The 122,744-nt window shown below is 41.8% G+C and overlaps 2 protein-coding genes and 2 pseudogenes across 7 annotated transcripts; 1 reads left to right on the top strand and 3 right to left on the bottom strand.

The window, feature by feature from the left end:
* Positions 1-2,135: 2,135 nt before the first annotated feature.
* Positions 2,136-12,854, bottom strand: LOC120062960 (annotated as a pseudogene).
* A 12,542-nt stretch (positions 12,855-25,396) lies between these two features.
* LOC120062824 lies at positions 25,397-35,566 on the top strand (annotated as a pseudogene).
* Positions 35,567-40,862: 5,296 nt separating this feature from the next.
* On the bottom strand, positions 40,863-103,475 carry rasgef1ba (RasGEF domain family, member 1Ba). Of its 6 annotated transcripts, none has more exons than XR_005478500.1 (14): positions 103,157-103,475; positions 86,229-86,429; positions 85,748-85,870; positions 83,129-83,266; positions 72,069-72,281; positions 71,783-71,857; positions 68,916-69,011; positions 68,669-68,771; positions 67,391-67,470; positions 64,673-64,768; positions 45,838-45,933; positions 45,060-45,249; positions 44,200-44,909; positions 40,863-41,459 (listed from the first exon to the last, which is right to left on the bottom strand). XR_005478500.1 is itself a non-coding variant. In XM_039013836.1 (14 exons), exons 2-14 carry the CDS (start codon positions 86,421-86,423, stop codon positions 41,435-41,437), a joined length of 1,503 nt encoding a protein of 500 aa, XP_038869764.1. In that variant the 5' UTR covers positions 86,424-86,429; positions 103,157-103,475; the 3' UTR covers positions 40,863-41,434. The 6 variants fall into 6 exon arrangements, 2 of the variants coding, with proteins under 2 accessions (XP_038869764.1, XP_038869765.1); XR_005478501.1 differs by having other exon boundaries at positions 44,200-44,868; XR_005478502.1 differs by having other exon boundaries at positions 45,126-45,249.
* An 8,649-nt stretch (positions 103,476-112,124) lies between these two features.
* On the bottom strand, positions 112,125-118,279 carry LOC120062823. Its single transcript, XM_039012897.1, has 4 exons — positions 118,201-118,279; positions 116,681-117,379; positions 116,055-116,290; positions 112,125-112,860 (listed from the first exon to the last, which is right to left on the bottom strand). Exons 1-4 carry the CDS (start codon positions 118,271-118,273, stop codon positions 112,573-112,575), a joined length of 1,296 nt encoding a protein of 431 aa, XP_038868825.1. The 5' UTR covers positions 118,274-118,279; the 3' UTR covers positions 112,125-112,572.
* Positions 118,280-122,744: the final 4,465 nt, after the last annotated feature.

The following is a 122,744-nucleotide window of genomic DNA, read 5'->3' as shown; positions in this document are numbered from 1 at the left end:
TCTGGGACACTGAGGGGTGGCAGGTAGCCTAGTGGTTAAAGCGTTAGACTTGTAACTGAAAGGTTGCACGATCGAATCCCGAGCTGACGAGGTAAAGAATCTGTTGGTCTGCTCCTGAACAAGGCAGTTAACCCACTGTTCCCCAGTAGGCTGTCATTGAAAATAAGAATTTGTTCTTAGTTAACTTGCCTAGTTAAATAAAGGTCAAATGTAAAAACCATGCAGACGAGATTTCAGTGTGACTGTCACACCCTGGCCTCTGTTATATTGATTTTCTTTATTAGTTTAGTTAGGTCAGGGTGTGACATGGGGGATGTTTGTGTGTTTTGTCTAGTTTAGGGTGTGTGTATTGTTTAGGGGGTTTTGTAGAATATATGGGGTTGTGTTCAGTGTAGGTGTTTAGGAAAGTCTATGGTTGCCTGGTTTGGTTCTCAATCAGAGACAGCTGTTTATTGTTGTCTCTGATTGGGAGCCATATTTAAGGCAGCCATAGGCTTTAGGTGTTTGTGGGTAATTGTCTATGTCTATGTTGCATGTATGCACTTAGTTCATTTTAGCTTTACGATCGTTTGTTATTTTGTTCGTTTAGTAAGTGTTTGTTTTTCTTCATTAAAAGAAGATGTATTTTTTCCACGCTGCGCCTTGGTCCACTCATTATCCTCAAGACGATCATGACAGTGACATCGGTGTGACATCAAAAAGTTGATACAATTCAAACTAAATCTGTTTTCTCTTTGCACTGCACCGCCCAAAAAATACCCACCATTTTAGAACTATTAACTGTACTTAGAATCCTGCCATATTTAGAATTTGGAACTCAGTTGCTATATGCATCAAAACTGTTCCTACTTTACTTATTTGGTAGGACATTGGCATTGTGTATCTTAGTCACACATATACCATATGGCCTATTTATGTGTTTAATTCAATTGATAGAAACAATACATTTGGAAGCAACATCTAATTTGTGTATATACACATTCACATAATATAATAAATGAACAAGAAATCATACTATCAACCCAGCCTCTCTCTGTTATTACCCCTTATAGTTAGTTCCCTGTTTACAAGTCAATCATTTTGAAATGATTAAGAGCCAATCAGAGCATCGTTTGTTGACTGAGTCGGCAACCAGTACATTCAAAGTTTCCTGAAACGTCTGAAGAATGCAATCCATAGAAGCAATAATAATTTTGACCCCAAAGTTACTGATATAAATAGATAAAAAATACATTCTCACCACCATTATGCTGTATATGTTGATGTATTCCAGACCATTTCAAGAGCGTGAGAATATTACAACGAAAGCCAATTTACAAAATAATCGATTGCTATTTCATTGCAGTTCACCCAACATTATTAGGCTCTGCTAGAGTCTACTCTGTTCCTTAAAATCACCCTGGAATAGGTCTGTTTTATAATCAACTAAATACAATTAATATACAAATATCTCAAAACAGCAGATGTAACTAATGTATACATCTAAACCATTCCAGTTGCAAAGAGGAACCAGACAAGGGTGTCCATTTTCACCGTTGTTATTTGCTAACGGGCATCAAGTATAAATCATGCTGTTATAACATTATTCTCAATGCTGATGCCCCTTTTGAACAATTAGAAAAAGATGGGATACAACATTTATTTCCATTTGTTGCTGTCGAAAGAGAACCCTCCAACTCCATTTTTCCCCAACATTTTTACATTAATTGAAAATAGTCCCTTTACAGTATGTACTCAAATAGCTTCTGAAGTTTTGTTGATTGTGTGATCATCAATGGTACGGCTGTTTTTTTTCTATTTCCTGAAAAGTTTACGTTTTGGAGATACCAGGTTTACTTACTGTACATCAGCGACGATTTGTCCATTTGAATAATATCAAAAAACAGTCTTAACATCTTTCATTTGTCAATTTTGAGATTTAATATTTTGCGGATATGTGATGATAGTATAACAGGCCAGAGCTCTTGAGAGTATAGCTGTGGTCTGTGACAATGGGCATATCATTTTCAGTGTTCTGAATCCCAAATTTGACAGCACTAAAATGTCCATCTTTTAAAATAGTCTGTATGTTGATTAATTGCATGTAAAAATGATTGTGGGACAGTTATTCAGCCCTTGTTGGTTACATCACAATGTCAATCACTCTGATCCCAGAGGCTACTGATCTTGTTATTGGCCAGTCCAAGACGCTTCACTTTTTCCCGCAAGGCTTCACGTTTCCGGCCAATCTCTGATTCCTCCTTCAGCATCTCGTCCAAGTCTTCTCTGTTCAGCAGGCCCAGCATCTCACTGGACAGGATCCTGGCTGACTCCTTCAGGATGAAGTAACGAATCAGCATGGGCACCTGGTCTGCCAGTCGCTGCACCACGATCTGAGAAAGAAAGAGAGGCGGGGAGAGGAGAGGCGGGAGAGACGAGGCGGGAGGGAGGGAGGGAGAGGAGAGGAAGGGCGGGAGGGAGAGGCGAGGCGGGAGGGAGAGGAAGGGCGGGAGGGAGAGGTAAGGCGGGAGAGGACTAACGATTAGATGTAAACATTGGTTTCGTCAAAGCTAGCGTGTGAACATCAGAACTAGTAAGCGATCAAGTTGTTATGGGTTAGTTAGCGACTTGGAGTCAGCTATGTTAGCCACTACGGTTAATAGAGTTAAAGGGATTGGCTTAGATTAACAACACGCTGGGATTCGTACTGCTGCCGCCCCAACCATCTCCACATCATCTTTTCATTCAAAATACAATTTCTCCTCACTGGCGCTAGAGAGTGCTGCATGATTTTCCTCCTGGCACAACTCCTCCTGCGCTCTTTAATCGAGACATAGCTACTGTACTTTGGATCTCCATGTTGGAACTAGTGTTGCGTTGTACCTCAAAGTATGAATTGAGGAGTTCAGGGTACTTGCTCCTGGTGTCATAACCTGAGCAGTCAGTTTCCCCTGTTGTTGCCTTCTGTTACAAAATTCCTTTTATGTTCATGAACCCCAAGACATGAATAGTTGTTCTACGAACAATTATGCTGTCCTTAATTGGTCTTAATACCTAGACGTGAGTAGCTGATCTACGAGCAGTGGCATTGTCCTCTCAGATCACGGACACCATAGGCATGAATAGTTGCCATATGAACAACAGTTACAATGTCTCATGTTGGTACCTCAAAGTATGAATTGAGGAGTTCAGGGTACTTGCTCCTGGTGTCATAACCTGAGCAGTCAGTTTCCCCTGGGGTTGCCGTCTGTGTTGGCGTCAGTGTTCGGGCAAAGATTTCATCCTGTGTGTACATATGCATCTCCATCTCAAACTGCTCCTCGATCCTGTCCATCACAGTGGTTAACTGCTGTTTATGGATGTCATCAATGTTGGTCTAGGAGATTAAAACAAAGTGTAAGGATGTAGTATATTAAAAATAAATAAAAAACGATGTAAAAACAACTCATTTCACGTAATAGGTGTAGAAACGCTATTCACAAAATAAAAATGGCGTAAAAAAAAAACAGCGTTTAGACGGATGTGCAGTGTGTATTGTGACAGATCATACCACAGCTGTTAATGTACTGTTACGTTACCATTGAAAAACGCTGAAGGCAAGGATAATTCTCAAAGCAGTTTTTGGACACAATAAAAAAGTGCTTCTGTACCAGATCTGAAAAACACATACAGATGCATACGTTAACGACTTAAAATGTTTTCCCTTACCTCGATCACTAAGGTACTATTCAATTCCCTTACCTCGATCACTAAGGTACTATTCAATTCCCTTACCTCGATCACTAAGGTACTATTCAATTCCCTTACCTCGATCACTAAGGTACTGTTCAATTCCCTTACCTCGATCACTAAGGTACTATTCAATTCCCTTACCTCGATCACTAAGGTACTATTCAATTCCCTTACCTCGATCACTAAGGTACTATTCAATTCCCTTACCTCGATCACTAAGGTACTATTCAATTCCCTTACCTCGATCACTAAGGTACTATTCAATTCCCTTACCTCGATCACTAAGGTACTATTCAATTCCCTTACCTCGATCACTAAGGTACTATTCAATTCCCTTACCTCGATCACTAAGGTACTATTCAATTCCCTTACCTCGATCACTAAGGTACTATTCAATTCAAAGTTGCTTTATTGGCATGACATTCAGGCAGTATGTATTTCCAAAGCATCCAAAACATTTACAATTACAAGACATACAAATGGAAAGAAAAAGAAAAGCATGAATGGGAGTGTTTATTGTCTTCGACTAGCAGAGGGTCTCTGGACGGCTGTGTCATTCACCTCCTACACCCGAACCCACCACCACGGAGTGAGAATCAGTATCATGTGGAGGTAATTAAGTGTTTTGTGTGTTAAAAAAATAAATATATCAAGAGTAAATAATGTAATGATGTACATCCAAAGAATAGCATGTGTGTGTGTTCTATCTAATGGTCACTCACTGTCCCTCACTGTCTCTCACTGTTCCTCACTGTTCCTCGCTGTCCCTCACTGTCCCTCACTGTCCCTCACTGTTCCTCACTGTTCCTCACTGTCCCTCACTGTCTCTCACTGTCCCTCACTGTCCCTCACTGTTCCTCACTGTCCCTCACTGTCTCTCACTGTCCCTCACTGTCCCTCACTGTCTCTCACTGTCCCTCAAGCTATGACACGATGAAACATTTTTGCCAAATATTAGTGTATTAAAAACAAAATCAGTATAGGTAAAAATGAAGTGAAAGTACCTTTGATTTTCTGTAGTGTGTTCATAGCTGGATTCTTCAGTTCCCCCACCAGTTGCTGAACAACACTTTCGAATAAAGTGTAGTTACTGAAACCAGGAAGTTCTCTTCCCCTGTGCTTCTGGTCAAATTCATTGACCACATCTTGGGTCATTTTGTGGTCTAAATTGAGGTAAATGGAAGTTAAATCATTTTAGTGTAAAATAAATTAAATCATGAGACATAAATACTATTGTGTTACATTATTTATGTGAATAAGTATTTTGATTACCATATTTGAATTTATTTATGAGGTGGTGCATGCTTACACAGTTACCAGCATTACATCTGTTTATAGTATAAGTACAAACCATGAATATTTGTGAAATAAAGTGAAAACAGTTATTCCTGTGCCAAATATCCCGACAATAACCTGTTTATCGATTTAAAATTGTATACTTACAGCCTGCCTTGGACTGTCCAAGCTTTTCAAACCATTTTGCAAATATTTTTTGCATGTTAATGAATAGATTTTCATCGTTTTTCAGCTCCCCTCTGCACAACTGATCAATCTTGTAATTGAACTGTTTTATCACCTGAGGGGGGAAACAGAACACAGGAAATAGCCGGTGATGTGTTTTTTTTAAAACCAGCTTTACAGACTCAAGCTTTTCATTTTATATGAAAAGGAATCAGTTCCTGATTCATACTGAAACAACTTTATATTAAAGATGACAGCTGATAGGTTTAAGTGGTTACTCACCTCAATAAGGTACTTCCTCTTCTCTGCAGGATCCACGGGAGGACCACCCTCATACTTAGTCAATTCCGTCTGATAAACCCACAGCTGCTATTTTATCTGATCAGACATCTGTGGCATTGATTTCTGGGGAAAAAAAAAAAACACGGTTTCATCTGATATATAACATTATTGTCATTCAAGAAGCCATAAGCACCTATTCTGGTTGCTACTGCCCCCTAGGGATAGGATGTGGAAGTGTTCTATCTCACTGTGCTCCTAAGCCAATAACGACCTCCATTCCTAACTAGAATGCATAAGGGACAAATGATTAGAAGTTGGCCTAACTTGGATGTGGTTGACCAGGGTTTGGGTCAGTCTAGCGGCTAGGCACTTGGTGGTTACCCTTTCTTCATCCAGGAGGGAGCTATACATTGAAAAAGAGAGAGAGAGACAAGATATAGTAGAAGAACATACATTGTAACTGCGTGTCAAGAGGTCGAGAAACAAGTAAACAGTTCACCTGAATTCGTCGTGATTTTCGAAGAAGTCCCTCTCCTCCTCAATTGCATCGTTTATGGTGACGCCGTCATTAATTTGTTTCTGACCACGACATTTCACAATAACGTAGCCCATATTGAGAGGGATGATTTTATTGCGAACAATGTCCAACACATCCTTCTCTGTTCCCCTGTCAATCAGGTCTGGCTTCGTCAGAATGGCTGTAAGACAAAGACACAAATAAAAAAACGTTACTCTTAGAGCACACCAACAACACATTGAAGACATTTCAGTGCAAATAAACCTTTCCTGTAGTATGTTATTATAATTATTTAGTAGTCTACTTTATATGATTTCTTTACCTAAAGTTCTTGTGCCTTCAGGATCCACTTCTTTGGCCATTTTCAGAGCTTCTGTTGTTGCTATGTCAACATTGCAAGGCACCACCACCAAGTTAATGGTTTTTTGTTTTGATAAGATTTTCAGAATGAGACGTTTGATCTAGAGAAAAGCCAGAAGAGCATGACTGGCGTGGTTTTGTTTTAATCAATCTTGGTAATGTCACTTTTTTTGGATGTTTAATGTGACAGATGTTTTGTATGAATATGCCAAGATCACACAACTTGAATCGAAAAGATTGGCTAGAATCCAAAAGTGATCAAAATCAACACTTACTTGGGCTCCAATGTCTTCTGGTTGTCCTTGTACAGGTACCCTGGCGATCCCAGGTAAATCTATCAGAGTGAGGTCACACACTGAAGAGGACATGATCTTCAAACTGATCCGTTCATCACATATCCCCACTCCCTCTCCAGCTAACTCGTTCTGGGCTGTTAAATCAAATTGAAGAAATATAGATGTACACTAGAACCTCAATGGATTGACCAGTCAAAACGAACAGGCACTATCGAACTGGGACTATTTTTTTAAACCCACAAAAAAAGCATAATTACTGCCGTCTACAGACCAATGTAAATGTTGTTTTCATGTACTAAACACATTGCATATGTTCAAGATCTGGCTAAATGATCAGAAAATGCATGTAAATATGCAATACATCGTTTCTACAAGATTTTATGCTATTTTTTAAATAGATTACACAAATAGTAACATTTAATCGAACCTTTTTAATGCAATAAATCGTTTCTACAAGAGTTTATGCTATTTTTTAAATAGATTACACAAATAGTAACATTTAATCTAACCTTTTTTTATGCAATACATCGTTTCTACAGGAGTTTATGCTGTTTTTAAGTAGATTATACAAATATGAACATTTAATCTAACCTTCTTTAACGTGTCCCGCGACTTCTGAGGGGTCACCAATATTAATACGTTTGTCTCTGTATGAGATGACAGCCTTCCAGGCCACTCCGCTGACATAACAGAGTCTGAGTTCCAGTGGACACCTGGTGACAATACCTGGAAATTAACATGAAATTACAATACAACCAACGCTATGCAAAAAGGTTTTCTGGTGAGCATTGATCTGTGCAGCGGCAGACTGAAACAATAATAATAACAATAATAATAATAATAATTCAGGCCGGGAATTTGACTCCATCCCAGGCCATCCTGTTCACGCAAACCACCAGACCGCTAATTTTGTAGGCTAACCCTATTTGTTGATGTAACGGGTACCAAACTAGTTATACATTTGGCCACTATGTTCATTTGGGAAGAAAGTTATCCACATTACAAAATACAAACATTTGGGACTGACCAACAAGTAGCCTATCTGAACACTGAGTTTTCAAGGTATGCTATTGGCTATGGGTGCACCCTCAAAAACTCACTATGAATACACCAATCATCGCACATACACATGTACAAGGCTAGACACACAAAACAATTAGCCTACACTTTTTAAAAAGAGAATGAGATATACAGAGTTAGCTCAAATGTTCAAATGATTATCTTTATATTCAAGCATCAAGCATATCAAAAGTATTTAAAAAAAACTTCACACACATTCACTGAACTTGAACATAAGCTACAACAATGTAAGTAAGTATAATAGAAAAGTCGAAAAAGCACTCCTCTACAAAAAAAATGTAGATTACAATGTTCCCTCACTGGTATTCATAAAGCCAACAGCACACAATAAACACATCTAAACACTGAGTCAGTTAAATTGAACATTGGCTACATAACTGCAAGTATAATATGAAAGTCCAAAAAAACATGTCTCTGTACAAAAGCTTTAACTCACAGCAAATGTTCTTTCACCCTTGTCAGCCTGTTAAAGGAAGAGTCATAGCATAGCTACTTTAGAGTAACCAGGAAGCAATTACCACTAGTAACAATATAAGCTCAAGAAACATGCCATGATTGTCGGCCATGTTTTCCAAGTTATATGCAGCTTCGTGTCTGTATCCTCTGTAGCTAAGCCCACATTTACCAATAACTTTAACTACATCAATCACACGTTCCGTGACCTGCCTCCTCTTTCTGACCTGGTCCCGTTGAACTGACATTATCACTCAGAAGGGTACGGATGTCTGCTTTGCTGGCTCTGAGGAAAAAAGTATTCTGCACTTTCTCTATGGGTCTTGTTTCTCTCATGTTCCTGTACTTTCTGATGGGCATGTTTCCAGGCCTGCATGCCTCCTTTGACAAATGTACTATCACTGGCTGAATGTTTTGTGAATGCAAGACATACTGAGCAGAACAAGGAGTGAGTTACTTCATAGTATGTCAGGCATTTTCTGTTTGTTCCATCTTTGGAGTGGAATACATTGGGAATGACTCTTTGAGCGGTTTGTTTAAGGTGGTACTGAAAAATAATTCTAAATCCTTGGACTGAGGACGGACAAAATAATAAAATGGATTTTCAGTGCTTTCGCTGTCCCTTTCTATTGTCTCTGTCTCTGTGTCTCTGTGTCTCTGTGTCTCTGTGTCTCTGTGTGTCTCTCTCGCTCTCTCTCTCTCTCTCTCTCTCTCTCTCTGCACATCTAGTTGCTCTGCAGAATGAGATTAACATTGTAAATAACCTCAACTTAAACTTGTATTACTTGTGCAGTCATCGATTGTATGCCTTCATCCGATTACATTCCTACTGATAATCTCATAAATGAAGCACATATTAATCTAAAAATCATAGCCTACATGTTTAGGTTTGTGCTCTGAAGTTGTACCTGGAGGTTCCTGCTCTGAGTCTGACTCTGAACTGACCACTATCTACAGTTCTGCCACCTGAAGCTCTGCTGCTGCTGCTTCCTTCTCCACCTTTGCAAAGAAAATACTCTATTATCATACTCACTATCATTAGTGTATCAGTAGGCTACATTAATACAGCGCTGGAAAAAAATTAAGAGTGGTCTCTTAATTTGGAGTGGCCTCTTAATTTTTCCCAGAGCTGTATATTATTGTAACTTGTAATGCTGGTACTAATGGCGCTAATGATCTTTGTCACTGCCTGTGCTGTGTCACACAGGCTACTGTGTTACTTCATGGATGTATTATGGTTACGTTACTGTGGCCTGTTTCGCTGTACAGTGTATATGTGCACTTTCCCTAGCTTATGTGGCATGAGTCATGACCGAATGCTGGCAAGTCCATAGTCTATGTTTACTTTTTTTTACTAGTTGAAACATATTGCCTTCAATGTCATATTATGATCGCTATGTTGCACTCATTGCTATGATATAATTCCTCCACGAAGACGTGCAAACTGTTTAGTCTACCGGCCGTTGTGTCACTATTATTACCCGGCACAGCCAGAAGAGGACTGGCCACCCCTCATAGCCTGGTTCCTCTCTAGGTTTCTTCCTAGGTTTTGGCCTTTCTAGGGAGTTTTTCCTAGCCACCGTGCTTCTACACCTGCATTGCTTGCTGTTTGGGGTTTTAGGCTGGGTTTCTGTACAGCACTTCGAGATATTAGCTGATGTACGAAGGGCTATATAAAATAAACTTGATTGATTGATTGATTATTATTAGCTAGGCTACTTAGCTAGCCATGCTGGGTGTCAGTGTGTGTGGTTTAACTAATGTTTTTGACTGACTTGGTCCCTTACTGGCGAACATGTCGCTTATTTTGCAGCGTCTGTGGCAAGGCCCTTTCTCTTTTTTATATTCTCTCCCTCTCTGCACCCCCTTTCCTCTTCTGACTTTCCATTTCGCCGTGCGACTTGTCTAAAATGTTATCCGTAGAGAGGCAGGTAGACCGTAGACTGTTGCTATGTGCGTCGCGGAGAGACCTGATGTCATTTTTGGTGCGGGGACACTGCAGCGAGAGTCGCGCCCTGATGCGTGGATTCTCCGTCAACTCATTCCTGCTTGTTATATTATTGCTGGTCAAGTTGACTATTCACCGCAGGCCAAAACGACCCTCAGGCCACCGGGAAATGTCCCGGTGCTCCCGACGGCCAGTCCGCCATTGGATCCGTCTCAGGTCTTGTGGAAACTCTGTTAGATGCATGAGTGTAATTGCTATTTGACGTGGGGACAACAGCAAACCACTGTCAGGGCAGCCAGGAGGGCTGAATGCACGGCACCAGTAGGTCAACGCACCATTATAAAAACTACTTTCAAAAGTTTGTTGTTTTATTAAATTAAGTATTTCAAATGTCATAGTATATCCTTATAGGTAACAATGTCACAAGGATAATCTAGTTTAATTTATAACAAAGCTTTTTTTGTCAAAATAGACCAACAACAACAAAGAAATATCGCCAAAAAAATGTACATTCACTCAAGTAATGGAAGAGTTCCGATAACTGCATTGCTATATAGCCTATATAACATATATATATATATAGCCTATATAACATATATATATAGCCTATATAACATATATATATAGCCTATATAACATATATGTATATAGCCTATATAACATATATATATAGAGTATATAACATATATATATAGAGTATATAACATATATATATATAGAGTATATAACATATATATATAGCCTATATAACATATATATATAGAGTATATAACATATATATATATAGCCTATATAACATATATATATAGAGTATATAACATATATATAGCCTATATAACATATATATATATAGAGTATATAACATATATATATATAGAGTATATAACATATATATATAGCCTATATAACATATATATATAGAGTATATAACATATATATATATAGAGTATATAACATATATATATATATAGAGTATATAACATATATATATATAGCCTATATAACATATATAGCCTATATAACATATATATATAGCCTATATAACATATATGTATATAGCCTATATAACATATATATATATAGAGTATATAACATATATATATAGAGTATATAACATATATATATAGAGTATATAACATATATATAGAGTATATGACATATATGTATATAGCCTATATAACATATATATATATAGAGTATATAACATATATGTATATAGCCTATATAACATATATATATAGAGAGTATATAACATATATATAGAGTATATAACATATATATATATAGAGTATATAACATATATATATAGAGTATATAACATATATATATATAGCCTATATAACATATATATATAGAGTATATAACATATATATATAGAGTATATAACATATATATATAGAGTATATAACATATATATAGAGTATATAACATATATATATAGAGTATATAACATATATATATATAGAGTATATAACATATATATATATATAGCCTATATAACATATATATATATAGAGTATATAACATATATATATAGCCTATATAACATATATATATATAGCCTATATAACATATATATATAGAGTATATAACATATATATATAGAGTATATAACATATATATATATAGAGTATATAACATATATATATATAGAGTATATAACATATATATATATAGAGTATATAACATATATATATATAGAGTATATAACATATATATATAGAGAGTATATAACATATATATATATAGAGTATATAACATTGGGCGCCATGGAACAGAATATCTTACCATTTCCTCTGGGCAGCGCCACTCCAGATAGGGCCTCAAGCACAGAGCTCTTTCCTGAACTCTGGTCTCCCACCACAGCAATGGCTGGCAGTGGAAGGTCCTGATCTATTCCAATGGCTCTCAGGTAGTCTATTAAGTCAATGTAGGGCCTGACCCGCTCGGCCATCTGGTCCTGGAATAGCCCACTTGTTGGTTCACTGGAAAAGCATTAAAGCAATGAAATGTGCTTCTACATCTGCATCGCTTGCTTGTTTGGGGGTTTTAGGCTGGGTTTCTGTATAAGCACTTTGTGACATCGGTTGATGTCAAAAGGGCTTTGTAAAGACATTTGATTGATTGATTGAAATTATGAATGATTCGTTTAAATGACCAATGTATGGCTAAATAGATTTTCCACGAATTGGAACATACAAAGGAACTGTAACATGTTCTATCAGTTACACTTTCACACTGTTTACTTTAATACATGCATAAATAATTATCATGGCCTACAGGTTGAAAAAGGTTGAATTCAGCTGACGTATTATTGCGTGAAAAAATGTAGTTACACATGCAGATTTTTTTTTTTATATAAACGAGAGTTTTCAGAATATCTTCAAATGTTGTGAGCAATACAGTGTTTCTGTGCATTGTTACGGTGCCTAAAGAAGTTAGAGCTAGTATGTCAAAATCACAACCTGCAATAACGTTACACCACCCTGATCCCATCCTCTTGATTTGCTTATTTATCATTTACTTGTTTATTAACCTTTCCCTCTCAACACAATATATCATCAAAGCACATTTTAAATTTTAGATTATGACTGTTTACTGTTGTAATTAATGTATATGCCCAGTTCCTAAACTTAGAATTTGTATCAACAGAATCATATAAAATATATAATATTGTACACAAGAAGTATTCAACAAGTGCAGCATACAAGTGGTTTGGATTAGTTTTAAAATAATCTCACCTCATTTTTTAAATTGAATTGCCAAGGAAACAAAAAGAGTTCATACGAGTATGTTCTCTTGGATGAAATCTCTTCTATGAAGACAATATGCTCAGTCACATGTATTTTGTCCTGAATACCCATAAACCTCAGAGTAGTTGGATATTGTTCCAAAGTGCTTGCACACCACCCATTCTTTTTCCTGATTGCTGATGGTGATATCCTCTGAGTTGTAAAATAATCTTGGTGGCATTCTATGACATTCTACTTACACCAGCGGTCAAACTTGCAAATTGAAGCAGTTTGGGTGTCAGGTCAATATTTAGACGTTTGTCCCCCCTAAAAAAATGTGTGCTGTCTGTTTTCTACTTCCAAAGTGATCTCTAATAAGTTTACAAGAACAAAATACTATTTTAAAACTGAATTTAACGGGGCATTAAGCAAAAAACAAAAATATGGGAGAAAACGGCCAGTGTCAGAAGACATAAACATCCGTTTGAGTCCCAGAATTGACTAAAAAGTGTAAATTGGATAACTTTGGTCATGAAGTCAGCATTTTTTTTAAACGAGAATGTATGATATTTATAGATTGGTTTATAGATTTGGATTGGATTATACTCAAAATAAGAAAAAAAACAGAAGTGTTTTAAAATGGCCAAAAATTCTCTTCTCAGTCAAATTTCTTAATTAGGAGGAAGAAAATCAAGGCAAAAATGAGTCAATTCAACCTTTCAGATCCCTGGCGGAGAAAGCAAACAGTGAATGGACATAACTTTATCTCTATAGGAAGAGCCAATCAGACCATCAGTCTCTCTGATCAACTCAGCAACAATAAAGGCTTACATAAGAGTTTCAGTTGGCAACATTTGAAGAATGGAATCGATATAAACAGTGATCATTTTATAACCATCCAACGTTTATTGATATCCATAAACTGTATGGCTACTTCACTGACATTCTCACCAACATTATCACCAGCAATGACCTTCATCAGTTAACATTTGTCTCATAAAAATGTGTTTCTTAATGTATTTTTTTGTGTTTTGCCATCTTTAGCAAAAAAAAACATTCTAAAAATCTCAGGTTCCCGGGTTCAAGTCTTGGTCAGGGCCACCCCTGATTTCGCCAAGGCCTACACTGGTGTCAGAAATGGGATTGCACTGAGTGAGGCCAATTAAACTGTTTCCTGTAGACGTGCTTTTCCCCCCCAGAAGAAAGGGTGTAGTGTTGTGACTGTACAATACCTAGCGACCTCGCAAAGAGGCACATTTGTTTAAAGGGTCATTCCACGAAATTAGTGCCTTTTGCGTCACTTCGATATTTTAAGTATAAATTGTGCACAAATATTGAATTGTAAAAGCCTGTGATATTGAATGAAGTGCCCTTTAATATAGAACACATGAACAATTCAATAAATCAGATTGTTTTATATGAATAAAGACTTGCTAATTCATAATTTTGACATATCTTCTAGGATGATTTTAACCCACCTAGCCCCATAGTTTCTCCAAGTCTCACAATCATTGTAACTCAACCATGTGCCTCATTTTAAGGTCTACCCTGTTACGTGAACTGAACTCTTGTTTTAATATGGTGAATACTTGAATATCTAATAATCAAATCATGGTGTAAAAGCAGGTGAGCTGCTTCTACTCCTTCTGGTGTTTTGTGGTGGAAAACTGAGCAAGTTGAGCATAACACATCGACCCTGTTAACCATAGATAGACAGGATAGAAACGTTTTTAACTATTGTAATTTTTTTGTGAAGCTTGTATTAAATTGCCCTTCTCTGTTGCACACAGCAAGCTTCCATTCCTCCTGTCACAAAGGGGATTTATGGCTGATTTAAGATAATTTCAATCCCTATTATATTAATAGGCACTTACTATATTTTTTAAATTATTTAACATCTTAAGACGTGTTTTTTATTAAATTGAACATGTGCTCTTTATGACAGAACTTTAAAATTAGGTGAAATAACATGTTTTTTGTGTGTTTTTTTTACCAAGTTACACTCCAAAAAGGCACCTAATTGGTGGAACGACCCTAAAGATGTTAGACTGACAGTTGCAGGGACCTGTGTTCAAGACCTGGTCGGGGCTACCTCTCAATAAATTGTATTACATTTTACGAACATTTAATTTAAAAGTGCATTGTAATGTACTGAACAGCACACACAAGTACAGTTTAATCGAGTACAGGCTTAACCGAATGAACACCAGAGACAGAATGCAATATGGACTTTTATTTGTTATTGTTTATTTTATTTTATTTATTATTTTATTAAATAGTTTGGGCTATGGTCTCATCTCAGAGGAATGCTCCTTGGAGCCAAATGCCGATGACAGGTAGCCCGAAACCCCCCAACATAAATAACTTACTCAGTAGGGAGAAGGGACACGGCGGAGCAACAGTTGGGTCTGAAGATTAAAAACAATGATAATTAGATGTAAAACAGATGCATGCGAATAATAGAACATACGTGTTTTATGCTGTAATGAAAAGTATTGTTTAATGTGATTGGTTGACCACGTAATGTGATATTTATGATTAACATGAAACACTAGCTGAGCGTTGAACCCAATAGTGCCGAAATGCGGGAAAAGTCCCAGACTCAAAAGTCCCCGTCCAATTTAGACCAGCTGAGTGCTTCGCGAATTACAAATTAGAATAATGAAGGGCCCCTGCCACTATATGCATGAGTGTAATTGGATACTTGCTAACTAATGTAGCCATTGATAGCTATGGTAAAAGGACCATTGAGCTTAGAGGATAGCCAATAGATTGGGCCAGACATATGAGGTATCATACGTGGTGTTGTTCTATGTATAAGCATACGTAGCGTTTCATCCAAACACATCAGAAAATGTTTGGTTCAGGTACTCAGCGCGCCATGCTTTATTGAAAATAAATTAATATAATACTTTTCATTACAGCACAATCTCACTTTTGTTATTTTCCTTGCATGCATCTCTTTTTACCTCTAATTAATAATTGTTTTCAATCTTTAGATCCAGTTGTTGTTTAGTTGCGTCCCTCGTAAGTAACTTACATAATTCCACCCTCACTCTCCAGACACTAGGTTACCGGTCATGCTCTACTACACCGTAATGCGATTTGAATCCTATCATGCATGCAGTAATAGGGACACATGACAAAGTGTCTGACTCAATGCTTCAACCTGTAAAAAATGTATTATATATATTTTTTAACCTTTATTTAACTTGGCAAGTCAGCTAAGAACAAATTCTTATTTACAACGACAGCCTACCGGGGAACAGTGGGTAAAATGACTTGTTCAGGGGCAGAATGACCTCGTCAACTCGGGGATTCGATCTCACAACCTTTCGGTTACTAGTCCAATGCTCTAACCACTAGGCTACCCTGCCACCACACATTGACCTGAGAAGATGGCCAATAGATTGGGTCTAACATATGAGATGTAAAGCACCTAGTGAGGCTGCTGTGGTTGTTGATACAGTTCTGAACGAGTGACCAGCTGAGATGGTTGAGACGAAACACCTTTAGAGATGTAAAAGCAGATTGGGGGGTTGAAGAGGAGGGATGAATAGAGAACGATGATGATGAGGAGCAGAGCAGGGTCTTGCGTGAAGATATATTAGCATTAAAGCAAGAGAATGGATTGAGTGTCAATGCGAGCTATTATGATAGTCCCCCCTGGGAACCTGATTTAGAATGCTTAAGAGTGAAGCTATAGTGATTAAGGTGAAAAGACCGGATCGATAAAACCTAAATCCCCTGAAGGAATAAAAGTGATAGGAAACCCAGTAAGAAGTTGTCAACGCGGAGGGAAACCGCTTTGTCTGAGGGCTGCGAGTATACGCTGTAGAATAAGAAGTAGCTTAGTATCAGTCATGCTGATTGAATATGAATGGGCAAAAGTGGCACGAGACAAAGCAACAAGACCTAATAGTTGCCTGAAATACTGTGATTCACCTAGTGTGCTTTCGCTAGGCCTATGAGTTGAGGCCCACTATAGACTTACCATTTACCCGTAACGTAAGGCCAATGAACTGCAGACTACTGAGCCTGAAAATCCCCTAAAAGTACACGGATGGGAATCACCGTAGTAAACCTGTACTCAGAGGATCAGGCATGATCTGCAGCACATCCATAGAAACTGTAGGACCAACCGTGAAAAGGCACTTGAGTAAAAGTGTTATGAAGTACTGACGTTCCAAATGAACCTTGCACACCAGCAGTAAGGGAACCACCAGAGGTGGAATCCATTGCTGGGTAGCTTTAATTTGAAAACAGAGTTTGGTGACTGTGGGGACCAAACGTTGTTAGACGGGTAGGATGTTTGATGCTTGCATAGAGAAGCATTTCCTCTAATCAGTTCGGGCAAGATGTAACCCGGTTCTTAGAAACTTCACCTGGAACAATGAAAGAAATGATTAGAATGATAATTAACATGAATAGGCTACAGGCAACATAACTGAAGCTGAAAGCCACGGTTCTTAATTGATTATTGGGACAGTGACAATAGTTTTGTTGTTTTGGCTCTGTACTCTGAAACGATACAATGCCTATGAGGTTAAAGGTGAACTTTTTGTACATAATCACCCCATTTTAGGGAACCAAAAGTATTGAGACCAATTCACTTATATGTGTATTAAAGTAGTCAAAAGTTTAGTATTTGGTTCCATATTCCTACTACGCAATGATTACCTCAAGCTTGTGACTCTACAAACTTGTTGGATGCATTTTCTGTTTGTTTTGGTTGTGTTTCAGGTGTTATATGGCGTTCCCTACATTCAAATAGAATGAATAGAGAGGAGAGAGGAAACAGCACAACCCGTTAAGTGGAAAGAGTAGGCCAGTGGGTTACACACCCGAAAGAAACACTGACATGATTAAAATAGACTTAGCCACACGATGAGAGAATGAGATTGCTGCCAGTAAGCATTTAATTGAACTGTGAAGCCTACACCACGTCTATCCTGCATATACAGTGCATTCAGAAAGTATTCAGACCCATTGATTTTTACACACATTTTTGTTACATTACAGCCTTATTCTAAAATTGATTAAATTGTTTTTTTCCCTCATCAATCTACACACAATACCCCATAATGACAAAGCAAAAACTTATTTTTTGGGGCAAATTTTTTAAGCATAAAAACTGAAATATCACATTTACATAAGTATTTAGACCCTTTCGGCGTCTGAAATGACCTAAACAACACGGAAAGCAGAGACCGTTGTTTGAAAACTGTTGCTGAACAACTGCAAGTAAGAGACCATGGGTAAGATGACATATAAATACATCTCAACAGCCCATTGGTTGAGAGAGAGGAAGTTGATCATTACAAAAGTGAGCCCATTGGTTGAGAGAGAGGAAGCTGATCATTACAAAAGTGAGCCCATTGGTTGAGAGAGAGGAAGGTGATAATTCCAAAAGTGAGCCCATTGGTTGAGAGAGAGGAAGTTGATCATTCCAAAAGTGAGCCCATTGGTTGAGAGAGAGGAAGGTGATAATTCCAAAAGTGAGCCCATTGGTTGAGAGAGAGGAAGCTGATCATTCCAAAAGTGAGCCTATTGGTTGAGAGAGAGGAAGCTGATAATTCCAAAAGTGAGCTCATTGGTTGAGAGAGGAAGGTGATAATTACAAAAGTGAGCCCATTGGTTGAGAGAGAGGAAGCTGATAATTACAAAAGTGAGCCCATTGGTTGAGAGAGAGGAAGCTGATAATTACAAAAGTGAGCCCATTGGTTGAGAGAGAGGAAGGTGATAATTCCAAAAGTGAGCCCATTGGTTGAACAGCCAGCATGAGGAATGTTTATTATTGTGTCGTGCTTATAGGCTATGAGGTAAATAGGTAAAATGACATTCCGCACATTGGAAAGAGGAGAAGAAACAAGACACTACGCTGGTGATGATGATGATATGTTTGTATTCATTCTCACTATGATGATGATATGTTTGTATTCATTCCCACTATGATGATGATATGTTTGTATTCATTCTCACTATGACGATGATATGTTTGTATTCATTCTCACTATGATATGTTTGTATTCATTCTCACTATGACGATGACATGTTTGTATTCATTCTCACTATGACGATGATATGTTTGTATTCATTCTCACTATGACGATGATATGTTTGTATTTATTCCCACTATGATATGTTTGTATTCATTCTCACTATGATGATGATATGTTTGTATTCATTCTCACTATGATGATGATATGTTTGTATTTATTCTCACTATGATATGTTTGTATTCATTCCCACTATGATATGTTTGTATTCATTCCCACTATGACGATGATATGTTTGTATTCATTCTCACTATGATGATGATATGTTTGTATTCATTCTCACTATGATGATGATATGTTTGTATTTATTCCCACTATGATATGTTTGTATTCATTCTCACTATGATATGTTTGTATTCATTCTCACTATGATGATGATATGTTTGTATTCATTCTCACTATGATGATGATATGTTTGTATTTATTCCCACTATGATATGTTTGTATTCATTCTCACTATGATATGTTTGTATTCATTCTCACTATGACGATGATATGTTTGTATTCATTCTCACTATGATGATGATATGTTTGTATTCATTCTCACTATGATGATGATATGTTTGTATTCATTCCCACTATGATATGTTTGTATTCATTCCCACTATGATATGTTTGTATTCATTCTCACTATGACGATGATATGTTTGTATTCATTTCCACTACGCCTGTAGAAAAGGAAACAAAGGGAATCATGTTATGGACGAAGATGAGCATTCAGACCAGCCTTCCGGCTCGAACTTTCGTAAAACTACATTAAAAATAATTCTGACATGTGATACGTGATCATATGAGCATAATGACACAATGAAATAATTAAGTAATAATAACTTTTGAAAGACGCAAGTCAGCATTCCAGCAACGGCAGATAGCAGCATAGTAAATCCATAAAAACTTTATACCTTAACTGTAAGTTTATAAAAACGTACAGTATGACTGACTCGAGTAATAAACCACAAATGATACACCGCTCAGTTTTTCTTTTTGTCTCCTCCCTTTCTTCACATTCTTTGTCTTTATGTTTGTCGATTTCATTCTAAAAATCTAATCAAATCAAATATTATTTGTCACATGCGCCGAATACAACAGGTGTAGTAGACCTTACCGTGAAATGCTTAGTCCTTCACCAACAATGCGGGTTTAAGAAAAATTAGAGTTATGAAGAAAAAAAAAAATCACTGAATAAACTAAAGTAAAAAATAAAAGAGCAAAATTCAGGAGTCTTATGGCTTGGGGGTAGAAGCTGTTTAGAAGCCTCTTGGACCTAGACTTGGCGCTCCGGTACCCTTGCCGTGCGGTAGCAGAGAGAACAGTCTATTACTAGGGTGGCTGGAGTCTTTGGCAATTTTTAGGGCCTTCCTCTGACACCGCCTGGTAAAGATGTCCTGGATGGCAGGAAGCTTGGCACCAGTAATGTACTGGGCCGTATGCACTACCCTCTGTAGCGCCTTGAGGTCAGAAGCCGAGCAGTTGCCGTACCAGGCGGTGACGCAGCCAGTCAGGATGCTCTCGATGGTGTAGCTGTAGAACTTTTTTGAAGATTTGGGGCCCATGCTAAATCTTTTCAGTCTCTTGAGGGGGGAAAGGTGTTGTCGTACTCTCTTCACAAAATGTCGTGGTGTGTTTGGACCATGATAGTTTGTTGGTGATGTGGACACCAAGGAACTTGAAGTTCTTAACCTGCTTCACTACAACCAATGAGAATGGGGGGGGGGGGGGGGGGGTTGCTCGGTCCTCCTTTTCCTGTAGTCCACAATCATCTCCTTTGTCTTAATCACAATGAGGGAGAGGTTGTTGTCCTGGTACCACACTTCCAGGTCTATGACCTCCTCCCTATAGGCTGTCTCATTGTTGTCGGTGATCAGGCCTACCACCGTTGTGTTGTTGGCAAACTTAATGATGGTTTTGGAGTCGTGCTTCACCACGCTGTCATGGGTGAACAGGGAGTACAGGAGGGGACTAAGCACGCACCCCTGAGGGGCCCCCGTGTTGAGGATCAGCGTGGCAGATGTGTTGTTGCCTACCCTTACCACCTGGTGGCGGCCCGTCAGGAAGTCCAGGATCCAGTTGCAGAGGGAGGTGTTTAGTCCCGTCCTCCTATCCTCATCTCTTGTTCACCAGCTATCTTCGCTCTTTTCCTTCTGTCTCTGTTGTTTTCTTTTACTTCTGTAACTACCTTTTTCTTCTTCTGGTTTTCACAAATGACTATAAAACCATCAAAGAGAAAGGAAATCATAAATGTCCACCTATTTATATACAGTGCATTCGGAAAGTATTCAGACCCCTTGACTTTTTCCAGATTTTATTACGTTACAGCCTTACTCTAAAATGAATTAAATTGTTTTTCTTTCTCATCAATCTACAAACAATACCACATAATGCCAAAGGAAAAACAGAATTTTTTCAATTTTATTTAAAAAATGTCAGTATTTAGACCCTTTACTCAGTACTTTGTTAGAGCACCTTTGGCAGCGATTGCAGCCTCGAGTCTTTTTCGGTATGACGCTACAAGCTTGGCACACCCATTCTTCTCTGCAGATCCTCTCAAGTTCTCTCAGGTTGGATGGGGAGAATCGCTGCACAGCTATTTTCAGGTCTCTCCAGAGATGTTCGATAGATTTCAAGTCTGGGCTCTGGCTGGGCCACTGAAGAACATTCAGAGATGTGTCCCGAAGCCACTCCTGAGTTGTCTTGGCTGTGTGTTTAGGGTAATTGTCCTGTTTGAAAGTGGAACTTCTCCCCAATCTGAGGTCCTGAACGCTCTGGAGCAGGTTTTCATCAAGGATCTCTCTGTACTTTTCTCCGTTCATCTTTCCCTTGATCCTGACTAGTCTCCCAGTCCCTGCCCACAGCATGATGCTGCCACCACCATGCTTCACCGTAGGGATGGTGCCAGGTTTCCTCCAGACGTGACACTTGGCATTCAATCTTGGTTTCATCAGACCAGAGAATCTTGTTTCTCATGGTCTGAGAGTCCTTTAGGTGCCTTTTGGCAAATTCCAAGCGGGCTGTCATGTGCTTTTTACTGAGGAGTGGCTTCCATCTGGCCACTCTACCATAAAGGCCTGATTGGTGGAGTGCTGCAAAGATGGTTGTGCTTCTGGAAGGTTCTCCCATCTCCACAGAGGAACTCTAGAGCTCTGTCAGAGTCACCATCGGATTCTTGGTCACCTCCCTGACAAAGGCCCTTCTCCCCCGATTGCTGTTTGGCCGCGCGGCCAGATCTAGGAAGAGTCTTGGTGGTTCCAAACTTCTTCCATGTAAGAATGATGGAGACCACTGTGTTATTGGGAACCTTCAATGCTGCAGAAATGTTTTGGTACCCTTCTTTTTTAAATATACTTCCCTTTATTACCCTCCAACCCTACCACCCCTCCCCCAATTGGAGCAAACTAGTGAACAACAATGCTTAGGCCTGTATTTCCAGCTTTTACATACTATATACATTTTATGGACAAAGTCTATTTTACAATAGTTATATTTTGTTTGTTTTTACTCCTGTCATTCCTCTACCCTCAACCTCTCCCATCTATTTCTGATGTCCTTCCTCTACCCTCAACCTCCCATCTATTTCTGATGTCCATCCGGCTTGATTTCTATTTCTCATATCTTTCAAACTGTGCTCTTTCACAACAGTTCTTAACCTTTTTACGTTTTACGGTTTACCGACTCGCGGCTTTCAACCTTCGCCTCTCCTGAGTCCGTACGGGAGTTGCAGCGATGGGACAAGACTGTAACTTCCAATTGGGGAGAAAGAAATAATGACTTGGGGTTTAAAGAATGGGCAAGAAAATATATTGTTAAAGTAATGGATTTATACAATAAAAAAGGGCTCATGTCGTTTTGAAGAACTAAAGGATATTTTTCGCTTACCACAAAAGCATTTTTTTTACAAATACTTACAATTGAGAAGCTTTATTTTTCCAGTCTAAAACAATCTGCCCTACAACCTCCTTTGACCACTTTAGAAACGTTCTCTGTCAATATGTGTCATGGGAGAGGTCAAATTACGCCATTATATGAGAAAATGCTATTATCGTGATTGCAGGTAATCTGTAAAGATATTTTTTCCTGTTGTCTTTCCTGCCTTGTTAGAGCAGCCAAATACTGCACAGAAATTTGCCATGGTGATGAGTCAACTAGTTTTAGGTAATAATCATACAGCTTGGGGTAGCCACTCAGCTGTTGTTGAGAGAAGAATTGATGTGGTGGTCTTCCAACATGGCCGCCAGTAAAGTGGCTTTTGAAAGACGCAAGTCAGCATTCTTCCAACGACAGATAGCAGCATAGTAAATCCATAAAAACGTTATACCTTACTGTAAGTTTATAAAAATGTACAATATGAATGACTCAAGTAGTAAACCACAACTGGTATATGGCATTACTGCTTACCGGCCCAACCCGACATTGTTTTTCTTTTTGTCTCCTCCCTTTCTTCAAATGATTTGTCTTTATGTTGTCACCTTTATTCCCATCATCTTCTCTTGTTCACCAACTGTCTTCTTTCTTACCATCTGTCTGCGTCTTTGTTTTTAACTTCTGTAACTACCTATTTACTTATGTGAGAATGCTAGTCATTGACTCCACACTGCCCTTTCCCACCTGGACAAAAGGAACACCTATGTGAGAATGCTATTCATTGACTACAGCTCAGCGTTCAACACCATAGTGCCCTCAAAGCTCATCACTAAGCTAAGGACCCTGGGACTAAACACCTCCCTCTGCAACTGGTTCCTGGACTTCCTGATGGGCCGCCCCCGCATGTGACTAATAAAATTTGATTTGATTCTTCTGTTTTCACAAATGACAATAACAACCCTCAAAGGAAATCATAAAAGTCGGCCAATATACTGCATATAAAGATTTTATAGGATTATAGCTTTACTACAGTACCTAACATCCATAATATGGAGCTTCTTCTATCAACTCAAAGGTTAGTACAAGGTCAAGCTGCGATGAAATATGTGTCAATTACTCTAGTCCCCAAAACGTTATACTCCATGATCAAAACAAATAAGGTAATAGGGGAAACCCCTGCCTTGTACCTAGATAATTCTACGACCAATAGTCCTACTCTGTAAATCAATCAATTTTTTATTTTATTTTACATTTATGTTACCAGGTAAGTTGCCTGAGAACACATTTTCACTTACTGCAAAGACCTGGGAAATAGTTAGAGGGGAGAAGAGGGGGGGTGAATGAGCCAATTGTAAACTGAGGATGTTTAAGCTGAACACACCTATATTTCATCACTGCAGGACAAGCATTAAATCAAATTAATATGTATTCTCCATGATGTAGTTTAATTGACATTTAATGTTGATTTTACTGTATTTTAATTGAGTTGGACCTTAGAAATCAATGGAAAGTCACGTTGACCTGAGGAATTTGAACCTAGTTTTAATATGCTTCATATCATTACCCTTTGAACTGTCTGGATTATAAAATGCAATTGAACAAGTCATTTTCATAGTATCCCCAAGAGAAACCACAAGATAACGTCTTGACTGAGGTCAGTTTAGTGTCTTAATATAAGTGATTCGATTTAAAACGAGGTAAGAGTATTTTTAAATCAAATCCAGGTCAGTTTTATTCATGGAAATGTTATGTTGTTTGGTTACATTTTATATTTCAGAACTGGGCATAAGTAGTTTCATAAGTAGTTTCTTTCAATCTATCTACCCAAGCGGGGGGAAAAAAGTATATTTTAATATATTACAAGTATACTGAAGTATACTTAAAAATACTACAAATTCATGTAATATACTTTAAATAGGATATGCACTTTTCTAGTATATCTTAAGTATACTATACATATACTATCATTACACTTCAACACACTTATTAAAGATGTATTTGCATTGTTTTTCCGTCTTTAAGTATACTGTATGTTCACTAGCATTACACTTAAAGGTGCACTATGCAGAAATCGCTGCGCCATTTTCTGGTTGCTAAAATTAGAATAGTTTGCACAATTTTAGTTTATGTGACAAAACAAGCAAGTATAGTGTAGAGAATCAGTGTACACTCTAAACCGCTGTGAAATATATTTTCCAAAACCAAAAATATTGTACTTTCAGCTGTTTGAAGCTGGTGTACAAAATCGAAAGTAAAAGATGCTAAAATGTAGATAATTTATGTATTTATAATATTTAAATGTTAATAACAAAACACTTATTAAGTTAGCATTAAATGCATTAAATCTATTTAAAATTGTTCCAGTTTAGATCATTTTAAATATACTCAAGTATATTTATCACAGACATACTTCTGTATACTTAAATACATTGATGAACTATGACATCTGCTTGGGTATCTATCTATCTATCTATCTATCTATCTATCTATCTATCTATCTATCTATCTATCTATCTATCTATCTATCTAGCTATATATCTATCTATCTAGAGAAAACATTTAGGGAAATTGCAGTTGTTTCATTTAATCTAAATGGTATTCATTAGGCCCTATCTCTTGGATTTCAGACGGGAAAAGAAATGTCAGATGATGAAGATGGACCTAGGTGGGACAACATGATTTAAATTTTTGGTTTTTAATGACAAAGGCATACTATTTTCTATCTGTTATTGCACTCTCGCAGCACAATAATAAAAAATAATCTGTACCACAACAGTTTCACATCGGCTGCATTTTCAATCAATTTAGCCATACATTAGTCTATCAACAAATTAACCATTTAACATGTCATTGTTCTGTACCCCTGACATACCCCCAGCATGTTTCAAGACCAGTTGGCGAAGAAGGTCCGGCCCTTCATTGAATTAATAGACTACCTGAGATCCATTGGGATAGAGAAGGAGCTGCCCCTGCCATCCGTTGCTGTGGTGGGAGACCAGAGTTCGGGAAAGAGCTCTGTGCTTGAAGCCCTTTCGGGAGTGGCACTGCCCAGAGGAAATGGTAAGTATTATGTGAACACAAAGTTATTATCAAACTGTGAAGAATTTTTTAATGTAGGCTATAGCATAACCTGTTGATTGTTCTCTTAGAATTGTCATGATTTATCACTGAGAGACTATTTAACAAACCCTATCTGACATTTAACATTATTGGTAGTGTATGTCTTGTCAGGGCATTAAGTTAGACATGACAGAGTTATATTATCATATCATGATCTGTCATTAGTTCGGCCTTGTTTCCCATCCAGGTATTGTCACCAGGTGTCCACTGGAACTCAGACTCTGTTATGTCAGTGGAGTGGTATGGAAGGCTGTCATCTCATACAAAAACAAAACCTTTGAATTTGATGACCGAGAAGAAGTCGCGAGACACGTTGAGCAAGGTATGATGGGTAAAAACGAGAATGGATTTAGACCAGCAACTACCTCTTTGAGGAGCACACCCAGTCGCTCTCCGGGAGAATGGTTGACCAACCCCTGGTTTACACAGTGTACGATTGTGATATCATGGATTTTCCTTTGTCCTTTGTGTTTTTTAACAGTTTTTTCTGTGCATGAGGCAGATATATTCCATCACCATTTTCACATTGATTTCACAGCCCAGAATGAGTTAGCTGGAAGGGGAGTGGGGATATGTGAAGATCTGATCACTCTCAAAATCAAGTCTTCCACGGTGTGTGATCTCACTCTGATTGACTTACCTGGGATCGCCAGGGTACCAGTACCAGGACAACCAGAGGACATTGAAGCCCAAGTGAGTCTCGAGTTGATCACTTTTTTGGAGTTTGTCCAGATAGACTTGCTTGGTTATCTCGTACTGTAGTTCTTCATAACAGTCCACCATTTTGATTACGGAGGTTTAACTTCATACAGATGTGGATTAACCTTAAAATGAGTCATGTTTCTGTTGTTTCCTGGTAATGATTAGTAGAAGGTGAAGGAAAGGAAAGTATACTGTAGGAAAGGAAACCAGTGTTATTTCTGATTAGGTACCACGTAATGATAATGTTCCACGTAATGATAAGGTACCACGTAATGGTAATGTACCACGTAATGATAATGTTCCACGTAATGATAAGGTACCACGTAATGGTAATGTACCGCGTAATGGTAATGTACCACGTAATGGTAATGTACCACGTAATGATAATGTACCACATAATGATTATGTACCACGTAATGATAATGTACCACGTAATGATAAGGTACCACGTAATGGTAATGTACCGCGTAATGGTAATGTACCACGTAATGGTAATGTACCACGTAATGATAAGGTACCACGTAATGATTATGTACCACGTAATGGTAATGTACCACGTAATGGTAATGTACCACATAATGGTAATGTACCGCATAATGATAATGTACCACATAATGGTAATGTACCACGTAATGATAATGTTCCACGTAATGATAATGTGCCGCGTAATGGCAATGTACCGCGTAATGGTAATGCACCACGTAATGGTAATGACCCACGTAATGTACCGCGTAATGGTAATATACCACATAATGATAATGTACCACACAATGTACCACGTAATGGTAATGTACCACGTAATGTACTGCGTAATGGTAATGTACTGCGTAATGGTAATGTACCACGGAATGATAATGTACCACGTAATGATAATGTACCACGTAATGGTAATGTACCACATAATGGTAATGTACAACGTAATGGTAATGTACCACGGAATGGTAATGTACCACGTAATGGTAATGTACCACGTAATGGTAATGTACCACGTAATGGTAATGTACCACGTGGCTCCCTGGACAGTTATGCTCTTCTACTTTTTCCGCAGATCAAAAGTCTAATCATGAAATACATTTCGAAAAAGAAAACCATTAACTTAGTGGTGATACCATGTTATAATGACATAGCAACAACAGAAGCCCTGAAAATGGTGCAAAAAGTGGATCCTGAAGGAACAAGAACTCTGGGTAAAGAAATTATAAAGATGAGCCTTTTAAAACATTTTTTTTTTTATTTTTTTTTTTACAGTTGATGAAAATGGTTATAGTCACAATTAAGCACTTAGATATCTATGTATTGTAACGCTTTTAATTTCTCTCATTTGGTCTTCCAGCCATTCTGACAAAGCCAGACCTGATAGACAAGGGGACGGAGAAGGATGTGTTGGAAATTGTCCGCAATAAAACCCTTCCACTCAATATGGGTTACGTCATTGTGAAATGTCGTGGTCAGAAGCAGATTGATGATAAAATGTCCATAGCTCAGGCACTTGAAGAGGAGTCGGACTTCTTTCAAGATCACGAGCACTTCAGGTCAAATTTCTAATCAAATCAACAACAACAACAACAAAAAACAAATGGCACATGCGACGAATATACAACTGGTGTAGACTTTACTCTGAAATGCTTGCTTACGAGCCCTTCCCAAAGATGCAGAGTTTAAAAATAATAATAATACAAAATAAAATAGTAAGACGAGGAATATGATAAAATACACAAGAATGGAGTTATATACAGGAAGTACCAGATCAATGTGGAGTTATATACAGGAAGTACCAGATCAATTTGGAGCTATATACAGGAAGTACCAGTACCAGATCAATGTGGAGCTATATACAGGAAGTACCAGTACCAGATCAATGTGGAGCTATATACAGAAAGTACCAGTACCAGATCAATGTGGAGCTATATACAGGAAGTACCAGTACCAGATCAATGTGGAGCTATATACAGGAAGTACCAGTACCAGATCAATGTGGAGCTATATACAGGAAGTACCAGTACCAGATCAATGTGGAGCTATATACAGGGAGTACCAGTAGCAGATCAATGTGGAGCTATATACAGGAAGTACCAGTACCAGATCAATGTGGAGCTATATACAGAAAGTACCAGTACCAGATCAATGTGGAGCTATATACAGGGAGTACCAGTACCAGATCAATGTGGAGCTATATACAGGGAGTACCAGTACCAGATCAATGTGGAGCTATATACAGGAAGTACCAGTACCAGATCAATGTGGAGCTATATACAGGGAGTACCAGTGCCAGATCACTGTTCAGATGTACAAGGCATTTGATCGTACCTATGGTAGCCTGTAGCGTTTTGTAAAGTACGTTTGAATTGTTGTTTTTCAAATGCATTATGCTATGATTAACCATTAAAACCTTTTTAATAGCAAGCAATGACTTTCAACTTATTGTCTTGCTGGAAGATCCACTTGCGGCAAGTCTCAATGGTACTTCACCCACGTTAAGTTCAACGGCGTCATGAACTGTAACAAGTACCAGGACATTTTGGCCAGACACCTTTTTGCGTCTGCCAGGAGGCTGAATCGTGTCCGCAAGTGGACCTTCCAGCAAGACAATAACCCCAAGCACACATCAAAATCCACAAAGAAATGGTTAATTGACCCCAAAATCAAAATGTTGCAATGTCCACCTCAGTCTCCTGACTTGAACCCCATTGAAAACCTGTGGTTTGAATTGAAGAGGGCAGTCTATAAGCGCAGATGAAGGATATCAAGGATCTGGAATGCTGTGATAAAGGCCCCTCCCAATCTGTTCTCCATTCTCAAAAAAACATTTTATAAAAAGGCTCAGTGCCATTATCCTGGCAAGGTGAGGTATTGAAAACAGGTGTGCCAGTAATTTTGAAAAACATGGTTTTACTTATTAAACAAAATATCTTTCTCTGAGCAATTGGGTTAGTATAAAATAATATAATTTTCATTCTTTTTAGAATACAATATAGCTCAGTATTTTTTATTATATATTTTATACGGCATATTTTGCTCATATTTATCAAGGGTGCCAATAAATTGTGGACCTAACTGTACATGTTTACATATTACTGTGATTACATCTTTGTAACACTTTAAAATGTGTTAATTAAATTCCTCTCCTTTTCAATGTATAGATCCCTCCTACTTGAGGAAAGGGCAACCACCAAGCACCTAGCCACAAAGCTCACCTATACGCTGGTCAACCACATCAAAGTTAGTCCAACCACGTGCTATTATCATTCGATCATCTGTCCTTTACCTTATGCCTCATGTACACCCAGGTCTGGTGCCTGACAGCCTGTTTAAGTTGTGTATTTGTTTTTGGTCAGAAATCCCTACCAGAGATGTCAAATCAGATTAAAAAGCAGCTGTGGAACGTGAGGAAGGCATTGGTAGACTGTGAGGGTGGGCCTCCCTCCGACCCTGCAGAGAGGAAGGAGTTCCTCATTGAGGTAAGTAACCATTCACCTTTCTCTGTCTTTCACCTGTCATGATTGATCAGCTTTGGAAGATTCTTCTCTGTACAATAGTCTTCACCTATACTATGACATCTTAAATATACATATTTTTCTTCGTCTGTCCCAAATGTTAAGTCTATGTTGACTAATATAAAGCACTTCTGCTATATTTCCTACTGTTCAATGGTCAGTCCAATTTAAACCAATCCAATGGTGCCCATTGATTCGTCAAGAGTATACAGTAAGTTATGAAAGCCTTATGTAGGGGTCCACTAAAAATGACTTGTTACATTCAATAAAATAAACACCTTATATTACAATATTATATTCTATGGAAAGTTATGCATCTTACTTGTTATGTTAATTTTGCGTTACTTTCCTAAAAGAATAAAACTCTCACAAGGACGCTTCGCAAAGGAAACACGTTGGTTTACACATCAATAGCTGATGCGTTAGGATGCTAATCGGAAACTCTGAGATACGAGTTAGAAATAGCTACTAGAACGATCCTCCGAGTTCGGAATGGAAAACCTCGGACCAGAATGATCCTCCGAGTTCGGAATGGAAAACCTCGGACCAGAACGATCCTCCGAGTTCGGAATGGAAAACCTCGGACCAGAATGATTATACCGAGTTTGCGCGTTGTTTATGTTTCATCACGGACCTTTCACCTTTCCGACCAAAAGATGGTAAAACATATTGACAACCCCAATAACATGGACAATGTATCTAGTTTGACACAATGTCAACATAAGCAAGCTAATATTATTAGCAATGTTAGCCAGCTTAGTCACATCTAGCTAAAATCTAGTTAAAATCTCTTTGGTTTCATTGTTTTTCCGACTTCAAAAGCACTCGAATGCATTCACCAACTACGAGTTCCCCAGAAAAGGATCCAAACACACCATTAGTAGGAATAAAGTCTTTTTTTCTCCATACAAATAACACAACGTTGTTAATATTATTGCTCAAATTTAAAACATTACATTGTACCCTGTGTTGTGTTGCTACCATGTTGTTGTCATGTTGTGTTGCTACCATGTTGTTGTCATGTTGTGTTGCTACCATGTTGTTGTCATGTTGTGTTGCTACCATGCTGTGTTGTCATGTTGTTTTGCTACCATGCTGTGTTGTAATGTTGTGTTGCTACCATGTTGTTGTCATGTTGTTTTGCTACCATGCTGTGTTGTCATGTTGTGTTGCTACCATGTTGTTGTCATGTTGTGTTGCTACCATGTTGTTGTCATGTTGTGTTGCTACCATGTTGTTGTAATGTTGTGTTGCTACCATGCTGTGTTGTAATGTTGTGATGCTACCATGTTGTTGTCATGTTGTGTTGCTACCATGTTGTTGTCATGTTGTGTTGCTACCATGTTGTTGTCATGTTGTGTTGCTACCATGCTGTGTTGTAATGTTGTGTTGCTACCATGTTGTTGTCATGTTGTGTTGCTACCATGTTGTTGTCATGTTGTGTTGCTACCATGCTGTGTTGTCATGTTGTGATGCTACCATGTTGTTGTCATGTTGTGTTGCTACCATGCTGTGTTGTAATGTTGTGTTGCTACCATGTTGTTGTCATGTTGTGTTGCTACCATGCTGTGTTGTCATGTTGTGATGCTACCATGTTGTTGTCATGTTGTGTTGCTACCATGCTGTGTTGTAATGTTGTGTTGCTACCATGTTGTTGTCATGTTGTGTTGCTACCATGCTGTGTTGTAATGTTGTGTTGCTACCATGTTGTTGTCATGTTGTGTTGCTACCATGCTGTGTTGTAATGTTGTGTTGCTACCATGTTGTTGTCATGTTGTGTTGCTACCATGCTGTGTTGTCATGTTGTGATGCTACCATGTTGTTGTCATGTTGTGTTGCTACCATGTTGTTGTTGTGTTGCTACCATGCTGTGTTGTCATGTTGTGTTGCTACCATGCTGTGTTGTCATGTTGTGATGCTACCATGTTGTTGTCATGTTGTGTTGCTACCATGTTGTTGTTGTGTTGCTACCATGCTGTGTTGTCATGTGTTGCTGCCTTGCTATTTTGTTGTCTTAGGTCTCTCTTTATGTAATGTTGTGTTGTCTCTCTTGTCGTGATGTGTGTTTTGTCTTATATTTATATATATTTTTTAATTAAAAAAATATATTTTTAATCCCAGCCCCTGTCCCCGCAGGAGGCCTTTTGCCTTTTGGTAGGATGTCATTGTAAATAAGAATGTGTTCTTAACGGACTTGCCTAGTTAAATAAAGGTTAAATAAACATTGTTACTCAAAGTAATACGATAACTAATTTTAGGTCTTTAAAAGAGGATTAAATGTGAACTACAGAAGAGTCAGAAGGTGTTTATTGTGTTATGTGTTTGTGTTATTTTTCTCCCTTCAGATCATAACAGATTTCAATGAGAAGATTACTCATCTGTCCACAGGGGATAATATTGACGAGGAAAATCTATTTGTCCTCATGCGAAGTGACTTTGCAGATTGGATGGAATGTCTTAAAAACCTCAAGTCAAATTGTAGGTACACTTTTGAATAGACAGGCTATTGCTCAACATGTCCATATCCATAACTTGTACTGATACTACAGTACACAGATATGTACAGTAGTATTGTTAACTGTGTAAGACACACAACCAGTAAGATGCACAACAATAAATTGGTGAGTAAACATTGATCGTTGTTCGTGGTGAAGAAAGAAAATGTCCCTTTTATTTTCAAAGCATTTTTCTCCGATAGGTCAGTAAACGCCATCTACAGGCATTTACCCTCTACTACACCACTTTGTACAACAAAATTAATCAATCATAATATTATTGTTATTATACTAATAGTAACGTCATACAAAAAGTAATTATAATCAATTATATTTTCCAAAATTATTAACATTTACAATTTCTCTAAATCTGTTTTTTCTCGATTTAGATCATGAAGTAGTGCAACAAGTGGTGGATGAATATGATCAGAAGCACAGGAGAAGTGAGCTGCCAGGTTTCACTAACTACATGGTATTTAAACGCGTTGTTCAAAAACTAGTGGCTGAATTTAGGAATCCAGCTACGACGACACTCCAGAAAATCAGAGGTAACTGACCAGAAGCCCGAGATTTCATGTGATGTCCCATAGTGCATTGCATTTTCTGGAAGTCCCTTCATTGCACCTGTGAAATGTATTGTTGTGATGCATCATGTATGGGGGCTCTATGGAACTTCTGACAAGACAAACATGCTTATTAAGCGCCCAGGAAAGGAAGTTTTGGTGAATCAGCTATAACTAAAAGGTAAATAGAAAATAATGTTAAGTTACATTTTGTGTATCCCTTTAACAAATGCATTCCTTTGTGTTTTTCAGAATTGGTGCATACACAATTTGTTAATTTGTCCAAAGTCAGCTTCGAGAATTTCTTATCTTCAGCACGTCTCAATGGTAATGGCAATAATAATTTGTTAATAAGACCGTTAAAAACATATGTTTTATTTACACAAATTATGCCGTCTAATAGTACCCAGTTGTTTTAAATGTTTGTCTGTTTTACATTAAATACATGTACACTGTATTCTGTATTTTGATGTGAGGTCGATGTTCTAGCAGGCAGGAATACATGAGATAAAGCAAAAAAAAAAAAAAAAAAAAAGACTTAATGTAGAATTACAGTTTACATGTGGGTTATTTTGTAGCCTGAATCTGTCTCTGAAACAATAACAGTATTACAATGCCTTCCTGCATCCAAAGTTAGTAGTTTTTGTCCTCGTGGTAATTTAGGGCTTGATTTTAACTCGTATCACCGAAGTTCAGCGCTATAGGTCAATTGAAGGCATTGTTCAGGCGTATTCACGGTAAACGCTGAATACGTCAGCTCAATCGGAAAATTGCATTTAAATGGCAATACGGGTTGAATAGAGCTGAACATCCACAATACAGTCTGAATAGAGAGAGAGCACTTACTCTTTGTTTGAACTCATAGAAAAACATTGAAAACATCCAGGAACGGCAGTCAAACATAGTGATGAAGAGGATCGAGGAGCAGTTTAAAATGGAGATGCAGGTCTACACACAGGATGAAATCTTCTTTGAAACGTTGAATCCAGAGGAGGAAACCCCAGACTGCTCCGGTTACGACACCAGGAGCAAATACCCTGAGCTGCTCAAGGCATACTATGAGGTAGAATGCACTACCAACTTGGCACAGACGTCAATTCAACGTCTATTCCACATTGGTTCTAACGTAATTTCCTTTGAAATGACGTTGATTCAACAAGTGTGTGAGTTTCAATTTGGAGATATAAAGTACACTACCTAAATACAGGAGGATATATGCCCGGAAGAAAAGCATGCAGCATCTAACAGTTATTGCACTCAAGTAACTCAAATTAATCTGACTCTGGATAAATGGAAAAAACGGCTTAATTTCACAGTATCCCTTTAACCTTAGTGGTTAAAATACCCATAGTCACTAATTAACCCCTAACATCTCCCCACTAACTAACCTATAACCACTAACTAACTAACTAACCGATTGCTAGCTCTGAATTTAACATGCTAGTTCTGACAATCTCGGTTAACCAAGGAACTTAAAGTCTCACGTAATTGGTCAGCTGCTCAATGAAGTTCTGAGTCCATACGTGTTAAGAGAAGCGATGCAGTGATCGAGGCGCTCCATCATCTGTCTCTTTACAAGTTACGGGACGTTTATGGGCCGGATGTACCCCTCCCCCTTCCTGAAATACAAAAACAAATACTAACATCTGTGAAATCGTGATTTGTCTAAATAACCAGTGATGAAAAAAAAACAAGCACTGGAGCTATTGCTGCTCGTTGACCAATAGTATAAAGACATACCTAACATGCATGTTTACGTAGTCTGGCCACGAGAGATTAGCCCTGACAAAACAGAATTGTCAGTTTTCACTCTAGGTCTCACTTAAACTTTCTTTTCCTCTCCTTACCGCCTCACCTCTCCCTACCGCCTCACCTCTCCTGCCTCGCCTCTCTCTCTCTCAGATCGTGGTGCAGAGAATGGCAGACCAGGTGCCCATGCTGATCAGTTACTTCATCCTGAAGGAGTCAGCCAAGATCCTTTGCAGTAAGATGTTGGGCCTGCTGAACAGCGACGACTTGGACGAGATGCTGAAGGAGGAATCAGAGATTGGCCGAAGAAGATCAGCCTTGCAGGCCCGTGTGGAGCGTCTTGGACTGGCCAATGACAAGATCAGTAGCCTATGAGAACAGAGTAGGTTTTTGACAATGCCAAAAATCTGAGATTTTGTCACCGAATATTAGTTTTAAGTATAATCTGATTCAATTTTTACACAAACATGTTTTGATGTCATTCCTACTTTACAAATGGTCTACAGACAAGCAAAATACACTGTTTTATTTGAAGAGGCAGTAATGGCCAAATGCAACGTCTTTAAATAATAATGATGATGATGATGATGACGACGCTATATCTTGTATATTCCTATTCAACAGAAATGTGAGTAATATGATTCCCCGGTCTCAAAATGTTTCCAGATCAAATGCTCATGAACTGTGAAAAATAACCTCATTAAAAAAAAGTAGGGGCAGCTTCAGTATATTCTCTACCAGTAGTCCACTGTCAGTGATTTTATAGGGTTAATACAGCACCTAACCACCATACAGATAGAGATTCCTCTGTCAACTCAGGTTGATACAAGGTCAAGCCATGAAATATGTCAATTCACATGGAAATTGAATTTGTCTGATAGGTAATAATCATGAACAACAGACTCCATTAACTTAAGCATTTTTTTATTTATTAACTTTTGTCACTTTCTCTTCTAATAACTAACTCAGTAATAAAACAGGTGATCTATTCCAGCTTAACAGTCCAAATACAAAAAAACAGGGAAAACAGAAGAAGTATTTACACAGTCAAACCACATTATCATGTAGAGAGGAGAAACTGAAAAAGACAAGGCAAAGCTATTCGTCAGTCAATGGCTGCGTTCCAGAACGACTACATTGCAGACGCCTGGACAGTTATCAGCTTTGCCACGCCTGCAATGTAATGGGCCTGGAACGTGACCAATATATTTCACTTCAAAGTGTATACTAGAATCCGAAAAATTAAGTGTTCTCATACAAACCTGAACCAAAAATAATCCGTTTAGGGAAAAATCTGATAATTATGAAATGTACCTGGTACAAAATGATATAACAAATACAATTAAATATTTGTAAATATCCATAATATGAAATAACGACGACTACAGAGAGGATCATAAATAAAACGAATATGATGAAAATAATAATATGAAGAAAATACAACCTATTAGTAAGAAAGTTTGATCCAGCATTAACTGAGGGGGCAAAAATGTCCAAATCCTCAGCTCACCCACAATCTCCGCTATTACATAAATCAACTCATTCACTCGCTCCACCACAGCACTTACTTAACTCGACCACAAGGGGGCGATACAACCTCAATTTCTATACTACCATTCTCATGGGAGGGGGCATAGTGGTTAGGTACACCACTATCAAAGGATGGATAATCTTGAAGCGTTCAGCACAGGACAGTCCTCCAAAGCTATATTTATTCCATCAAAGTGGCTGGTTAGTGGCAGAACACCATAACAGTGATTATCAGGAACATACTGGTTAGTGGCAGAACATCAAACACTGATTATCAGGAATATATGGCTCGCGTCCCAAATATCACACTATTCTCTATATCAGTGTTTCCCAAACTCGGTCCCGGGGACCTCATTGGGTACACGTTTTCTTTTTTTGCCTTAGCTCTACACAGCTGATTCGAATAATCAAAAGCTTGATGATTAGTTCATTATTTGAATCAGTTGTGTAGTGCTAGGGCAAAAAAGAAAATGTGTACCCAATGAGGTCCCCGGGACCGAGTTTGGGGAAACCCTGCACCTATATAGTGCATTATTTTGACCAGGGCTCAGGTCAAAACTAGTCTACTAATATAGTGAAGACGTTGCCATTTGGGATGCACAAGGTATCTATCGTCACACCATCTTAACATCCCCACCCCCACCCACCCCTCGGTTTCTGCCCATGGCTGAGTGTCCCATTTGATAAAGGATGAGAGGAGAAGGAAGGTGTTGCTTCCTGTTGTAGAGTATCACACAAAGCTTTTATACAAACAAAAATGGACATCATGTTTCCAATCCAACGCACTCAATATTTTAAACATATTGAGCAGTAAAGTTCTCGAGGCCGACCACACCGACTGGAGCAAGAGAGTCAGGTATAACGGTACATGTGACACACACACACAAATAAACATTAGCTTCATATTTTCTATACCAACCCTGCTGTAGGTTAGCTTTGACACCATTATACAGTATACTGATCCCCAGTAAACACAATGCTGGCTTTTAAAGAGATATATATATATATATATATATAGAGAGAGAGATAAATAGAGAGAGAGATGGAGAGAGAGATAGAGATAAATAAAGAGATAGAGGGATATATAGAGAGAGATAGAGATAAATAGAGAGAGAGAGAGATAGAGAGAGAGAGATAAATAGAGAGATAGAGAGAGTCTATCTATATAGGCATATATATATGCCTGCAGGTGACAGCATTCCCTCCCCCATATGCCCCCCTAGGCACAACTATGACAACATAACCAACAAAAACGGGTCACAACTCCTGCAGCTCTGTCGCACGCTGGGTATGTACATAGTCAATGGTAGGCTTCGAGGGGACTCCTATGGTAGGTTCACCTATAGCTCATCTCTTGGCAGTAGCACTGTAGACTACTTTATCACTGACCTCAACCCAGAGTCTCTCAGAGCGTTCACAGTCAGCCCACTGACACCCCTATCAGACCACAGCAAAATCACAGTCTACTTGAACAGAGCAATACTCAATCATGAGGCATCAAAGCCAAAGGAACTGAGTAACATTAAGAAATGCTATAGATGGAAGGAATGCAGTTTGGAAACCTACCAAAAAACAATTAGGCAACAGCAAATTCAATCCCTTTTAGACAACTTCCTGGGTAAAATGTTCCACTGCAATAGTGAAGGTGTAAACTTGGCAGTAGAAAATCTTAACAGTATATTTGACCTCTCAGCTTCCCTATCAAATCTAAAAATCTCAAATAGAAAACCGAAGAAAATGAACAACAATGACAAATGGTTTGATAAAGAATGCAAAAATCTAAGAAATAAATTGAGAAACCTGTCCAACCAAAAACATAGAGACCCGGAAAACCTGAGTCTACGCCTTCACTATGGTGAATCACTAAAACAATACAGAAATACACTACGGAAAAAGAAGGAACAGCACATCAGAAATCAGCTCAATGTAATTGAAGACTCCATAGACTCTAACCAATTCTGGGAAAATTGGAAAACACTAAACAAACAACAACACGAAGAATTATCTATCCAAAATGGAGATGTATGGGTAAACCACTTCTCCAATCTTTTTGGCTCTATAACAAAGAATAAAGAGCAAAAACATATACATGATCAAATACAAATCCTAGAATCAACTATTAAAGACTACCAGAACCCACTGGATTCTCCAATTACCTTGAATGAGTTACAGGACAAAATAAAAACCCTCCAACCCAAAAAGGCCTGTGGTGTTGATGGTATCCTTAATGAAATGATCAAATATACAGACAACAAATTCCAATTGGCTATACTAAAACTCTTTAACATCGTCCTTAGCTCTGGCATCTTCGCCAATATTTGGAACCAAGGACTGATCACCCCAATCCACAAAAGTGGAGACAAATTTGACCCCAATAACTACCGTGGAATATGCGTCAACAGTAACCTTGGGAAAATCCTCTGCATTATCATTAACAGCAGACTCGTACATTTCCTCAATGAAAACAATGTACTGAGCAAATGTCAAATTGGCTTTTTACCAAATTACCGTACAACAGACCATGTATTCACCCTACACACCCTAATTGACAACCAAACAAACCAAAACAAAGGCAAAGTCTTCTCATGCTTTGTTGATTTCAAAAAAGCCTTCGACTCAATTTGGCATGAGGGTCTGCTATACAAATTGATGGAAAGTGGTGTTGGGGGTAAAACATACGACATTATAAAATCCATGTACACAAACAACAAGTGTGCGGTTAAAATTGGCAAAAAACACACACATTTCTTCACACAGGGTCGTGGGGTGAGACAGGGATGCAGCTTAAGCCCCACCCTCTTCAACATATATATCAACGAATTGGCGCGGGCACTAGAACAGTCTGCAGCACCCGGTCTCACCCTACTAGAATCCGAAGTCAAATGTCTACTGTTTGCTGATGATCTGGTGCTTCTGTCACCAACCAAGGAGGGCCTACAGCAGCACCTAGATCTTCTGCACAGATTCTGTCAGACCTGGGCCCTGACAGTAAATCTCAGTAAGACCAAAATAATGGTGTTCCAAAAAAGGTCCAGTCACCAGGACCACAAATTCCATCTAGACACCGTTGCCCTAGAGCACACAAAAAACTATACATACCTCGGCCTAAACATCAGCACCACAGGTAACTTCCACAAAGCTGTGAACGATCTGAGAGACAAGGCAAGAAGGGCCTTCTATGCCATCAAAAGGAACATAAATTTCAACATACCAATTAGGATCTGGCTAAAAATACTTGAATCAGTCATAGAGCCCATTGCCCTTTATGGTTGTGAGGTCTGGGGTCCGCTCACCAACCAAGATTTCACAAAATGGGACAAACACCAAATTGAGACTCTGCATGCAGAATTCTGCAAAAATATCCTCCGTGTACAACGTAGAACACCAAATAATGCATGCAGAGCAGAATTAGGCCGATACCCACTAATTATCAAAATCCAGAAAAGAGCCGTTAAATTCTACAACCACCTAAAAGGAAGCGATTCCCAAACCTTCCATAACAAAGCCATCACCTACAGAGAGATGAACCTGGAGAAGAGTCCCCTAAGCAAGCTGGTCCTAGGGCTCTGTTCACAAACACAAACACACCCCACAGAGCCCCAGGACAACAGCACAATTAGACCCAACCAAATCATGAGAAAACAAAAAGATAATTACTTGACACATTGGAAAGAATTAACAAAAAAACAGAGCAAACTAGAATGCTATTTGGCCCTAAACAGAGAGTACACAGTGGCAGAATACCTGACCACTGTGACTGACCCAAACTTAAGGAAAGCTTTGACTATGTACAGACTCAGTGAGCATAGCCTTGCTATTGAGAAAGGCCGCCGTAGGCAGACATGGCTCTCAAGAGAAGACAGGCTATGTGCACACTGCCCACAAAATGAGGTGGAAACTGAGCTGCACTTCCTAACCTCCTGCCCAATGTATGACCATATTAGAGAGACATATTTCCCTCAGATTACACAGATCCACAAAGAATTTGAAAACAAATCCAATTTTGATAAACTCCCATATCTACTGGGAGAAATTCCACAGTGTGCCATCACAGCAGCAAGATTTGTGACCTGTTGCCACAAGAAAAGGGCAACCAGTGAAGAACAAACACCATTGTAAATACAACCCATATTTATGCTTATTTATTTTAACTTGTGTGCTTTAACCATTTGTACATTGTTACAACACTGTATATATATAATATAACATTTGTAATGTCTTTATTGTTTTGAAACTTCTGTATGTGTAATGTTTACTGTTAATTTGTATTGTTTATTTCACTTTTGTATAATATCTACCTCACTTGCTTTGGCAATGTTAACACATGTTTCCCATGCCAATAAAGCCCCTTGAATTGAATTGAATTGAGAGAGAGATAGATAGAGATAAATAGAGAGAGAGAGAGATAAATAGAGAGAGAGAGATAGATAGAGATAAATAGAGAGAGAGAGAGATAGATAGAGATAAATAGAGAGAGAGAGAGAGATAAATAGAGAGAGAGAGATAGATAGAGATAAATAGAGAGAGAGAGAGAGAGAGAGAGAGCAGCCTGTTCGTTGTACACGTTAGGACTGAATCAGTTGGCCATCCAGCAGCCAACTCTTAACTCCTGTAGAAAGTCAAATACATCTTCAAAATATCCAGAGATTTTCATCAACAGTGTCACCCGGTGTAAATACACGGTGTGTGTTTTGTTACGTTTTCGGCAGACGTGGCCAAAGGACAACAAACAAAAAAAGCATTTCCCTGGACATTCCTCTCCTCCTCACGATGGTCGTAACTTATTATTTATTTGTTTTAAATACAAAAAGTATAGAAATTCATTCAAAGAGATGAAAAAAGCTTTCCTGGAAACATACAACATGAAGAAGACCGAACTCTCCATGACCGGAGAACAGAAAAGTTCCTGTTCTGCTGAACAGAACAGGTCAGATTGTCGTTTTCCCATCCAAACAGGGATTCTGTTATTTGGACACGGCTTGGTTGTCAGACGGGGTTAGGACTTGGTTCCTCCTTCAGAAACTCTAGACTCTACTTAGCAGAGTAGATCTGTGGAACGAGAGAGAAGAGAACATCTATTAGCAAGACATGTAACAGACATCTGATTCAGTGATAATGCCTGAGAAGCTGCTGTTTGGAGGATAGATATATTGGCGTGGGTGTTAGGCCCGAGACAAAGTCGAGGTCTGGCAAACCCTGCCATTATATCCTCCCAATACCAGCTTCGAGGGCATTATCAATTTTTTACAACGGGGTTACCAACATATTCAAACAATGATTGATATACAGTACCAGTCAAAAGATTTGATACAGCTACTCATTCAAGGGGTTTTCTTTATTTTTACTATTTTCTACATTGTAGAATAATAGTGAAGACATTAAAACTATGAAATAACACGTATGGAATCATGTAGTAACCAAACAAGATACAAGTATTTGAGATTCCTCAAAGTAGCCACCCTTTGCCTTGATGACAGCTTTGCACACTCTTGGCATTCTCTCAACCAGCTTCATGAGGTAGTCACCTGGAATGCATTTCAATTAACAGGTGTGCCTTGTTAAAAGTTAATTTGTGGAATTTCTTTCCTTCTTAATGCGTTTGAGCCAATCAGTTGTGTTGTGACAAGGTAGGGGTGGTATACAGATAGCCCTATTTGGTAAAAGACCAAGTCCATATTATGGCAAGAACACCTCAAATAAGCAAAGAAAAATGACAGTCCATCCTTACTTTAAGACATGAAGGTCAGTCAATACGGAACATTTCAAGAACTTTGAAAGTTTCTTCAAGTGCAGTCGCAAAAACCATCAAGCGCTATGATGAGTCGCAAAAACCTCATGTCTCTCATGAGGACTGCCACAGGAAAGGAAGACCCAGAGTTACCTCTGCTGCAGAGGATAAGTTCAATAGAGTTACCAGCCTCAGAAATTGCAGCCCAAATAAATGCTTCACAGAGTTCAAGAAACAGACACATCTCAACATCAACTGTTCAGAGGAGACTGTGTGAATCAGGCCTTCATGGTCAATTTGCTGCAAAGAAACCACTACTGAAGGACACCAATAAGAAGAAGAGACTTGCTTGGGCCAAGAAACACGAGCAATGGACATTAGAGTAGATGAACGGATAATCTCCGCATGTGTGGTTCTCACTGTGAAGCATGGAGGAGGTGTGATGCTGTGGGGGTGCTTGCTAGTGACACTGTCTGTGATTTATTTAGAATTCAAGGCACACTTAACCAGCATGGCTACCACAGCATTCTGCAGTGATATGCCATCCCATCTGGCTTGCGCTTAGTGGGACTATTTTTTTCTTCTTCAACAGAACAATGACCCAACACACCTCCAGGCTGTGTAAGGGCAATTTGACCAAGAAGGAGAGTGATAGAGTGCTGCATCAGATGACCTGACCTCCACAATCACTCGACCTCAACTCAATTGAGATGGTTTGGGATGAGTTGGACCGCAGAGTGAAGGAAAAGCAGCCAACAAGCGCTCAGCATATGCGGGAACTCCTTAAAGACTGTTGGAAAAGCATTCCTCATGAAGCTGGTTGAGAGAATGCCAAGAGTGTGCAAAGCTGTCATCAAGGCAAAGGGTGGCTACTTTGAGGAATCTCAAATACTTGTATCTTGTTTGGTTACTACATGATTCCATACGTATTATTTCATAGTTTTCTACAATGTAGAAAATAGTAAAAATAAAGAAAACTCCTTGAATGAGTAGCTGTGTCCAAACTTATGACTGGTACTGTATATTAATTAAAAAAGTTATTTGGATGAATTTATTCATCCTGTTTCATCCTTCCACGAGATATAGTCCCGACACAAATCTAGGGTTGCTACCCAAGCCGGCTGGTCGTTCGTTCAATTGGTTCGGTTGCCAGAGGAGCAACCCAGTCGTTCATTATAAATGTACCGTTGCCCTTGCTTACTAGCTAGCCAACTTTGGCTAACACAGTCACGTCAAACAGTGCAGCCAGAATAACAGCAATGTAGCTGCATTTCAGTTTGTTTAACTTGTTTTCTAGTTATTTTTTGGGGGGGATACATCCATAACAATGAGCTAATGATGTGCGATTTCACCTGTCATAGAACATTTGCTCTCTCGCCAGATCACTGTTCAGCAGAGATAGCCAACTACACAGCCAACACAATCACTTCAAACTGAAAGTTGGAATGACAGCAAACTAGCTGCATTTAATGTTTTTCTCTTGACATTTCTTTGTATATATCCATAACAATTCATATATTGACTGGCAGAGAAAAGCTGCCAGTCTGTCTCGTCTCAACCCCAACATGTTCATTACTATGGGACAGCTGGAGATCGAATTTGAATATTGAAACAATGTTGCCAATGTCGGAGAGACGGACAGCAAGGTTTATACAAATCTCTGCTGTTGAAAACCAATTGCTCGTCTAAAAGAAATGGGAGATAATGTCTAGATGCTTTTTATAGTGGAGATCAAGTTTATAAATTGCCTGGCTGGGCTGATGAGACAGTGGATTGAGCAGTCAGATGGAACAGAGTAAATAGGCATTTTAACATCATAGATTTATCAGGGTGGTAACTTGTGGAATAGACACCAGCTGGAATGCGGTATTAACCAATCAGCATCCAGGATTAGACCCAGTCTGGTGTCTCAGTGGGAGAGAGAGAAACTACACCAGTCTGGAGTCTCAGTGGGGAGAGAGAGAAACTACACCAGTCTGGAGTAATGGGACAGATTCTGTCGCATTGGGGCTGACCCTCGGGGTACACACGTACAAACATCATCCCGGGGAGGATACATACCTCAAAGACTTCCATCTGTCCTTCTCCATATTATTCTCAGGGCCTTCACTGTCATAGGAGGCCAGACACAGAGCTGAGAAGAGAGCGAACAGAGAGAACCATCAGCATCACTGTCATAGGAGGCCAGACACAGAGCTGAGAAGAGAGCGAACAGAGAGAACCATCAGCATCACTGTCATAGGAGGCCAGACACAGAGCTGAGAAGAGAGAGAACTGTCATAGGAGGCCAGACACAGAGCTGAGAGGAGAGAGAACTGTCATAGGAGGCCAGACACAGAGCTGAGAAGAGAGAGAACTGTCATAGGAGGCCAGACACAGAGCTGAACAGAGAGAGAACTGTCATAGGAGGCCAGACACAGAGCTGAACAGAGAGAGAACTGTCATAGGAGGCCAGACACAGAGCTGAACAGAGAGAGAACTGTCATAGGAGGCCAGACACAGAGCTGAACAGAGAGAGAACTGTCATAGGAGGCCAGACACAGAGCTGAGAAGAGAGAGAACTATCATAGGAGGCCAGACACAGAGCTGAGAAGAGAGAGAACTGTCATAGGAGGCCAGACACAGAGCTGAGAGGAGAGAGAACTGTCATAGGAGGCCAGACACAGAGCTGAGAAGAGAGAGAACAGAGAGAACCATCAGCATCACTGTCATAGGAGGCCAGACACAGAGCTGAGAAGAGAGAGAACTGTCATAGGAGGCCAGACACAGAGCTGAGAGGAGAGAGAACTGTCATATCCACATTATCATACAGCATACTTCTGGAGGAGAACACTGAACGTTAAAGTATAGCGGACATATCTAGTATACTCTTTCCTGAGTCGATTTAGTTTAAAATGATATAATCACTTCGGTACATTGACCTTTTACAACATGTGAGCAGCATTGTGGCGTTAAGGGGGGGACGTTTTTTGAGGGGTGTAACATACTGTCCTCGCTGAAAACCGGTGCGGTGAACAGATACTGGAGAATCTTACGGTCCTTCTCAAACGGACACTCCACCTTCTTCCAAACCATGAACTCGCTAACTTGCTTCGCCATCTCCCAGAATTTCTGAAAAACAACAATATAACATGAATGCAATGTTAACACAACATAGCTGAATGCACTGGCTGGTCACTATAGAAATTATGTAACACTACCACAACTGATGGAAACATTCACTTATATCATGACTGGCTGCCCTGACGACTTGGCTGCCCTGACGACTGCTTTCTAGACTATGAATAGGGTCTCCAATGATAAAAGTCTTAATTCCACTGTAGTGCAGAAGTCTTACATCCTCCTTCTCTGTCAGTTATTGGGGAAGATGTAAAAAAAAATAAAGGCCTTTTCCGTTACTATGTTCTGTAAATATGTTGGTGTGCAAACGGTCTCCTTTAGCAATGGGACATTTCTGAAACTGCTGGACCTGGGTTATGTAAAAACCTTACTTCATCTTATTACAGAGGTGGACAAACCACCTCAGTAGTGAGCCAAACCCTCCCCCGAACAAATATTGTTCATAAAAACATAAGGTCATTCTGGAAGTTTCTGGTGGGCCAAACCAATTGGGCCAAGTTTGGTCTACAGGCCCCATATTGGGGACCCTGGGGGGGGGGGGATTTCCTTACAAACAACAAACTGTTTCCCCAAACGCACCTCAAAGTTTACATGTCCGTTCTGCATCCTGTTAGAGCATCCCTCGTTCAGGAAATAGATGTCTTTGATCAGCAGGCTGAAGAACGGGATGACAATCTGAGAGAGAGAAAGAGGAGAGAGAAGAGAGAAAGAAGAAAAAGAGGAGACAGATGGGAGAGAGAGAGAGAGAGAGAGAGAGGGGATAATTTAAAACAGCAGTCAGGTTACAACAGTCAGGTAACAGAGAGGTTAGGGTTGGCCCTAACCCAGGCATTAGGTTACAGAGAGGTTAGGGTTGGCCCTAACCCAGGCATTAGGTTACAGAGAGGTTAGGGTTGGCCCTAACCCAGGCATTAGGTTACAGAGAGGTTAGGGTTGGCCCTAACCCAGGCATTAGGTTACAGAGAGGTTAGGGTTGGCCCTAACCCAGGCATTAGGTTACAGAGAGGTTAGGGTTGGCCCTAACCCAGGCATTAGGTTACAGAGAGGTTAGGGTTGGCCCTAACCCAGGCATTAGGTTACAGAGAGGTTAGGGTTGGCCCTAACCCAGGCATTAGGTTAGAGTGAGGTTAGGGTTGGCCCTAACCCAGGCATTAGGTTAGAGTGAGGTTAGGGTTGGCCCTAACCCAGGCATTAGGTTACAGAGAGGTTAGGGTTGGCCCTAACCCAGGCATTAGGTTACAGTGAAGTTAGGGTTGGCCCTAACCCAGGCATTAGGTTAGAGAGAGGTTAGGGTTGGCCCTAACCCAGGCATTAGGTTACAGAGAGGTTAGGGTTGGCCCTAACCCAGGCATTAGGTTACAGAGAGGTTAGGGTTGGCCCTAACCCAGGCATTAGGTTACAGAGAGGTTAGGGTTGGCCCTAACCCAGGCATTAGGTTACAGAGAGGTTAGGGTTGGCCCTAACCCAGGCATTAGGTTGAGTTGTACAGAGTTGTACAGTACAGATCTCTACTAAACATTACCCTGGTGCTCTCTACCCACTGGGTTGTACAGTACAGATCTCTACTAAACATTACCCTGGTGCTCTCTACCCACTGGGTTGTACAGTACAGATCTCTACTAAACATTACCCTGGTGCTCTCTACCCACTGGGTTGTACAGTACAGATCCCTACTAAACATTACCCTGGTGCTCTCTACCCACTGGGTTGTACAGTACAGATCCCTACTAAACATTACCCTGGTGCTCTCTACCCACTGGGTTGTACAGTACAGATCCCTACTAAACATTACCCTGGTGCTCTCTACCCCCTGGGTTGTACAGTACAGATCCCTACTAAACATTACCCTGGTGCTCTCTACCCCCTGGGTTGTACAGTACAGATCTCTACTAAACATTACCCTGACGCTCTCTACCCACTGGGTTGTACAGTACAGATCCCTACTAAACATTACCCTGGTGCTCTCTACCCACTGGGTTGTACAGTACAGATCCCTACTAAACATTACCCTGGTGCTCTCTACCCACTGGGTTGTACAGTACAGATCCCTACTAAACATTACCCTGGTGCTCTCTACCCCCTGGGTTGTACAGTACAGATCCCTACTAAACATTACCCTGGTGCTCTCTACCCACTGGGTTGTACAGTACAGATCTCTACTAAACATTACCCTGGTGCTCTCTACCCACTGGGTTGTACAGTACAGATCTCTACTAAACATTACCCTGGTGCTCTCTACCCCCTGGGTTGTACAGTACAGATCTCTACTAAACATTACCCTGGTGCTCTCTACCCCCTGGGTTGTACAGTACAGATCTCTACTAAACATTACCCTGGTGCTCTCTACCCCCTGGGTTGTACAGTACAGATCTCTACTAAACATTACCCTGGTGCTCTCTACCCCCTGGGTTGTACAGTACAGATCTCTACTAAACATTACCCTGGTGCTCTCTACCCACTGGGTTGTACAGTACAGATCTCAAAACATTACCCTGGTGCTCTCTACCCCCTGGGTTGTACAGTACAGATCCCTACTAAACATTACCCTGGCGCTCTCTACCCACTGGGTTGTACAGTACAGATCCCTACTAAACATTACCCTGGCGCTCTCTACCCACTGGGTTGTACAGTACAGATCTCAAAACATTACCCTGGTGCTCTCTACCCCCTGGGTTGTACAGTACAGATCCCTACTAAACATTACCCTGGCGCTCTCTACCCACTGGGTTGTACAGTACAGATCCCTACTAAACATTACCCTGGCGCTCTCTACCCACTGGGTTGTACAGTACAGATCTCAAAACATTACCCTGGTGCTCTCTACCCCCTGGGTTGTACAGTACAGATCCCTACTAAACATTACCCTGGCGCTCTCTACCCACTGGGTTGTACAGTACAGATCCCTACTAAACATTACCCTGGTGCTCTCTACCCCCTGGGTACAGGATGTCTGTATACCACCTTATTATCCGTCCTCTCATCCTCCCATCTCCCCTCCACACCCCACCAAGCACATGAATCAACATCAGTTGGAGCATTGAGAGGGTCAGCAGGGTTACAGGGTGGGGAGAAAATGATAAGCTTAGCAGAGAGAGGCTCCAAAGAGGCAGACTGACACACACCTCCACGGCTTCCCCACTCTCAGAGAGGGGAACTGATGTGGCTGCAGCCGTGCAGACTGCCTGGCTGGCTTGAACAAGTCAGAAAGGAAGGGAGGGAGTGAGGACAGGGGAGAGAAAGAGGGAGGGAGTTAATGCAATGTACTAAACTGGATCAATTATTAAGGGAGAGATTCAGGGATGGAGGGAGACGAGAGAGAACAGGAGGGAGTGAATCAGGTGTCTGAAATAAGGAGCGATGAGAGACACTGACAACAGACAGGTGCTCTGAAAGCGCTCAACTCTCTCTCACACACACACGCACACAGCTAGTTATTAGCAACACTCACACACTGCCTCGTTAGTCGTTATTATGACATGAAGGATGGTCCACACCATGGTTCACACACAAAGACAACAGTGTCTGTTCCTAACCACTCTGGTGGTTCGAGAGATGGACAGGATAGTTCCTAACCACTCTGGTGGTTGGAGAGATGGACAGGATAGTTCCTAACCACTCTGGTGGTTGGAGAGATGGACAGGATAGTTCCTAACCACTCTGGTGGTTGGAGAGATGGACAGGATAGTTCCTAACCACTCTGGTGGTTGGAGAGATGGACAGGATAGTTCCTAACCACTCTGGTGGTTGGAGAGATGGACAGGATAGTTCCTATCCACTCTGGTGGTTGGAGAGATGGACAGGATAGTTCCAGCAGGACATGTTGCCTGACTGAATAAAATAAACCAATCTTCAATTTGCAACTGAATCAAATCGAGTGCTGGTCTGTTTTTCATTGTTATGCGATTGACTGTTGGCTTCAAGCACCTTTCACTGTTATTACACAAGAGGAGAGAGTTTAGTGCATTTGCATCCCATCGGGAGTTTGACAGCAGAACAGAGGAAGTGGTTTACTGGTTTACTCAGTGGGAGACGGAGGGTTTGTTAGGTAACGTAGCATAGAAATAACATGACTAGAACAAACATTACCATCCAAGTCAATGGTATGTGATGGGTGTTGATTCTACTTCAATATGTAACATTCTAGAAGATGCCTCTCGCCCAAATATCCACTGTCCTTTTCATTGTCTACTTTCTACTTTCCTATCAACGGTATTCTCTTATATAAACTCTCTTTCCATGCCATTGTGTTAAAAAATATTATATACACAGTACCAGTCAAAAGTTTGGACACAGCTACTCATTCAAGGGTTTTCTTGTAGTTTTACTGTTTTCTACATTGTAGAATAATAGTGAAGACATCAAAACTATGAAATAACACAGATGGGATCATGTAGTAACCAAACAAGTGTTAAACAAATCAAAATATATTTTATTATTTGAGATTCTTCAAAGTAGCCACCCTTTGCCTTGATGACAGCTTTGCACACTCTTGGCATTCTCTCAACCAGCTTCACCTGGAATGCTTTTCCAACAGACTTGAAGGAGTTCCACATATGCTGAGCACTTGTTGGTTGCTTTTCCTTCACTCTGCGGTCCAACTCATCCCACACCATCTCAATTGGGTTGTGATCGGGTGATTGTGGAGGCCAGGTCATCTGACGCAGCACTCCATCACTCGCCTTCTTGGTCAAATAGCCCAAATACTAATTGAGTGTATGTAAACTTCTGACCCACTGGGGATTGTGATGAAAGAAATAAAAGCTGAAATAAATAATTCTCTCTACTATTATTCTGACATTTCACATTCTTAAAATAAAGTGGTGATCCTAAACTGACCTAAGACAGGGAATTTTTACTAGGATTAAATGTCAGGAATTAGATCATAATGAAAAAGACAGGGGGACCTGATCCTAGATTAGTGCTCCTACTCAGACAATTTGTGAATACAGGCCAGCTCTGTGGAGGGAATACAGGCCAGCTCTGTGGAGGGAATACAGGCCAGCTCTGTGGAGGGAATACAGGCCAGCTCTGTGGAGGGAATACAGGCCAGCTCTGTGGAGGGAATACAGGCCAGCTCTGTGGAGGGAATACAGGCCAGCTCTGTGGAGGGAATACAGGCCAGCTCTGTGGAGGGAATACAGGCCAGCTATGTGGAGGGAATACAGGCCAGCTCTGTGGAGGGAATACAGGCCAGCTCTGTGGAGGGAATACAGGCCAGCTCTGTGGAGGGAAGACAGGCCAGCTCTGTGGAGGGAAGACAGGCCAGCTCTGTGGAGGGAAGACAGGCCAGCTCTGTGGAGGGAAGACAGGCCAGCTCTGTGGAGGGAATACAGGCCAGCTCTGTGGAGGGAATACAGGACAGCTCTGTGGAGGGAATACAGGCCAGCTCTGTTGAGGGAATACAGGCCAGCTCTGTTGAGGGAATACAGGCCAGCTCTGTTGAGGGAATACAGGCCAGCTCTGTTGAGGGAATACAGGCCAGCTCTGTTGAGGGAATACAGGCCAGCTCTGTTGAGGGAATACAGGCCAGCTCTGTTGAGGGAATACAGGCCAGCTCTGTGAGTGAGTACAGGCCAGCTCTGTGAGTGAGTACAGGCCAGCTCTGTGAGTGAGTACAGGCCAGCTCTGTGAGTGAATACAGGCCAGCTCTGTGAGGGAGTACAGGCCAGCTCTGTGAGGGAGTACAGGCCAGCTCTGTGAGGGAGTACAGGCCAGCTCTGTGAGGGAGTACAGGCCAGCTCTGTGAGGGAGTACAGGCCAGCTCTGTGAGGGACTACAGGCCAGCTCTGTGAGGGACTACAGGCCAGCTCTGTGAGGGAATACAGGCCAGCTCTGTGAGGGAATACAGGCCAGCTCTGTGAGGGAACAGTGTAATACAGTGTGCGACGAAACACTGATCAACAACCATGTGATGTCACGCTTGAGTTTTATATCAACGGCTCCTCAACTGTCCAACGTGTTATTCTAATCAAATTGAATAAAGTAAACAGCACAGAATGTACCAAATGATATCAGTCTCTCTGCTCTCTCTCTGCTCTCCGTGACACTGGGGCCCCTCTATAAACCCAGGACAGCTCTGAACTGAGTACAGAGGACAGAAAACATGTTGTATAAACAACATTAACATTGGACCAGTGCCCCCAAAAAAGTCCACATCTACTATGGCGCGTGCAGGGATCTAAATTATAATATTTTCATTGGTAGCACTAGTGGTCCATACTTTAAAAAGTTAGCAGCACAATTTATTTATTTTTTTATAACGTTGATTGAGATATAGCCTATATCAACGGTATTCAACTGTTACCTTAAGAGGTACGGAGCCTGTTGGCTTCCTGTTCTACCCGATCATTAATTGTACACACCTGGTATCGTGTCCCAGGTCTAAAATCAGTCCCTGTTTAGAGGGGAACAATGAAAATCTGTGGAACTGGCTTCAAGGTCCAGAGTTGAGTATCAGGAGCCTATATGAATTCTAGATGTTGTACCTCTAGGAACTAATATGTAACTCAAATAAATGTGTTTATTATTTTTTTTTTTAAAGCTAAAAAAATGTTGATACAAATATCAGTAATTGAAATTAAAAAGTCATTTGTGGAATGTTAGGTTTCTCCATTATATAAAATCACTATTTCCTCTATTGAGACAGGTTACATAGGGGAAAAAAGGGTACACTGTCCCTTTAAGAGCATCATGTTATTAGATGACAACATGCAAGAGATATGTCATTTCCTGAAGAAGCTGTCCCTTTTCCTTTCTGTGTCCCCAAATGTTAGGATATACTTGTAAAGTTACCAGGTTGTTAGCTAGCTAGCTAAGGAGGTTTTAAAAAAACATGACAGAACAAGGTTGTAAAAGACATGGTTAACAGCACGTAAATAGTTTTAGAACGGCCCGCGACGTGGATTATGAACGTAAAATGCGACCCCCCCCCCCGATCCTCGACAGGAAGAGAAAAAAACCGTTGCGCCGGTAATATGTAATATGGGTCAGATCCAGCGGAGGCTGCTGAGGGGAGAACAACTCATAATAACAGAACGGCGCAAATGGAACGGCATCTAACACCTGGCAACCATGGAAACCATGCGTTTGTATTTTGACACCATTCCACTGATTCCGCTACAGTCATTTTCCACCAGCCCGTTCTCCCCAATTAAGGTGCCACCAACGTCCTGTGGTCAGATCTTTGAATTGTTTGGGCCAGAAAAGAAAAAACAAATCGGATTTCGCTGTAGTAATGGTGCAAACATGGCGCTAACGTACCTGCGCTCGGGAAACAACGGTACAGCCCAGCGTTATCATAACAACAATAGATATACATGTATATTGGATTTGTTTGGTCATACTGGTGCTCTCAGATTAAAACTACCAGGTCGCACATCAAAATATTTTGTCACGCATTGTAATAAATACCATTTAAAATAACACAAGCATATTGCTATTACATTGTTATAACTAACTTCTTTCTAAGCAGGGTTTCTCACACTCATAAACAGATACAGAGAACCACACACACACCCAAAGACAGATGGCTGGCACAGACCTTTCATAAACACTGATAAGGCAGGAAAGGCCTTGATCAAAAGAGTGCTTGGGTCTGCATTTCACGAGATAATAAGACACACACACGCATACCCAAGGACAGGGGGCTGACTACGCACACACAAAATCTCCTGTTTTAGCTGAACATTTGGTAACAAAGAACTTTTGCTATAAGACTCAGAAGGATGACGCCCAGCTCATCAGGACCAATCTGAGAAGACAACAACCTGTCCAGAACCAACCAAAGGACCAGAACTTCCAGACTCAACCTACTTTCTGTGGTGTATAAAATGTCTATGCACTCTGTTATCTGGGCTTTTTCTGGAGGTTCTCTATGAGCCGAAGGAACGAGACCGTATACGCTTGTACCAGATATCTTTACTCATAATTAAACTGTCGCTTGTCATACAATTTATCACCTTGTCTGAATCGATCCTTGACCGGCTCACCCTTCTCCATATCCAATTATCAACAGAAACTTGGTAAGCAGAGGATGGTTGTCTAGAGACCCGGTCCAGAGTGGTTGATTTGGGTGGGAGAGGGCGAGTTGGTGAAAGGACGGTTCACGGAGGACAGGTGAAATCTTTTGGGGGGGAGGACGACAGTTCTGCTCAACTCGGGAAACTGATCTTCTGGTCGACCATAAACAAGGTAAGCAAGACCTGTTAAATCAAACTTTGCATATTGTCGTATAGTTCTTCCAAATTTCGATCAGTGGTACCGAGTCTGGGTAAGAATTCTTGTTTAAATTTATGAGCATAGATGACATGTGAACGACAGTGAAGTGAACATATGTGGGAATAATTTGTAAGTCTTAAGCGCTATTATATAGTCCGGCTTGTGACCGGTGAGGAATAGGCTTAATTTGTGTTAAAAGCGCTATTATATAGTCCGGCTTGTGACCGGTGAGGAATAGGCTTAATGTGATAAAAAGATCTATTCGTATAGTCCGGCTTGTGACCGGTGAGGAATATAGTAAGCACTATTCAATAGTCCGGCTATTCAGTCGGTGAAGGGTAGGCTTAAAATTGGGATAGGCACTATTCAATAGTCCGGCTATTCAGCCGGTGAAGGATAGGCTTGTTCCATCCCCATTCATATAGTCCGGCTGTGACCGGTGACGAGTGGGGTAAAGTTTGTCAAGACCTATTAATATGGTCCGGCTTGTGTCCGGTGAGGAGTAGGCTAGACTTATTCAATAGTCCGGGCGATTGTCCGGTGAAGAATAGTCTATTTGTGTTTGTAGGCGCCAGGTTGAAAAATGTTCAATGTTTAAGTGTAATGTTTCCAATGTCTAAAGTCTAAGTGTTCAACGTCTAAAGGGTAATGTTCATAGGGGGAAAAAATTTAAATGTTTAATGTATACATGTAAAAAATTATTGGTGTTGGTTTAAACTGAGAAAGAATATTATTAGGACTGAGAAATTTTGCACGTTCCACAACGCCTGATAAACAAACGATACATAGAAAAATTAAATTCCGAGTGTACGAGGGAGGAGCTCTGAGTTAAGGCAGAGTACATATCTCCAGGGATACATTGCTGGATTTTATCCAGTGACGGGCTAAGTACAGTCGGATAGTCACACATATATACTGATCTACGCACACACATTACCGAAAATTACTCTGTATTAAATACCACTGCATTTAAATAGCAAATATGACGACCCCAAATACTCCTAAGCTTAAATTTAACGATTTTCTAGATCAAAAGATACAAGACAGGTCAGGGGGAAAAGAACAGTGGAAGTCAATAAAGAAGGTTTGGGAAGGGTTGAAGTTAAAATGGACACAGTTAGGTTATCTAGGAGGGGGGCCACCAAGTAGGGCCCAATTGAGTACGATGGAGGGTGGACTGAGAGAGGGAGTTCAGGAGGCTAGAGACAGGGAGGTAGAAAAGAATAAAAGTCATTTGTTTAAGAAGGAAAGGACCACCAAGAGAGGGAGGTCATATGCCCGCTCTTGATGTACACCAGATAGGTATGACTGATTATGTAAGGAAACTGACGGAACTCTCTGTAGCACTCTCTACCCAGGTTCGCAAGGTCCAAGAGGGGGAGCTGCCAGGAGGCACGCCACTACTGAATGTAAAATGGTGACTGGGTGGGGGTTAAAGTCCACAAGAGAAAGTGGCTAGAACCCAGGTGGACTGGACCGTACGAAGTGAAGGAGGTTACTTCACACTCAGTCCAGGTCAAAGGTAAATCAGGCGCACCTTGGCACCACCTCACACATTGCACTCCAGCACCAACTCCTTCCAGAATTTTGACTGAGGTCAGGGGTGACTTGTGTGCCCTAAATTCGACACCAAATTCAGATCCCTTAGTTTGTGAGAATGTGGAGGAGACTCCCAGTCACACGAACTAAGGAATCTCGCCGGGAAACGGGATATCTCCCTCCCTGGGCGAGATTAGGGATATCTGGCCCCTTATTTGTGATATTTCTTCACACACTCATAACTCTTAGAATAGTATGGGGGTGGAGAGCTGTACAGAGAATGGACAGAAGATGGCAGTATTGCAGCACTCAACGGTCTCCCAGCAAACGGGGAGCCTGTTTGAATGCTGGTGACAGAGAAAAACTTAAAACCAATTCGGAGTAGAGAGAATACATTTAATAACTTATTTAGGTTAAATTTACAGACTAATGATATTACTGTTATGGATTGGCTGACATGCGATATAAATTTAGCGAAGTATATGGTAAGTTTACACTTTGGAATGAAAAAAGTTGAGAAGTTGATATATAATGCTCATGGAAAAAATATACACTTTGGGTTAAGGGGTTTTCCGTGTTCCCAGAGACAAGATATCTTAAAAGAATACACTCATATTGGAATAGGAGTTTTACTTTCTGAGTTTTATTTAGGCAAGGGACTTTGTTAAGATAAAGGGTTCTTTTGGTATGTCTAGATATGGTATGGAAAACGAATGTAGGTGTAACCTTTTTGACCTCTTTTCGTTGCATTTTCCTGTGACTTGATCAATCACGTGGGGATGTAGTGAGAATAATGAAATTGTGGTCATTTGGGAATACTAGTTTTGAGGTAAATTGATATAATAGAGTTTATAACTCTTGACCATAATTGTAGTTTTAACCACAGAGGAGTCAGGATTCTGTTTTTAAACATCGGCTATGACGGTTTTGAATGGGCTGTTATTGAATTGGTTTGAACAGGAGATATTTTAAGCCTATAGGGCATGGAAATAAAAGTGATAGAGAGCTTATTAGTAAAGAAAGGAATTTATATGGTTAGCATTTGTTTTGGCCATAAGAAGATAGAGATAGGTTTATTAAGGTTATGTAAGGACTTTAGAGATTGACACTATAAGACATGTTGTTATTTTTAAATCCATTTGGGATAGATAAAGTCAAAACAGTGAGACACTTAGTTAATATTGCAAAAGAACACATAGTTGTTATTGACTATTATTAGAAAAAGGCAGACAGATGGGTCTACCCCGCACTGTTGAGACCTTGAAGGTTTGAGAGTAGAGTGGGGAGGGTGGACCAGGAAATGAGCAAGGTAGACTGTGAAATAAGATAGGAGAGAAAGGGTTAACACATATAAGCAGCACAGATACATTTTAAAGTAGATAAGTCACTTGACAGATAATTAGTAAAGGATAGAATGGACACCCAAACCCAAGGGACAATTGGACATGTGGAAAAGTCATTATTTAGAGTAGGTAAGGTTGATACCTGGCCAGAGCCAGGTATCAAACGGGGGAGGGGTACATTGTGGTCTAGGATAGGATGGGGCCTATTGGATAATAAACTAATTTAAAATTAAAAATTCTAGCTAAAAAATAGACATAGAAGTTAAATATATAATCGGATAGAACAAATGAGAAACTGTTTGTTAACCAAACCTGTATGTCCAAGATTTTATGCATTGCAGGTGAATTAAAGGAGAAGGTGATTCACCCGACCTGGGGGCATATCGCACTTGGAGGGTGAGACACACTGACACTGCCGAATGATCACAGAGTTAAGGAGAAGAACCGTTACTAATAGAGTTCGGGGGTCAACTCCTTAATGAAGAATTCCCTGCCCCCGACCTTTCCTCACTGTGTTTGTTCATAGAAGTGAAAGTGTTGCTTGATCTCTGGCTGATGATGTGTTCTCTGGGAGAAGAGGGGGCTTTACAGGACTGTTTGTGGTCCTGAGTTGTCTGTTTAGGATACGATGGGGATGTTACCATCACAGTACTGCCAGAACCACCACCAGTTCCAACAGACCAGGTTCAGCCGGCCTCCTCCACCACTTCAAGACCAAGTCCCACGCCATCACCTAAACTCTACAATCTGGTATAGGTAATAAATGTAAAAGACATCTCAGATAGTGACCAATTGGGGACTGAAACTGGTTATGAGGGAAGGGAGAATATGTGGTTGACCTACAAAACACTTAATAGAAAGGACTGTGTCGTATGTGGACATGCCAGACCTATTCTGGCTGCTCACCCATTTGCCCTAAGTAAGGGGGAAGGTTGGATGTGCATATTGGAAAGTTTAAGCCAAATTCAACCCTGTGTAAAACTCTGAGTCTTGTGTTCCCAGAAGTCCGTCCCCAGAAGACACCATGGGGGGTTAAGGCATATGGGGGATATTACAGCTGTAACACTGGTACAGGTAGAGGTATAGACTATGGGAGGTTCCCTACTGCTGCCTGCATCACTAATGTCACTATTAACTAGAGGTGTTGCTGATGTATGGTGGATGTGTGGACCTGCCAGGCGGTTGACCCCATTTTGAAAGGAGATTATCAGGGAACATGTGTTTTGGCCAGTCTGATAAACACCATTGCCTATTATTGAGGTTACAGCTAACCAACTTTTGGGAGCTGCACATGACAGAGGCTTGGGACCAACCCAGGAGACGGCAGAAACGTGACGCTCCTTGGTCCGAGGGTACAGATAACATTCACACCAACCTGTTGGGGGTCCCAATAGGGGTCCCCCACGAATTCCTGACATTAAACAGGAATGATGGCCTGTGGCATCTGATGCCCATCATTGGCCCAGCTATTGTTGATGCTAAACAAAATGCCTGGGTCAATTATATCTACTATAATTAATAATGATTTGTTAAATACACCCACACAGCACTTACAGGGATGGCTGAACAATTGGATGCTACCTCTCAAACCAGTAGACAAAATAGACTAGCACTGGACATGATTCTGGCCGACCAGGGAGGTGCATGTAACAATACTAGTCCGGATGGGAGCATTTCAAAAGCTCTGAGTGGGTTGGCAAGGTTATCGGTGGAGGTGGGGGGTCTTGCAGGTGTGGAGGAGAGTGGACTGTTCCCCTGGCTGGGTGGTTGGTTTGGTAAGTACACTGCAATGATGATTACTGGATTTCTGACCCTAAGTTGTTGTTTTTAATATGCTCATGTTCCGTAATGCCTGTATCATACCTTGTTTGAAGAAGTCTGTTACAGATGTGGAAAGGGCCTCTGGTATGATGCCGTAGCTTGATGCTCCAGTTGGAGAGGCTGATACGAAATCAAGCTTTCGCAGGAGAGTGGGCCTGACAGAGGAGGACCCTTGGTTCGCTGTAGTTGATGTTGTCGAATGAATAAAAAGTGATGTTTGTCCTCCCTGTTGTGAAGGTTTGAAGTTCCCGGGTGGCGACGAGCCCACCTGGTACAGAGTGTATAGAGGGATGGACCTGAGGGTTTAATATGATCTAGCTATTTTTGTCACGTCTCTTTTGAGACGTGAAGAGAGGGAATTAAAACTTTCTCTCTGAGAAAGTTTCCCTGGTTGTTTACTTTTGCTTTTCTTACTCTTACCTAGTTTATGTCACGTCTCTTAGGAGACGTGAAGAGAGGGCATATGAAACTTTCTCTTCAAGAAAGTTTCTGCATATACTACTCCTGCTTGATCCCATGTTTATGTCACGTCTCTTAGGAGACGTGAAGAGAGGGAATCAAAACTTTTTCTTCTGGAAAAAGTTTCCCTTCTTGTGCCTGGATTCGCTTAAAGTTTATGTCACGTCTCTTGTGAGACGTGAAGAGAGGGAATCAAAACTTTATCTTCTGATAAAGTTTACTCTAATTTTGCCATTTATAGCTTTTGTCCTAGCTTTTGTCACGTCTCTTATGAGACGTGAAGAGGGGGATTTGTAATAAATACCATTTAAAATAACACAAGCATATTGCTATTACATTGTTATAACTAACTTCTTTCTAAGCAGGGTTTCTCACACACTCATAAACAGATACAGAGAACCACACACACACCCAAAGACAGATGGCTGGCACAGACCTTTCATAAACACTGATAAGGCAGGAAAGGCCTTGATCAAAAGAGTGCTTGGGTCTGCATTTCACGAGATAATAAGACACACACACGCATACCCAAGGACAGGGGGCTGACTACGCACACACAAAATCTCCTGTTTTAGCTGAACATTTGGTAACAAAGAACTTTTGCTATAAGACTCAGAAGGATGACGCCCAGCTCATCAGGACCAATCTGAGAAGACAACAACCTGTCCAGAACCAACCAAAGGACCAGAACTTCCAGACTCAACCTACTTTCTGTGGTGTATAAAATGTCTATGCACTCTGTTATCTGGGCTTTTTCTGGAGGTTCTCTATGAGCCGAAGGAACGAGACCGTATACGCTTGTACCAGATATCTTTACTCATAATTAAACTGTCGCTTGTCATACAATTTATCACCTTGTCTGAATCGATCCTTGACCGGCTCACCCTTCTCCATATCCAATTATCAACAGCATGCAAACCAAATTTGGTCGTACTTTAGAGCCCTGGGCATATGTGTAAATATACTTTTTTATTTGAGCCATAAACAAACCCTCATTAGATGAAGAAGTCACAAGAACAAGAAGGAACATTCCACTGTTCTGCCTGGGAATTTGGAACATTCTGTCTTATGACCCCCTCACTGTCTGTCTGAGCAGCCAACCAGGGCTCTTCAAAACATTTCCACACAGATAGCTAAATCCCCCCCTCCCCTCCTCCCTAAAAGAAACACTCAGCTAACCCATTAAATGTTGACAGTGAACTAACCCTTACACCTTGCCCAAACCGGCTGCGCGCATGCGCCATTGTGCGCTATCGTGCATAAATGTATTTTGCCCCCCCCACACCAAACGCGATCACGACACGCAGGTTAAAATATCAAAACAAACTCTGAACCAATGACATTAATTTGGGGACAGGTTGAAAACCATTAAACATGTATGGTACTTTATCTAGTTAGCTTGCACTTGCTAGCTAACGTTAATTTGTCCTATTTAGCTAGCTTGCTGTTGCTAGCTAATTTGTCCTGGGATATAAACATTGAGTTGTTATTTTACCTGAAATGCACAAGGATCTCTACTCCGACAATTAATCCACACATAAAACGGCCAACCGAATCATTTCTAGTCATCTCTCCTCCTTCCAGGCTTTTTCATCGTTTAAATTATATGGTGATCACATCTAAACTTTCATTGTATTACCACGACTACCGGCAAAACAGTTCGTCTTTCTATAACCAATGAGGAGATGGCACGTGGGTACCTGCTTCTATAAACCAATGAGGAGATGGCACGTGGGTACCTGCTTCTATAAACCAATGAGGAGATGGGAGAGGCAGGACTTGCAGCGCGATCTGCGTCAGAAATAGGAACGACATCTATTTTAGCCCTTGGTGTCGCAGACGCTCGTTGGTGCGCGCAAGCAGTGTGGGTGCAATAATTGAATAACATGGATTTCTAAATTTATTTTGCGACACTCGCGCACGCGACGTGTCCGGTCTGGTAAGCATGTTAGCTAACCCAATCATATTGTCACAGCATTATCCAACCGTCAACTAACCTAATACATTAACAGTACACCCAGAACATCAATAAACATGCTGGATTAAGCCCTTCCTTCCAGGGCGTGCTACATGCTAGGCTAACCTGCTAAAGCTAGACTAACCCGCTATCTAAGGCTAATCTGCTAGGCTAAATCATTAGCCACTGGGCTAACCCGCTAGCTAGGCTAACCCGCTAACACTAGACTAGCGCAAGCTGGATTGGAACAGACTGGCCAGTTCACACGGGGTCAGATCAGGGTGGGTTAGAGAGAGACAGAGACGCAAGCAGAGAGAGAGAGAGAAAGAGAGAGAACGTTATGTGAGCTGGCAGTCGGTCATGTTTCTTTTTCCATTCCTGAAAAGGAACTGAACATATTTCTGATGGAGGAGGAAATGAGGCCCTTCACGTTGTGTCTCTCTGACGTCATTACCAGAACCAGTTCTCAGCTGACCTATTCATGGCTTCACCTTTTGACTTCTCTGCTTCAGAGTTCTTGTTATGAATGATGTCCCAACTGAACCCGAAGACCTCAAGAGTTTGTTGTGTTTTTAGTGTCGATAACACGACAACACTGAGCGGAGATAACAAGATGGAAGCAAACCAACCAATGGCCACATCGGAAGGCCGTTCTGTTTTCCCGTTCTCACACTGTAGTGCCGTTCTGTTTTCCCGTTCTCACACCGTAGTGCCGTTCTGTTTTCCCGTTCTCACACCGTAGTGCCGTTCTGTTTTCCCGTTCTCACACCGTAGTGCCGTTCTGTTTTCCCGTTCTCACACTGTAGTGCCGTTCTGTTTTCCCGTTCTCACACCGTAGTGCCGTTCTGTTTTCCCGTTCTCACACCGTAGTGCCGTTCTGTTTTCCCGTTCTCACACTGTAGTGCCGTTCTGTTTTCCCGTTCTCACACTGTAGTGCCGTTCTGTTTTCCCGTTCTCACACCGTAGTGCCGTTCTGTTTTCCCGTTCTCACACTGTAGTGCCGTTCTGTTTTCCCGTTCTCACACCGTAGTGCCGTTCTGTTTTCCCGTTCTCACACCGTAGTGCCGTTCTGTTTTCCCGTTCTCACACTGTAGTGCCGTTCTGTTTTCCCGTTCTCACACTGTAGTGCCGTTCTGTTTTCCCGTTCTCACACCGTAGTGCCGTTCTGTTTTCCCGTTCTCACACCGTAGTGCCGTTCTGTTTTCCCGTTCTCACACTGTAGTGCCGTTCTGTTTTCCCGTTCTCACACCGTAGTGCCGTTCTGTTTTCCCGTTCTCACACCGTAGTGCCGTTCTGTTTTCCCGTTCTCACACCGTAGTGCCGTTCTGTTTTCCCGTTCTCACACCGTAGTGCCGTTCTGTTTTCCCGTTCTCACACCGTAGTGCCGTTCTGTTTTCCCGTTCTCACACCGTAGTGCCGTTCTGTTTTCCCGTTCTCACACCGTAGTGCCGTTCTGTTTTCCCGTTCTCACACCGTAGTGCCGTTCTGTTTTCCCGTTCTCACACCGTAGTGCCGTTCTGTTTTCCCGTTCTCACACCGTAGTGCCGTTCTGTTTTCCCGTTCTCACACTGTAGTGCCGTTCTGTTTTCCCGTTCTCACACCGTAGTGCCGTTCTGTTTTCCCGTTCTCACACCGTAGTGCCGTTCTGTTTTCCCGTTCTCACACCGTAGTGCCGTTCTGTTTTCCCGTTCTCACACTGTAGTGCCGTTCTGTTTTCCCGTTCTCACACTGTAGTGCCGTTCTGTTTTCCCGTTCTCACACCGTAGTGCCGTTCTGTTTTCCCGTTCTCACACCGTAGTGCCGTTCTGTTTTCCCGTTCTCACACCGTAGTGCCGTTCTGTTTTCCCGTTCTCACACTGTAGTGCCGTTCTGTTTTCCCGTTCTCACACCGTAGTGCCGTTCTGTTTTCCCGTTCTCACACCGTAGTGCCGTTCTGTTTTCCCGTTCTCACACCGTAGTGCCGTTCTGTTTTCCCGTTCTCACACCGTAGTGCCGTTCTGTTTTCCCGTTCTCACACCGTAGTGCCGTTCTGTTTTCCCGTTCTCACACCGTAGTGCCGTTCTGTTTTCCCGTTCTCACACCGTAGTGCCGTTCTGTTTTCCCGTTCTCACACCGTAGTGCCGTTCTGTTTTCCCGTTCTCACACCGTAGTGCCGTTCTGTTTTCCCGTTCTCACACCGTAGTGCCGTTCTGTTTTCCCGTTCTCACACCGTAGTGCCGTTCTGTTTTCCCGTTCTCACACTGTAGTGCCGTTCTGTTTTCCCGTTCTCACACCGTAGTGCCGTTCTGTTTTCCCGTTCTCACACCGTAGTGCCGTTCTGTTTTCCCGTTCTCACACTGTAGTGCCGTTCTGTTTTCCCGTTCTCACACTGTAGTGCCGTTCTGTTTTCCCGTTCTCACACCGTAGTGCCGTTCTGTTTTCCCGTTCTCACACTGTAGTGCCGTTCTGTTTTCCCGTTCTCACACCGTAGTGCCGTTCTGTTTTCCCGTTCTCACACTGTAGTGCCGTTCTGTTTTCCCGTTCTCACACCGTAGTGCCGTTCTGGAATGTTTATCAAGTTCTTCTCGTTCCCACCAAATTCCCTCCACTTGTTTTCTGGTTACATGAAAGACACGCACGATACAGAGCTCCACTTTACGTAATAATTAATTGCTGCTTATCAGTTGTGAGAGAGACGGAGTGTTTGTTAGTCTTCTGGGCTTCAGTGGAGCACAGCGTGCGTCAAACACTTCAAAAACAGCCCTTTTTACTTTTTACATAAATGTCAGAAACATTTTAATTGGTGCAGCTGGACATATCACACACTTAGTGGGTTCTGGGATAATTCAGACAGCCAGAGAGAACGGAGAAATGGGCTCTGGGATAATTCAGACAGCCAGAGAGAGCGGAGAAACGGGCTCTATAATAATTCAGACAACCAGAGAGAACGGAGAAATGGGCTCTATAATAATTCAGACAGGCAGAGAGAACGGAGAAACGGGCTCTATAATAATTCAGACAGCCAGAGAGAATGGAGAAACGGGCTCTATAATAATTCAGACAGGCAGAGAGAACGGAGAAACGGGCTCTATAATAATTCAGACAGCCAGAGAGAACGGAGAAACGGGCTCTATAATAATTCAGACAGCCAGAGAGAACGGAGAAACGGGCTCTATAATAATTCAGACAGCCAGAGAGAACAGAGAAACGGGCTCTATAATAATTCAGACAGCCAGAGAGAACGGAGAAACGGGCTCTATAATAATTCAGACAGCCAGAGAGAACAGAGAAACGGGCTCTATAATAATTCAGAGGAACGGAGAAACAGGCTCTATAATAATTCAGACAGGCAGAGAGAACGGAGAACATTCCCATCATTTGGACAGATCAGAATCTACATGAATCACTAAACTGTTTCGGTCTGAAATAGAGGGTTGGGGGTTTAGAGAGACGGGCCAGTAACTGGGGGGTTGGGGGTTTAGAGAGACGGCCAGTAACTGGAGGTTTGGGGGTTTAGAGAGGCGGGCCAGTAACTGGGGGGTTGGGGGTTTAGAGAGACGGGCCAGTAACTGGGGGGTTGGGGTTTAGAGAGGGTTGGGAGTTTAGAGAGGGTTGGGGGTTTAGAGAGACGGGCCAGTAACTGGAGGTTTGGGGGTTTAGAGAGGCGGGCCAGTAACTGGGGGGTTGGGGGTTTAGAGAGGCGGGCCAGTAACTGGGCGGTTGGGGGTTTAGAGAGGCGGGCCAGTAACTAGGGGGTTTAGAGAGGCGGGCCAGTAACTGGAGGGCTGGGGGTTTAGAGAGGGTTGGGGGTTTAGAGAGGCGGGCCAGTAACTAGGGGGTTGGGGGTTTAGAGAGACAGGCCAGTAACTGGAGGGTTGAGGGTTGAATCCAAAGGCTGATGAGGAAAAATCTGTCTGGAGAGACTCCACAACTGAAGGCATCAGGATCAGCGTCTCAGGAAAGGTCTGATCTTCCCTGTCCATGTAATCTTATTCATTACAATCTAAAAAAAACAATACTGTTCCTAGATCTGCTCTCCGACTCTAAGATGCTTTACAGGCCTTGAATCTCAGATGCGTGTGAATGTATCGAAGCTCACCTTCTCTCTCGTGCTGTTGGCTGTTCTGGACCTCTGTGTTGCTCCTCTCAACGCTGTTCTGTAGTTGTAGAAGTTACTGGAAGGATTCATCTGATGCTGGAGAGAGAAGAGAGATTAGCATTATAACGCCAGTATAGCAGCAGAATATTAATTTTGTATTTATTTATTTAACACGACAAGTCAGTTTAAGAACAGAGCTCACTAATTAACGAAACAGAGTCCGACACATTCCTGTGGGAACACAATGAGGCGATTTATAAACCGCACCATCTATTAGCCCTGTAGAAACAATATTTCATCTGAGAGCTTTCTCGGGCTCCCGAGTGGCGCAGCTGCATCTCAGTGCTAGAGGCGTCACTACAGACCTTGGTTCGATTCCAAAGATTTGTGTCTATTTGAGTGTGTCTTTTAAATTAGTTTTGTACAACCCGGACGACGCTGGACAAAAAAGAATAGTGCGCCGCCCTATGGGACTCCCAATCACGACCGGTTGTGATACAGTCTGGAATCGAACCAAGGTCTGTAGTGACGCCTCTAGCACTGAGATGCAGCTGCGCCACTCGGGAGCCCGAGAAAGCTCTCAGATGAAATATTGTTTCTAACTACATCCTCAGACAGTGAGATGGAGATCGTATGATTCAGTTCATCTTTTAGTTCATCTTCCTCATCATATGAGGCGGCAGCGTAGCCCAGTGGTTAGAGCGTCGGACTAGTAACCGAAAGGTTGCAAGTTCGAATCCCTGAGCTGACAAGGTACAAATCTGTTGTTCTGCCCCTGAACAAGACAGTTCTAGGCGGCCATATTGAAAATAACAATTTTGTTCTTAACTGACTTGTTCAGTATATATAGTATATTGATTGCATCACTACTTTTGGTAAATGTAATTCTAAAACATGTGGTTTGGGTTAAAATATGGTGATTAGTTAGTTGTTGGCCAGGCTTTGGAGCGATGGTCTACCCTTCATACAAGAAAACCAGAACCTTGTCTCGGTGGTCTAAGGTACTGCATCACAGTGCTAGCTGTGCCACTAGAGATTCTAGGTTCGAGTCCAGGCTCTGTCTCGGTGGTCTAAGGTACTGCATCACAGTGCTAGCTGTGCCACTAGAGATTCTAGGTTCGAGTCCAGGCTCTGTCTCGGTGGTCTAAGGTACTGCATCACAGTGCTAGCTGTGCCACTAGAGATTCTAGGTTCGAGTCCAGGCTCTGTCTCGGTGGTCTAAGGTACTGCATCACAGTGCTAGCTGTGCCACTAGAGATTCTAGGTTCGAGTCCAGGCTCTGTCTCAGTGGTCTAAGACACTGCTAGCTGTGTCACTAGAGATTCTGGGTTAGAGTCCAGGCTCTGTAGCAGCCGGCCGCGATCGGAAGACCCACAATTGGCCCACCGTCGTCCGAGTTAGGGGAGGGTTTGGCTGGCAGGGATATCCTTGTTCCATCGCGCACTAGCGACTCCTGTGGCGGGCCGGGCTCAGTGCACGCTGACACCACCGCCTGGTGTAACAGTGTTTCCTCCGACACATTGGTGCGGATGGCTTCCGGTTTAAGTGGGAATTGTGTCAAGAAGCAGTGCGGCTTGGTTGGGTTGTGTTTCGGAGGACGCATGGCTCTCGACCTTCGCCTCTCCCGTGTCCGTACGGGAGTTGCAGCGATGAGACAAGACTGTAACTACCAATTAGATACCACGAAATTGGGGAGAAAGAAGGGGTGAAAAATACAAAAAAATACAAAAAAAGAAAACCAGAAAACACCTCACCACTCCCCTAGAAAAAGGTTTCATTGCTTTTCAATGACTCGACCAATCACTCACAGTCACACATAAACCAACCCTGTCAAATCAACTGCAGGCACACATATGCAGCAAGACAGATGGAGCCATCAAACCTGCCTACCAGCACTCTGACCTCTATCAACACAGAGGGAGGACAATAACCTAACACCACAGCCACCAACATCACTAGCAAGAACATCCCTACAGAGAGAGAGAGAGATAGAGAGATAGAGAGAACAGAGAGAGAGAGAGAGAGAGAGAGAGAGAGAGAGAGAACAGAGAGAGAGAGAACAGAGAGAGAACAGAGAGAGAGAGAGAGAAGGACAGAGAGAGAGAGAAGGACAGAGAGAGAGAAGGACAGAGAGAGAGAGAAGGACAGAGAGAGAGAGAAGGACAGAGAGAGAGAGAGAGGACAGAGAGAGAGAGAAGGACAGAGAGAGAGAGAGAGAGGACAGAGAGAGAGAGAGAAGGATAGAGAGAGAGGACAGAGAGAGAGGATAAAGAGAGATAGGAGAAGGAGAGAGAGGAGAAAGAGAGAGAGGAGAAAGAGAGAGAAACCTGCTCCTTTGATGGCTCCTGGGTTCCACTGGAGCCCAACCTGGTTTATCTCTTTAATCTCTGCTACTTCACATCTGACTGGAAGGCCCTTCTTCCACAAACCCCCAGGGAGCTCAGTGTTATCTGAGCCCCAGGTAGAGCTCAACGTCTAGGGCTACCCATCCCCCAGGACCTGCCTCTTCCTCCTCCATCACCATGGAACTACTTCCAACAGCACAGAGGCAGTCCACTAGAATTACAGGATAACATGTGAAGGTTAACTAAGCACTAGCTGCCTCTGCCATTTCTGTCGCTAGATTGCATGATGCATGAGCTCAAGTGCATGACACTACATGCAGCAAGTGACAATGAAAGTGTGTGTTTGTGTGCGTGCGTACGTGCGTGCATGTACCTCCAAGATGTCAAACTTGGCCGTCTTGACTTTGCTCCAGGTCTTCTTCAGTCGAGACACAGGACTCATGTTCATCCCAGCTGCAGAGAGCAAGATGGCCGACAAAATTAGACAAACACAGCTTTTTCCTCATTGAAACAGACAGGCATAACACAATCCCCTCCCCGCATTTTGTGTGAACACAATAGTGTTCACACACACCTTGCTTCCAACACTCTGCTTCCCATATGGTAACCACTCTGCTTCCCCTACCAACACTCTGCTTCCCATATGGTAACCACTCTGCTTCCCCTTCCACCACTCTGCTTCCCATATGGTAACCACTCTGCTTCCAACACTCTGCTTCCCATATGGTAACCACTCTGCTTCCAACACTCTGCTTCCCATATGGTAACCACTCTGCTTCCAACACTCTGCTTCCCATATGGTAACCACTCTGCTTCCAACACTCTGCTTCCCATATGGTAACCACTCTGCTTCCAACACTCTGCTTCCCATATGGTAACCACTCTGCTTCCAACACTCTGCTTCCCATATGGTAACCACTCTGCTTCCAACACTCTGCTTCCCATCTCTAGGTCCCTGGAGACTCCAGGGAAAGAGGGGCTGGGAGAGCTGGCTCTGACTCCCCTACAGTCCCCTCCCTTTATCCCTAAACTTTTTGCCTTCCAATGGCGTTCCTGCCAATAACCTCCCTCTCTCCCTCCCTGGTCAGTGCTGACCATCGGTCTAATATGGGTGTTTGTATAGGCCTGTTGTTCTTAACTGACTTGCCTAGTCAAATAAAGGTTCAATTTAAAGATATAAAAAAATTCCCATGTGCAAATACAGCTGTCTGTGTCTGGAGCTCACTGGCAATGTTGTAGGTTTTGCACAAGCTTCTCCCCGGACCCAGATGATAGTTCATACAATGTTTCAAGTTCATTGCAGACGAGTAGAGATTCATGTGATTGAAATAACATGAACAAACTGGCATGTAATTTATAGGATTTTTTAAATCAGGATATTTTCTACCTGCATTATTTTTTATTTGTTGGCTTTATGTAGGCTATTTTTACCTAGTTGGTCAATAGAAGTTACTTGCATTGGTATTATATGGATTAGGAAGGTAAAATCTCGCTGAACAACAAATTGCATTTACTGATTGAATTTCCTGACTGTCGACAAAAAAGCCAGTTTGTGTGTATAGCAAGTGAGCAGAGGAGTGAATTGTGACAAGGGGGGGGGGGGGGTGAAAAAAACAACAACAAATAGACAACAACAACGATAAACACTTACAGATAATGGCCATGAGAGAGTTGAAGTTGCCGATGTTAAAACATTCCCGCGCCACGTCGATGAAGAACTCGATGACTCGCGCTCGCTGCTTCTTCTTCACGGGCTTGTCAAAGTCAACAACAACAAAAGAGCAAAATAAACCCTCGGGTCAAAAAGTAAAAAAAAAGATACATGATGATAACCAAGGTAACACTCGCTAAATTAGCTTAGCTGCAATAGGGTAAATGCTAGTTCACTAGCTACACACCATGCAGATCTCTGTGGCCACCATGAAGCTGAGTCTGTTGAACCACTCTACATACGCCTCCAGGTTGCTAGCCTTCTTGTGATCGCTGAAACAGCTCTGTGGAGATAAACACAGCCATTTCATTAGCATTAAGATGGCATAGATAGCTTAACATTTAGTTAGCATTAGCAACAATAGCATTTCATTAGCAATACTTACCTTATTTTTTAATTTTTGGGTATTTTGCCAACAACAAAATGAGTAAAACAGTTCAACATTCTGTCATTTTATTTCAAACGTGAACCTAGATCCCCAGATGGGTGTTTAGGCTTTATAGTTGTCTTTGTAATTAGACTATTAATGCAGACTCGGCACTATGCTCTGAGTCACACCATCAGGGTGTTAGCTAGCTAGCTATTCACATTATTGAGCAGAGCTGTGATGACTTGTCAAAAGACCAGAGGATTTCTCTCTGATTCTGATACCAAACATTCCTTTAGCCTTACGTAGCTCTCTCCACAGTGGTCACCCCACACCCTCACAGCCCCCCCCCCCCCCCCCCCCCCCCCCCCCCCAACCCTTTGGAAGTGGATGTAGAGGGGTAGCCCAAGGCACAAAAGAAAGAGCACTAACCCCCCCCCCCCCCCCCAAAGTCTCATTGTTGCCTAGCAGCAAAAACACACAAGCTCCACGCAGCCTCCCAGAACTCTTGGGTTTTGTAGCTGAGTGGTTGCTAGGCAATACAGCCCAAGCATTCTATGCCCTCCGGACAGACAGAAAAGGAAGAGGAACAGCACATATTTGGTCTACCTATCGCCCTCGCTAGCTTCTAGTCCTACAAAACGGAAATTACTTGTCATTTTCAACCTCTGGTTCGTTGGACATTGCTATGGGGAAAAGATTGTGGTTTTGGGATATATGCTAAAGGTTAAAACAGGTTAAAACAGGATTAGTACAGATCTTATACGTTTTGTTCGATGAGATAACATCAGTTCAGTTAAAGTGTAACTGACTGCGTTTTAGCAACATTAAATCTGATTAAAATGTTCAAATACACCCCCAGGAAGAATACAACAATCTTTTTTTATTTAAAATTTTTGAGAAGCGAGCAATTTTCTTGTTTTAATAAATTCATAAAACGTTTGGGAATGAAGTATATTAACGCATTTGTACACATTGTACAGCAATAAAGAGTGGTAACGAGTAATTTTGGATGTCAGGGAAAATGTATGGAGTAAAAAGTACATTATTGTATTTGGAAATATAGTGGAGTAAAAGTTGTCCAAAATATAAATAGTAAAGTAAAGTACAGATACACCAAAAAATGTATTAAGTATTACTTTAAAGTATTTTCACTTAAGTACTATAAACCACTGCGGCCCCCCCCATGATCGATGCCAAATACATTTGATTGACAACTAAGAGATATGCCAACTGTGGATAACAGTCGTTCAAGTTCAACATAGCTAGCTAGCGAAGCGATTCACATTTCTTGTTAGCTTACCAAATGACACCTGCATCTGTAGCTGTAGCCACTGAAAAACGACATGAGGGGGAAAAGTCGGTCACTCACACACCCATCCAAAGATATGACATCCTCCCAGCAGCTAGCTAGCTAGTTAATGTTAAGCTCCATTTTAGCTTGCTAAATAAATAGATATGCTAGCCCAGGGTTGTCAAACTCAATCAGCGCATGGGCCATTTTGAAAAAACAATGAATTCGCAGGCCAGACATTGCCTATTTGTTTTTACAAAAAACGTGCAACTGCGACCGAAACTGTGCCAATATATCCTCCCAACACTAGCTTCGAGGGCATTATCACTTTTATACAACATAATCAAATAATGATTGAAATATTTTCATTCAACTTTATTTGTATTAATTTATTCATACTATTTCATCCTTCCACGAGATATAGTCGACACAAATCTAGGGTTGCTATCCAAGCCGGCCGGTAGTTCTTTCTATCGGTTTGGTTGCCAGAGACGCGACCCAGTCGTTAAGTCTTTCTGTTCTGTATCTATGAGCGCGACCCAGTCGTTCATTCTAAATGTTCTATTGCCATACTGGCTGGCAATGTTCTTACCCCTTGCTTGCTAGCTAGCCAACTACCGCTAATTTACAGTCACGTCAAACAGTGCAGCCAGAATAACAGCAAAGTAGCTTAATTTGCATTTATTTAAGCTGTCTTCTAGTGACATCTATTTGAATTCATTCATAACAATGAGCTAATAATGAGCAATATCACCTGGCAAGGAAAATGTACTTTCTCGTCAGGACACTGTTGTTCAGAGGAGCTAGCCAACAACACAGCTAACACAATCACTTTCAAACTGAAGCTGGAAAGACTGTAAACTAGCAGCATTTTGTTTCATTTTACTTCGTTTTTTCCATTGACATTTCTCTATATATGTCCATAAAAATGATGCCGATTCATGATTTCGATTGGCTGAGAAAGGCTGTCTGTCTTGTCCCGACCCATACAAGTTCATTACTATGGGGCAGCTGGAGATCAAATTTAAATATTGAAACAATGTTGCAAATGTCAGAGAGACGGACAGCAAGGTTTGTACAAATCTCTGCTGTTGAAAACCAATTGCTCGTCTAAAAGAAATCGGAGATAATGTCTAGATGCTTTTTATAGCGGAGATCAAGTTTATAAATTGCCTGGCTGGGCTGATGAGACCGTGGATTGCGCAGTGAGATGGAACAAAATAAATAGGCATTTCAACGCTTTAGCCGGTGGTAGCATAGAATAGACACCAGGTGGAATGCGGTTTTAACCAATCACCTTCTAGGATTAGACCCACCCGTTGTATAATGCATAACAACACACGGTGATAGCCAACTGTAGCCTGTTGCGTAACATACCAGTGACCTATTGTACCTTATCATTATCAAGAGGGTCTTTCTTCTCAAAGGCCTGGATGAATTCCTCTGGTCCGATGTAGCTCAGTCTCTCCTGAAAAAGGAACTCAATAAATTCCATCTGTCTGCGTTTTTGATAGACATATTTATATTGTCAGTTCAAGGAAGTTAATAAATGTTTAGCCAAGTCATTATTGACTGTTTTACTGTTTTTAAAAGCATAGAGATCTATACACTGAAGAAAGGAAAGAGCAGATTTTCTCCTAAGAGCAGATCGTCTGGTATTTGATCATTTCGTAACATACCAGTTCTATGTGCGTGAGCTGCTGTGCCACGGTGAAGGGGTCATTGCAGACGGACAGCATGTCTCTCTGGATGGCCTGAGGCTTGGCCTTCAGCGCGGTCAGTCGGTCTGTGGCCGTAGCATTGACCTTGACCAGGGCCTCCTCGTACTGGCTCAGAGTAGTCAGCTTCCTGATTAGGACCTGAATCATCTGCTGGACCACCTTCCTGTACAGCTGGTGGGAGGGATGGAGGGGGGGAAGGAGAGAGAGTGGGAGAAGAGAGGGGGAGAGGGAGGGAGAAGGGAAAGGGGAGAGTGAATTTCTTTGAGGAGATTACAGTTCAATGTTTTTCATGCAATTAGTTTAAAATACTGGCACATGTATAGGTAGAGGTAAAGAGAGAGATAATATATAGAGAGATAGAAACAAATCCAATTTTGATAAACTCCCATATCTATTGGGTGAAATACCACAATGTGCCATCACAGCAGCAAGATGTGACCTGCTGCCACAAGAAAAGGGCAAACAGTGAAGAACAAACACCATTTTAAATACAACGTATATTTATGTTTATTTATTTTCACTTTTGGACATGAACAATTTGCACATCATTACAACACTGTATATATATAATGCCATTATAAAATGTCTTTATTCTTTTGGAACTTCTGTGAGTGTAATGCTTACTGTTAATTTTATATTGTTTATTTCACTTTTGTAAATTATCTATTTCACTTGCTTTGGCAATGTTAACATATGTTTCCCATGCCAATAAATTGAAATTGAATAGATATATAAAGACAGAGACAGACAGAGAGACAGTGAGACAGCAAGACAGAGAGACAGGAGGGGGGGGGGGGGGGGGGCAGGGGGGCTCTGCTCAGTTTCTAAAATTAGAAACTATTAATGGAGATCCCAGGCTGACATTTCCACGTAGCGATAGAGATGGGAGCTCGTTGTAACAAATGACTCTGTTGAACAGGGGGTAGGGGGGGGGGGGCGAAGCTTGGGTTGACGCCCTTTTTCCTACGCCTCCGCCACCCTCAACCCTGGCATCAGATAAAGCAACAGACTGTCTCGATGCTTACGACCCCCCCCCCCCCACCGACAAAGAACCAGTTTCTCAGCCCTCTCTTTCCTGGCTCTGTGACATCACCTCCTGGTGGGGACCACCTGACCAGCGCCAGAAGGGTTTCTTTCTCTGTGTTATGTAATGCAGATCAGACAGACAGAGACAGAAACAGAGACAGAGACAGAGACAGAGACAGAGAGAGACAGAGAGAGACAGAGAGAGACAGAGACAGAGACAGAGAACTTAAGTGCATTAGAGCTGGAATGCAATCACTCTTCATAATAATTTGGTGGGGTCTTATAAATACGCATGTCTGAATTGGAAATGTGTATTTTTGCATATCCCACTCTCTCTGAGACACCCTCGGAGAGAGTGGGGTCACGGCCAGGGTCTGCCATGATCAACCGCAACCCTGGAGCAACTAAGGCCTTGTCCAAGGGCACAGAGATTTTTCACCTTGTCGGCTCAGGGATTCAAATTAATGACCTTTCAGTTACTTAACCTCTTGCTGCCATCCCAGTGTTTATGCGTACCAGTAGCATAGTCTCTGTTTATACCATTCCTGCTGAGCATGCTCACGTCTGTCTGAAAAAATACTTATAGAAAAGGTTAAAAAAATAATAATAATTGGTCAAATGCCGCATCTAGATCCGAAGAGAAGGGTGCAATTATGGCCTGCAATACAGGGCGTTCCTGCATGTGGGCGTTCCTGCGTGTGGGCGTTCCTGCGTGTGGGCGTTCCTGCGTGTGGGCGTTCCTGCGTGTGGGCGTTCCTGCGTGTGGGCGTTCCTGCATGTGCAAGAACCGATCTTTCTACTTCTATTGGTCAATTGTTAAGCTAGGACAGGCGGGAGATAGGAGCGCTCCAGTACAGTAGGTACCATAACGTTGGATGCAAACCGGCGATAAACCCCACAGAAGAAGAAACGAGGGCGACAACGGTAGACGGTGTCCTTCTGTTTTCCTGCAGTTCTGTTAACGACGGCGAGGGCAGGTGTTAACAGATACACCATGACAGCGCAATACACAAGGGGTGGAACAGTGGCAAAGGTACCCACAGGACAAACAGAATAATATTAGTCTGAGGAGAGATTAAATAGCATTAATACAACAAAAATAATTCTAAACACACCTTTAGTTTACACCAAAGTTAAACAGATGTATTTTTTCTTCATAATAAGCAGGAGTAATATTCTTAGATCAGAATGACAGCAGACTGTACTTCTATCCATGTCACTAAAGACTAACAGAAACAAAATACAAAATTAACTAGAATGGCTCCAATGGGATGATAGAGGGGGGGGGCATTCATGCAGGAGCCAATGGGACGCTGGAGGGGGGGGGGGGCATTCATGCAGGAACCAATGGGATGCTGGAGGGGGGGCATGCATGCAGGAACCAATGGGATGCTGGGGGGGGCATTCATGCAGGAACCAATGGGATGCTGGAGGGGCGCCGTTCATGCTAGAACCAATGGGATGCTCGAGGGGGGTGTTCATGCTAGAACCAATGGGATGCTCGAGGGGGGTGTTCATGCTAGAACCAATGGGATGCTCGAGGGGGGTGTTAATGCTAGAACCAATTGGATGCTCGAGGGGGGTGTTCATGCTAGAACCAATTGGATGCTCGAGGGGGGTGTTCATGCTAGAACCAATTGGATGCTCGAGGGGGGTGTTCATGCTAGAACCAATTGGATGCTCGAGGGGGGTGTTCATGCTAGAACCAATTGGATGCTCGAGGGGGGTGTTCATGAAGAAACTAATGGGATGTGCAGGAATGCCCCGATTTGCGGACTGCAATCACACACACTATCTTAACCTAGCACAGTAACTTGTTTACATCCATGCTCCTGCCTCCCTGTATATCCAACTGTATATCTGATCACATCTATAATGACAGTTCCAGTGAAATATCAAGGACAAGGCTGATGGAGTAAGTGGTGTGGTTCTGGAACCCACCGTCAGTGAGTTGAGTGAAACTACCAGAACTACTACCACACACACACACGCGCACACACACACACGCGCGCGCTTTTCCCATTATACTGTGGTCAAAACTCTGGGCTAGCAAGAGGCAGCAGCAAACCCCAAGGCATTAAACCCATAGCAGAATCCTTGCCTGTTAAAATTCTAGATTAATTATGGTATATAATGTCTGGATTAACTACCATGAAATGCATTCTGCTTAGTAATAGCATGTGTTAATTGGCGATAATTTATCGACCGGACCACCATCACCGGAGAACAGTGTTCAGGTTCCTACAAGCTTCACTCCGTTGATCTACGTACGCGTGTGTGCGCGTGGGGGGAGTGGGATTTTTGGAGCAGCGGAAACCTTTTGGTAGCATGATATCCGCACCGGTCCCACTCACATTCACAGGGGGGCGATAGCAACGTTTTTTATTTTTTTTATTTTACATTTCATTTTGTGAAAGCAAGCAAGAATCTCCTTCCCTTGCTAGTAGTTGCGAGCTGGCAACCTGGATAGCTGCCATTAGCCTGGCTAAAAACATAGCAAGCTAGCTAGCCTTTTTAGCTTCCCACATCTCCATGTGAAATAATCTGATTTATCCAAAAAATATATGCCCTGGCAAATATTGTTATACTTGCCAGTGTAACCTAAAACATTATCCCAGTTTGGTAATGCTGCTTGTTAATTCATTCCTGTTACGGTCAGCCCTGTTACGGTCAGCCCTGTTACCGTCAGCCCTGTTACGGTCAGCCCTGTTACCGTCAGCCCTGTTACCGTCAGCCCTGCTACCGTCAGCCCTGTTACCGTCAGCCCTGTTACCGTCAGCCCTGTTACCGTCAGCCCTGTTACCGTCAGCCCTGTTACTTTATTTGGCACTTAATAGCCACTTAAAGTAATTTGTTTATTGAACCTCTTGAGGTGGAAAAACATGTTTTTTTTAATCAAATTGAACATGTGCTCTTTTAACGACAGAATATTAGAATGAGGTGGATTCCAAACGGGGGTTTTGGACCAAGTTACACTTCTCAAAAAGGCACTGAATTGGTGGAACGACCCACGTGCGTGACCATAGTGTTTTTAATATTCCTGTCTATGTGCGTGACTGACTGGGTGGTGTGTATCACCAATGTGCACCCTTATACATTTGTTGTGTTCCCAAACAGACAGTAGGCCAGGTCGCTACTTCATCAGTGTATTGGAGAGAGCCCAAACAGACACGCCAGGTCGCTACTTCATCAGTGGATTGGAGAGAGCCCAAACAGACACGCCAGGTCGCTACTTCATCAGTGGATTGGAGAGAGCCCAAACAGACAGGGCAGGTCGCTACTTCATCAGTGGATTGGAGAGAGCCCAAACAGACAGGGCAGGTCGCTACTTCATCAGTGGATTGGAGAGAGCCCAAACAGACAGGGCAGGTCGCTACTTCATCAGTGGATTGGAGAGAGCCCAAACAGACAGGGCAGGTCGCTACTTCATCAGTGGATTGGAGAGAGCCCAAACAGACACGCCAGGTCGCTACTTCATCAGTGGATTGGAGAGAGCCCAAACAGACAGGGCAGGTCGCTACTTCATCAGTGGATTGGAGAGAGCCCAAACAGACAGGGCAGGTCGCTACTTCATCAGTGTATTGGAGAGAGCCCAAACAGACAGGGCAGGTCGCTACTTCAGTGGATTGGAGAGAGCCCAAACAGACAGGCCAGGTCGCTACTTCAGTGGATTGGAGAGAGCCCAAACAGACAGGCCAGGTCGCTACTTCAGTGTATTGGAGAGAGCCCAAACTGACAGGCCAGGTCGCTACTTCAGTGGATTGGAGAGAGCACAAACAGACAGGCCAGGTCGCTACTTCAGTGGATTGGAGAGAGCCCAAACAGACAGGCCAGGTCGCTACTTCAGTGTATTGGAGAGAGCCCAAACTGACAGGCCAGGTCGCTACTTCAGTGGATTGGAGAGAGCACAAACAGACAGGCCAGGTCGCTGCTTCAGTGGATTGGAGAGAGCCCAAACAGACACGCCAGGTCACCACTTCAGTGGATTGGAGAGAGCCCAAACAGACAGGCCAGGTCACTACTTCAGTGGATTGGAGAGAGCCCAAACAGACAGGCCAGGTCACCACTTCAGTGGATTGGAGAGAGCACAAACAGACAGGCCAGGTCACCACTTCAGTGTATTGGAGAGAGCCCAAACAGACAGGGCAGGTCACCACTTCAGTGTATTGGAGAGAGCCCAAACAGACAGGCCAGGTCACCACTTCAGTGTATTGGAGAGAGCCCAAACAGACAGGCCAGGTCACCACTTCAGTGTATTGGAGAGAGCCCAAACAGACAGGCCAGGTCGCTACTTCAGTGTATTGGAGAGAGCCCAAACAGACAGGCCAGGTCACCACTTCAGTGTATTGGAGAGAGCCCAAACAGACAGGCCAGGTCGCTACTTCAGTGTATTGGAGAGAGCCCAAACAGACAGGCCAGATCGCTACTTCAGTGGATTGGAGAGAGCCCAAACAGACAGGCCAGGTCGCTACTTCAGTGTATTGGAGAGAGCCCAAACAGACAGGCCAGGTCGCTACTTCAGTGGATTGGAGAGAGGTTATCCAAGGACTCATAGAGCATAGAGCAGAAGAGCAGGAGGTTGGGGAGAATTTAGGTGTGTGTCATGAGAGACATTGATTTTCAGATTAAAGCCTGATCAATACTCGTGCTGTACTATTGACGGATCGTGCTCAGAGTAGCAGGAGCGGGCAGCACAGTGTTTCTGATGTCACGGAGCAGATGGATGTGTCCTCCATCACTGTCTGGTCCTAACCAGCTCCCTGTTGCCTGTCGTTAACACACACACACACACAGGCTGATTCCCAAGCCATGAGAAACCACTGAAATGATCAGCAGTCATTCATAAGTCACAAATCAAATTAAGTGTTCCCAATAACTAACAAAAATATAAAACGCAACATGCAACAATTTCAAGGATTTTACTAAGTTACAGTTCATATAAGGAAATCAGTCAATTGAAATACATTAATTAGGCCCTAATCTATGAATTTCACATGACTGGGCAGGGGCGCAGCCATGGGTTGGCCTCGGAGGGCATAGGGCCACCCACTGAGGAGCCAGGCCCAGGCAATCAGAATGAGTTTTTCAACACAAAAAAGGGCTTTATTATAGACAGAAATACTCCTCAGCACCCCCTCAGACGATACCGCAGGTGAAGAAGCCGGATGTGGAGGTCATGGGCTGGCATGGTTACACGTGGTCTGCGGTTGTGCGGCGAGTTGGATGTACTGCCAAATTCTCTAAAACGACGTTGGAGGCGGTTTAGGGTAAAGAAATTAAGATTAAATTCTCTGGCAACAGCTCTGGTGGACATTCCTGCAGTCAGCATGCCAATTGCACGCTAGGTGAAAACTTGAGACATCTGTGGTATTGTGTTGTGTGACAAAACGGCACATTTTAGAGGTATTTTATTGTCCCCAGCACAAGGTGCACTTGTGTAATGATCATGCTGTTTAATCAACTTCTTGATATGCCACAACTGTCAGTTGGATGATTTATCTAGCCAAAGGAGAAATGCTCACTAACAGGGATGTAGGTCTCGTGTGGCTCAGTTGGTAGAACATGGAGCTTGTAATGTTGACTAAAATGTCAAAGTTCAAATGTAAACAAATTTGGGCACAAAATTGTAGAGAAATAAGGTTTTTGTGCATATGGACATTTTCAAGGATCTTTTATCTCAGCTCATGGGACCAACACACAACATGTTGAGTTTATATTTGAATTCAGGGCTAGGTTTAACAGGGCTAGGATTAGCAGGGCTAGGATTAACAGGGCTAGGTTTAGCAGGGCTAGGGTTAGCAGGGCTAGGTTTAACAGGGCTAGGTTTAGCAGGGCTAGGATTAGCAGGGCTAGGTTTTGCAGGGTTAGGTTTAGTAGGGCTAGGATTTGCAGGGCTAGGATTAGCAGGGCTAGGTTTAGCAGGGCTACGATTAGCAGGGCTAGGATTAGTAGGGCTAGGATTTGCAGGGCTAGGATTAGCAGGGCTAGGTTTAGCAGGGCTAGGATTAGCAGGGCTACGATTAGCAGGGCTAGGATTAACCGGGCTAGGTTTAGCAGGGCTAGGTTTAGCAGGGCTAGGATTAGCAGGGCTAGGATTAACCGGGCTAGGATTAGCAGGGCTACGATTTGCAGGGCTAGGATTAGCAGGGCTAGGTTTAGCAGGGCTAGGATTAGCAGGGCTACGATTAGCAGGGCTAGGATTAACCGGGCTAGGTTTAGCAGGGCTAGGATTAGCAGGGCTAGAGACATCAGCTAAAGCTAGCTGCCCACTCTCTTGGTGCTTACACAGCCGTGGTACTGAGGTGCAGGTTCCATTTCTACATCCATCTAAATGGACAAGTTAACCTTTACTGCTCCTTTACTGCTTTACTGCTCTGAAATTCAAAATATATTTTTTAGAAATATTTAACTTTCACACATTAACAAGTCCAATACAGCAAATGAAAAGGTACACATCTTGTGAATCCAGCCAACATGTCCGATTTTTTAAATGTTTTACAGCGAAAACAGCACGTATATTTATGTTAGCTCACCACCAAATACAAAAAAGGACAGACATTTTTCACAGCACAGGTAGCATGCACAAAGCCAACCTAACTAACCAAGAACCAACCAAACTAACCAAGAAACAACTTCATCAGATGACAGTCTTATAACATGTTACACAATAAATCTATGTTTTGTTCGAAAAATTTGCATATTTGAGGTATAAATCAGTTTTACATTGCAGCTACCATCACAGCTACCGTCAAAAATAGCACCGAAGCAGCCAGAGTAATTATAGAGACCAACGTGGAATACCTAAATACTCATCATAAAACATTTCTGAAAAATGCATCGTGTACAGCAAATGAAAGACAAGCATCTTGTGAATCCAGCCAATATTTCAGATTTTTTAAGTGTTTTACAGCGAAAACACAATATAGCATTATATTAGCTTACTACAATAGCCTACCACACTACCGCATTCATTCATCAAGGCACGTTAGCGATAGCAATAGGCACGTTAGCGTTAGCGAATAAACCAGCAAAAGATATTAATTTTCACTAACCTTCATAAACCTTCCTCAGATGACAGTCCTATAACATCAGGTTATACATATACTTATGTTTTGTTCGAAAATGTGCATATTTAGAGCTGAAATCAGTGGTTATCCATTATGCTAACGTAGCTTATTTTTCCCAGAATGTGCGGATATTTCTATTAGACTCTCACCTATTCTGACCAAATAGCTATTCATAAACATTACAAAAAAATACATGTTGTATAGGAAATGATAGATACACTAGTTCTTAATGCAATCGCAGTGTTAGAATTCTAAAAATATCTTCATTACGACATAAGGCTTATGTTATAGCGAGAGAGTGGCCAAAACCTGGGCGCAAAACTACTAGTACACAGTTCGACAGATATATGAAATAGCATCACAAAATGGGTCCTACTTTTGGTGATCTTCCATCAGAATGTTGGACAAGGGGTCCTTTGTCCAGAACAGTCGTTGTTTGGATTTAGAACATCATTTTTCCCTCTTGAATTAGCAAGCACACTGGCCAAGTGGCGCGAAGCTCTCCTTTCTGAACAAAGGCACACAACGCAACACGCCTAACGTCCCGAATAAATTTCAAAAATCAAATAAAACTATATTGAAAAAACATACTTTACGATGATATTGTCACATGTATCAAATAAAATCAAAGCCGGAGATAGTAGTCGCCTATAACGACAGCTTTTCAAAAGGCAATCCCACTGTCCTCCTCGCGCCTTCCTGAAAACAGGAAATCGGTGACACGTCATTCCAAGAAGACGTATTCCATCTCAGACCAAGATAAACACTCCATTTCTTCTCTCACTGCATCTTGACATCCAGGGGAAGGTGTATGACGTGCATGTATACTAATAGGTATCATGCCCATTTATAGGCAGGACCCAGAAGAGAGCATCGATTTCAGATTTTCCACTTCCTGGTCAGGAAGTTTGTGCCAAATGAGTTCTGTTTCACTCACAGATATAATTCAAACGGTTTTAGAAACTAGAGAGTGTTTTCTATCCAATAGTAATAATAATATGCATATTGTACGAGCAAGAATTGAGTACGAGGCCGTTTAAATTGGGCACGTTTTCCCCCCAAAGTGACAACAGCGCCCTCTGTCCTCATCAGGTTAACAGAAGAGAAGTCATAGGAAGTAATCCTTCTAAAACCCCCATGAAAACCTCCTGTGGAGGAAACCAAGGTTGTATCCCAAATGGCACCCTATTCCCTATGGGCACTGGTCACAAGTAGTGCACTATAAATGGGATAGAGTGCGATTTGGGATACACACCAAGCAAACCAGTATAGTAAGCCTGTGAAGTTCAAGTCAGCAGTAGTGGAACAATTCAACTGCAGCCTAAGGAAGAGCAGAGCAGCAGAGTTGAGTTGACAAAAAGTTGCCTGCCGGGCCTGTGGAACAACAGCTAATTTCTTTTGATTTGGAAAAGATATATATATATAATGCTTTGTGGCACGAGCAACCCCCCACCCCATCACACTACCCTACACCATCACACTACCCTACACCATCACACTACACCATCACACTAACCTACACCATCACACCACCCTACACCATCACACCACCCTACACCATCACACCACCCTACACCATCACACTACACCATCACACTACCCCATTCCATCACACTACCCCATTCCATCACACTACCCTACTCCATCACACTACCCTACTCCATCACACTACCCTACTCCATCACATTACCCTCCTCCATCACACTACCCCACCCACTACCCCATCACACTACCCCACCCGCCCCATCACACTAACCCACACGCTCCATCACACTACCCTACTCCATCACACGACCCTACTCCATCACACGACCCCACCCACACCATCACACTAACCCACCCACCCCATCACACTACCCCACCCACCCCATCACACTACCCCACCCGCCCCATCACACTACCCCACACGCTCCATCACACTACCCCACACGTTCCATCACACGACCCTACTCCATCACACGACCCTACTCCATCACACTACCCCACCCACACCATCACACTAACCCACCCCCCCCATCAGACTACCCCATCTACTTGCTCCATCACACTACCCTACTTGCTCCATCACACCAACCTCCTTAGTCCATCACACTACCCTCCTTACTCCATCACACCACCCTACTTACTCCATCACACTCCCTACTCCACCCCACCCACCCCACGCCCTGAAAGCTCTAGCACTAGTCTGGCTCCAACACACCCATCAACTAGGCTAATTAGCTAGGCTAATCCAAGGTAAATATAACCAACTAGGCTAATTAGCTAGGCTAATCCAAGGTAAATATAACCAACTAGGCTAATTAGCTAGGCTAATCCAAGGTAAATATAACCAACTAGGCTAATTAGCTAGGCTAATCCAAGGTAAATATAACCAACTAGGCTAATTAGCTAGGCTAATCCAAGGTAAATATAACCAACTAGGCTAATTAGCTAGGCTAATCCAAGGTAAATATAACCATATGTTGAAGAACATTTTCTTAACATGATTTTCCTGTGTTTAATATATATTTCCACACTATGAGGTTGGAATAATACTGTGAAATTGTGAAAATTATGATAATGCCAATGCGATAAATTTGTTAATAAACCATAAGAAAAGGAGTTCCAAACCTCTCTGCCAATAACAGCTAGTTTTCCATTTCCCCCTCCCCACTCAGACCACTCACAGACAGGCCTAGCAACACTCTTGCTTGAGAAATTGCACTTTGGTAAGAAGCTATTCTTGTTTCTTTTTGAGCATTTTCATTGAAAACCATCACAGTAAGGTACTTATATTTTCCTCCTGACCAGTTTGGCGGCGTTGGAGGACTGACTAGCTTGTCTTTGTTAGATGTGCACTCTATTCCCTGTGTCTAATGTACTCCTGGCTACACAGTGAATTTCCATTCAGGGACAATAATAACGTTTACATAATGTGACTGTCACCTCATCTCCTGAGGCCATGCGTTGGGTTAACTCCTTCAGGCTCCTCATCATCCTCTCGTCTCTGAAGTCGTAGGGGAACGTCTCCGTCCACTCCTGGAGCAGCCGGAGGATCTTGGGAGCCATCTTCCTGATCCTCATCTGAAAGATACACATACAAAATATACCCATGATCATTTAAGTAACACCCAAGTCTGTAAATTAATATACACATTAATCTGAGAGCAGAAACACTCAACATCTATCTGTTAAATCAACTGATGTACAGTTGCAGGTCTATCTTCATTAAGAAGTATAATAGCATAATGGAGTATAGCTAACATAGTATAATATAGCTAATAAAAAATAGCTAGTATAGTATAATAGAATCTAGCTAATAGAGTATAGTATATAATAATCTAGCTAACATAGTATAATAGAATATAGCTAATACAATATAGTATAGTACAATATAAATATAAAATAGCTAGTATAGTATAATAGAATCTAGCTAATAGAGCATAGCTGATAGAGTATAGTACAATAATACAATATAGCTAATAGTATAGTGCAATATAACTCATAAAATAGCTAGTATAGTATAATAGAATCTAGCTAACAGAGTATAGTATAATATAGCTAATAGAGTATAGCATAATATAGCTAATAGAGTATAGTATATTATAGCTAACAGAGTATAGTATAATATAGCTAATAGAGTATAGTTTAATATAGCTAATAGAGTATAGTATAATAGAATATAGCTAATAGAGTATAGCTAATAGAGTAAAGCATAATATAGATAATAGAGTATAGCATTATATAGCTAATATAGTATATTATAGCTAATAGAGTATAGTATAATATAGCTAATAGAGTATAGTATAATATAGCTTATCGAGTATAGTTTAATATAGCTAATAGAGTATAGCTAATAGAGTATAGCATAATATGGCTAATAGAGTATAGTACAATATAGCTAATAGAGTATAGTTTAATATAGCTAATAGAGTATAGCTAATAGAGTATAGCATAATATGGCTAATAGAGTATAGCATAATATAGCTAATAGAGTATAGCTAATAGAGTATAGCATAATATAGATAATAGAGTATAGCATTATATAGCTAATAGAGTATAATAGAATTTAGCTAATAGAGTATAGTATAATATAGCTAATAGAGTATAGTACAATATAGCTAATAGAGTATAGTTTAATATAGCTAATAGAGTATAGCTAATAGAGTATAGCATAATATGGCTAATAGAGTATAGCATAATATAGCTAATAGAGTATAGCTAATAGAGTATAGCATAATATAGATAATAGAGTATAGCATTATATAGCTAATAGAGTATAATAGAATATAGCTAATAGAGTATAGTATAATAGAATATAGCTAATAGAGTATAGTATAATAGAATATAGCTGATAGAGTATTGCATAATTTAGCTAATAGAGTATAGTATAATATAGCTAATAGAGTATAGCATAATATAGCTAATAGAGTATAGCTAATAGAGTATAGCATAATATAGCTAATAGAGTATAGCTAATAGAGTATAGCTAATAGAGTATAGCATAATATAGCTAATAAAGTATAGCATAATATAGCTAATAGAGTATAGCATAATATAGCTAATAGAGTATAGCTAATAGAGTATAGCTAATAGAGTATAGCATAATATAGCTAATAAAGTATAGCATAATATAGCTAATAGAGTATAGCATAATATAGCTAATAGAGTATAGCTAATAGAGTATAGAATAATATAGCTAATAGAGTATAGCATTATATAGCTAATAGAGTATAGTATATTATAGCTAATAGAGTATAGTATAATATAGCTAATAGAGTATAGTATAATATAGCTAATAGAGTATAGTATAATATAGCTTATAGAGTATAGATTAATATAGCTAATAGAGTATAGCTAATAGAGTATAGCATAATATGGCTAATAGAGTATAGCATAATATAGCTAATAGAGTATAGCATTATATAGCTAATAGAGTATAACATAATATAGCTAATAAAGTATAGCAGTATATAGCTAATATAGTATAGAATAATATAGCTAATAGAGTATAGTATAATATAGCTAATAGAGTATAGTATCATATAGCTAATAGAGTATAGTATCATATAGCTAATAGAGTATAGCATACTATAGCTAATAGAGTATAGTATAATATAGCTAATATAGTTTAATATAGGTAATAGAGTATAGTATAATATAGCTAATAGGGTATAGTATAATAGAAAATAGCTAATAGAGTATCGTATAATATAGCTAATAGAGTATAGTATCATATAGCTAATAGAGTATAGCATACTATAGCTAATAGAGTATAGTATAATATAGCTAATATAGTTTAATATAGGTAATAGAGTATAGTATAATATAGCTAATAGGGTATAGTATAATAGAAAATAGCTAATAGAGTATCGTATAATATAGCTAATAGAGTATAGTACACTATAGCTAATAGAGTATAGTATAATATAGCTAATAGAGTATAGTACAATATAGCTAATAGAGTATAGTATAATATAGCTAATAGAGTATAGTATAATATAGCTAATAGAGTATAGTACAATATAGCTAATAGAGTATAGTATAATGGAGGTATAGTGTTACCTTGTCTGCCTGAGGGTCACTCAGTCTCTGCTGCTCCACACACAGGTGACACACCTTGGACATGAGCTCGTAGGGGTGGATAAATAGACGAGAGGAGAGCAGGAAGGTGAAAGAGTACGTCATCTGTGGAGAGAAGAGAGAAAGAGGGAGGGAGGGAGGTAGAGAGGGGCAGAGGAGAGGAATTAAGAAAGGTGACAATAACTAAGGGAATACAGAGTTTGTGTTTTTTCTCCTTTTGTGGACCACGGGTTGAAGAGACAGACGGTGAGAGAGACACGACAGACAGACAGAGACAGACAGACAAAGACAGACAGACACAGTGACAAACAGACAGTGACAGACAGAGACAGTGACAGACAGACAGTATAACTCACATCAGCGTATTAGTTCATACTGGGGACCAGGTGGTGTATGAGGGCCTCCAGTGAGACAGACAGACACAGACAGAGACAGACAGAGACAGACAGACAGTGTTACTCACGTCAGGGTAGTAGTCCATACTAGGGACCAGGTGGTGTATGAGGGCCTCCAGCGAGCCGGACACAAGGGCGTTGTCGCGGTAACACAGTCCTGCGTTCCCGTATCCCTCCTCCTTGGTCTGGTTCTGACTCTGGTACAGGTTCTTATTGTAACCCCTGGAGACCAGCATGCCGGTCAGCAGTGGTGTCTGAGGCATGTTGTCCTGGGAGGAAGAGGAAGAAGAAGAGGAAGGTTAGAAACACATACACACCAATGGAGAGGTTGGAGGACAGGGTCACCCGTAGTCATGTAGTGCTGAAAGTGAGAACAGAAGAGAGAGAGAGACTTCAGAACAATAGGCTTATTATGATATTCTTATTCTGATATTCTTATTCTGATATTCTTATTCTGATATGACCTATAAAAAAAAGTGATTTTAGGCTGAAAAGAATGAAAACAAGTCAGGGCTATATTATATCCTCCATCTCAATTAGACAGAACTGTGAGGTTTGTTTACAGTCGAATGGGTGCATCACATGGGCTACGCACTGTGATTACAATATGGGAAATTCCACGTGACGGAATTGCTCTGAGACTGATTTTTTCCCCCACTTAGTCTATTGCACAAGGACTTACTTTTAACAATTTACACTGAACATGATATAAAAACATTTACTGAAAGAACTGTGCAGATAAACCGTTTGTTAACGTTTGGTTATTGAACTACTGAAAGTGAGGATGGTTACAGTAACTGGAAAGAGGGGGTTCATGGGTAGGTGCAGGGAGAAGTGACATTAATTAGAAAGAGAAATTCAATTTAAATTTACGGGCTTTATTGGCATGGGAAACAACTTTTTTTTCTCCACCTTTATTTAACCAGGTAGGCCAGTTGAGAACACCTTTATTTAACCAGGTAGGCCAGTTGAGAACACCTTTATTTAACCAGGTAGGCCAGTTGAGAACAAGTTCTCATTTACAACCAACTTGACACACTGAACTCTGAGAAGTAGTTATTGAACCAGTTTACATTGCCAAAGTACGTGAAATAGATAATAAACTAAAGTGAAATAAACCAATATAAATGAACAGTAAATATTACACTCACAAGAGTTCCAAAGGAATAAAGACATTTCAAATGTCATATGTCTATATACAGTGTTGTAACGACGTCCAACTGGTTAAAGTACAAAAGGGAAAATAAATAAACATTAATATGGGTTGTATTTACAATGGTGTTTGTTCTTCACTGGTTGCCCTTTTCTTGTGACAACAGGTCACAAATCTTGCTGCTGTGATGTATTTCACCCAATAGATATGGGAGTTTATCGGGTTTGTTTTCAAATTCTTTGTGGATCTGTGTAATCTGAGGGAAATCTCTGTCTCTAATATGGTCATATATTTGGCAGGAGGTTAGGAAGTGCAGCTCAGTTTCCACCTCATTTTGTGGGCAGTGTGCACATAGCCTGTCTTCTCTTGAGAGCCAGGTCTGCCTACGGCGGCCTTTCTCAATAGCAAGGCTATGCTCACGAGTCTGTACATAGTCAAAGATTTCCTTAATTTTGGGTCAGTCACAGTGGTCAGGTATTCTGCCTCTGTGTACTCTCTGTTTAGGGTCAAGTAGCATTCTAGTTTGTTCTGTTTTTATGTCAATTCCAATGTGTCAAGTAATTATCTTTTTGGGTTGGGTCTAATTGTGTTGCTGTCCTGAGGCTCTGTGTTTGTGAACAGAGCCCCAGGACCAGCTTGTTTGGGAAACGCTTCCTTTTAGGTGGTTGTGGAATTTAACGGCTCTTTTCTGGATTTTGATCATTATCGTGTATCGGCCTAATTCTGCATGCTTTTTATTGTACACTGAGGATATTTTTCTCTCTCTCTCTCTCTCAAAGCTTTCACACTGGAGAAACACAGAGCATTCATTATCAATGTACTGCTAGAGTCAGGGAATATGATGACAAAACAATCCAACCCTACACCGGGACACATGTTGTTGACCTAAAATAACCAACCGACTCAGTTCCTGGTCCCCCCCCCCCCGCCCCCGCAACAACAAAGTGTATCCATTCACAGTAAACTTTATGACAAACAATAAATGAGGCTAGTTCTGAAAACAGGAACTTCTAATTTCACCCCATTGCCACACACATGAAACGTGTGAGACTCTCAGGAGAGTGTACACTGTGAGAGTGTATTGTTCCGATTGGCCACAGGGCAACACTGCCCTATGACGCTACTTATCTGTTCCCACTGCATTGACTAATTCCCACTGAGAGGCCATGTGAGTCTACAGTGCATTCAGAAAGTATTCAGACCCTTTGACTTTTTCCACATGTTGTTACGTTACAGCCTTATTCTAAAATGGATTAAAATAGTTTTTTGCCCCTCATCAATCTACACACAACACCCCATAATGGCAAAGCAAGTACAGGTTTTTAGAAATTTGTGCAAATGTATTAAAATGTACATAAGTATTCAGACCCTTTACTCAGTACTTTGTTAAAGCACCTTTGTCAGCGATTACAGCCTCAAGTCTTCTTGGGTATGACGCTACAAGCTTGGCACACCTGTATTTGGGGAGTTTCTCCCATTGTTCTCTGCAGATCCTCAAGCTCTGTCAGGTTGGATGGGGAGCGTCGCTGCACATCTATTTTCAGGTCTCTCCAGAGATGTTCGATCGGGTTCAAGTCCAGGCTCTGGCTGGGCCACTCAAGGACATTCAGAGACTTGTCCCGAAGCCACTCCTGCGGTTTCTTGGCTGTGTAATTAGTGACGTTGTCCTGTTGGAAGGTGAACCTTCGCCCCAGTCTGAGGTCCTGAGCACCGTGGAGCAGGTTTTCATCAAGGATCTCTCTGTACTTTGCTCTGTTCATCTTTCCCTCGATTCTGACTAGTCTCCCAGTCCCTGCCGCTGAAAAACATCCCCACAGCATGATGCTGCCACCACCATGCTTCACCGTAGGGATGATGCCAGCTTCCCCAGTTCCTGTGATGTGGTTTTGTTTGTGTGTGTCTTTCAGGAAATGGTTTCCTGAAATTCACCCAAGCAGCTGATTGGTCGCCCATTGCTAATTGGAGTTGACCTCACCCCCTCGTCAGGAGACAACTGTAATCCCATTACAGACTCCTTCTCCAGCTATATAAGCCAGTGTTCTGTTGCTCAGGGGGGAGAGCTGAGGGTTAGATCATATGTTGGTTGTTGCTGAGAGAGCTGATTGTTATGTTCTGTGTTAGTTTGTTGCTCAGAGAGAGCTTCTTTAATGTCCTGAGTTTGTTGCTCAGAGAGAGCTTCTTTAATGTCCTGAGTTTGTTGCTCAGAGCTTCTTTAATGTCCTGAGTTTGTTGCTCAGAGCTTCTTTAATGTCCTGAGTTTGTTGCTCAGAGAGCTTCTTTAATGTCCTGAGTTTGTTGCTCAGAGAGCTTCTTTAATGTCCTGAGTTTGTTGCTCAGAGCTTCTTTAATGTCCTGAGTTTTTTTCTCAGTTTTTGTGTTGAAGTAGTTTGTATTATTCTGTTTCATTTGTTCCCAGGGGGGAAGGGGAAGGCACCTAGGGAGTGCTTAGGCAAGAGGCCCGCGGGCATACATAACCTGTAGTATTCACTGTCTATGCACACTAAGTAAGACCTAGGCGGACCACCCCCTGTATTTTGGTTAGCGCACCAGGTGATGCTAAGTTAGGTGGGTAGGCAGGTAAGGTAGGAGAGGGGGCTTTGAAATTTACTTTCTTTGCTTTGGTTCCGTCCAGCCCCTTTTCCCCAAAATTACTGTCTTAAGGAATAAATTCCCTGTAAACGGTAAATTCTCTGCCTTTTGTCATCCTTACCTCGCACCTACAGTCCCATACCTCTTTCACTCCACGGAGTTGAGTTGTAGCGTTAAGTTCCCTCTTCCTAGAGGCGCACGTAACAGTGACGCTTGGCATTCAGGTCAGAGTTCAATCGTGGTTTCATCAGACCACAGAATCTTGTTTCTCATGGTCTGAGAGTCCTTTAGGTGCCTTTTGGCAAACTCCAAGCCGGCTGTCATGTGCCTTTTACTGAGGAGTGGCTTCCGTTTGGCTATTCTACCATAAAGGCTTGATTGGTGGAGGGCTGCGGGACACGGTTGTCCTTCTGGAAGGTTCTCCCATCTCCACAGAGGAACTTTGGAGCTCTGGAGCTCTGTCAGAGTGACCATCGGGTTCTTGGTCACCTCCCTGACCAAGGCCCTTCTCCCCCGATTTCTCAGTTTGGCCAGGCGGCCAGCTCTAGTAAGAGTCTTGGTATTTCCAAACTTTTCCATTGAAGAATGATGGAGGCCATTGTGTTCTTGGGGACCTTCAATGCTGCAGAAATGTTTTAGTACCCTTCCCAAGATCTGTGCCTCGACACAATCCTGGCTCAGAGCTCTACGGACAATTCCTTCGACCTCTTGGCTTGGTTTTTGCTCTGACATGCCCTGTCAACTGTGGGACCTTTATATAGACAGGTATGTGCCTTTCCAAATAAATGACCAATATATTGATTTTACCACAGGTGAACTCCAATCAAGTTGTAGAAACATCTCAAGGATGATCAATTGAAACAGGATGCACCTGAGCTCAATTTCAAGTCTCATAGCAAAGGGACTGAATACTTACGTAAATAAAGTATTTCTGTTAATATTTTTAATACATAAAAAAAAATAGTGTGTGATGTTATTGAGTGAGACTGTGTGTGATATTGAGTGTGTGTGATGTTATTGAGTGTGTGTGATGTTATTGAGTGTGTGTGTGATGTTATTGAGTGAGAGACTGTGTGTGTGATGTTATTGAGTGTGAGACTGTGTGTGTGATGTTATTGAGTGAGAGACTGTGTGTGTGTGATGTTATTGAGTGAGAGACTGTGTGTGATGTTATTGAGTGAGAGACTGTGTGTGTGATTGCCCATTTGACTGTTTATTTGCCCTTCCTCTCTGGGATTCTAAGCTGAGTCCCAATCACCTGACCGCCGGGCAGGCTGCAGTGATATGCCAACACACACCTTCTCTATACCAGGGAGTCCATCCCAAATGCCAGCCAAGCAGACTGTTGGAGTCTCCTATCCCAGGAAAGAGCATTCTCCCTTGGGCACTCGCGCACTACACAATGGGGTCTTTGACTGGAAAAAGCACACACTCCCACCATATCCTTTATTCAGAGTAGCATAATGATTTACATCGAGAGAGAGAGAGACTGTGTATTTGTTGTACCAGGTGTCTCACGGTGAGAGGGAGATCATGAGACCGACGCAGACTGCAGTAAAGGAGTAGAGATCGATGAGACAACACACAGAGACTTGAGATTCACCATAAAGCCTAGATTCAATGAATACATATTTTATTTTAACCAACTTTCTTAATACGCCTAATGCAAGATTCATAACACAAAATCTAAATTTTCATGGTATTAAATGATACAGAGATCGGTGGATTTTTTTAAACGTGACCCTGTCTGTAGATTCATTCCATACAATTAAAATGACTTAGCAATATCATGAAATGCCACACTCCGAGGTCCTGTCTAATGGACCAGAAGTTTCTCTCTCAGTCCCTTGTGTCCATAACAGCCTCTGCCAAAACAAGTGCACGACTGCACACGCTCACACACACACAGGACACACACTCACACAGGACACAAGCCTCCATGGATGGAAAGATTAGGGACGCACTCTTAAATAGTCTGCTCTGCCACGAGGACAAAATGATGCCAATAAGATTCCCACCACCAGCCCCCTCCCCCATCTTGAAACATTTCTCCTCTCCTCTCCTTCCTTATCTTCTCTCCTCCTCCCTCCTCTCCTCCCCCCTCCTCTCCCCTCCCCTCCTCTCCCATCATCCCCTCTTCTCCTCTCCCCTCCTCTCCCCTCCCCCCCCTCTTCTCCTCTCCCCTCATCCCCTCTTCTCCCCTCCTCTCCCCTCCTCCTCTCCCCTCTTCTCCTCCTCTCCTCTCCCCTCCCCTCCCCTCCTCCTCCTCCCCTCCCCTCTCCCCTCCTCTCCCCTCCTCTCCTCTCCTCTCCTCTCCCCTCCTCCTCTCCTCTCCCTGGCTGAAGTAGATACCAGCTGCAGCCTGAACAACTGTTTTAATCCTAGAAAAGTGTCAAACAATGCGAGAAACTCCAGGTGTCAAGAGCTACGTTCCAAGTGGCACCTTATTCCCTATGCAGTGTGTTACTTACCCTATGGGCCCTGGTCAACAGTAGTGCCCTATGTAGGGAATAGGGTGCCATTTGGGACACATTCGAAGTGTACACGAGCCACGTGTCAACTCCTCAGCTGAACGAGTTAGCACACTGCTGGTGGTTTGACTTAGCTTCTGGCTGGGTGATAGAGGAACCAACAACTAAAGACCAGATTGGTTATTATGGTGGTTGTGATTGTAGCCTCATTGGCTGTGTGATTGTAACCTCACTGGCTGTGTGGTTGTGATTGTGACCTCACTGGCTGTGTGGTTGTGATTGTGACCTCACTGGCTGTGTGGTTGTGACCTCACTGGCTGTGTGGTTGTGACCTCACTGGCTGTGTGGTTGTGACCTCACTGGCTGTGTGGTTGTGACCTCACTGGCTGTGTGGTTGTGACCTCACTGGCTGTGTGGTTGTGACCTCACTGGCTGTGTGGTTGTGACCTCACTGGCTGTGTGGTTGTGACCTCACTGGCTGTGTGGTTGTGACCTCACTGGCTGTGTGGTTGTGACCTCACTGGCTGTGTGGTTGTGACCTCACTGGCTGTGTGGTTGTGATCTCACTGGCTGTGTGGTTGTGACCTCACTGGCTGTGTGGTTGTGACCTCACTGGCTGTGTGGTTGTGACCTCACTGGCTGTGTGGTTGTGATTGTGACCTCACTGGCTGTGTGGTTGTGATTGTGACCTCACTGGCTGTGTGATTGTGATCTCACTGGCTGTGTGATTGTGATCTCACTGGCTGTGTGGTTGTGACCTCACTGGCTGTGTGGTTGTGATCTTACTGGCTGTGTGACTGTGATCTCACTGGCTGTGTGGTTGTGATTGTGATTGTGATCTCACTGGCTGTGTGGTTGTGATCTTACTGGCTGTGTGACTGTGATCTCACTGGCTGTGTGACTGTGATCTCACTGGCTGTGTGACTGTGACCTCACTGGCTGTGTGGTTGTGATTGTGACCTCACTGGCTGTGTGGTTGTGATTGTGACCTCACTGGCTGTGTGGTTGTGATTGTGACCTCACTGGCTGTGTGGTTGTGATTGTGACCTCACTGGCTGTGTGGTTGTGACCTCACTGGCTGTGTGGTTGTGACTGTGATCTCACTGGCTGTGTGGTTGTGACCTCACTGGCTGTGTGGTTGTGATCTCACTGGCTGTGTGGTTGTGATCTCACTGGCTGTGTGGTTGTGATCTCACTGGCTGTGTGGTTGTGATCTCACTGGCTGTGTGGTTGTGATCTCACTGGCTGTGATCTCACTGGCTGTGCGGTTGTGACTGTGATCTCACTGGCTGTGTGGTTGTGATCTCACTGGCTGTGTGATTGTGACTGTGATCTCACTGGCTGTGTGGTTGTGATCTCACTGGCTGTGTGGTTGTGACCTCACTGGCTGTGTGGTTGTGACCTCACTGGCTGTGTGGTTGTGACCTCACTGGCTGTGTGGTTGTGATCTCACTGGCTGTGTGGTTGTGACCTCACTGGCTGTGTGGTTGTGATCTCACTGGCTGTGTGGTTGTGACCTCACTGGCTGTGTGGTTGTGACCTCACTGGCTGTGTGGTTGTGACCTCACTGGCTGTGTGGTTGTGATCTCACTGGCTGTGTGGTTGTGATCTCACTGGCTGTGTGGTTGTGATCTCACTGGCTGTGTGGTTGTGACCTCACTGGCTGTGTGGTTGTGACTGTGATCTCACTGGCTGTGTAGCCATCTGTTTTTAAACACTATGATGAGGAAAACCATATCAACAGAGAGTATTCTTCAGTAATTAAACCATTACCCCAAAAGCTTTATTTAACAAGGTACATCAGGGACACATTCCCACGTACAATGACTTCCTGAATAAGAATGACAGTAATCATCTCTTTAAATACCACATGTATCATTACCTTACATTCACACCAACACCAATCTGTTCCCAGTCATTCATTGGCTCTCTTATTAATAACAGTGACAACTCATCATCACATGCCAAGTCACTCCTCTTAGGTGACTGGTGCAACACACACACACACACTTGGTTGATAACCTAAAGTCAAGATATCTGCAGTGCAGTTTTCGAGCACGAGGGACGTTCTCCCTACGCTGAAACTAGTGGACACTTCTGCAAATAAGAAGAAGGAAAAAAATGACCAACATGTGGCAGATAGCCAGTCACAGATGGGATATGGAAAGTCATGACCACACACATTAATTCCATGTATTCCTTGTCATGAATGTTTCAGGCCTGATATAGAAGCCGTGACATGATAATAATAGCCTACCCCCCCCTCCAAGTACTGCAGGATGAAATCTCTTTACGCACCATCGTTTTTAAATGTCCAAATATTTTTTAAACAAGCAGTACTTAGCAACAAGAATAATATGGCAACTACTGTATAAAAATAACAACATAATATTAATAATTTACAACTACTAATAGACCTACAACTAAAAGCTCAGATACACTGGTAGGACTGTCAAATGTTTGCCTGCCGACAGTATTTAGCACCTCGGAACACCGGCGGCAGTCAATGTCTTTCGTGTTCACACAGCAAAGACCTTGAAGTCAAGCATTGTTAAAATACTCCAAACCAGAAGATGGCAGTAGCGTTGTTTGGCAATGCATATCTGTGCGTATTGCTTCTGGTCTAGATTCCAAGTTGTCTGCGCTAACGTTGCTATTATGTAGAAAGCCCTTGTTACTAGCCAGATGGGCACAGAAGAAACAATTTAATTCACTCTACATAATCCCATACTACCAGTGCCAGCCCATAGACAAATGTTTAGCTAGCTAGCTAACGTTAGAATATGTGCTAGCAAGCTAGCAAAAAAGACATTATATATACACAGTGCATTCGGAAAGTATTCAGACCCCTTTACTTTTTCCACATGTTGTTACATTACAGCCTTATTCAATAATGGATTAAACTGTTTTTTTCACTCATCATTCTACACACAACACCCCATAACGACAAAGCAAAAACAGGTTTTTAGATATTTTTGCAAATGTATTAAAAAAGTTTTTTTTTTTTTAATATGACATTTACATAAGTATTCAGACCCTTTACTCAGTACTTTGTGGAAGCACCTTTTGGGTATGATGCTACAAGCTTGACACACCTGTATTTGGGGAGCTTCTCCCATTTCTTCTCTGCAGATCCTCTCAAGCTCTGTCAGGTTGGATGGGGAGCGTCGCTGCACAGCTATTTTCAGGTCTCTCCAGAGATGTTCGATCGGGTTCAAGTCCGGGCTCTGGCTGGGCCACTCAAGGACATTGAGACTTGACCTGAAGGCACTCCTGTGTTGTCTTGGCTGTGTTCTTAGGGTCGCTGTCCTGTTGGAAGGTGAACCTTCGCCCCAGTCTGAGGTCCTGAGCACTCTAGAGCAGGTTTTCATCAAAGATCTCTGTACTTTGCTCCGTTCATCTTTCCAATGAACCTGACTAGTCTCCCAGTCCCTGCCGCTGAAAGATCTCCCCACAGTATGATGCTGCCACCACCATGCTTCACCGTAGGGATGGTGCTAGGTTTCCTCCAGACGTGACGCTCGGCATTCAGGCCAAAGAGTTCAATCTTGGGTTCATCAGACCAGAGAATCTTGTTTCTCATGGTCTGAGAGTCCTTTAGGTGCCTTTTGGCAAACTCCAAGCAGGCTGTCATGTGCCTGGATTAATTAATGAGGATTGGCTTCTGTCTGGCCACTCTACCATAAAGACCTGATTGGTGGAGTGCTGTAGAGATGGTTGTTCTTCTGGAAGGTTCTCCCATCTCATCAGAGGAACTCTGTCAGAGTGACCATCGGGTTCTTGGTCTACTCCCTGACCAAGGCCCTTCTCCCCTGATTTCTCAGTTTGGCCTGGAGGCCAACTCTAGGAATAGTCTTGGTGGTTCCAAACTTCTTCCATTTAAGAATGATGGATGCCATTGTGTTCTTGGGAACCTTCAATGCTGCAGACATTTTTTGGTACCCATCCCCAGATCTGTTCCTGTCTCGAAGCTCTACGGACAAATCCTTCTACCTCATGGCCTGGTGTTTTCTCTGACATGCACAGTCAACTGTGGGACCTTATATAGACAGGTGTGTGCGCGTTTCCAAATCATGTCCAATCAATTGAATTTACCACAGGTGGACTCTAATCAAGTTGTAGAAATATCTTAAGGATGTTCAACGGAAACAGGATGCACCTGAGTTCAATTTTGAGTCTCATAGCAAAAGGTCTGAATACTTATGTAAATAAGGTATTTCTGTGCTGTTGCTAGAAACAAGAGGAAATAATGTGTTTATTAAAAGCATACACCCTTAGATGAAAAAAAAGGTGTCACATTTTTTTTTTAAAGGTAAATTAAAATGTGTATTTCCATTCAAAAATATAAAAAATTAAGCCAGTCCAGCATGACGATGCAAAACGACGGTGGTTGAACTTGCAAAAATCGTCTACCAATATTATATTTATTAAAAGCTGAAATATGTCACTTTTTGGGAGACGCCACCAAATTCACGTAGAAATGTTAATTGAAAGCAAGTCTAAGAAGTGGTAGATTTGTTCTATATGCGTAATTTCTATGCTTCCCGTTATTACATTTTGCTTTTGCGTCTTTTACTTTCGGTTTTGTACATACAATATGTTTTGGTTATTGAAAATATATTTCACCGCAGTTTAGATGGTACAATTATTCTCTACACTATACCATTTCTTGTTTTGTCACAAACTGAAATTAGGCAAACTATTAGAATTTTAACAACCAGGAAATGGCAGAGCAATTTCTGCATATTGAATTTTTATGGTAAGCAAAGTTGATTATTTAATTCAAATATATGAAGCCAAAGTCATGTGATAAACTATAGGCTAGATAAATAAATTGTATTAGAATTTGAGCACCGTTTGTAAGCTAGCTAACGTTAGACAGGAAAAAGCTAACGGTAAGCTACTTAAATTAGCCACTTTACACACTAACCAGCTAACTCTTATTATTTGTTATGTAATATGCCAAATAGAGCTACAGACCCGGCCTGACATTGGCAATTGGCTAATGGTTCCTTTTATTCCAGTATTCAGATAAGGGGATTATGTTTCATGAAGCCATTACATTAGAAGACCGCTGACCTCTTGAATGCATGTTATGGGCAGTGGGCTGACTGAGAGGATGTATGTATCTACATTATGTATAACTCATGTTTATTACTGAAGATACAACTCATGTTTATTTCTAAATATTATCTTGTGTTTATTTCTAAATATTAACTTGTGTTTATTTCTAAATATTAACTTGTGTTTTTGCTCCTTTGTTCTTCTTCTCTGGAACCAGCCTGGTAACAGCCCATACTGTACTGTTCCATTGAGAAGTCAGGTAACAACCCATACTGTACTGTTCTATAGAGAAGTCAGCCAGGTAACAACCCATACTGTACTGTTCCATAAAGAAGTCAGTCAGGTAACAACCCATACTGTACTGTTCCATAGAGAAGTCAGCCAGGTAACAACCCATACTGTACTGTTCCATAGAGAAGTCAGGTAACAACCCATACTGTACTGTTCCATAAAGAAGTCAGCCAGGTAACAACCCATACTGTACTGTTCCATAGAGAAGTCAGCCAGGTAACAACCCATACTGTACTGTTCTATAGAGAAGTCAGCCAGGTAACAACCCATACTGTACTGTTCCATAGAGAAGTCAGGTAACAACCCATACTGTACTGTTCTATAGAGAAGTCAGGTAACAACCCATACTGTACTGTTCCATAAAGAAGTCAGGTAACAACCCATACTGTACTGTTCTATAGAGAAGTCAGCCAGGTAACAACCCATACTGTACTGTTCCATAGAGAAGTCAGCCAGGTAACAACCCATACTGTACTGTTCCATAAAATCAGTCAGGTAACAACCCATACTGTACTGTTCTATAGAGAAGTCAGCCAGGTAACAACCCATACTGTACTGTTCCATAGAGAATTCAGCCGGGTAACAACCCATACTGAACTGTTCCATAGAGAAGTCAGCCAGGTAACAACCCATACTGTACTGTTCCATAGAGAAGTCAGCCGGGTAACAACCCATACTGTACTGTTCCATAGAGAAGTCAGCCAGGTAACAATCCATACTGTACTGTTCTATAGAGAAGTCAGCCAGGCAACAACCCATACTGTACTGTTCTATAGAGAAGTCAGCCAGGCAACAACCCATACTGTACTGTTCTATAGAGAAGTCAGCCAGGTAACAACCCATACTGTACTGTTCTATAGAGAAGTCAGGTAACAACCCATACTGTACTGTTCTATAGAGAAGTCAGTCAGGTAACAACCCATACTGTACTGTTCTATAGAGAAGTCAGCCAGGTAACAACCCATACTGTACTGTTCCATAGAGAAGTCAGCCAGGTAACAACCCATACTGTACTGTTCCATAGAGAAGTCAGCCAGGTAACAACCCATACTGTACTGTTCCATAGAGAAGTCAGCCAGGTAACAACCCATACTGTACTGTTCCATAGAGAAGTCAGCCAGGTAACAACCCATACTGTACTGTTCTATAGAGAAGTCAGCCAGGTAACAACCCATACTGTACTGTTCTATAGAGAAGTCAGCCAGGTAACAACCCATACTGTACTGTTCCATAGAGAAGTCAGCCAGGTAACAACCCATACTGTACTGTTCCATAGAGAAGTCAGGTAACAACCCATACTGTACTGTTCTATAGAGAAGTCAGCCAGGTAACAACCCATACTGTACTGTTCCATAAAGAAGTCAGCCAGGTAACAACCCATACTGTACTGTTCCATAGAGAAGTCAGGTAACAACCCATACTGTACTGTTCCATAGAGAAGTCAGCCAGGCAACAACCCATACTGTACTGTTCCATAGAGAAGTCAGCCAGGTAACAACCCATACTGTACTGTTCTATAGAGAAGTCAGCCAGGTAACAACCCATACTGTACTGTTCCATAGAGAAGTCAGGTAACAACCCATACTGTACTGTTCTATAGAGAAGTCAGCCAGGTAACAACCCATACTGTACTGTTCCATAAAGAAGTCAGCCAGGTAACAACCCATACTGTACTGTTCCATAGAGAAGTCAGGTAACAACCCATACTGTACTGTTCTATAGAGAAGTCAGCCAGGTAACAACCCATACTGTACTGTTCCATAGAGAAGTCAGCCAGGTAACAACCCATACTGTACTGTTCCATAAAATCAGTCAGGTAACAACCCATACTGTACTGTTCTATAGAGAAGTCAGCCAGGTAACAACCCATACTGTACTGTTCCATAGAGAAGTCAGCCGGGTAACAACCCATACTGAACTGTTCCATAGAGAAGTCAGCCGGGTAACAACCCATACTGTACTGTTCCATAGAGAAGTCAGCCAGGTAACAACCCATACTGTACTGTTCTATAGAGAAGTCAGCCAGGTAACAACCCATACTGTACTGTTCTATAGAGAAGTCAGCCAGGCAACAACCCATACTGTACTGTTCTATAGAGAAGTCAGCCAGGTAACAACCCATACTGTACTGTTCCATAGAGAAGTCAGCCAGGTAACAACCCATACTGTACTGTTCTATAGAGAAGTCAGCCAGGTAACAACCCATACTGTACTGTTCTATAGAGAAGTCAGCCAGGTAACAACCCATACTGTACTGTTCCATAGAGAAGTCAGCCAGGTAACAACCCATACTGTACTGTTCCATAGAGAAGTCAGCCAGGTAACAACCCATACTGTACTGTTCCATAGAGAAGTCAGCCAGGTAACAACCCATACTGTACTGTTCTATAGAGAAGTCAGCCAGGTAACAACCCATACTGTACTGTTCTATAGAGAAGTCAGCCAGGTAACAACCCATACTGTACTGTTCCATAGAGAAGTCAGCCAGGTAACAACCCATACTGTACTGTTCCATAGAGAAGTCAGGTAACAACCCATACTGTACTGTTCTATAGAGAAGTCAGCCAGGTAACAACCCATACTGTACTGTTCCATAAAGAAGTCAGCCAGGTAACAACCCATACTGTACTGTTCCATAGAGAAGTCAGGTAACAACCCATACTGTACTGTTCCATAGAGAAGTCAGCCAGGTAACAACCCATACTGTACTGTTCCATAGAGAAGTCAGCCAGGTAACAACCCATACTGTACTGTTCTATAGAGAAGTCAGCCAGGTAACAACCCATACTGTACTGTTCCATAGAGAAGTCAGGTAACAACCCATACTGTACTGTTCTATAGAGAAGTCAGCCAGGTAACAACCCATACTGTACTGTTCCATAAAGAAGTCAGCCAGGTAACAACCCATACTGTACTGTTCCATAGAGAAGTCAGGTAACAACCCATACTGTACTGTTCCATAGAGAAGTCAGCCAGGCAACAACCCATACTGTACTGTTCCATAGAGAAGTCAGCCAGGTAACAACCCATACTGTACTGTTCCATAGAGAAGTCAGCCAGGTAACAACCCATACTGTACTGTTCTATAGAGAAGTCAGCCAGGTAACAACCCATACTGTACTGTTCTATAGAGAAGTCAGCCAGGTAACAACCCATACTGTACTGTTCCATAGAGAAGTCAGCCAGGTAACAACCCATACTGTACTGTTCCATAGAGAAGTCAGCCAGGTAACAACCCATACTGTACTGTTCCATAGAGAAGTCAGCCAGGTAACAACCCATACTGTACTGTTCCATAGAGAAGTCAGCCAGGTAACAACCCATACTGTACTGTTCCATAGAGAAGTCAGCCAGGTAACAACCCATACTGTACTGTTCTATAGAGAAGTCAGCCAGGTAACAACCCATACTGTACTGTTCCATAGAGAAGTCAGCCAGGTAACAACCCATACTGTACTGTTCCATAGAGAAGTCAGCCAGGTAACAACCCATACTGTACTGTTCCATAGAGAAGTCAGCCAGGTAACAACCCATACTGTACTGTTCCATAGAGAAGTCAGGTAACAACCCATACTGTACTGTTCTATAGAGAAGTCAGCCAGGTAACAACCCATACTGTACTGTTCCATAAAGAAGTCAGCCAGGTAACAACCCATACTGTACTGTTCCATAGAGAAGTCAGGTAACAACCCATACTGTACTGTTCCATAGAGAAGTCAGCCAGGCAACAACCCATACTGTACTGTTCCATAGAGAAGTCAGCCAGGTAACAACCCATACTGTACTGTTCTATAGAGAAGTCAGCCAGGTAACAACCCATACTGTACTGTTCCATAGAGAAGTCAGGTAACAACCCATACTGTACTGTTCTATAGAGAAGTCAGCCAGGTAACAACCCATACTGTACTGTTCCATAAAGAAGTCAGCCAGGTAACAACCCATACTGTACTGTTCCATAGAGAAGTCAGGTAACAACCCATACTGTACTGTTCTATAGAGAAGTCAGCCAGGCAACAACCCATACTGTACTGTTCCATAGAGAAGTCAGCCAGGTAACAACCCATACTGTACTGTTCTATAGAGAAGTCAGCCAGGTAACAACCCATACTGTACTGTTCCATAGAGAAGTCAGCCAGAGTTGGTACCAAGATTGACATGGATCATCATTTATACAAAGAGATACCTTCCTGGCCACCACTGCATATTTCCAAACTATGTTTGCATATAATGACAATAAAACCTCCAAACTATGCAGGTATTATTTCGTTCACTTTTTAAAAAAATAGTTTTTTTATATTATATTCTTAGCAAAAAAATATGACTATTTATTAATAGTATCCATAATTCATAAATGGCACCATACAGGGTTCTGTATGGAAAAAGAACCCTTGGGGTTCTGATCAAAGAACCCTTTAAAAGGATTCTATATAGAACGTTTAGGGGTTCCATGTGACAGAAACCCCATTTGTTTCTATAACATTTCTAAGAATGTTTGAAACAGTGAATTCTGAGAGTGTGAATAACCCAACACGTATGTGTTTTTAATACAATAGGTAGACATAGGCTGACGCATACAGGAGCAGAAAGACGGCCGTTTCCACATGATCTGCGGGACAACAAAAATATTTTACTTCCCAAAAGTGTCTGTCTGACCGCCGGTTCCCAACTGCAGCATGAAAAATGTCGACCACGCCGCAATGATCTCTGTCGGGACCCGCGGGAATGCAGCCATCTCCTCCAAGGAGCATGTTTATCGCATACCTTTGTGAATTCAGTGAGAATGACCCTGTATTGATCCTTGCGTCCGGTGTTGAGGTAGAATCATCTTAACCTCGGGGTAGTAAGGGTTAAAAATAGTTAACATTGACACCAATGGTAAAAAATCCCATTAAAGTACGTTCTGTGATGTGTTTATAGTGAAGAGAATACTCGAGTTGGCCGACAAAACCCATATAACCCAATAAATTAATCTGATCTGCATAAACCAGCCATTGTATTGAAGAATCTAATCCGATGTTATTCCTCGCATGCTTCGTAAACAACAAGTGTGGTTTAACAGTGAAACGCTTACTGTGAGTTGTGTGTTGCGTTTGTCAAATCGTACCAGCATTCACCTACCTATGGCCTTGTCAACTATTTTTTATGTTAATTCATTACAAAACTATTCCATATATTAATCAAAACTCACTGCAGAAAATGTATTTAAAAAAATAACCAGATAGTGTTTGAATTTCTACACAATTCACAATGCAGACGAAGTGAAACAGAAATAGAAATATATTCCCCAAACGCAGAAACATACACACACACACACACACTGCCGCCCATAAAACCTATTCGTATTACTGTGACAGTAAAGAAATGATCATACTGAAATCTAAAGCAAGTTCCAAGGTTTACAGGAAAGACATAAATTAAAATATCTCACCTCAGAATGAAAAACTGCACGTAGAATCCGTAATATCCCTTTTTTTCCCACTAGAGGAGAGCGCGCACTTTCGAGAGGACTCTCTCCAATGAAGAAAGTGTACCAATGAAAATGTAAACCTGTGAGTTTGTACTGGTATCAACCGCAGGTCTCCTCAGCCGCGCAATTCAGCATATTCATCGTTTGCAAAAAGCGTGTATTCGCGGATTCATAAGCCTTTTGGAGAGTTATTGGTAAGAGAACGAAACCACCATGCGTATGAAGCAATAGCCCGTGTTGGACAACTACCGAGTGTACAGCTGGAGATCCGCATTCACGAGCGTATTGACTTGTATGAGCTCGAGAAACCGAGAAAGCCTACTAATGAACTGACTCTACGGCAGTCCCGCCGGCCAATCACAGTCAAGAACGAACTAAACGGGCTAATGCTTTCCTATGCCGCTTTCAAAACAACTAGGAACTCGGAAATCAATTCAATTCAAAGGGCTTTATTGGCATGGGATTTTGTTATTTTACCTTTATTTAACTAGGCAAGTCAGTTATGAACAAATTCTTATTTACAACCCGGACGACGCTGGGCCAATTGTGCGCTGCCCTATAGGACTCCCAATCAAGGCAGTTTGTGATAAAGCCTGGATTCTAACCAGTGTGACTGTAGAGACACCTCAAGCCCTGAGATGCAGTGCCACCCAGGAGGCGCAGCAGTAGATAATAAACAAAAGTAACGAAGTAGATAATAAACAAAAGTGAAATAAACAATCAAAAATGAACAGTAAAAATTACACTCACAAAAGTTTAAAAGGAATAGAGACATTTCAAATGTCATACTATGGCTATGTACAGTGTTATAACCATGTGCAAATAGTTATAGTACAAAAGGGAAAATAAATAAACATAAATATGGGTTTTATTTATAATGGTGTTTGTTCTTCACTGGTTGCCCTTTTCTTGTGACAACAGGTCACACATTGTACTGCTGCGATGGAACACTATCGTATTTCACCCAATAGATGTGGGAGTTTATCAAAATTGGAAATCTGAGACTTTCTAGTGTAGCTGTGATTTACATCGACTGAAAGTTGATTGCATTCGATTTGGAACCGGGCTGCCTCCTGGGTGTAACCCAGGATTATTATATGGATATATATATATATTTTTTTTTTTTTGGTGCGACCCCGGTGCCTCGTTCAAAGCCCACGGAGAATTAGATTCAAAACAAAAGTGACGTAGTTAAGAACGTGTAATAACCACACTATATCTGCCTTCACAATAAAAACGTGTCCGTATTTTATGAAAAAGAGATTTATGTTTTCTGGACAATGTACCATGCTGCCTCATTGCCAAAATGACTGAGCATCGCAGATTAGTGTTCAATTTGAGAATGGCACACTTTCCCCCGATGACATGACGTGCATGTGGGGGAGGTACCCGATGACATGACGGGCATATGGGGGCGGTACCCAATGACATGACGGGCCTATGCGGGAGGTACCCGATGACATGACGGGCATATGGGGGAGGTACACATGCACTGACAGCAAGTCAGACAACTTCTGCTGTTTCTAGGAAACACTAACCATATTTCCATTCAACCATTTCATGCCGATTAATTACCTGACGCATGAAAAAAGTCACCACCAAGCAGATGGAAACATAAAATGCCTGTACAATTTGTTTCGTTCGACATGGTGGGATCTTTTTGTGTCGGTAAAATGTATTATGTGACAAATGGTGGTGGAAAAGCCTTTATGCGCAAATATTTATATAATTTTTTTTATTTTATTTAACCTTATTTAACTAGGCAAGTCAGTTAAGAACAAATTCTTATTAACCATCATATGGAAGTTCATTTGGAGTCACACGATGATATATTGTGTGGTCCTACCTTCTACGACTCGGGAAAGCATGCAGTTTATTAGGCTACAGATAAAAATAAGTTGATGAACTTCACAGGGTGGTGGATGAGCTTGATGGTCCTTTACAATAAATATCGAGGGTATTATTCTGTGGGACATGATGAACGATGCTCGGCTGCCGTTTGACAAATGTAAATAATACTGAACCCCTAGCTACTGAACCCCTAAGCTACTGAACCCCTAGCTACTGACCCCCTAGCTACTGACCCCCTAGCTGACTGAACCCCTAGCTACTGAAACCTAGCTACTGAACCCCTAGCTACTGACCCCCTAGCTACTGACCCCCTAGCTACTGAAACCTAGCTACTGAAACCTAGCTACTGAACCCCTAGCTACTGAACCCCTAGCTACTGAACCCCTAGCTACTGAACCCCTAGCTACTGAACCCCTAGCTACTGAAACCTAGCTACTGAACCCCTAGCTACTGAACCCCTAGCTACTGAACCCTAGCTACTGAACCCTAGCTACTGAACCCTAGCTACCGGCAGACATGGCATTCGCCTTTGTTATTGCCAATGAAGTTGATTCAATCAAAATTCCACTTCTACACAAAGCTGAATATGATCAACATGTTCCAAGGAATGGATATACTGATAAGGTATAGAGCCCCACAGTGGAGGTGTCATAATACCCATAAAACCTAGCGGTCAAACATGGAAATGTTTCTAATTGTTTTTCCACCATTCATTTTTCTCATGGGGGATTTTTAGAAACACGTAAAATAAGGGCTGTGATTCGTATAGGCGTACCCTGGCGTGACGTTTTGATAGCCGTGTAAATCTCTCTCGGACAAGGTGACTTATCAGTAACCAAGTGACAGGTGGGAATTTACCAGTTGTGAAGTCGTAAATACCAGTTGGATGCATTAACTTGCTTTCAACTCGTTGAGAAACGCTGATTGGCTAATGTCCAACAAACTGCGTAAACCATAAACTAAAAGTACAGTTATCACACTTGTAAACAAATTATAGTGCTAAAAAAAAACATATTAATAGATTGCTTTTTATAGTGGGCCTAATGTTTTGCTGTTGCATTTAACTGCTGAAAATGCTATTTTCAAGGTAATTTTTTTAGTAGGTGACATTTGAGGTCAGCATGATAGATGAGTTTTCCAATAGTAATTACCAGTCGGAGGGCCGTTCAAGTGGGAGAGGCTATACGGACACGCCTGGTATCCAAGTGGACCGTGACTGCACATTCGCTAGCAGAACGAAGAGCAATGGCTATCTAATATGTTCGCTAACTTAATCTCGTTAGGAGGCCGCCTCACCTGTCTCATTTTCACCACGACTTCCTCTTTCAAATCCCGGGGATTATGTACAATAAAAGAAGTATCCAGAAGCCGTTTTCGGCCATAGGAAAATGATGGCGGGGGACATTATGTATAATTTCAAAAAAGTAAGGAGAGGGGAGTAGCTAGCTAGTGTAGCTAATGTCAGGCCAGGGTGACAGCTGAAGCACATTTATTGTAGTGATTTTCATAGAAAACGTACAACTACGGCATTAACGTCCGACTTTTGTAGCCGCAAGCATAAATTAGACAGCTGGAAAGGACTGAACTGAATTTACTGAATCCGTTCGTCTCCACTCGGCTCTCGCTGCCCCGACAAACCTCATCAATTTGGGCACCAGGCGTGTCCGTTTAACCTCTCCCCGTTCCCAGCGAATTCAACCCAGTTGTACGTGGTAAATCCCCACTTCCCGCTTGGTTACGAACGCAGCAATAATCTCTCACTTATTAATCATAGCTGGGTTGGAGGAGCTCCTTGGTAATTATATGCATCAGAAGATATGCGATAATAACCAAGGAAATCTTTGAACACAGGCATGTCGTTATCATTTTAGGGATCTAATAAACTGTAGTGACTGATGTCTCAAACAATGTTTTAGGGGACTAAACAGTTGTGACATTCATTCATTGCCCAAATAATTGAATGTGACAATTGTTTAAACAAGCAATTGTAAACCTGTGCAGAATTGAGTTTTGTGTAATTGATTTAAACATTTATGAGTTTTTTTTTTAAGCATTTGTAGCTAAGTTTAGAAATTAAGGTTCCGATTTTGTGTCATGCAGGTTTTAAAGATGGCATGACAGTGCTGTGTAATGTCCCCATAGTTATCAATGGCAACTTGTTTGATTGTGATGTGGATAAATACAATAAAAATCTCATATATTCTAATCCATCTGCAAAAATATTCCACAAAATCAAACACCATTGAAATGTAAGTGTGGAGACCAGGCTGGGATCAAATACCATATACAGTGGGGCAAAAAAGTATTTAGTCAGCCACCAATTGTGCAAATTCTCCCACTTAAAAAGATGAGAGAGGCCTGTAATTTTCATCATAGGTACACTTCAACTATGACAGACAAAATAAGAAAAAAAAATCCAGAAAATCACATTGTAGGATTTTTAATGAATTTATTTGCAAATTATGGTGGAAAATAAGTATTTGGTCCTCTACAAACAAGCAAGATTTCTGGCTCTCACAGACCTGTAACTTCGTCTTTAAGAGGCTCCTCTGTCCTCCACTCGTTACCCTTATTAATGGCACCTGTTTGAACTTGTTATCAGTATAAAAGACACCTGTCCACAACCTCAAACAGTCACACTCCAAACTCCACTATGGCCAAGACCAAAGAGCTGTCAAAGGACACCAGAAACAAAATTGTAGACCTGCACCAGGCTGGGAAGACTGAATCTGCAATAGGTAAGCAGCTTGGTTTGAAGAAATCAACTGTGGGAGCAATTATTAGGAAATGGAAGACATACAAGACCACTGATAATCTCCCTCGATCTGGGGCTCCACGCAAGATCTCACCCCGTGGGGTCAAAATGATCACGAGAACGGTGAGCAAAAATCCCAGAACCACACGGGGGGACCTAGTGAATGACCTGCAGAGAGCTGGGACCAAAGTAACAAAGCCTACCATCAGTAACACACTACGCCTCCAGGGACTCAAATATTGCAGTGCCAGACGTGTCCCCCTGCTTAAGCCAGTACATGTCCAGGCCCATCTGAAGTTTGCTAGAGAGCATTTGGATGATCCAGAAGAAGATTGGGAGAATGTCATATGGTCAGATGAAACCAAAATAGAACTTTTTGGTAAAAACTCAACTCGTCGTGTTTGGAGGACAAAGAATGCTGAGTTGCATCCAAAGAACACCATACCTACTGTGAAGCATGGGGGTGGAAACATCATGCTTTGGGGCTGTTTTTCTGCAAAGGGACCAGGACGACTGATCCGTGTAAAGGAAAGAATGAATGGGGCCATGTATCGTGAGATTTTGAGTGAAAACCTCCTTCCATCAGCAAGGGCATTGAAGATGAAACGTGGCTGGGTCTTTCAGCATGACAATGATCCCAAACACACCGCCCGGGCAACGAAGGAGTGGCTTCGTAAGAAGCATTTCAAGGTCCTGGAGTGGCCTAGCCAGTCTCCAGATCTCAACCTCATAGAAAATCTTTGGAGGGAGTTGAAAGTCCGTGTTGCCCAGCAACAGCCCCAAAACATCACTGCTCTAGAGGAGATCTGCATGGAGGAATGGGCCAAAATACCATCAACAGTGTGTGAAAACCTTGTGAAGACTTACAGAAAACGTTTGACCTCTGTCATTGCCAACAAAGGGTATATAACAAAGTATTGAGAAGTATTTGGTCAATAACAAAAGTTTATTTTCCACCATAATTTGCAAATAAATTCATAAAAAATCCTACAATGTGATTTTCTGGATTTTTTTTCTCATTTTGTCTGTCATAGCTGGAGTGTACCTATGATGAAAATTACAGGCCTCTCTCGTCTTTTTAAGTGGGAGAACTTGCACAATTGGTGGCTGACTAAATACTTTTTTGCCCCACTGTATTTAAATTATTTTTCAACAACAAGTATTTAGATAAACCTTTATTTAAAAAATAAATAAAAGTTGAATATTGGAATGTATTTTAGAATACTCAAATACACTGACTCTGACACTCCCATGCATTTACCCAGCTATTTGAAAATACTTTCAAAATACAATTTGGTTGACTTTTTTTTCTTCAAATAACCATTCAAATACTGAAATAAAAGTAATTTTTTTGGAGCTGTGTATTTTAAAATACCCAAATACACAGAAATATGTTTTTGAGACTATCAATAGGCTGGACTGGCATTTAATTTATCCCCCAACTCTGATAAAAACACATCTATACTAGAGACTTCCTCATTGAACAATGGTGAGCTTGGCTTTTCACTCACAAATAAACTTCACTCAGAGAAGAACTGAACACGGCAGAGATGCTCATTTGGACCTCGACTCCTCCGACCTCTCTTCCTCCGTGACCCAGACACAAGGGGTCGAGGTGTGTGTCAATTCATTAGTAGGCGAACGAAAGAGTCTGCTCACCTCATTGATTACCTACTCCGGCAGCAGCAAGCGCAATAGTATCCTCGCGGTGGCAAGCGTGGAAGTGTTTTAATACCCCCCCCTTTGAATCAGTTGCTGTTTTCTTAAAGGAGGAAAGCCTGCAAAGATTTAAAAACAATATGCTACTCACCCTTTCACCTTATTTTGGGATTCCACCCTGTAAACGTTAATTTGCCTGATGACGCGCGATTAGAGGACAATCTCATTTCATACAAGAGCATTTGCATCCATGTTCCCTCTCCAAGATTTACCTTTGACCTTTTTCAAAAGGAGGCAAGAGAGGACAGAGGACGCAGACGCAAAACCAAAATTAGATTCTCCCAAGGAATTCCTTCTATCCACCGAAGAGCCCAACACTCTCTCTCTCTCCCTTCCCTGAAGGCCCACAAAATACTACATTCACTCTCTCTTTCTCCGACACACACATATTCTCTCTCTCTACAGCGGTATAATGCAGTGTTCAAATCAACTAGGAACTAGGAAATCTCAGACTTCAGTGTGTAACAAAGCAACTGGGAACTCTGGGGTGTGTGAAAAAAAACAAGCTCCGACTGGGAAAAATCTATATGAACGGTCATCCAACTCGGGCCTCTTTCTAGAGCTCCGACTTACCTCACTGAAGTCATGATTTGACCTTGTAATTTTCAGAGTTCCCAGTTGTTTTGAATGCGGCATAATAACAGCAAACCCACCCATATGATGTCGACAGTAGCTACAGCATTAGAATAGATCATCTGGAAGTATACACATTCACAAGCTGTAGTCCATCTTTCTCAGTGCATTTGATGACAGGCTAGAACTAAGGAGAAGTTAATAGCAGGCATTAGGATCAGGATGGCGTTATCAGTTATAACGTATGGCTGACATGGATTTAAAACGTATACGATTTCGGCTAACATGGATTTAAAACGTATACGATTTCGGCTGACATGGATTTAAAACGTATACGATTTCGGCTAACATGGATTTAAAACGTATACGATTTCGGCTAACATGGATTTAAAACGTATACGATTTCGGCTAACATGGATTTAAAACGTATACGATTTCGGCTAACATGGATTTAAAACGTATACGATTTCGGCTAACATGGATTTAAAACGTATACGATTTCGGCTAACATGGATTTAAAACGTATACGATTTCGGCTAACATGGATTTAAAACGTATACGATTTCGGCTAACATGGATTTAAAACGTATACGATTTCGGCTAACATGGATTTAAAACGTATACGATTTCGGCTAACATGGATTTAAAACGTATACGATTTCGGCTAACATGGATTTAAAACGTATACGATTTCGGCTAACATGGATTTAAAACGTATACGATTTCGGCTAACATGGATTTAAACACATTTTATTTTATTTCACCTTTATTTAACCAGGTAGGCCAGTTGAGAACACCTTTATTTAACCAGGTAGGCCAGTTGAGAACACCTTTATTTAACCAGGTAGGCCAGTTGAGAACACGTTCTCATTTATAATTGCGACCTGGCCAAGATAAAACAAAGCAGTGTGACACAAACAACAACACAGAGTTACACATGGAGTAAACAAACGTACAGTCAATAACACAATAGACGAAGAAAAAACATAGACTCTATAGGATTTATGTTGGCCCAGTTTGATTATGGAGCCGATCTGTTTTGTAATATTTCAGAAGGGAGGTTAGTAACCTGGTCTAATGTTTTTGAAACAGTTGCTGAAATACTTTGGTCCTCCTCACAATCACCGTTTAAAAAATAAATAAATAATAATTTAACTTGGCAAGTCAGTTAAGAACAAATTACAATGACGGCCTAACCCAGACAAAACTCTGATGACGCTGGGCCAATTGTGCACCATCCTATGGGACTCACGATCACGGCCGGTTGTGACGCAGCCTGGGAACGAACCAGGGTCTGTAGTGACGCCTTAAACCACTGCGCCACTCGGGAGGCGCACTCGGGTTTGGTTCAGTATACATTCAGGAAGAATTAAAAAAAATCTAATTCAAATGAATGGAAAATAGACATCGCTCACTTTTCAGATGTCTTTTGAATGTCAATTCACTTCCTGGAGTTCCTGAATTGACGTTGAACTGACCTCAAACCAACCGTGCTTCACACCTTTAACTCAAAACCGTTCATAAAAAAACTCCTAACACCTCTTTTAGCTGCACTGACCTGTGGCGAGCTACCCACCCCTCCCACCGCCTCCTCATTCAGCTAGCCATCAACAAGTCTATTTACTATGCTGCAGTAGCCCCGATGATGACACCATAAAGGAGTCTGAGAATGTTGACAGACACACACGTTGTGTTCATTAGATGATGACATCATAAAGGAGTCTGAGAATGTTGACAGACACACACACACACACGTTGTGTTCATTAGATGATGACATCATAAAGGAGTCTGAGAATGTTGACACACACACACGTTGTGTTCATTAGATGATGACATCATAAAGGAGTCTGAGAATGTTGACAGACACACGTTGTGTTCATTAGATGATGACATCATAAAGGAGTCTGAGAATGTTGACAGACACACACACGTTGTGTTCATTAGACACAAACATTAGGATGACGTGAATTACACGCGACAGCAACGTGAGCGGTATAAAATAAGAGTAAACAAACGTATAAAAATAACCATTCGATACCAAAGCATTTTTATTGGTATGACGGTTCATAATAATCTGTAAAATGGCACAGAACATAATAAACACATTACAGTTGAGATTGTCTCAGTGTTTCACTGAGACCCTGGACGTGACCCCACTCTCCCAGGGTGTCTCGGGGAGACTTGGGATATGCAAAACACATTTTTTTAATAAAATAGGACCAATATAAGCACCCATCAAATTATTCTTGTTATCCTAAAAAAAACTAGGATTAAAACCCATTGTATAGTTATTGTTTTTTTAAAGCAGAATGTACACTCCAAAACAAGTGACCGGGGAAAGAGGTAAACAAATTCTGAGAGCCTAGTCCTTTCCAATTTAGAAAGCAACGAATGCTCACCACACCAGACACGAGTCAAATACATAACGTACATCAAATACTGTATTTGGCCCCAGATCTGCATCACATCCCACCCTGTCTATGTGGTCTCTGATTCAGTCCCGTCTCTGTCCCCAGCTCCATTAGTAGTGGTCGAGGCCCCGGAACCACCCCCTGCTTCCCCTTCCGTCCTGCTACACTGGTGGCAGCAGCTGTGATGTGTCTGGTTCCTCTGTTGGTTCTGGACCAGGCCAGTGAGGAGCTGCAGTACCCTGACCTCATGTTCCATCCGAGCCCTCTCTCTCCGGTCCTCCCTGTCTGCTGCCTCCCTCTGCCTCCTCTCCTCTCTCTCCAGCCACTGAGACAGGAGGTCCTGCTGCCAGCGAGTCTGAGATAGAGACACAGGGTCATTCCATGTCATATCAGCAAGCCATGACACCTGCCATCTCTGATTGATCTGAAATCGTTTCTGTAGTTAGAAACCGATAAGATAAGCATTCCTGCAACATTATTTTATTGAAATCTAATTTGATCTCTGAGAAATTAAGCTAATTGATTGCAGGCCATTTAAATTCTATGATTCATATAATATTCAATAAATATAGTACATAAAATCCGATTTGGACCAAAACAATTTCTAACAATGATTAAGACACGAGGATTCCAAAGAAAATGGTCAAAAGCCACCCACGGACCCCCCCCATACCAAATTGAGCTCAGGTGCATCCTGTTTCCAATGATCATCCTTGATGTTTCTACAACTTGATTGGAGTCCACCTGTGGTAAATTCAATTGATTGGACATGATTTGGAAAGGCACACACCTGTCTATATAAGGTCCCACAGTTGACAGTGCATGTCAGAGCAAAAACCAAGGTCAAAGGAATTGAATTGACAGGATTGTGTCGAGGCACAGATCTGGGGAAGGGTACCAAAAAATGTCTACAGCATTGAAGGTCCCCAAGAACACAGTGGCCTCCATCATTATTAAATGGAAGAAGTTTGGAACCACCAAGACTCTTCCTAGAGCTGGCCGCCCGGCCAAACTGAGCAATCGGGGGAGAAGGGCTTTGGTCAGAGAGGTGACCAAGAACCCGATGGTCACCCTTACAGAGCTCCAGAGTTCCTCTGTGGAGATGGGAGAACCTTCCAGAAGGACAACCATCTCTGCAGCACTCCACCAATCAGGCCTTTATGGTAGAGTGGCCAAACATAAGCTACTCCTCAGTAAAAGGCACTTGACAGCCCACTTGGATTTTGCCAAAAGACACCTAAATGACTCTCAGACCATGAGAAACAAGATGCTCTGGTCTGATGAAACCAAGATTGAACTCTTTGACCTGAATGCCAAGCGTCACGTCTGGAGGAAACCTGGCACCATCCCTACGGTGAAGCATAATGGTGGCATCATCATGCTGTGGGGATGTTTTTCAGCTGCAGGGACTGGGAGACTAGTCAGGATCGAGGGAAAGATTAACAGAGCAAAGTACAGATAGATCCTTCATGAAAACCCGGTCCACAGCGCTCAGGACCTCAGACTGGGGCGAAGGTTCACCTTCCAACAGGACAACGTCACTAATTTCACAGCCAAGAAACCGCAGGAGTGGCTTCGGGACAAGTCTCTGAATGTCCTTGAGTGGCCCAGCCAGAGCCCGGACATGAACCCGATCGAACATCTCTGGAGAGAACTGAAAATACCTGTGCAGCAACTCTCCCCATCCAACCTGACAGAGCTTGAGAGGATCAGCACAGAAGAATGGGAGAAACTCCCCAAATACAGGTGTGCCAAGCTTGTAGCGTCATACCCAAGAAGACCTGAGGCTGTAATGGCTGCCAAAGGTGCTTCAACAAAGTACTGAGGGTCTGAATACTTATGAAAATGTGATAAGGTTTTTATTTTAATACATTTGCAAAAAATGCAACAAAAAAAGGTTTTTGCTTTTGTCATTATGGGGTATTGTGTGTAGATTGATGAGGAAACAAAACTATTTAATCCATTTTAGAATAAAGGCTGTAACGTAACAAAATGTGGAAAAAGTCAAGGAGTCTGAATACTTTCTGAATGCACTCTATTATCAGTTCTCTGTCTGACCTGTAGTATGGGGCTGCAGCTCTGATTATTGTTTCTTTCTCGGTGTTTCTCTGATCAGAGAAACATGGATTGCTGTCGTACTTTGTCCATGGACTGCTTATAGGGTAAGATAACCAATGTAATTTGGTGAACTATCCCTTTAACATTTAGGGGGGGGGGGGGGGGGGGGGGGTGTTGTTCCTCGACGTGCTGTTCCTAATAGCAGTAACAGCACCATCTAGTGGTCAGAACACGGTAATATCAGGATGTAGAATGGGACAAACTTCAATTACTAATTTCTCTGAATAACGGGGGGAAAAACCCATCACCAAATTCACTGAGAATACATTACATAATATGAAGAAACAATACCCTGACCTGCAGCTCCACTCCACTGGTCAGACAGAGAACTAAAACTATATACTGGTTGTTGGGGTGGTATTGGCATGGGTGGTCCGTGGGTGGATTTTGACAATTTCTTTGGAATCCTCATATCGTACACTCAAATCAAATTTGATTCTAAATCAAATTAAAACTTTTTTTTGTCACGTGCCCAAATACAACAGGTGTAGACCATAGATAGATGCACATTGTTTTAGTCCAAATTGGATGCTATGTACTATATTTATTAAATATTATATGAACCTCTCCCTCAACGTGATCAAGACAAAGGAGATGATTGTGGACTACAGGAAAAAGAGGACCAAGCACGCCCCCCATTCTCATCGACGGGGCTGTAGTGGAGCAGGTTGAGAGCTTCAAGTTCCTTGGTGTCCACATCACCAACAAACTAACATGGTCCAAGCACACCAAGACAGTCGTGAAGAGGGCAGACAAAACCTATTCCCCCCCAGGAGACTGAAAAGAGTTGGCATGGGTCCTCAAAAGGGACTACAGCTGCACCATCGAGAGCATCCTGACTGGTTGCATCACCACCTGGTATGTATTCGGCGCATGTGACAAATAATTTTTTAAATTTTTTTATTTGAAGTCTAGAACTTAAAATAGCAAATTTGGGTGCAATCAGCTTAATTTTGCAGAGATAAAATTATATTTCAACTATATTTAATGTTGTAGGAATGCAAATCTTATCCGTTTCTAACTACAGAAATGATTTAAGAGGTGGAACGACCCCCACCGATAGATACAGTTTAGACATTGAGGTTGCTATCAAAAGCATTGAAGATGGATTTACTTTAATATAATTCCATGGCAACCATGTTAGCTCCTCATGAGCAATCTTCCGATTTTTAAAGCCATACTATGACTGACTGAATGTCTAAAATTCGAAACAAGAATCTAAATACTCATCAGGAATGGATAAATGATATGCTCAACGGTGCTAACATGCCTTCCCAGTTAAACAGTTGGCAGAACTGTATGTCCAAAATGACACCCTATTCCCTATAAAGTAGTGCACTGTATAGGTAATAGGGTCTAAAGTAGTGCACTGTATAGGGAATAGGGTACAATTTGGGATGCATCATATATATATATAAATCTGTCTCTGACCTGCTCCTGCCTCTGGCCCTCCAGCTGCACCAGCAGCCCCCGGGACTCTGAGACCAGCCTCTGGAAGCAGTCAGCCAGGTGCTTCAACGCAGGCTCCAGGGACTGGGTGGAGGGGATGGTGGTACCACGGCTCAGGCCGGGGCTAGGGTCTGGGGGTGGAGGAACAGGGGAGGCCAGGTGGGGTGGTGGTGGTGGGGAGGGGGATCTGGAGCTCAGGTCTACCTCTAATGGATGACCTGCAATCAAGAGATGAACTAGATAATGATTCTAATTCATTTAAGCTTTATTTTCCCAACATTGTGACATTTGATTTGAAATTGTATAAAGACTAGATCAACTGTGATAATACAGTCAGTATTGTATTGTATAAAGACTAGATTAACTGTGATAATACAGTCAGTATTGTATTGTATAAAGACTAGATTAACTGTGATAATACAGTCAGTATTGTATTGTATAAAGACTAGATCAACCGTGTTAATACAGTCAGTATTGTATTGTACTTCAGTTTCTATCAGAGTTTGGAGCTCATTGAAAAACACATCTAAGATTTGTTACTAATGATAATTTCAATGAAAATCAGTGGCACTGACAGAAGAAAGCGTGACAGACAGTAGAATACATACCAACAGGTTCATGATAGACGTTGAGGCGGTCTACAAAAACATCATGGCGTCTTCCACCCGAGCCCACCAGTGGCTGACCGTTGATTCCTATGCCGTTGGACTCGTACTCGTCTGTGTCTTCTGCCTCTCTGTCCTCCTCCTCCTCCACCTTCACCTCAGAGACCAGATACCGTGACTGCCGTCCTCCTATCCCCTCAGGAGATCCAGAATGGGGTTCTGTTCCTATTCCATCGACAGACCCAAAATGTCGCCCCCCTACAATCCTATCAGGAGATCCAAAATGGCATCCTCCTCCTCTTATCCCTTCAGACCCAAAATGGAGCCCTCCTCCTAGTCCTCCTATCCCTTCAGGAGATCCAAAATGGCACCCTCCTCCCATCCCATCCACTGCACAGTTTCTCCCCAGCACAGCGTCCATCTCAGCGTAGTACCTGAAACTGCAGGGCTGGGAGTCGTCCACGCTCCTCAGCAGCTTGGCTCTGACGTAGTTGGCCTTGAGGGTCTTGACGCGGAGTCGGCACTGGTGGGGACTGCGGGAGAAGCCCAGGTCACACATGCGGGTTGAGAGGTGTTTGAAGACATGGCGGTTTCGGACGTTCTCCGCCAGGCTCTTCTGTACGTGCTCGTCGCTCCAGGCACACAGCAACACCTGAGTCTCCTCCACCGTCCAGTTGACGGAGCGCTCGGCCTCTCGTTTCCCTGCAGGAGTGAGGTGTGGACAGTACAGTACAACCATAAGGCATTAGAACGCGTACTAATATGAAGCTACACAGTGAACACAATAGGTATTTTGCTCATATGGTAGGTTTACACATTGGTACTAGTTAGCGACTATCCTTACATCAGTTGACCCCCTCCACACAAAATGACACTGGATTGCAGGCAACAGGTTCAAATAATGTGTCTATTTCCTTGCTTTAATTAAAAGTGTGATGCATGCAGACTCTTGTTGATGCATGCAGACTCTTGTTGATGCTGCCGGATGGCCCTATAAATAATAACTATAATCTCTCAAATGATAGCTATAATGTTTGGCAACAGCATCGCGCTAGCTATCACTTAGCTCTAGTTTAAATCCCTGTAATATGGATATCTTCCATCATGGAGTTGAGTAAACTTAGCTGGCTAGTTATTATCTGACTTTTTACCATTTATTGAGACTAGCAAGCTAGCTAGTTGACTGTACAGTAGCAATAATGCTAGCTAAGTGGTAGGCAAGAGAGTCAAGATAAGTTTCAGCTTGCTAGCTTGTCTGTGTGAGAAATAGCTTGTTATCTAATATCACAACTGGTATATCAAGGCTATAAAACATAAGTTTCTTCGATAACAAAGTGACATCGAAGCTTCGCCAGCATGTGTAGTCTGCGTAGCTAGCACAGTTAACGTTAGCTAGCTATTTCCTGACTTAAGCTAACTAACAGTAACGTTACCGTTAGCTAGGCTATCACCAGTACGTTATGAATGAGCGATGCATGCATGAAATTAATGTTAAAACATACTGCCCCGTATCAGACACGTACTTTTCGTGGAAGTTGTGACCGAGTTAGTAGAGTTGATAATCGGAGGATTCATCTTCGCTTTCGGTGTAAACATCCAGAGATAACGGTGTGATTTCCTCTCTTCCGGTTTCGGAGTATCGTTTGCGTGACGTCACCAAGATGCAGAGGACATTTTTGTCATTTTAGAGTCAATGAACGCTGACGCATGTAACTACATTAAATTATTGTCACAATGTTACAGCTTCATAAGTGTAGTGGATAGATATTCTACTTCTGGCCCAAAATATGCAATCATCAGATAATATTGAAAACACTACATTGGGCAAAAATTGCAAAAAAAATTTAGATGAGGAACAAGACAATTTGAGAACAGTGAGTGGCTTGTAAAGTAACATGTCAGCTGGGTCAGTGTATGTTTGTGTACCTCCTTCCACTTCGATTACTTTCTTCCCTATCCTTTCATCTCTAACACAGTACAGGAGACCTGGTGCAGCTAACTGCAGCTAATGCTTTTTCTACCTACTCTGATCCACTGATGTCCTGAAAGCCTGTCACCCACCACCAACTGCCACATGCCTTCCATCAATGACATCCATTAAATGTCTGGGTTAAAACTGGAGGTGGAGGGAGAGGATGAAAGCTTTGCTATTCCTTTAATTACTGGTATTGTCTACATTAATGTGCACAATAACCTAGTCATAACATGTAGAATGATGATCCAATGCACCACAGTACAGATAACTAGATGATTACAAGAGAAGGGGGGGACAAGACCAGTTCTCTTCTCCTGCTGCATGCTAGTTACCAGTTCTCTTCTCCTCCTGCATGTTAGTTACCAGTTCTCCTCTCCTCCTGCATGTTAGTTACCAGTTCTCCTCTCCTCCTGCATGTTAGTTACCAGTTCTCTTCCCCTCCTGCATGTTAGTTACCAGTTCTCTTCTCCTCCTGCATGCTAGTTACCAGTATTCCTCCTGCATGTTAGTTACCAGTTCTCTTCTCCTCCTGCATGTTAGTTACCAGTTCTCTTCTCCTGCATGTTAGTTACCAGTTCTCTTCTCCTCCTGCATGTTAGTTACCAGTTCTCTTTTTAAACATTACACTCACAGAAGTTCCAAAAGAATAAAGACATTTCAAATGTCATATGTCTATATACAGTGTTGTAACGACATGCAAATGGTTAAAGTACAAAAGGGAAAATAAAAAACATAAGTATGGGTTGTATTTACAATGGTGTTTGTTCTTCACTGGTTGCCCTTTTCTTCTGGCAATAGGTTACACATCTTGCTGCTGTGATGTATTTCACCCAGTAGATATGGGAGTTTATCGGGTTTGTTTTCAAATTTTGTGGATCTGTGTAATGTGAGGGAAATATGTGTCTCTAATATGGTCATACATTGGGCAGGAGGTTAGGAAGTGCAGCTCAGTTTCCACCTCATTTTGTGGGCAGTGTGCACATAGCCTGTCTTCTCTTGAGATCCAGGTCTGCCTACGGCGGCCATTCTCAATAGCAAGGCTATGCTCACGAGTCTGTACATAGTCAAAGATTTCCTTAATTTTGGGTCAGTCACAGTGGTCAGGTATTCTGCCACTGTGTACTCTCTGTTTAGGGTCAAGTAGCATTCTAGTTTGTTCTGTTTTTATGTCAATTCCAATGTGTCAAGTAATTATCTTTTTGGGTTGGGTCTAATTGTGTTGCTGTCCTGGGGCTCTGTTTGTGTTTGTGAACAGAGCCCCAGGACCAGCTTGCTTAGGGGACTCTTCTCCAGGTTCATCTCTCTGTAGGTGATGGCTTTGTTACGGAAGGTTTGGGAATTACTTCCTTTCAGGTTCTCTCTCTCTCTGTGCTTCTACATCTGCATTGTTTGCTGTTTGGGGTTTTAGGCTGAGTTTCTGTACAGCACTTTGTGACATCAGCTGATGTAAGAAGGGGCTTTATAAATACATTTGATTGATTGATAGGCACAAAACAGTGAGAGAGGCTACTTTTAACTCCCATTTTAAGTTTGTTCAGGGCAAATCGTTTAGTGCTTTTCTCTTGCAACATCATACTTATTTTAACAACAATTTAGTCCCCGCTGCTTCCATAACGTGTTTTTTTTATATCCGTTGTTTTAATCAAATTTTACTGCTTGCATGAGTTACTTGATGTGGAATAGAGTTCCATTGAGTCATTGGCTCTATTTAGTACTGTGCGCCTTCCACCGTCTGTTTTGGACTTGGGGACTGTGAAGAAACCTCTTGTTGTCACGCTCGCTATCCTCAAACTCCCTGTCATAAATCGACCAAGGCGCAGCGTGCATGTAGTTCCACATCTTTTAATGAAAGTGAAACCGAAGGTGCACACAAACACACACGGAAAATAATTACCCACAAAACACAGGTGGGAAAAAGGGCTACCTAAGTATGGTTCTCAATCAGAGACAACGATAGACAGCTGCCTCTGATTGAGAACCACATCCGGCCAAACACATAGAAATAGAAAATCATAGAACATAGACTGCCCACCCAAATCATACCCTGACCAAACCAAAATAGAGACATAAAACGCTCTCTACGGTCAGGGCATGACACTTGTGGCATGTCTTATGGGGGTATGCATGGGTGTCTGAGCTGTGTGCCAGTAGTGCAAAAAGACAGCTCGGTGCATTCAACATGTCAATACCTCTCATAAATACAAGCAGTGATGAAGTCCACTTTGAGCCAGGAGAGATTGACATGCATATTATTAATATTAGCTGTCTGTGTACATCCAAGGGCCAGCTGTGCTGCCCTGTTCTGAACCAATTGCAATTTTGAACCAATTGCAAAGTCATTCTTTTGTGGCACCTGACCACACGACTGAACAGTAGTCAAGGTGCGACAAAACTAGGGCCTGTAGGACCAGCCTTGTTGACAGTGCTGCCAAGAAGGTAGAGCAGCACCTTATCATGGACATACTGCTACCCATCTTACCTACTGTTTTATCAATATGTTTTGACCATGACAGTTTACAATCCAGGGTAACTCCAAGCAGTTTAGTCACCTCAACTTGCTCAATTTCCACATTATTTATTACAAGATTTAGTTGAGGTTTAGGGTTTAGTGAATCATTTGTCCCAAATACAATGCTTTTAGTTTTAGAAATATTTAGGACTAATGTCACGTTCCTGACCTGTTTTCTCTTGTTTTGTATTTATTTAGTATGGTCAGGGCGTGAGTTGGGTGGGTTGTCTATGTGTTGTTTTCTATGTTGGGGTTTTGTGCGTTCGGCCTGGTATGATTCTCAATCAGAGGCAGCTGTCAATCGTTGTCCCTGATTGAGAATCATACTTAGGCAGCCGGGGTTCACTTGTGTGTTTGTGGGTGTTTGTCTTTCGTGTTAGTATTCGTGCCACACGGGACTGTTTTCGGTTGGATTCTATTTGTTAATTTGTTTCATTGTAGTGTTCAGTTAATTTTATAATAAATTATGGACACTTTCCACTCTGCGTCTTGGTCCGATCCCTACACCTCCTCTTCAGACGAAGAGGAGGAAATCAGCCGTTACAACTAACTTATTCCTTGCCACCCACTCTGAAACTAACTGCAACTCTTTGTTGAGTGTTGCAGTCATTTCAGTCACTCTAAAAGCTGACGTGTATAGTGTTGAGTCATCCGCATACATAGACATTCTGGCTTTCCTCAAAGCCAGTGGCAATTCATTAGTAAGGGTTGAAAAAAGTAAGGGGCCTAGACAGCTGCCCTGGGGAATTCCTGATTCTACCTGGATTATGTTAGAGAGGCTTCCATTAAAGAACACCCTCTGTGTTCTGTTAGACAGGTAATTCTTTATCCACAATATAGCACACACACACACACACACACACACACACACGTTTTGTCAGCAGCTGACTATGATCGATAATGTCCAAGGCCGCACTGAAGTCTAACAAAACAGCTCCCATCATCTTTTTATCATTAACTTCTCTCAGCCAATCATCTCATTTGTGTAAGTGCTGTGCTTGTTGAATGTCCTCTATAAGCATGCTGAAAGTTTGTTGTCAATTTGTTTACAGTAAAATAGCATTGTATCTGATCAAACACATTTTTTTCAAAAAGTTTACTAAGGGCTGGTAACAGGCTGATTGGTCGGCTATTTGAGCCGCTATTCTTAGGTAGCGGAATGACTTTTGGTCGCTCCAAGCCTGAGGGCACACACTTTCTAGTAGGCTTAAATTGAAGATGTGGCAAATAGGAGTGACAATATCGTTCGCTATTATCCTCAGTATTTTTCCATCCGAGTTGTCAGACCCCGGTGACTTGTCATTGTTGATAGACAACAATAATTTTTTCACCTCTTCCACACTAACTTTACGTAATTTAAAATTACAATGCTTGTCTTTCATAATTTGGTCAGATATACTTGGATGTGTAGTGTCAGCATTTGTTGCTGGCATGGCTCGGGCTCAACTGAGGGAACAAGATATTATCAACTGAGGGAACATGTTCAGTACAGTACATTTTCACTTTTCTTTTTCTACCTATAGCTGTTTATAATAGTGTAGCGAAAGTATTCAGACCCCTTGACTTTTTCCACATATTGCTAA

This window comes from Salvelinus namaycush, chromosome 18, assembly GCF_016432855.1.
Source record: "Salvelinus namaycush isolate Seneca chromosome 18, SaNama_1.0, whole genome shotgun sequence".
In the NCBI taxonomy this organism is placed as follows: domain Eukaryota; kingdom Metazoa; phylum Chordata; class Actinopteri; order Salmoniformes; family Salmonidae; genus Salvelinus; species Salvelinus namaycush.
This window is presented reverse-complemented; position numbering and strand designations above follow the sequence as displayed.

Coding starts and splice junctions, on each gene's coding strand:
- LOC120062823 (XM_039012897.1), bottom strand. CDS start 118,273: ATGTTTACACCGAAAGCGAAGATGAATCCTCCGATTATCAACTCTACT. Junction 117,380..118,200: donor GGTCACAACTTCCACGAAAA/GTACGTGTCTGA, acceptor TCACTCCTGCAG/GGAAACGAGAGGCCGAGCGC. Junction 112,861..116,054: donor AGGGCCAGAGGCAGGAGCAG/GTCAGAGACAGA, acceptor TCTCTATCTCAG/ACTCGCTGGCAGCAGGACCT.
- rasgef1ba (XM_039013836.1), bottom strand. CDS start 86,423: ATGCCTCAGACACCACTGCTGACCGGCATGCTGGTCTCCAGGGGTTAC. Junction 69,012..71,782: donor ACCCTCTTGATAATGATAAG/GTACAATAGGTC, acceptor TTATCTCCACAG/AGCTGTTTCAGCGATCACAA. Junction 44,273..45,059: donor CTGCTCACATGTTGTAAAAG/GTCAATGTACCG, acceptor CTCTCTTCTCAG/CTCTGTGTCTGGCCTCCTAT.